General features: G+C 47.1%; 2 pseudogenes across 2 annotated transcripts; one reads left to right on the plus strand and one right to left on the minus strand.

Annotated features, from left to right (window-relative positions):
* Positions 1 to 36,679: 36,679 nt before the first annotated feature.
* Positions 36,680 to 69,637, minus strand: LOC147119819 (uncharacterized; annotated as a pseudogene). The gene is made up of 2 exons (XR_015078087.1): positions 69,549 to 69,637; positions 36,680 to 37,766 (listed from the first exon to the last, which is right to left on the minus strand). The product of XR_015078087.1 is annotated as an uncharacterized LOC147119819 (transcript).
* Positions 69,443 to 105,316, plus strand: LOC147119820 (uncharacterized; annotated as a pseudogene). The gene is made up of 3 exons (XR_015078086.1): positions 69,443 to 69,685; positions 80,146 to 91,945; positions 96,647 to 105,316. The product of XR_015078086.1 is annotated as an uncharacterized LOC147119820 (transcript).
* Positions 105,317 to 144,179: the final 38,863 nt, after the last annotated feature.

Raw genomic sequence — 144,179 nt, forward strand, 5'->3', positions numbered from 1 at the left:
ACGGTCCTCGCCCAGGAGGTGCGCCTCCTTGATGAAATGTCCGCAGCCTCGGAGCGGCGCCACAACGAGTTCATGGGGGTTGTGGGACAGTTGCCTCAGGCCATTGAGTCCCTGGCTCATAGTGTGGCCGATTTCGGGGACTCACAGGCCAGGGGTGTCTACCAACTCGCGGCAGCGCAGGACGCGAGTCGAGAGTTCATGAGTGGTGCCGTGCAGACACTGGCTGATCTGATGCAGGCACAGACCAGGGCAGTTCGGGCACTCACTTCTGCCACACTCGCTGTGTCACGGAAGCATCGCCAGGGCACCCGCCGCCCTGCTGCAGCACAGCGGTCTGGCCTTCACCAGATTGCTGCGCTTGCTGCAGTGCCAGCCCGGCCGAGTGCCAGTGTCTCTGGTGACCAGCGAGCGCCTGGCATCAGCCAGCTTGCCCCCATTGATGCAGCCGTCACTGCCACTCCCCCAGCCAAGCTGCGACGAGCTGCTGGAGAGACTGATGCTGCCCAGCCACAGCTGCAGCAGTCAGCAGCCGGCCCCTCCAGGGCCGGACCTCGTCTAGGCCGACCCCCAAGGGCATCTGCCGTCACGCATTGTGCCCCTCAGGAGCCTTCCCCCAGCCTTGCAACACCCACAGGGCCCAGGTTGAGGCGGAGCAACAGGTCGGGCAGGGGCCGGAGAAGCCTGCACAAGGACTCGCCCTGTCGGCACACCAAGTAGAGTGTGTTGCCAACTGTTTTTTTATATGGGGGTGTTTGTGTTCTGTATGGGGGGGGGCTTATTTTGCTAACGCCGAAGATGAAGGCAACTGTTTTTTTATATGGGGGTGTTTGTGTTCTGGATGGGGGGGTTTGTCTTGGTTAGGCCGAGGATGAAGGCCAATTGGATGGACAAGTTTTGTTATTCCTCCCCTGGTTGTGGGAGTGAGATATGTTTTTGACTGTTTTTTGGGGGTGTTGTCTGTTTTTCTGTTTCATGTGGGAAGGGCCCTGAGTTTGTTAAATAAAGCTTTTTATTTATTCAGCTTGTCCAGGTGTCATGTTTCAAATGGTTGTTGCATTAACCGGCTGAGGGCTTGCGGAGCGGCTGCATTCAGGTGCGTTCATTGCCACAAGCCATTCCCTGACAGGGGGCCATAGAAGTGTCGTTCAATAAGCCGCCGGCGGACGGCCCTTGGACCTTGTGGCTCCCTCCTGGGCTGGTTCTCCTCCTCCTCCTCCTCCTCCTCATGGTCCTCCTGCTCGTCCTCCTGAGGTGGTGGTCCAACGTGAGGTGGCAGTGCCTGAGTCCTGCGGATAGCCAGGTTGTGCAGCATGCAGCAAACGACGACGAACTGGGAGACTCTATCCGGCGAATACTGTAGAGATCCGCCGGATCGATCCAGGCAGCGGAACCGTTGCTTGAGGACGCCAATCGTTTGCTCTATGATGTTCCTTGTGGCTTGATGGCTTTCGTTGTATGCCTCCTCCGCAGGGGTCCTTGGCGCGCGGAGCGGGGTCATTAGCCATGTACACAAAGGGTAGCCCTTGTCCCCAATAAGTCATCCCCTTGGTGGAGGCTGTGCCTTGAACTTGTCAGCCACAGTAGTCTGGCGCAGGATAAATGCATCGTGGCTGCTTCCTGGAAAGCGGGCATTGACAGCTAGGATGCGATGCCTGTGGTCACACACCAGCTGTACATTGAGGGAATGGTAGCCCTTCCGGTTGCGGTAATCCTTGGCATTGTCGATAGGTACCCGCATAGCCACATGCGTGCAGTCAATGGTGCCCTGCACCATGGGGAAGTCGGCGATCCTGGCAAATCCGACTGCACGCTGCTCCTGCCTCTCTAGGGTCATGGGGAAGGAGATGAATTGGTGTCTCCTTGCGAAAAGGGCATCGGTGACCTGCCGGATGCAGCGATGCACGGCGAACTGGGAAATGTTCGCTATGTCCCCAGCAGCGGCTTGGAATGAGCCGCTTGCATAAAAGTTCAGAGCCACCGTGACCTTCACTTCCACCGACAGAGACGTCCTGCACATCAGCTGTGGACGCAGATCTCTGTGAAGCAGCTGGCAGATCTCTGCAACCACCTCCCTTCTGAAGCGCAGCCTCTTAACACAATGTGCGGCAGTCATGGTGAGATAGGACACCTGCTGCCGGTATTCCCTGAGTGGGTAAGGCCTACGTTGCCGACGCCTGATGGCCCCTCTGCGTCTAGGCATGGCTGGCCCTCTCACACAGCGTCTGCGAGCCCTTCGCACATAATGCTGGAACTGAGGGTTGGAACCCCATGCAGCCCCCATAATAAACTTGCAAACAGTGAAATCACAATGAGTGAAATTTCCAAGCTCTGGCCAGAAGCCAAAAATACCTCTCCTATGTTGTCCCAAATCAGGAAGGTCTGTTCCTTGGTCTCTGTCCAGAAATCCAAAGCACTAAAGTCATTGCAGCAAAATGGCTGGCCTTTATAGTTCAGTCTAAGTGCCCTTTAATTAGCGCTCCCCGAGGCCCGCAGGGCCTCTGCTGCGTTCCACTTCACAGTTCTTAACAGCGCCACGCCCACATTGGGCGGGCACCACTGAATTTCTGGCTGAGCGGGTGCAAATACTTTGCGCCGGCGCTAAATGTCAACTGAAGTTGGGCGTAGGCACAGATCGGCATGCGCCCGGGCACTACGTGCCTAGCGCTGGAAAACTACCCCTCTTATGGCGCTAACGGCTGGCAGACGCAACTGAATTTCTAGGCCAGGGTCTTGTGCAATATAAACAGAGACAGGGTCTAGTGTAATATAAACAGAGACAGGGACTAGTGTAATATAAACAGAGACCGGGACTAGTGTTATTTAAACTGAGGCAGGCTCTCGTGTAATGTAAACAGAGACAGAGTCTAGTGTAATATAAACTGAGACAGGGTCTAGTGTAATATAAACAGAGACAGGGTCTAGTGTAGTATAAACAGAAACAGGGTCTTGTGTAATATAAACAGAGCCAGGGTCTAGTGTAGTATAAACAGAGACAGGGTGTGGTGTAGTATAAACAGAGACAGGGTGTGGTGTAGTATAAACAGAGACAGAGTCTAGAGTAATATAAACAGAGACCGGGTCTAGTGTAATATAAACAGAGACAGAGTCTAGTGTAGTATAAACAGAGACAGGGTCTAGTGTAATATAAACAGAGAGAGGGCCTTGTTTAATATAAACAGAGACAGGGTCTTGTGTAATCTAAAGAGAGACAGGGTCCAGTGTCATCTAAAAAGAGACAGGGCCTTGAGAAATACAAAAACAGACAGGGTCTTGTGTAATATAAACACAGACAGGGTCTTTTGTAATATAAACAGTGACAGGGTCTAGTGTAATATAAACAGAGACAGGGTCTATTGCAATATAAACAGAGACAGGGTCTAGTGACGTGAAGGCAGCATTTGATCGAATGTGGCATCAAGGAGCCCTAGCGAAACTGAAGTCAATGGGAATCAAGGGGAAAACTCTCCATTGGTTGGAATCATACCTAGCGCAAAGGAAGTTGGCTGTGGTTGTTGGAGGTCATTCATCTCAATCACATGACATCACTGCAGGAGTTCCTCAGGGCAGTGTCCTAGGCCCAACCATCTTCAGCTGTTTCATCAATGACCTTCCCTCCATCATAAGGTCAGAATTGGGGATTGTAAAGTCTGTAGGTTGTGCCCTAAATAACTTCAGAGACTTTAGAAGTACAAACAAAACAGGTCTTTACTATTCAGAGGTCTGGGCGATTTCTGCCCTAGTTAACGTATCACAACCCTTATATACTGGTGTGGTCACTATCGGTATTACAGTATACATGAGCCAATAAATAGTGCCACCCTGAAGTAGTGCTCTTAAAGGCGAACGGTCACATTCTATAGTTCCCTTAAAGGTAAACGGTTACATACACAACACTCCTCCCTTCCTAGCTTATTACTTACAGAATCCCGTTAAACATACAATCTTCAATTTTATATAAACAGGTTGCAGATATACTCTCGATGGAGTCAACGTCATATAACAATTTACAGATATACTCTCGATGGAGTCAACGTCATATAACTTCATGTTTAACATAACATAATAACATATATAACTTCATGTCAAAACAGATCACAGATTCAGTCTCTGTGGAAAACAGTTCATAGATTCAGTCTCTGTGGTGTAGTCGGTTCACATTGCTGGAGTGACTCATTCAATAGTCCTTCCATGGGTTTAACAGTTTGAACTTCCGAACTGAATTGGCTCCGTTCGGAGGGACCACGTGTGTGATCTGGTAGAGGTAATCATGGTTCAGATGGGTCATCTTCTGTTTCGACTTTTCCTTTTCTGCTTCTTGGAGACTCTCTGGGCTCCACTGTCAGCTGCCAGCTGCATGCGCAGTTCCTCCTTCTCTTCCTCCTTTTTCCGTAGTAGAGCCACCTTCTCCCGATGTTCCGTAGACTTTCGGTGCTCCTCCATGATTTCTGTATGGTGGGAGTCGAAGTTACAAGTTGGGCAGGACAGGACATAGTAATATTCGGAGTCGTCCTGAGCTAGGCCAGCGAGAGGGTCTTCTATGTCCTCCCTACCCAGCTGGACGTCAGCCAGCTTTTGTTCCAAATCCAGACATCTTTCCTGAAGAGACTTCTTCACGTGTTCCGCTTCCTCTAACTTTTTCTGGGCTTTCAGCAAGTTGTTTACTAATGACCTCATTTGTGATTTTAATACTTCAACTTCCTTTGGAGATTGATTGATCGGACTATTCAATCCCTCTACCGGAGCAGTTGTTTCAGCGTTCTGTTGTTCAACCTTGACATGAGTCAGCGTACTTTTGGTATCTAAGGGTTGCTCTGCTGCCATCTTCTCAGTCTGTGTTGCAACCTCGGCTATTTCAATAACTTTTGAGAGCTCCAAACCCTTCTCCTCTGACGATTTAAGCTCATGTTCATGGCCCATTCTTACGGTCTCTGTGTTTCTTACAGTTCCCTTTTCTTCCACTGAAAAGATTTCCAGTTGCATCTGTTCTTCAAGTCGTTGGACCTCGGCCATTGCCGCTTCATATTTATTTTGTGTTTCCTTTAATAATTTAACGAGTTCTTGGACATCCTGTATTCCCTGTTCTGGTATGTCTTCCACCACTATTTTTTTTCCTATGGATTGAATCCCTAACGATGAGTCAGCCTTGGCCTGAAGCTCATCAAACATTTCCTGCAGACTTTGTAATTCTTGCTTATGGTCAACCTTTAGTCGTTCATGTTCTTTCACTAACACGAGCTTTTCGGAAGTTGCCAAGTTAACCCCTTCCAGGATTGTAGTCCGAGCCTGTTCATACTGTTCTTTCAACTCGTTACACTCTGCTTGCAACAAGTCGTAGAGGTGAACTGGAATACCATCCTGACTTCCTGCAGATTCCTCTTCCTTTGGATCGTTCTGTGTATATTCTAGTTCCTGAACAGCCTCAGGGAGATGTGATTGGTACTTGGCCACGATGGCTCTATGGTCGCTCTCTGCTTGAGTGAGCTGTCTCTGTTGTCTTTCCAGGGACACCCATTCGGTGTCCCAGAACTTTTTCACCTTTTCCATCTCTTGTAGGAGACGGGCACTCAACTGTTCTAATTGTCGTTGTACTTTGACATAACGTTGAGTTCTAGCCCGGTGTTCCTCCGTAATGCATCTGTCTGTAGCTTGAACAGACTCAGAATTCTCTGTCTTTATGCACGCCATCGATTTCCCAACCTTAGTCCGTGAGTTCATGTTAATCTTGTTTTTCATACATAAGCTGGACTTATCGTCTTCCGGCTCGGAGTCTGAGCTGCTTGTCTGCACCGAGTCCTCACTCGTCATTGCTTGTCGGTAGTGCCATTCCATGTCTATTTTCTTGATCCACTGCCGTCCCAGAAGTGGTGGTCCTCCCTCAGGTAGTACGTACAGATACATTCGTGGGTGTTCTTTACCCCTATCTCTCACCTTGACTCGTATTTTTCCCAGGGGGTATACATGATGCCCCGTGTATGTCTGTAATACGAATTTGGTATTTCTTAAGGGTATGTGAGAGAATAGCCGGTGATAGTCCTTTTGGTTGATGACGGATACAGCTGATCCCGTGTCCAGCTCCATTCGTACTTGGACTCCCGCTATTTTTAGTGTGACCCAGATCAACTGTAGATCAGTTACTTTACCCACATGGTGGATTCTCAGACTATCCAGCTCCTGGCTGTTTGGGTCTGAGTCTGAATTTTGTTCGTCTGAACTCTTTTCAGCCACCTGATGCACCTTGTTGTACTTTCCTTGTGGTGGTGGCTTCCTTTGCTTGTTGGTCTTCTTTCCGGACCTGCATACCTTCGCGATGTGACCCAGTTTGCCACATTTCCTGCACTCTTGGTTCTTAAACCAGCACTGATTCTGGTCGTGCGTTGTCTTTCCACAACGGTAGCATTTGGGAGTGCTTGTTGTAATTTGGTCCACCTCGAGTGCCGCCGCCTTTAGCTGCATTTCCGCCGTCCCTTTCGCTGCGGCTTCGTGCGATGAAGCTATGAGGACAGCCCTGTCCAGTGTGAGGTCGTTTTCTTCCAGAAGTCGCTTCTGCATTCCTTCTTTGGCCAAGCTGCATACGAACTTGTCCCGCAGCGCCTCTGTCAAATTCCCTCCAAACTGGCAGTATTTCGCTAGCTTACGCAGTTCGACTAAGTATTCCGCATTGCTTTCATCTTGCCTCTGGGTTCTGGCGTAAAATTTAAATCGTTCAGCCAGCATCAACGGTGTGGGGTTCAAGTGATCCTTCAACACTGTTACGATCTCTTCGAAGGTCTGGTCCACTGGTTTAACTGGTGCTATTAGATGTTTCAAAAGCCCGTATGTTTTTGCTCCCATCGAATTTAACAAAGTTATTGCCTTGTTGTCATCCTCAATTTCGTTGGCTACGCAATATATTTCTATGCGTTCCACATACGTGGCCCAGTCTTCTATTTCTGCATTAAAGTCATTAATATTTCCTCGCTTAGGCATCTTCTTCTCTTTTTGAGAACAGTACAAGTATTACTTTACTTATTATTAATTTTCTTCTCTCTTCTTGAGAACACACCAGCCTTTCTGAAAAATCTTATTACTTTTCTGAAATTCTTAATAATTTCCAAGATGGCGGTTTCCCGCTTCTTCCTTCTTCTTCAGCGGTTTTCCCCGAAAAATGGCGGCTTTCCCGCGCTTCTCGCTCTCCCCGCCCACTTCAATGGCGGTTTTCCCGCGCTTGGCGGTCTTCACCCGGTCCCCCGACGCCGTCTGTCAGCCCGAGTGCGGTCCTTATCTATAATGCGATCGCTGGATCGCGAAGCGGCTGCCGGCCCTTATCTGTAGATCCGATCGCTCTCTCGGCTCTCGGCCCTTATCTGGAGATGCGATCGCTGGCTTGCAATGCCTCCCGCTCGGCTCTGGCTCCCCCGCTCGCGCGGCTCTCGGCTCTGACACTCCCGCGCCTACTCGCAGGCTCAGCGCTTCGTGGCAGCGGTTGCTGCACGGCTTCTCACATTGCCCGCGGTCCGGCTGTCACCCAACGCCGTTGGACCCGAATGCTTTGCCCTTCTCCTCCAAATACTTCTACCCCGTTTTTTTAAAAAATTTATTTGTTTTAACTACTCACAGTCTCTTCGGCCGCCTTGTTTTAGGCTGATTGGCTTGCTCAAGATGTGGTAGCAGGGTAATCTGTGCCTGTTGCTGCCGCAGCTTTGCTGTTAATCTTCCAGCTTCCAGTAAGTACTATACTTTTAGTAGACGGAGCCTCGTGTTTTCTTTTTTTGAAGCTCTCTGCTACTGGTTAGTCTTGCCGCAGGGTACGATCGGACTTGTCGCCACTGTAAAGTCTGTAGGTTGTGCAGTAAATAACTTCAGAGACTTTAGAAGTACAAACAAAACAGGTCTTTACTATTCAGAGGTCTGGGCGATTTCTGCCCTAGTTAACGTATCACAACCCTTATATACTGGTGTGGTCACTATCGGTATTACAGTATACATGAGCCAATAAATAGTGCCACCCTGAAGTAGTGCTCTGAAAGGCGAACGGTCACATTCTATAGTTCCCTTAAAGGTAAACGGTTACATACACAACAGGGATGTTCGCTGATGATTGCACACTGTTCAGCACCATTCCAGACTCGTCAGATACTGATGCAGTCCGTGTCCATATGCAGCAAGACCTGGACAACATTCAGACTTGGGCTGACAAATGGCAATTAACATTCGCACCACACAAGTGTCAGGCAATGACCATCTCCGACAAGCGAGACTCTAACCATCTCCCCTTGACATTCAGTGGCATTAGCTTCGCTGAATCCCCAACTATCAACATCCTGGGGGTTACCATTGATCAGAAACTGAAATGGACCAGCCATATAAATACTGTGGCTACAAGAGCAGGCCAGGGGCTGGGAATTCTGTGGCGAGTGTCTCACCTCCTGACTCCCGAAAGCCTTTCCACCATCTACAAGGCACAGGTCAGGAGTGTGATGGAATACTCTCCACTTGTCTGGATGAGTGTAGCTCCAACAACACTCAAGAAGCTCGACACCATTCAGGATAAAGCAGCCCGCTTGATTGGCACTCCATCCACCACCTTCAACATTCACTCCCTCCACCACCGGTGCACTGTGGCTGCAGTGTGTTCCATCTACAAGATGCACTGCAGCAAGTCGCCAAAGCTCCTTCAACAGCACCTTCCAAACCCGCGACCTCTACCACTTAGAAGGACAAGGGCAGCAGACGCATGGGAACATCACCACTTACAAGTTCCCCTACAAGCCACACACCATCCTGACTTGGACCTCTATCACCGTTCCTTCACTGTCGCTGGGCCAAAATCCTGGAACTCCCTTCCTAACAGCATTGTGGGTATACCTACACCATATGGACTGCAGCGGTTCAAGAAGGTGGCTCACCACCATCTTCTCAAGGGCAATTAGGGATGGGCACTAAATGCAGGCCTAGCCAGCCAGCGATGCCCACATCCCATCAATGAATAAATAAATATATATATAAACAGAGGCAGGGTCTGGTGTAATATAAACAGAGACAGGGTCTAGTGTAATATTAACAGCGATAGGGTCCAGTGTAATATAAGCAGAGACATGGTCTAGTGTAATATAAACAGAGACGGGGTCTAGTGTAATATAAACAGAGACTGGGTCTGGAGTAATATAAACAGAGACAGGGTCCAGTGCAATATAAACAGAGACAGGGTCTAGTGTAATATAAACAGATACAGGGTCTAGTGTAAAATAAACAGAGACAGGGTCTAGAGTAATATAAACATAGAATGGATCTAGAGTAACATAAACTGAGACAGGGTCTAGAGTAATATAAACAGAGACAGGGTCTAGCGTAACATAAACTGAGACAGGGTCTAGTGTAATATAAATAGAGACAGGGTCTAGTGTAATATAAACAGAGACAGGGTCTAGTGTAATATAAACAGAGACAGTGTTTAGTGTAATATAAACAGAGAGCGGGCCTTGTTTAAAAGAAGAGAGACAGGGTCTAGTGTAATATAAAGGGAGACAGGGTCTTGTGTAATCTAAAGAGAGACAGGGTCTTGTGTAATATAAACACAGACAGGGTCTTGTGTAATATAAAGAGGGACGGACGAGTGTAATATAAACAGAGACAGGGTCTAGTGTAATATAAACAGTAACAGGGTCTAGTGTAATATAAACAGAGACATGGTCTAGTGTAATATAAACAGAGGCAGGGTCTAGTGTAATATAAACAGAGGCAGGGTCTAGTGTAATAAAAACAGAGACAGGGTCTAGTGTAATATAAACAGAGGCAGGGTCTAGTGTAATATAAACAGAGACAGGGTCTAGTGTAATAAAAACAGAGACAGGGTCTAGTGTAATATAAACAGAGACAGGGTCTAGTGTAATATAAACAGAGACAGGGTCTAGTGTAATAAAAACAGAGACAGGGTCTAGTGTAATATAAACAGAGACAGGGTCTAGTGTAGTATAAACAGAGACAGAGTCTAGAGTATTATAAACAGAGACCGTGTCTAGTGTAATATAAACAGAGACAGGGTCTGCTGTAATATAAACAATAACAGGGTCTAGTGTAATATAAACAGAGACAGGGTCTAGTGTAATATAAACAGAGACAGGGTCTAGTGTAATATAAACAGAGACAGGGTCTAGTGTAATATAAACAGAGACAGGGTCTAGTGTAACATAAACAGAGACAGGGTCTAGTGTAACATAAACAGAGATAGAGGCTAGAGTAATATAAACAGAGACCGGGTCTAATGTAGTATAAACAGAGACAGGGTTTAGTGTAATATAAACAGAGGGCCTTGTTTAATATAAACAGAAACAGGGTCTAGTGTAATATAAAGGGAGATAGGGTCTAGTGTAATATAAACAAAGACAGGGTCTTGTGTAATATAAATAGAGACAGGGTCTAGTGTAATATAAATAGAGACAGGGTCTAGTGTAATATAAACACAGACAGGGTCTTGTGTAATATAAACAGGGACAGGGTCTAGTGTAATATAAACAGAGACAGTGTCTCGTGTAATATAAACAGAGACATGGTCTAGTGTAATATAAACAGAGACAGGGTCTAGTGTAATATAAACAGAGACAGGGTCTAGTGTAATATAAACAGAGACAGGGTCTAGTGTAATATAAACAGAGACAGGGTCTAGTGTAATATAAACAGAGACAGGGTCTAGAGTAATATAAACAGAGACAGGGTCTAGAGTAACATAAAATGAGACAGGGTCTAGAGTAATATAAACAGAGACAGGGTCGAGAGTAACATTAGCCCGGTAAAATAATTGGACTCAAGGCGGATAAATCATCTGGACCTGATTGCTTACATCCTAGGGTCTTGAGGGAAGTGGCGGTAGGGATTGTGGATGCATTGGTAATAATTTTCCAAAACTCCCTGGACTCGGCAAAGGTCCCGGCAGACTGGAAAACTGCTAATGTAACACCCTTATTTAAAAAGGGCAGTAGACAGAAGGCTGGAAACTATAGACCGGTTAGCCTAACATCTGTGGTAGGTAAAATTTTGGAGTCCACTATTAAGGAGACAGTAACAGGACATTTGAATAATCATAATTTAATAGGACAAAGTCAGCATGGTTTTATGAAGGGGAAGTCATGTTTGACAAATTTGCTGGAGTTCTTTGAGGAAGTAACATATAGGGTGGATAAAGGGGAACCAGTGGACGTAGTGTATTTAAACTTCCAAAAGGCATTTGACAAGGTGCCACACAGAAGATTATTGCTTAAGATAAAAAATCACGGGATTGGGGGTAATATTCTGGCATGGATAGAGGATTGGCTATCTAACAGAATGCAGAGAGTTGGGATAAATGGTTCATTCTCAGACTGGCAATCAGTAACTAGTGATGTTCCGCAGGGGTCAGTCCTGGGCCCCCACTCTTTACAATCTATATTAACGATTTGGAGGAGGGTACCGAGTGTAACATATCAAAGTTTGCAGATGATACTAAGATGGGAGGGAAAGTAGTGAGTGATGAAGACATAAAAAACCTGCAAGGGGACATAGACAGGCTAAGTAAGTGGGCAGAGATTTGGCAGATGAAATACAATACTGGAAAGTGTGAGGTTATGTACTTTGGCAGGAAAAATCCTAGAGCAAGTTATTATCTTAATGGCAAGAAACTGGAAAGTACTGAAGTACAAAGGGATCTGGGGGTCCTGGTGCACGAAACTCAAAAGGTTAGTATGCAGGTGCAGTAAGTGATTAAGAAGGCCAATGGAATGTTGGCTTTCATTGCTAGGGGGATTGAATATAAAAATAGGGAGGTATTGCTTCAGTTGTACAAGGTATTGGTGAGACCGCACCTGGAATATTGCGTACAGTTTTGGTGTCCATACTTAAGAAAGGACATACTTGCTCTCGAGTCAGTACAAAGAAGGTTCACTCAGTTAATCCCGGGGATGAGGGGATGGACATATGAGAGGTTGAGTAGATTGGGCCTCTACTCATTGGAGTTCAGAAGAATGAGAGGCGATTTTATTGAAACATATAAGATTGTGAAGGGGTTGGATCGGGTGGATGCGGGGAGGATGTTCCCGACGATGGGTGAAACTAGAACTAGGGGGCATAGTCTTAGAATAAGGGGATGCTCTTTCAAAACTGAGATGAGGAGGAACTACTTCACTCAGATGGTGGTAGGTCCATGGAATATGCAGCCCCAAAAAGCTGCAGAAGCTACATCATTACATAAATTTAAAACAGAAATAGACAGTTTCCTAGAAGTAAAGGGAATTAAGGGTTATGGGGAGCGGGCAGGAATTTGGACACAAGTCTAGGTTCGGATCGGTCATGGCCCTGTGGGTAGCGGAGCGGGCCCAGGGGCCGTGTAGCCTGATCGTGCTCCTATTTCGTATGTCAAATTCTGTTAGGAAGGACAGGCAGGAAGGGAGAGGAGGTGGGGTGGCTATGTTAATAAAGGAAGGAATCACTATAATACAGAGAAATGATATTGGGTCAAAGGAGCAGGATAGTGAAACAGTTTGGGTGGAGGTAAGGAATAATAAGGGGAAAAAAACACTAGTGGGTGTAGTCTATAGGCCTCCGAACAGTTGCAACTCTGTTGGACGGAGTATTAATCAGGAAATAGTTGAGGCTTGTAATAAGGGAACAGCTATAATTATGGGGGATTTTAATTATCATATTAACTGGACAAATCAAATTGGGCAGAGCAGCCTTGAGGAAGAGTTCATTGAGTGTATTAGGGATGGGTTTCTTGAGCAGTATATAACTGAACCGACCAGGGGGCAAGCAACCTTAGATTTGGTCCTGTGTAATGAGACAGGATTAATTAAAAATGTCCTAGTAAAGGATCCCCTTGGAATGAGTGACCATAACATGGTTGAGTTCCATATTCAATTAGAGGGTGAGAAGGTTGGATCTCAAACAAGCGTGCTGAGCTTGAATAAAGGAGACTATGAAGGTATGAGAGCGGAATTAATTAGAGTGGACTGGGAAAATAGATTAAAGGGTAAGACGGTACATGACCAGTGGTGTACATTTAAGGAGTTATTTTACAACTACCAAAAAAAATATATTCCACTGAGGAAAAAAGGGTGTAAAAGAAAAGATAGCCATCCGTGGCTAAGTAAAGTAATTAAGGATAGTATCCGACTAAAAACAAGGGCATATAAGGTAGCCAAATCTAGTGGGAGGATGGAAGATTGGGAAGTCTTTAAAAGACAGCAAAAAATAACAAAAAGATTGATTAAGAAAGGGAAGATAGATTATGAAAGTAAATTAGCAAAAAATATAAAAACAGACAGTAAAAGTTTCTATAGTTATATAAAAAGAAAAAGGGTGGCTAAAGTAAATGTTGGTCCCTTAGAGGATGAGACCGGGAAATTAATGGTGGGAAACATGGAGATGGCAAAAACACTGAACAATTATTTTGTATCAGTCTTTACAGTAGAGGACACTAAGAATATCCCAACACTGGACAAACAGGGGGCTCTAGGGGGGGAGGAACTAAATACGATTAAAATCACGAAGGAAGTGGTACTTGGTAAAATAATGGGACTCAAGGCGGATAAATCTCCTGCACCTGATGGCTTGCATCCCAGGGTCTTGAGGGAAGTAGCGGTAGGGATTGTGGATGCATTGGTAATAATTTTCCAAAACTCACTGGACTCAGCAAAGGTCCCGGCAGATTGGAAAACTGCTAATGTAACACCCTTATTTAAAAAGGGTAGTAGGCAGAAGGCTGGAAACTATAGACCTGTTAGCCTAACATCTGTGGTTGGTAAAATGTTAGAGTCCATTATTAAGGAGACAGTAACGGGACATTTGGATAAACATAATTTAATAGGGCAAACTCAGCATGGTTTCATGAAGGGGAAGTCATGTTTAACAAATTTGCTTGAGTTTTTTGAGGAAGTAACATACAGGGTGGATAAAGGGGAACCAGTGGACGTAGTGTATTTAGACTTCCAAAAGGCATTTGACAAGGTGCCACACAAAAGATTATTGCTCAAGATAAAAAATCACGGGATTGGGGGTAATATTCTGGCGTGGGTGGAGGATTGGCTCTCTAACAGAAAGCAGAGAGTTGGGATAAATGGTTCGTTCTCAGATTGGCAACCAGTAACTAGTGGTGTTCCGCAGGGGTCAGTGCTGGGTCCCCAACTCTTTACAATCTATATTAACGATTTGGAGGAGGGGACCGAGTGTAACATATCAAAGTTTGCAGATGATACAAAGATGGGAGGGAAAGTAGTGAGTGAGGAGGACATAAAAAACCTGCAAAGGGACATAGACAGGCTAAGTAAGTGGGCAGAGATTTGGCAGATGGAATACAATACTGGAAAGTGTGAGGTTATGCACTTTGGCAGGAAAAATCATAGAGCAAGTTATTATCTTAATGGCAAGAAACTGGAAAGTACTGTAGTACAAAGGGATCTGGGGGTCCTGGTGCACGAAACTCAAAAAGTTAGTATGCAGGTGCAGCAAGTGATTAAGAAGGCCAATGGAATGTTGGCTTTTATTGCTAGGGGGTTGGAATATAAAAACAGGGAGGTATTGCTGCAGTTGTACAAGGTATTGGTGAGGCCGCACCTGGAATACTGCATACAGTTTTGGTGTCCATACTTAAGAAAAGACATACTTGCTCTCGAGTCAGTACAAAGAAGGTTCACTCGGTTAATCCCGGGGATGAGGGGGTGGTCATATGAGGAGAGGTTGAGTAGATTGGGACTCTACTCATTGGAGTTCAGAAGAATGAGAGGCGATCTTATTGAAACATATAAGATTGTGAAGGGGCTTGATCGGGTGGATGCGGTGAGGATGTTCCCAATGATGGGTGAAACTAGAACTAGGGGGCATAATCTTAAAATAAGGGGCTGCTCTTTCAAAACTGAGATGAGGAGAAACTTCTTCACTCAGAGGGTGGTAGGTTTGTGGAATTTGCTGCCCCAGAAAGCTGTGGAAGCTACATCATTAAATAAATTTAAAACAGAAATAGATAGTTTCCTCGAAGTAAAGGGAATAAAGGGTTACGGGGAGCGGGCAGGAAATTGGACATGAGTCTGGGTTCGGAATGGTCATGGCCCTGTGGGTAGTGGAGCGGGCCCAGGGGCCGTGTAGCCTTGTTCTGCTCCTACTGTGTTCTAATTCTGTTAGATTTCAGGAGATGGTTTTATTCCTGTTCCTGGCTGGGGTGGAGATCGCCTTTACAGAAGGTAAGTACTGTGGAAAATATAGGGACAGAGTGATCTCCTGGAAGAATTTCGATCGCCTAGATGGGTCGGAGAGGAATTTCCCAGATTTTTTTCTCCCAAATTGGCCATTGGGTCTTTATCTGGTTTTTCGCCTCTCCCGGGAGATCACATGGGTTCGGGTGGATGCAGAGTGATAGAAGATTTGAGGTTAGGATCAGATCAGCCATGATCTTATTGAATGGTGGAGCAGGCTCAAGGGGCCGATTGGCCTACTCCTGCTCCTATTTCTTATGTTCTTATGTTCTTATTCAGGAGATGGTTCTGTGATACTGGATTGGCGGTTAGGATCAGATCAGCCATGATCTTATTGAATGGCGGAGCAGGCTCGAGGGGCCGATTGGCCTAATCCTGCTTCTATTTCGTATGTTCTTATGTTCTTATGTTCTTAAACTGAGACAGGGTCTAGTGTAATATAAACAGAGACATGGTCGAGTGTAATATAAACAGAGACAGGGTCGAGTGTAATATAAACAGAGACAGGGTCTACTGTAACTTAAACAGAGACAGGGGCTAGTGTAATATAAAGAGAGACAGGGTCTCGTGTAATATAAACAGAGACAAGGTCTAGTGTTGTTTCAACAGAAACAGGGTCTTGTGTAATATAAACAGAGCCAGGGTCTAGTGTAGTATAAACAGAGACAGGGTCTAATGTACTATAAACAGAGACAGGATCTAGTGTAGTACAAACAGAGACAGGGTCTAGTGTAGTATAAACAGAGACAGGGTCTAGTGTAGTATAAACAGAGACAGAGTCTAGAGTAATATAAACAGAGACCAGGTCTAGTGTAATATAAACAGAGACAGGGTCTAGTGTAATATAAACAGAGACAGTGTCTAGAGTATTATAAACAGAGACCGGGTCTAGTGTAATATACACAGAGACAGGGTCTAGTGTAACATAAACTGAGACAGGGTCTAGTGTAATATAAATAGAGACAGGGTCTAGTGTAATATAAACAGAGACAGGGTCTAGTGTAATATAAACAGAGACAGGGTTTAGTGTAATATAAACAGAGAGCGGGCCTTGTTTAATATAAAGAGAGACAGGGTCTAGTGTAATATAAAGGGAGACAGGGTCTTGTGTAATCTAAAGAGAGACAGGGTCTTGTGTAATATAAACACAGACAGGGTCTTGTGTAATATAAACAGGGACAGACGAGTGTAATATAAACAGAGACAGGGTCTACTGTAACTTAAACAGCGACAGGGGCTAGTGTTATATAAACAGAGACAGGGTCTCGTGTAATTTAAACAGAGACAGGGTCTAGTGTAATATAAACAGAGACAGGGTCTAGTGTAATATAAACAGTAACAGGGTCTAGTGTAATATAAACAGAGACATGGTCTAGTGTAATATAAACAGAGGCAGGGTCTAGTGTAATATAAACAGAGACAGGGTCTAGTGTAATAAAAACAGAGACAGGGTCTAGTGTAATATAAACAGAGGCAGGGTCTAGTGTAATATAAACAGAGACAGGGTCTAGTGTAATAAAAACAGAGACAGGGTCCAGTGTAATATAAACAGAGACAGGGTCTAGTGTAATATAAACAGAGACAGGGTCTAGTGTAATATAAACAGAGACAGGGTCTAGTGTAATATAAACAGAGACAGGGTCTAGTGTAATATAAACAGAGACAGGGTCTAGTGTAATAAAAACAGAGACAGGGTCTAGTGTAATATAAACAGAGACAGGGTCTAGTGTAGTATAAACAGAGACAGTGTCTACTGTAATATAAACAATAACAGGGTCTAGTGTAATATAAACAGAGACAGGGTCTAGTGTAATATAAACAGAGACAGGGTCTACTGTAATATAAACAATAACAGGGTCTAGTGTAATATAAACAGAGACAGGGTCTAGTGTAATATAAACAGAGACAGGGTCTAGTGTAATATAAACAGAGACAGGGTCTAGTGTAACATAAACAGAGACAGGGTCTAGTGTAACATAAACAGAGACAGAGGCTAGAGTAATATAAACAGAGACCGGGTCTAATGTAGTATAAACAGAGACAGGGTTTAGTGTAATATAAACAGAGGGCCTTGTTTAATATAAACAGAAACAGGGTCTAGTGTAATATAAAGGGAGATAGGGTCTAGTGTAATATAAACACAGACAGGGTCTTGTGTAATATAAATAGAGACAGGGTCTAGTGTAATATAAATAGAGACAGGGTCTAGTGTAATATAAACACAGACAGGGTCTTGTGTAATATAAACAGGGACAGGGTCTAGTGTAATATAAACAGAGACAGTGTCTCGTGTAATATAAACAGAGACATGGTCTAGTGTAATATAAACAGAGACAGGGTCTAGTGTAATATAAACAGAGACTGGGTCTTGGGTAATATAAACAGAGACAGGGTCTAGTGTAATATAAACAGAGATAGGGTCTTGTGTCATATAAACACAGACAGGGTCTTGTGTAATATAAACACAGACAGGGTCTTGTGCAATATAAACAGTGACAGGGTCTAGTGTAATATAAACAGAGACAGGGTCTAGTGTAATATAAACAGAGACAGGGTCTAGTGTAATATAAACAGGGACAGGGTCTAGTGTAATATAAACAGAGACAGGGTCTAGTGTAATAAAAACAGAGACAGGGTCCAGTGTAATATAAACAGAGACAGGGTCTAGTGTAATATAAACAGAGACAGGGTCTAGTGTAATAAAAACAGAGACAGGGTCTCGTGTAATATAAACAGAGACAGGGTCTAGTGTAATATAAACAGAGACAGGGTCTAGTGTAATATAAACAGAGACAGGGTCTAGTGTAATATAAACAGAGACAGGGTCTAGTGTAATAAAAACAGAGACAGGGTCTAGTGTAATATAAACAGAGACAGGGTCTAGTGTAATATAAACAGAGACAGGGTCTAGTGTAATATAAACAGAGACAGGGTCTAGAGTAATATAAACAGAGACAGGGTCTAGAGTAACATAAAATGAGACAGGGTCTAGAGTAATATAAACAGAGACAGGGTCGAGAGTAACATTAGCCCGGTAAAATAATTGGACTCAAGGCGGATAAATCATCTGGACCTGATTGCTTACATCCAAGGGTCTTGAGGGAAGTGGCGGTAGGGATTGTGGATGCATTGGTAATAATTTTCCAAAACTCCCTGGACTCGGCAAAGGTCCCGGCAGACTGGAAAACTGCTAATGTAACACCCTTATTTAAAAAGGGCAGTAGACAGAAGGCTGGAAACTATAGACCGGTTAGCCTAACATCTGTGGTAGGTAAAATTTTGGAGTCCACTATTAAGGAGACAGTAACAGGACATTTGAATAATCATAATTTAATAGGACAAAGTCAGCATGGTTTTATGAAGGGGAAGTCATGTTTGACAAATTTGCTGGAGTTCTTTGAGGAAGTAACATATAGGGTGGATAAAGGGGAACCAGTGGACGTAGTGTATTTAAACTTCCAAAAGGCATTTGACAAGGTGCCACACAGAAGATTATTGCTTAAGATAAAAAATCACGGGATTGGGGGTAATATTCTGGCATGGATAGAGGATTGGCTATCTAACAGAAGGCAGAGAGTTGGGATAAATGGTTCATTCTCAGACTGGCAATCAGTAACTAGTGATGTTCCGCAGGGGTCAGTCCTGGGCCCCCACTCTTTACAATCTATATTAACGATTTGGAGGAGGGTACCGAGTGTAACATATCAAAGTTTGCAGATGATACTAAGATGGGAGGGAAAGTAGTGAGTGATGAAGACATAAAAAACCTGCAAGGGGACATAGACAGGCTAAGTAAGTGGGCAGAGATTTGGCAGACGAAATACAATACTGGAAAGTGTGAGGTTATGTACTTTGGCAGGAAAAATCCTAGAGCAAGTTATTATCTTAATGGCAAGAAACTGGAAAGTACTGAAGTACAAAGGGATCTGGGGGTCCTGGTGCACGAAACTCAAAAGGTTAGTATGCAGGTGCAGTAAGTGATTAAGAAGGCCAATGGAATGTTGGCTTTCATTGCTCGGGGGATTGAATATAAAAATAGGGAGGTATTGCTTCAGTTGTACAAGGTATTGGTGAGACCGCACCTGGAATACTGCGTACAGTTTTGGTGTCCATACTTAAGAAAGGACATACTTGCTCTCGAGTCAGTACAAAGAAGGTTCACTCAGTTAATCCCGGGGATGAGGGGATGGACATATGAGAGGTTGAGTAGATTGGGCCTCTACTCATTGGAGTTCAGAAGAATGAGAGGCGATTTTATTGAAACATATAAGATTGTGAAGGGGTTGGATCGGGTGGATGCGGGGAGGATGTTCCCGACGATGGGTGAAACTAGAACTAGGGGGCATAGTCTTAGAATAAGGGGATGCTCTTTCAAAACTGAGATGAGGAGGAACTACTTCATTCAGAGGGTGGTAGGTCCATGGAATATGCAGCCCCAAAAAGCTGCAGAAGCTACATCATTACATAAATTTAAAACAGAAATAGACAGTTTCCTAGAAGTAAAGGGAATTAAGGGTTATGGGGAGCGGGCAGGAATTTGGACACAAGTCTAGGTTCGGATCGGTCATGGCCCTGTGGGTAGCGGAGCGGGCCCAGGGGCCGTGTAGCCTGATCGTGCTCCTATTTCGTATGTCAAATTCTGTTAGATTCAGGAGATGGTTCTGTGATACTGGATTGGCGGTTAGGATCAGATCAGCCATGATCTTATTGAATGGCGGAGCAGGCTCGAGGGGCCGATTGGCCTAATCCTGCTTCTATTTCGTATGTTCTTATGTTCTTATGTTCTTAAACTGAGACAGGGTCTAGTGTAATATAAACAGAGACATGGTCGAGTGTAATATAAACAGAGACAGGGTCGAGTGTAATATAAACAGAGACAGGGTCTACTGTAACTTAAACAGAGACAGGGGCTAGTGTAATATAAAGAGAGACAGGGTCTCGTGTAATATAAACAGAGACAAGGTCTAGTGTTGTTTCAACAGAAACAGGGTCTTGTGTAATATAAACAGAGCCAGGGTCTAGTGTAGTATAAACAGAGACAGGGTCTAATGTACTATAAACAGAGACAGGATCTAGTGTAGTACAAACAGAGACAGGGTCTAGTGTAGTATAAACAGAGACAGAGTCTAGAGTAATATAAACAGAGACCAGGTCTAGTGTAATATAAACAGAGACAGGGTCCAGTGTAATATAAACAGAGACAGTGTCTAGAGTATTATAAACAGAGACCGGGTCTAGTGTAATATACACAGAGAGAGGGCATTGTTTAATATAAGCAGAGACAGGGTCGAGTGTAATATAAACAGAGACAGGGTCCAGTGTAATATAAACAATAACAGGGTCTAGTGTAATATAAACAGAGACAGGGTCCAGTGTAATATAAACAGAGACAGGGTCTAGTGTAATATAAACAGAGTCAGGGTCTAGTGTAATATAAACAGAGACAGGGTCTAGTGTAATATAAACAGAGACAGGGTCTAGTGTAAAATAAACAGAGACAGGGTCTAGAGTAATATAAACAGACACAGGGTCTAGAGTAAAATAAACTGAGACAGGGTCTAGTGTAATATAAACAGAGACAGAGTCTAGTGTAATATAAACAGAGACAGGGTCTAGTGTAACATAAACAGAGACAGGGTCTAGTGTAATATAAACTGAGACAGTGTCTAGTGTAATATAAACAGAGACAGGGTCTAGTGTAACATAAACAGAGACAGAGGCTCGAGTAATATAAACAGAGACCGGGTCTAATGTAATATAAACAGAGACAGGGTCTAGTGTAATATAAACAGTGAGAGGGCCTTGTTTAATATAAACAGAGACAGCGTCTAGTGTAATATAAACAGAGACAGGGTCTAGTGTAATCTAAAGAGAGACAGGGCCTTGAGTAATACAAACACAGACAGGGTCTTGTGTAATATAAATACAGACAGGGTCTTTTGTAATATAATCAGTGACAGGGTCTTCTGTAATATAAACAGGGACGGTCGAGTGTAATATAAACAGAGACAGGGTCGAGTGTAATATAAACAGAGACAGGGTCTACTGTAACTTAAACAGAGACAGGGGCTAGTGTAATATAAACAGAGACTGGGTCTAGAGTAATTTAAACAGAGACAGGGTCAAGTTTAATATAAACAGAGACAGGATCTAGAGTAATATAAACAGAGACAGGGTCTAGAGTAACATAAACTGAGACAGGGTCTAGTGTAATATAAACAGAGACATGGTCTAGTGTAATATAAACAGAGACAGGGTCTAGTGTAATATAAACAGAGACAGGGTCCAGTGTAATATAAACAGGGACAGGGTCTTGTGTAATATAAATAGAGACAGGGTCCAGTGCAATATAAACAGAGACAGGGTCTAGTGTAATATAAACAGAGACAGGGTCTAGTGTAATATAAACAGAGACAGGGTCTAGTGTAATATAAACAGAGACAGGGTCTAGTGTAACATAAACAGTAACAGGGTCTAGTGTAATATAAACAGAGACAGGGCCTAGTGTAATTTAAACTGAGACAGGCTCGAGTGTAATGTAAACAGAGACAGGGTCCAGTGTAACATAAACTGAGACAGGGTCTAGTGTAATGCAAACAGAGACAGGGTCCAGTGTAGTATAAACAGAGACAGGGTCTGGTGTAGTATAAACAGAGACAGGGTCTTGTGTAATATAAACAGTGACAGGGTCTAGTGTAGTATAAACAGAGACAGGGTCTAGTGTAATATAAACAGAGAGAGGGCCTTCTTTAATATAAACAGAGACAGGGTCTAGTGTAATATAAACAGATACAGGGTCTAGTGTAATATAAACAGAGACAGGGTCTAGTGTAGTATAAACAGAGACAGGGTCTAGTGTAATATAAACAGAGAGAAGGCCTTCTTTATTATAAACAGAGACAGGGTCTAGTGTAATATAAACAGAGACTGGGTCTAGAGTAATATAAACAGAGATAGGGTCTTGTGTAATATAAACACAGACAGGGTCTTGTGTAATATAAACACAGACAGGGTCTTGTGTAATATAAACACAGATAGGGTCTAATGTAGTATAAACAGAGACAGGGTCTAGTGTAATATAAACAGAGATAGGGTCTTGTGTAATATAAACACAGACAGGGTCTTGTGTAATATAAACACAGATAGGGTCTGGGGTAGTATAAACAGAGACAGGGTCTAGTGTAATATAAACAGAGATAGGGTCTTGTGTAATATAAACACAGACAGGGTCTTGTGTAATATAAACACAGACAGGGTCTAGTGTAATATAAACAGAGACTGGGTCTCGAGTAATATAAACAGAGACAGGGTCTAGTGTAATATAAACAGAGACAGGATCTAGTGTAATATAAACAGGGTCAGGGTCTAGTGTAATATAAACAGAGACAGGGTCTAGTGTAATATAAACAGAGACAGGGTCTAGTGTAATAAAAACAGAGACAGGGTCTAGTGTAATATAAACAGAGACAGGGTCTAGTGTAATATAAACAGAGACAGGGTCTAGTGTAATAAAAACAGAAACTGGGTCTAGAGTAATATAAACAGAGACAGGGTCTAGTGTAATATAAACTGAGACAGGGTCTAGTGTAATATAAACAGAGACATGGTCTAGTGTAATATAAACAGAGACAGGGTCTAGGGTAACATAAACAGAGACAGGGTCTAGTGTAATATAAACAGAGACAGGGTCTAGTGTAATATAAACAGAGACAGGGTCTAGTGTAATATAAACAGAGACAGGGTCTAGTGTAATAAAAACAGAGACAGGGTCTAGTGTAATATAAACAGAGACAGGGTCTAGTTTAATGTAAACAGAGACAGGGTCTAGTGTAATAAAAACAGAAACTGGGTCTCGACTAATATAAACAGAGACAGGGTCTAGTGTAATATAAACTGAGACAGGGTCTAGTGTAATATAAACAGAGACAGTGTCTAGTGTAATATAAACAGAGACATGGTCTAGTGTAATATAAACAGAGACAGGGTCTAGTGTAATATAAACAGAGACAGGGTCTAGTGTAATGTAAACAGAGACAGGGTCTAGAGTAATATAAACAGAGACAGGGTCTAGAGTAACATAAAATGAGACAGGGTCTAAAGTAATATAAACAGAGACAGGGTCTCGAGTAACATAAACTCGGTAAAATAATTGGACTCAAGGCGGATAAATCACCTGGACCTGATTGCTTACATCCTAGGGTCTTGAGGGAAGTGGTGGTAGGGATTGTGGATGCATTGGTAATAATTTTCCAAAACTCCCTGGACTCGGCAAAGGTCCCGGCAGACTGGAAAACTGCTAATGTAACACCCTTATTTAAAAAGGGCAGTAGACAGAAGGCTGGAAACTATAGACCGGTTAGCCTAACATCTGTGGTAGGTAAAATTTTGGAGTCCACTATTAAGGAGACAGTAACAGGACATTTGAATCATCATAATTTAATAGGACAAAGTCAGCATGGTTTTATGAAGGGGAAGTCATGTTTCACAAATTTGCTGGAGTTCTTTGAGGAAGTAACATATAGGGTGGATAAAGGGGAACCAGTGGACGTAGTGTATTTAGACTTCCAAAAGGCATTTGACAAGGTGCCACACAGAAGATTATTGCTTAAGATAAAAAATCACGGGATTGGGGGTAATATTCTGGCATGGATAGAGGATTGGCTATCTAACAGAAGGCAGAGAGTTGGGATAAATGGTTCATTCTCAGACTGGCAATCAGTAACTAGTGGTGTTCCGCAGGGGTCCGTGCTGGGTCCCCAACTCTTTACAATCTATATTAACGATTTGGAGGAGGGAACCGAGTGTAACATATTAAAGTTTGCAGATGATACTAAGATGGGAGGGAAAGTAGTGAGTGATGAAGACATAAAAAACCTGCAAGGGGACATAGACAGGCTAAGTCAGTGGGCAGAGATTTGGCAGATGGAATACAATACTGGAAAGTGTGAGGTTATGCACTTTGGCAGGAAAAATCCTAGAGCAAGTTATTATCTTAATGGCAAGAAACTGGAAAGTACTGAAGTGCAAAGGGATCTGGGGGTCCTGGTGCACGAAACTCAAAAGGTTAGTATGCAGGTGCAGTAGGTGATTAAGAAGGCCAATGGAATGTTGGCTTTCATTGCTAGGGGGATTGAATATAAAAATAGGGAGGTATTGCTTCAGTTGTACAAGGTATTGGTGAGACCGCACCTGGAATACTGCGTACAGTTTTGGTGTCCATACTTAAGAAAGGATATACTTGCTCTCGAGTCAGTACAAAGAAGGTTCACTCGGTTAATCCCGGGGATGAGGGGATGGACATATGAGAGGTTGAGTAGATTGGGCCTCTACTCATTGGAGTTCAGAAGAATGAGAGGCGATTTTATTGAAACATATAAGATTGTGAAGGGGTTGGATCGGGTGGATGCGGGGAGGATGTTCCCGACGATGGGTGAAACTAGAACTAGGGGGCATAGTCTTAGAATAAGGGGCTGCTCTTTCAAAACTGAGATGAGGAGGAACTACTTCACTCAGAGGGTGGTAGGTCCATGGAATATGCAGCCCCAAAAAGCTGTAGAAGCTACATCATTACATAAATTTACAACAGAAATAGACAGTTTCCTAGAAGTAAAGGGAATTAAGGGTTATGGGGAGCGGGCAGGAATTTGGACACAAGTCTAGGTTCGGATCGGTCATGGCCCTGTGGGTAGCGGAGCGGGCCCAGGGGCCGTGTAGCCGGATCCTGCTCCTATTTCGTGTGTCAAATTCTGTTAGATTCAGGAGATGGTTCTGTGATACTGGATTGGCGGTTAGGATCAGATCAGCCATGATCGTATTGAATGGCGGAGCAGGCTCGAGGGTCCGATTGGCCTACTCCTGCTCCTATTTCTTATATTCTTATGTTCTTAAACTGAGACAGGGTCTAGCGTAATATAAACAGAGACAGGGTCGAGTGTAATATAAACAGAGACAGGGTCTACTGTAACTTAAACAGAGACAGGGGCTAGTGTAATATAAACAGAGACAGGGTCTCGTGTAATATAAACAGAGACAAGGTCTAGTGTAGTATAAACAGAAAAAGGGTCTTGTGTAATATAAACAGAGCCAGGGTCTAGTGTAATATAAACAGAGACCGGGTCTAGTGTAATATAAACAGAGACAGAGTCTAGAGTATTATAAACAGAGACCGGGTCTAGTGTAATATAAACAGAGACAGGGTCTAGTGTAATATAAACAGTGAGAGGGCCTTGTTTAATATAAACAGAGACAGGGTCTAGTGTAATATAAAGGGAGACAGGGTCTTGTGTAATCTAAAGAGAGACAGGGTCCAGTGTCATCTAAAAAGAAAGAGGGCCTTCAGTAATACAAACACAGACAGGGTCTTGTGTAATATAAACACAGACAGGGTCTTTTGCAATATAATCAGTGACAGGGTCTTCTGTAATACAAACAGGGACGGTCGAGTGTAATATAAACAGAGACAGGGTCGAGTGTAATATAAACAGAGACAGGGTCTACTGTAACTTAAACTGAGACAGGGTCTAGTGTAATATAAACAGAGACATGGTCGAGTGTAATATAAACAGAGACAGGGTCGAGTGTAATATAAACAGAGACAGGGTCTCGTGTAATATAAACAGAGACAAGGTCTAGTGTAGTGTAAACAGAGCCAGGGTCTAGTGTAATATAAACAGAGACCGGGTCTAGTGTAATATAAACAGAGACAGGGTCTAATGTAGTATAAACAGAGACAGGATCTAGTGTAGTATAAACAGAGACAGAGTCTAGAGTAATATAAACAGAGACCGGGTCTAGTGTAATATAAACAGAGACAGAGTCGAGAGTATTATAAACAGAGACAGAGTCTAGAGTAATATAAACAGAGACCGGGTCTCGTGTAATATAAACAGAAACAGGGTCTTGTGTAATATAAACAGAGACAGGGTCTAGTGTAATATAAACAGAGACAGGGTCTAGTGTAGTATAAACAGAGACAGGGTCTAGTGTAATATAAACAGTGAGAGGGCCTTGTTTAATATAAACAGAGACAGGGTCTAGTGTAATATAAAGGGAGACAGGGTCTTGTGTAATCTAAAGAGAGACAGGGTCCAGTGTCATCTAAAAAGAAACAGGGCCTTGAGTAATACAAACACAGACAGGGTCTTTTGTAATATAATCAGTGACAGGGTCTTCTGTAATATAAACAGGGACGGTCGAGTGTAATATAAACAGAGACAGGGTCGAGTGTAATATAAACAGAGACAGGGTCTACTGTAACTTTAACAGAGACAGGGGCTAGTGTAATATAAACAGAGACTGGGTCTAGAGTAATATAAACAGAGACAGGGTCTAGTTTAATACAAACTGAGACAGTGTCTAGAGTAATATAAACAGAGACAGGGTCTAGAGTAACATAAACTGAGACAGGGTCTAGTGTAATATAAAGAGAGACATGGTCTAGTGTAATATAAACAGAGACAGGGTCTCGTGTAATATAAACAGAGACATGGTCTAGTGTAATATAAACAGAGACAGGGTCTAGTGTAATATAAACAGAGACAGGGTCTAGTGTAATATAAACAGAGACAGTGTCCAGTGTAATATAAACAGAGACAGGGTCTAGTGTAATGTAAACAGAGACAGGGTCCAGTGCAATATAAACAGAGACAGGGTCTAGTGTAATATAAACAGAGACAGGGTCTAGTGTAACATAAACAGAGACAGGGTCTTGTGTAATATAAACAGAGACGGTCTAGTGTAATATAAACAGAGACAGGGTCGAGTGTAATATAAACAGAGACAGGGTCTAGTGTAACATAAACAGTAACAGGGTCTAGTGTAATATAAACAGAGACAGGGCCTAGTGTAATTTAAACTGAGACAGGCTCTAGTGTAATGTAAACAGAGACAGGGTCTAGTGTAATATAAACTGAGACAGGGTCTAGTGTAATATAAACAGAGACAAGGTCGAGTGTAATATAAACAGAGTCAGAGTCTACTGTAACTTAAACAGAGACAGGGGCTCGTGTAATATAAACAGAGACAGGGTCTAGTGTAATATAAACAGAGACAGGGTTTTGTGTAATATAAACAGAGAAAGGGTCTAGTGTAATATAAACAGAGAAAGGGTCTGGTGTAATATAAACAGAGACAGGGTCTAGTGTAATATAAACAGAGACAGGGTCTCGTGTAATATAAACAGAGAAAGAGTCGAGTGTAATATAAACAGAGACAGGGTCGAGTGTAATAAAAACAGAGACAGGGTCTAGTGAAATATAAACAGAGACAGGGTCTAGTGTAATATAAACAGAGACAGGGTCTAGTGTAATAAAAACAGAAACTGGGTCGAGAGTAATAGAAACAGAGAAAGGGTCTGGTGTAATATAAACAGAGACAGGGTCTAGTGTAATATAAACAGAGACAGGGTCTCGTGTAATATAAACAGAGAAAGAGTCGAGTGTAATATAAACAGAGACAGGGTCGAGTGTAATAAAAACAGAGACAGGGTCTAGTGAAATATAAACAGAGACAGGGTCTAGTGTAATATAAACAGAGACAGGGTCTAGTGTAATAAAAACAGAAACTGGGTCGAGAGTAATAGAAACAGAGACAGGGTCCAGTGTAATATAAACAGAGACAGGGTCTCGTGTAATATAAACAGAGACAGGGTCTTGTGTAATCTAAAGAGAGACAGGGTCCAGTGTCATCTAAAAAGAGACAGGGCCTTGAGTAATACAAACACAGACAGGGTCTTATGTAATATAAACACAGACAGGGTCTTTTGTAATATAATCAGTGACAGGGTCTTGTGTAATATAAACAGGGACGGTCGAGTGTAATATAAACAGAGACAGGGTCGAGTGTAATATAAACAGAGACAGGGTCCACTGTAACTTAAACAGAGACAGGGGCTAGTGTAATATAAACAGAGACTGGGTCTAGAGTAATATAAACAGAGACAGGGTCTTGTGTAATATTAACAGAGACAGGGTCTAGAGTAACATAAACTGAGACAGGGTCTAGTGTAATATAAACAGAGACATGGGGCTGAAAATTCAGTAGGGTTAGCGCCCCATTTGAGGCGCTAGAGGGCCTAGCGCCGGAGTTATGGCCGGTTTGTAAATTCAGTGGGGCCCTGCCATCGGCATTAGACCGGTTGCGCTGCGCCGGCACCGATGACGTCATCGGTGTGCGCAGCGTCCCGGTTGCTGTGGTGACGGGCCCCAACGCCGAAATTGAGTTGCGGCCGCCTCGCCCATGGCAGCCGCAACTAACGATGTTTCAGCAGAGTCCTACGCGAGTTAGCGCCGGCGCATTAAGGTCGCGCGGCGGCCGGCCGCCTGCCCGCACCTCCCTCCCCGGACTCCTCCACCCCCCCCCCTGCGGAACAGATGCGTCTGGCCTGCGAGCCCGGCACTTCTCCGAGGTGCCGGGCTCATTTTTTTCAAGATTTCAACGGCCAGCGGGCGGGTGCAGGCAGCTCCTCCTTAACTGAAGGAGGAGGCCTGCACTTCCCCAGCCTGCCGCACCGCATCGGGTGCCGCAGCGCCGGAATTGCGCCGCAATGCGGCAGTCAGCGCCCATTTCGAGGCGCTGACACCCTCCTGTAGCGCCGGCAGCCGTTTGGGCGCGGCGCTACTGAATTTTTGGCGCGCGCAGGGGGACTTAGCGCCGGCGCTAAATTTCCGGCGCTAAAGCCCTGGCGCGGCGCCAACTGAATTTCTAGGCCATGGTCTCGTGTAATATAAACAGAGACAGGGTCTCGTGTAATATAAACAGAGACATGGTCTAGTGTAATATAAACAGAGACAGGGTCTAGTGTAATATAAACAGAGACAGGGTCTAGTGTAATACAAACAGAGACAGGGTCCAGTGTAATATAAACAGAGACAGGGTCTAGTGTAATATAAGCAGAGACAGGGTCCAGTGCAATATAAATAGAGACAGGGTCTAGTGTAATATAAACAGAGACAGGGTCTAGTGTAATATAAACAGAGACAGGGTCTAGTGTAATATAAACAGAGACGGTCTAGTGTAATATAAACAGAGACAGGGTCGAGTGTAATATAAACAGAGACAGGGGCCTAGAAATTGAGTTTGCCTCCGCCAGGGCTGTAGCGCCCGAAATTTAGCGCCAGCGTTAATTGCCGCTGCGCCCGCCAAAAATTCAGCTGCACCGCGCCCAGACGGCTGCGGGCGCTAATGGAGGGTGTCAGCGCCTCGCAATGGGCGCTGAATGCAGGATTGCGGCGCTAATCCCCCGCTGCGGCTCCCGATGTGGTGCGGCAGGCTGGGGTACTGCAGGCCTCCTCCTTCTGTTAAGGAGGAGCGGCCTGCAGCCGACCGCTGGCCGGTGGAATCGCACGAAAAATGAGCCCGGCACCTCGGAGAAGTGCCGGGCTCGAGGCCCACACACATCTGTGCCGCGGGGGGGTGGTGGAGGAGTCCGGGGAGCGAGGTGCGGGCAGGCGGCCGCCGCGCCACCTTAATGCGCCGGCGCTATGTCCAGCAAGAAACTTTTGAAAAATCATTGGTTGCGGCTGCCACGGGCGAGGTGGCCGCAACTGAATTTCGGCGTCCGGCTGCGTTACCACGGCAACCGGGACGCTCCGCACACCGATGACGTCATCGGTGCCGGCGCAGCGCTACCGGCTAACGCCGATGGTCGGGCCCAAATCAATTTCCGAAGCGGCTATAATTCCGGCGCAAGGCCCTCTAGCGCCTCTAATTGGGCGCTAACCCCACTCAATTTCTAGGCCAGGGTCTAGTGTAATATAAACAGAGACAGGGTCTAGTGTAACATAAACAGTAACAGGGTCTAGTGTAATATAAACAGAGACAGGGCCTAGTGTAATTTAAACTGAGACAGGCTCTAGTGTAATGTAAACAGAGACAGGGTCCAGTGTAATATAAACTGAGACAGGGTCTAGTGTAATATAAACAGAGACAAGGTCGAGTGTAATATAAACAGAGTCAGGGTCGACTGTAACTTAAACAGAGACAGGGGCTAGTGTAATATAAACAGAGACAGGATCTAGTGTAATATAAACAGAGACAGGGTTTGGTGTAATATAAACAGAGAAAGGGTCCAGTGTAATATAAACAGAGAAAGGGTCTAGTGTAATATAAACAGAGACAGGGTCTAGTGCAATATAAACAGAGACAGGGTCTCGTGTAATATAAACAGAGAAAGGGTCTAGTGTAATATAAACAGAGACAGGGTCGAGTGTAATAAAAACAGAGACAGGGTCTAGTGAAATATAAACAGAGACAGGGTCTAGTGTAATAAAAACAGAAACTGGGTCTAGAGTAATAGAAACAGAGACAGGGTCTAGTGTAATATAAACAGAGACAGGGTCTAGTGTAATATAAACAGAGACAGGGTCTAGTGTAATCTAAAGAGAGACAGGGTCCAGTGTCATCTAAAAAGTGACAGGGCCTTGAGTAATACAAACACAGACAGGGTCTTGTGTAATATAAACACAGACAGGGTCTTTTGTAATATAATCAGTGACAGGGTCTTGTGTAATATAAACAGGGACGCTCGAGTGTAATATAAACAGAGACAGGGTCGAGTGTAATATAAACAGAGACAGGGTCTACTGTAACTTAAACAGAGACAGCGGCTTGTGTAATATAAACAGAGACTGGGTCTAGAGTAATATAAACAGAGACAGGGTCTAGTGTAATATAAACAGAGACAGGGTCTAAAGTAACATAAACTGAGACAGGGTCTAGTGTAATATAAACAGAGACTGGGTCTAGAGTAATATAAACAGAGACAGGGTCTTGTGTAATATTAACAGAGACAGGGTCTAGAGTAACATAAACTGAGACAGGGTCTAGTGTAATATAAACAGAGACATGGGGCTGAAAATTCAGTAGGGTTAGCGCCCCATTTGAGGCGCTAGAGGGCCTAGCGCCGGAGTTATGGCCGGTTTGTAAATTCAGTGGGGCCCTGCCATCGGCATTAGACCGGTTGCGCTGCGCCGGCACCGATGACGTCATCGGTGTGCGCAGCGTCGCGGTTGCTGTGGTGACGGGCCCCAACGCCGAAATTGAGTTGCGGCCGCCTCGCCCATGGCAGCCGCAACTAACGATGTTTCAGCAGAGTCCTACGCGAGTTAGCGCCGGCGCATTAAGGTCGCGCGGCGGCCGGCCGCTTTCCTGCCGGCCGCCTGCCCGCACCTCCCTCCCCGGACTCCTCCACCCCCCCCCTGCGGAACAGATGCGTCTGGCCTGCGAGCCCGGCACTTCTCCGAGGTGCCGGGCTCATTTTTTTCAAGATTTCAACGGCCAGCGGGCGGGTGCAGGCAGCTCCTCCTTAACTGAAGGAGGAGGCCTGCACTTCCCCAGCCTGCCGCACCGCATCGGGTGCCGCAGCGCCGGAATTGCGCCGCAATGCGGCAGTCAGCGCCCATTTCGAGGCGCTGACACCCTCCTGTAGCGCCGGCAGCCGTTTGGGCGCGGCGCTACTGAATTTTTGGCGCGCGCAGGGGGACTTAGCGCCGGCGCTAAATTTCCGGCGCTAAAGCCCTGGCGCGGCGCCAACTGAATTTCTAGGCCATGGTCTCGTGTAATATAAACAGAGACAGGGTCTCGTGTAATATAAACAGAGACATGGTCTAGTGTAATATAAACAGAGACAGGGTCTAGTGTAATATAAACAGAGACAGGGTCTAGTGTAATACAAACAGAGACAGGGTCCAGTGTAATATAAACAGAGACAGGGTCTAGTGTAATATAAGCAGAGACAGGGTCCAGTGCAATATAAATAGAGACAGGGTCTAGTGTAATATAAACAGAGACAGGGTCTAGTGTAATATAAACAGAGACAGGGTCTAGTGTAATATAAACAGAGACGGTCTAGTGTAATATAAACAGAGACAGGGTCGAGTGTAATATAAACAGAGACAGGGGCCTAGAAATTGAGTTTGCCTCCGCCAGGGCTGTAGCGCCCGAAATTTAGCGCCAGCGTTAATTGCCGCTGCGCCCGCCAAAAATTCAGCTGCGCCGCGCCCAGACGGCTGCGGGCGCTAATGGAGGGTGTCAGCGCCTCACAATGGGCGCTGAATGCAGGATTGCGGCGCTAATCCCCCGCTGCGGCTCCCGATGTGGTGCGGCAGGCTGGGGTACTGCAGGCCTCCTCCTTCTGTTAAGGAGGAGCGGCCTGCAGCCGACCGCTGGCCGGTGGAATCGCACGAAAAATGAGCCCGGCACCTCGGAGAAGTGCCGGGCTCGAGGCCCACACACATCTGTGCCGCGGGGGGGTGGTGGAGGAGTCCGGGGAGCGAGGTGCGGGCAGGCGGCCGCCGCGCCACCTTAATGCGCCGGCGCTATGTCCAGCAAGAAACTTTTGAAAAATCATTGGTTGCGGCTGCCACGGGCGAGGTGGCCGCAACTGAATTTCGGCGTCCGGCTGCGTTACCACGGCAACCGGGAAGCTGCGCACACCGATGACGTCATCGGTGCCGGCGCAGCGCTACCGGCTAACGCCGATGGTCGGGCCCAAATCAATTTCCGAAGCGGCTATAATTCCGGCGCAAGGCCCTCTAGCGCCTCTAATTGGGCGCTAACCCCACTCAATTTCTAGGCCAGGGTCTACTGTAATATAAACAGAGACAGGGTCTAGTGTAACATAAACAGTAACAGGGTCTAGTGTAATATAAACAGAGACAGGGCCTAGTGTAATTTAAACTGAGACAGGCTCTAGTGTAATGTAAACAGAGACAGGGTCCAGTGTAATATAAACTGAGACAGGGTCTAGTGTAATATAAACAGAGACAAGGTCGAGTGTAATATAAACAGAGTCAGGGTCGACTGTAACTTAAACAGAGACAGGGGCTAGTGTAATATAAACAGAGACAGGATCTAGTGTAATATAAACAGAGACAGGGTTTGGTGTAATATAAACAGAGAAAGGGTCCAGTGTAATATAAACAGAGAAAGGGTCTAGTGTAATATAAACAGAGACAGGGTCTAGTGTAATATAAACAGAGACAGGGTCTCGTGTAATATAAACAGAGAAAGGGTCTAGTGTAATATAAACAGAGACAGGGTCGAGTGTAATAAAAACAGAGACAGGGTCTAGTGAAATATAAACAGAGACAGGGTCTAGTGTAATAAAAACAGAAACTGGGTCTAGAGTAATAGAAACAGAGACAGGGTCTAGTGTAATATAAACAGAGACAGGGTCTAGTGTAATATAAACAGAGACAGGGTCTAGTGTAATCTAAAGAGAGACAGGGTCCAGTGTCATCTAAAAAGTGACAGGGCCTTGAGTAATACAAACACAGACAGGGTCTTGTGTAATATAAACACAGACAGGGTCTTTTGTAATATAATCAGTGACAGGGTCTTGTGTAATATAAACAGGGACGCTCGAGTGTAATATAAACAGAGACAGGGTCGAGTGTAATATAAACAGAGACAGGGTCTACTGTAACTTAAACAGAGACAGGGGCTTGTGTAATATAAACAGAGACTGGGTCTAGAGTAATATAAACAGAGACAGGGTCTAGTGTAATATAAACAGAGACAGGGTCTAAAGTAACATAAACTGAGACAGGGTCTAGTGTAATATAAACAGAGACATGGTCTAGTGTAATATAAACAGAGACAGGGTCTCGTGTAATATAAACAGAGACATGGTCTCGTGTAATATAAACAGAGACAGGGTCTAGTGTAATATAAACAGAGACAGGGTCTAGTGTAATATAAACAGAGACAGGGTCCAGTGCAATATAAACAGAGACAGGGTCTAGTGTAATATAAACAGAGACAGGGTCCAGTGCAATATAAACAGAGACAGGGTCTAGTGTAATATAAACAGAGACAGGGTCTAGTGTAATATAAACAGAGACAGGGTCTAGTGTAATATAAACAGAGACAGGGTCTAGTGTAATATAAACAGAGACAGGGTCTAGTGTAATATAAACAGAGACAGGGTCTAGTGTAATATAAACAGAGACAAGGTCGAGTGTAATATAAACAGAGTCAGGGTCTACTGTAACTTGAACAGAGACAGGGGCTAGTGTAATATAAACAGAGACAGGGTCTAGTGTAATATAGACAGAGACAGGGTTTGGTGTAATATAAACAGAGACATGGTCTGGTGTAACATAAACAGAGACAGGGTCTAGTGTAATATAAACAGAGACTGGGTCTAGAGTAATATAAACAGAGACAGGGTCTAGTGTAATATAAACAGAGACAGGGTCTCGTGCAATATAAACAGAGACAGGGTCTAGTGTAATATAAACAGAGACAGGGTCTAGTGTAATATAAACAGAGACAGCGTCTAGTGTAATATAACCAGAGACGGTCGAGTGTAATATAAACAGAGACAGGGTCCAGTGTAATATAAACAGAGATGGTCGAGTGTAATATAAACAGAGACAGGGTCTCGTGTAATATAAACAGAGACAGGGTCTAGTGTAATATAAACAGAGACAGGGTCTAGTGTAATATAAACAGTAACAGGGTCTAGTGTAATATAAACAGAGACAGGGTCTAGTGCAATATAAATAGAGACAGGGTCTAGTGTAATATAAACAGAGACAGGGTCTAGTGTAATATAAACAGAGACAGGGTCTAGTGTAATATAAACAGAGACAGGGTCTAGTGTAATATAAACAGAGACAGAGTCTAGAGTATTATAAACAGAGACCGGGTCTAGTGTAATATAAACAGAGACAGGGTCTAGTGTAATATAAACAGAGACAGGGTCTAATGTAATATAAACAGAGACAGGGTCTAGTGTAATATAAACAGAGACAGGGTCTAATGTAATATAAACAGAGACAGGGTCTAGTGCAGTAAAAACTGAAACAGGAATAAAAACAGAAAATGCTGGAAATGCTCAGCTCAGGCAGCATCTGAAGAGAGAGAATCAGAGTTAACATTTCAGTTCGATGTCCTTTCGCCAGAACTGGAAAAAGTTAGAGATTTAACAGATTTTAAGCAAGGGCAGGGGCAGAGAAAGCGGGGAGGGGAGGAAATAACAAAAGGGAAGGTTTGTGATAGGGTGGAAGGCAGGAGCAATCAAATGACAAAGGTACGATTGTACAAGGCCAAAGGAGATGGTAATGGGACAAGTAAAGAAACAAAAGATGAGTCTAGAGGAGGTGCAAATGGGAATGGGAGAATCATTAACAGCTGCCGTCTCAAAAATAGGGACAGAGGTTACAGTCTGAAATTGTTGAACTCGATGTTGAGCCCAGAAGGCTGTAAAGTGTCTAATTGAAAGAGGAGGTGCTGTTCCTTGAGCTTACGCTGAGCTTAATTGGAATACTGGACAAGGCCGAAGACAGAGGTCAGAGTGGGAGTGGAGCGGAGAATTAAAGTGACAGGTGACTGGAAGCTCGGGGTCACGTTTACAGACTAGCCGGAGGTGTTCCGTAAAGTGGTCACCCAATCTGCATTTGGTCTCCCCAATGTAGAGGAGACCACGTCGTGAGCAGTGAATACAATATACTAAATTGTAAGAAGTACAAATAAATCGCTGTTTCACCGAAGGAGCATTTCGGGCCCTGGACAGTGGGAAGGGAGGAGGTAAAAGGGCAGGAGTTGCATCTCCTGCGCTCGCACGGGAAGTTGCTGTGGGATGGGATGGGATGGGATGGGCAGAGGGTGCTGGGGGTGATTGAGGATTGGACCAGGGTTTGGCAGAGGGCGTGAACCCTTCGAAGTGCTGAAAGGGGAGGGGAGGGGATGATGTGTTTGGTGGTGGGATCACACTGGAGGTGGCGGAGGAAGATCCATTGAATGTGGAGGCTGGTGGGGTGAAAGATGAGGACAAGGGGAACCCTATCGTGGTTCTGGGAGGGAGGGGAAGGGGAAGGGGTGAGAGCAGAAGTGTGGGAAATGGAACGGACATGATCAAGGACTCCTCTTTCACCCCTACTCTCCAACCCCCCTCACCCCATCTCCTCTTTCACCCCAACTCCTCTTTCACCCATAATCTTCAACCCCTCACCCCAACTCCTCTTTCTTCCCTGCTCTCCAACCCCCCTCACCCCAACTCCACTTTCACCCCAATTCCACTTTCACCCCTGCTCTCCAAGCCCCTCACCCCAACTCCTTTCACCCCGACTCTCCAACCCCCTCACCCCAACTCCTCTTTAACCCCAACTCCACTTTCACCCCTACTCTCCAACACCCCTCACCCCATCTCCATTTTCACCCCTACTCTCCAACCCCCCTCACCCCAACTCCTTTCACCCCTACTCTCCAACCCCCTCACCCCAACTCCTCTTTAACCCCTACTCTCCAACCCCTCACCCCAACTCCCCTTTCACCCCTACTCTCCAACCCCTCACCCCAACTCCCCTTTCACCCCTACTCTCCAACCCCTCACCCCAACTCCCCTTTCACCCCTACTTTCCAACCCCTCACCCCAACTCCCCTTTTACCCCTACTTTCCAACCCCTCACCCCAACTCTCCAACCCCTCACCCCAACTCCTCTTTCACCCCTGCTCTCCAACCCCCTCACCCCAACTCCTCTTTCACCCCTAATCTTCAATTCCTCTCGAAGGTAGAACTGAAATAATCTCGAGTTAGAAAAGACCTAAAAATGCAGCAGTCAGTAACAGGATATCGATTATTCTCCTCTTATCTTGGAGACAGCAAATATCGACACACTGTGTTATTTGAAATATCAAAATATTAAACTCCAGTCAGTTATAGTGGTTATTAACATCAGCAGAAACAAACCCCAACTTTCAGAATGAACACGATTCAGTCCAGGATGCGATTAACAGCAGGAACAACAGCAGAATCCAACCCCTGATGTCATTGTGAGTTTGCTGGTGTCATGGCAGGTGGGATAACGCAGCGAATCCCTTCCCACACACTGAGCAGGTGAACGGCCTCTCCCTAGTGTGAACTCGCTGGTGTGTCAACAGTTTGGATGAATGGGTGAATCCCTTCCCACACACGGAGCAGGTGAACGGCCTCTCCCCACTGTGAACTCGCTGGTGTAACAGCAGGTCGGATGACCGAATGAATCCCTTCCCACACTCAGAGCAGGTGAACTGTCTCACCCCAGTGTGAACTCGCTGGTGTTCAGTGAGGTGGGATGAACACTTGAACTTCATCCCGCAGTGAGAGCAGGTGAACGGCTTCTGCCTGGTGTGACTGCGCCGATGAGTTTCCAGCTGGGACGGGGAAACGAATCCCTTCCCACAGTCCCCACATTTCCACGGTTTCTCCGTGGTACAGGTTTCCATGTTTTCTCCGTGGTACGGGTGTCCTTGTGTCTCTCCAGGTTGGATGATCTGTTGAAGCCTCGTCACACACAGAACAGGTGTACGGTTTCTCCCTGCTGTGAATGGCACTATGTTTTTTCAGGCTGTGTATCTGGTTAAAGCTCTTTCCACAGGCTGTGCACGGGAACACTCTCACTCAGGTGTGTTTCTTGGTGCTTTTCCAGTCACACTGATGTTTGAAATCTTTTCCCACAGACAAACAATTTTTCTTCCACATTCAAAGGCTGATGATATTCAGGTCCTGTTGAATCGAGTGACGCTGTCAGATCTTGACGTGATGTTTGGATTAAGTTTCCCTTCTGCAAATCCTCCCCTTCAAATAATCTGTAAAAGGAGTTTACAAAACTCATCACTGTAAGTACATGACAGAAATTCATAACAAACAATTCTAGTTTCTATGGAACATTCTTTCCTCTCTTGTGCCTCCAAATCCCCGCCCACACATTGTCCCTCCTCCCTGTGCTAAAATCCAAATACATTGCACGTCTCAAGGCTGTTTGTTCTCCGCTCCCAGTTATCACCAACTCTGGCTGGGTTCAGATCTAAACTCAAGGGTTCAGATCTACACTCAATGGTTCCCCTCCCTCTCCTCCCCTGAAGGTGCTGACTCTGGCTGGGTTCAGTTCACTTACTGGTTCCCCTCTCTCTCATCCCCTGAAGGTGCTGACTCTGGCTGGGTTCAGTTCACTCACTGGTTCCCCTCCCTCTCCTGCCCTGAAGGTGCTGACTGGCTGGGTTCAGTTCTACACTCACTGGTTCCCCTCCCTCTCCTCCCCTGCAGGTGCTGACTCTGGTTGGGTTCAGTTCTCACTCGCTGCATCCCTGAAGCCCCGCACACTACTGGTTCCTTTTCAAAGATGGCGGCACATGCGCTCTACTGCTCAATGAAGCAAGATGGCGATGAACAAAACCTCAGTTTTTCTTTGCAAAGATGGCTGCCGTTAACCTGGGCCTGCTACCGGGAAAAAGCCTCCGAGCTGCAAACGCGGAACCTGTAGATTCTCATTCCGGGCTTGCAGCCTACACCAGGTATTTATGAAGCCCTGCCGCCGGGTGCGTTACCTCCCTGCGCCCTGTTGATTCGTAATCGGCGCAAAAATCGCGACTGCAACCTTTCAACGCTTGTCGCCCTCCCTGGCACTGATCACAGTGACACTGCGCGTGCTCCAAATACTGGTGAGCACTGGGCTCCTGCAGTGTGAATAGGGCACAATGCTGGGGAACAGCCCTGCCATTGAAAGCCGCAATTAGTGAATGGAGAATGAGTTTCTGTGAACCCATTGAGAGAGAATTCATCAATAATTCACACAGAAACCCAAGTGCACGGGCACTCTGCCATGGTTCAGTCCTGGATGTGATTAATAACAGAATCCAAACCCCTGCAGTCACATGTGAACTCACTGGAGTCTCAGCAGATGGGGTGAATTTCTTCCCACACACAGGATATTGAATGTGTATCTCTCTCCAGTATCAATGCGCTGATCGTGCATCAGCTGCTTTGAACTGGAAAAGCTTTTCTCACAGTCAGAGTATTTACAGCAACTAGTACAATAGCAAAATACTGCAGATGCTGGAAATCCGAAATACCAACAGAAAATGCTGGAAAAACTCAGCAGGCCAGGCAACATCTTAATCTAGAGCCGTCTGTTGTCTCCACTAGTCCTATCACCATCTCGTCTCGTTTTGAATACCTCTTAATGTCTCTTCTTCTCTTTTGTTCTCTCCCAGCCTGGCCTCTTAATCTATTTCATTTCCTGTGCTTCTTTAGTCTTGACAAAGGGTTTTCACCCGAAACGTTGACTCTATTTTCTCTCCACGGATGTTGCCTGGCCTGCTGAGTTTTTCCAGCATTTTCTGTTGTTATTCACAGCAACTGTTCTCAATGTGGACACTCTGGAGTGTCAACAGTTGGGACAACGGAGTGAATCCCTTCCCACACATGAAGTATCTAAACGGTCTCTCTCCGGTGTGACCGTGCTGATGTGTCAGTAAATGAGATGATCGATTGAATCACTTTCCACATACAGAGCAGTGAATGGATTCTCCCCCTTATGAATATGTTAGGGTGGGAATAGATGAGATAAGTGAGTGACTCTCTATCCACGCTCAGCTGGTGAACAGCCTCTCCCTGGTGTGACTGTTTCGATGAGTTTGCACCTCAGACGGGCAACTGAATCCATTCTCACATTCCCCACATTTTCACTGTTGATTCAGGTGGGCTCACGTGTCTCACAGACTAGATGATTTGTTAAAAGTGGATCCAGGCACAGAACATGTGCCCTGTTTCTCCCCGCTGTGATTGGTGCTTTTTCATTCTATATAAGGTGGATGAATTAGCTGCGCAAATAGAGGTAAATGAATATGATTTGGTTGGGATTATGGAAACATGGCTCCAGGGTGACCAAGGCTGGGAACTCAACATCCAGGGGTATTCAATATTCAGGAAAGATAGGCAAAAAGGAAAAGGAGGTGAGGTAGCATTGCTGATTAAAGAGGAGATTAACACAATTGAAAGGAAGGATATTAGCTCTGATGATGTGGAATCTGTATGGGTAGAACTGAGAAATACCAAGGGGCAGAAAATTTTAGTGGGAGTGGTGTACAGACCTCCAAACAGTAATGCGGAGGTTGGGGATGGCATTAAACGGGAAATTAGAGATGTGTGCAATAAGGGCACAGCAGTTATCATGGGTGACTTTAATCTACATATAGATTGGGCTAACCAAATTAGTAACAATACTGTGGAGGAGGAATTCCTGGAGTGTATACGGGATGGTTTCCTGGACCAATATGTCGAGGAACCAACTAGAGATCAGGCCATCTTAGACTGGGTATTATGTAATGAGAAAGGATTAATTAGCAATCTTGTTGTGCGAGGCCCCTTGGGTCGGAGCAATCATAATATGATAGAATTCTTCATTAAGATGGAGAGTGAAGTAGTTGACTCAGAGACTAGCGTCCTGAATTTAAATAAAGGAAATTATGATGGTATGGGGCGCGAGTTGGGTAGGATTGATTGGGGAATGTTACTCAAAGGGTTGACGGTGGATAGGCAATGGCAAACATTCAAAGATCGCATGGATGAACTACAGAATTTGTTCATCCCTGTTTGGCATAAAAATAAAACAAAAAAGGTGACTCAACCGTGGCTAACAAGGGAAATTAGGGATAGCATAAGATCAAAGGAGAGGACATATAAATTGGCCAGAAAAAGTAGTAAACCTGAGATTGGGAGCAGTTTAGGATTCAGCAAAGGAGGACAAAGGGATTAATTAAGAGGGGGAAAATAGAGTATGAGAGTAAGCTTGCATGGAACATAAAAACTGACTGTAAAAGCTGAAGTAATCAAATTACTGTTGTACTTTAGTTTTGTATGTTAGAATATGTATAATGTAGCACCAATGTACAAGGTGGAGATAATGAGTTAATTCATACCCTGAGTTAAACGATATATAGTTCTGTATATTGCATTTACCCAGTTAAGCTTTAAAAACATGATTAAGTGACTTCAAATGCTGAGAAATCAAACTGCAGTGCAACTCGTGGGAAGATTGGGGAGGATGTCTGTTCGGCCAGGTGAGGCAACACATATACAAGATAACATACGTCAGAATTTGTTTGTTTGTAAACTCACAACAGGGTTCCATTACATCAAAGTATGGTGGGACTAATCAGAATGTGCTTGCTTTGCAGAAGTAACCCGAGGCAAGGTCAAAAATCTGTGCTTTGCATAGACTGAATGAGGACTGTTATCTTAAGAAAACATGTAACTGCAAACCACCTGGCTAGGGACAAACAGACGGTTGTAAAGCAATAGATTAAGATGAGGCCACAGTCACAGAAGGCCACGGGACCAACTGATAACAGGACTGTGATTTGTAGGTGGCAGGATGGATGAAATGTCATGGTTTATAATTGCCATTTGGCAATAAATCTGTATATGCTGATAAGCTTTGCACCCGCCCCTAGGGCAGGGATTTGATTTTTGTATAATTGTGAACGTTGCTAGGGAATCAGTGGAGTCGGATCTGAGAAGGGTCTCAGAAGGTTCTCCCCAGGCCAGTGAATAAAGTCCATTTTGAAACAACCTTCACTCGAAGTCTGTCATCTGTACCAAAGCTAAGCGTCGACTTTGTATATCACATGGTCCGCTATTGGCTCACATCAATTGGCGTAGTCGGCAGGATCACAGACTCTGACCAGTACACAGGAACGTTGAGCTAAGAAGGGTGAGTACGTTTTAAATTAACTCCCATAAATTAGAAAGCCCAGAACGTACTGTGAGATCTGGTAAGGCTGTGATTAAAAGAACTAAATTAGAGACAGACTCGAGAAAGGGGGGTGCAGTCTGGTGAGCCGGGAGGTGGCAAGCGTCTAGGATAGAGAGGCAGATAAGTGGGCGATAAAGACCTACAAGGGAGCCGGGAGGCGGCAAACCAAATCCTCAGAGCCGTTAAGGTGGCAAAGCCTCTTGGGTAAAGAGGGGGTTAAGTGGGTGATAACGTCCTACGAATAGTGGATCCTTGGGAGTCACGGGGTGATCGACACGGACAAGGGTGGTTGACTATCCCAAACACCTAGCCTGAGCCCGAATTAAGAGGACGTAGTCCCACGTGACGGCCAGGACCAAGTAGGTGTAGGGAACGAAACACCACAGGATCGTGATCGCATGACGAGTGAGTGTGCGCAAAATAAGTGTGTGTGGGTGAATGATAGGGTAACATAAGAACCATTGAGAAGTAATTCGGAAGCTATATAGAATGCCTAAAAAGGATGCAGAGATACAGGAGGAGGGACCGTCCCCTTGGGGAGATCCCGACTCCGTCACCCACTATTTAGCGGACAGGAATCAAACACTTATCGAAACTATGAAAAAGAAAGGATGGGATCCCGAAGACAGTGCAGAGAGCCAAAGGGCTTGGTGGAGGGGACAAACCAAAGATAAAGAGGGACAATGGGGAATGGTAGTCTTAGCTTGTTACCAGAAAACATTTAAGGAGTTGAAACAGAAGGGAGAGGGGGAAAGGGAAGAGAAAGAAGTAACAGCTCCCAAACCAGGAGGGAAGAGACACCCGGTGGCCAGTTCCAGCAGTACGCCCGTATACCCAAATCTACCAGAAAAAGGTAATACACATGGGGGTGGGTTAGAAAAGGAAACAGCAGGAGACAGTAAGGAAAGGGACTGGCCGGAGCCATTGCCCTGGCCAGAAGAAAATCATTTCCCACCACCCTATAATCCGGTGTACCGCACGGTAAAAACAGCCCCGGTAAAAACTGAAGTAATCCCAGTACACCCAGTTCCGGCAAGACCCCAGGTAATTCGAACTACCTACCAGCCCTTTAAACCCTTAGAGAAACAAATTCTGGTGGATAAATTAGCCCAGCTGCAACATCGGGGGAATAACTACCCAATTTGGCAAAAGATGAGGGAATTGAGGATCAGTCATAATTTACACAAAAAAGTGTAATTTACAGTTGTTGCGAGCAAAAATTTTGGATGACCATTGGGACCAATTGCCCGTGAATTTCAGGGACGGAACTTGGTGCCTGGAGTGTAATCCCGCCCCGCAACAGTCAGACCAAATCTACGAGGCATTCAAGCGAGCAGTAGAGGAGGTTATGGGACAGGTCCCGGTAAACTGGGCAGCCATAAGCAATATAACTCAGGAGAAGGGGGAATCTGCCGTAGACTATAGTAAACGGAAATGGGAAAGGTTTGTTGGATGTTCCGGCATCCTAAACCCCACCACAGAGAACCAATGTTTCCTGCAATCATTTAAAGCCGGACTAGGTCCCGCATATCAGGCAGCCATACGATTAGGAATTCTTACAATGAACAACAATGAGGATTTAATTAGGTGGGCGACAGAAGTGGATAAGATGCAAAAGGCTAAGATAGCTGCCGCAGAGGTGTTGGGGGAACAAGAGGGAGCAGTGGGGATAGCAAGCTGTTATGCTGGCGGGGAGGAGGGACATTTCGTTAAAGAAACCAAACAGAAGCAGAGAAGAGCAGTGAGGCGAGAAGGAGCCCGGTATAAAAACCGGCGTGAGCACCGAGGCCCGACCAGTTCCAAGGAGCAGTGAGGCGAGGAGGAGCCCGGTATAAAAACGGGCGCGAGCACCGAGGCCCGACCAGTTCCAGGGAGCAGTGAGGGGAGGAGGAGCCCGGTATTAAAACCGGCGCGAGCACCGAGGCCCGACCAGTTCCAGGGAGCAGTGAGGCGAGGAGGAGCCCGGAATAAAAACCGGCACGAGCACCGAGGCCCGACCAGTTCCAGGGTGCAGTGAGGCGAGGAGGAGCCCGGTATAAAAACCGGCGCGAGCACCGAGGCCCGACCAGTTCCAGGGAGCAGTGAGGCGAGGAGCCCGGTATAAAAACCGGCGTGAGCACCGAGGCCTGACCAGTTCCAGGGAGCAGTGAGGCGAGGAGCCCGGTATAAAAACCGGCATGAGCACCGAGGCCCGACCAGTTCCAAGGAGCAGTGAGGCTTACCAACTCAGCAGCGGGGAGAGGTAAAAAGTAATCAGAGTGTGACATCACCAGGGAGCAGGTAAGTGATTGGTTGGTGAGTATTTCTCTTTTTTAAACTTTAACTCTGTGGTTTATATTTGCTAAGGTCTTTTCTGGTGTAGCAGGGACTGTTGGTAAACCATACAAGCACCTTAGAGTTTATCTTTAATTGGTGATAGTGAATTAATTTAAGGGTAAGTCATGCTAGGAGAGCCCAGCCCCATGTTATGCTCCTCTTGCTCTATGTGGGAATTCAGGGACACTGCCGGTGTCCCTGATGACCACGTGTGCCAGAAATGCATCCAGCTGCGGCTACTAGCAGACCGCATTGCGGCGCTGGAGCTGCGGATGGATGAGCTTTGGAGCATTCACGATGCTGAGAGGGTCGTGGATAACATGTTTGATGAGGTGGTCACACCGCAGGTAAGGGCTGCACAGGCAGAAGGGAAATGGGTGACCATCAGGCAGAGCAGTAGAGGCAGGCAGGTAGTGCAGGGGACCCCTGTGGCCATCCCCCTCTCCAACAGGTATACCGATTTGGATACTGTTCAGGGGGATGACTTACCAGAGGAAGGCAGCAGCAGCCAACTTCCTGGCACCAGGGGTGCTTCTGCTGCTCAGGAAGGGAGGGAAAAGAGTGGGAGAGCAATAGTGGTAGGGGATTCTATCGTAAGGGGAACAGATAGGCGTTTCTGTGGCCGTAGACGTGACTCCAGGATGGTTTGTTGCCTCCCTGGTGCCAGGGTCAAGGATGTCACTGAACGGCTGCAGGGCATTCTGAAGGGGGAGGGTGAACAGTCAGAGGTCGTGGTTCACATTGGGACCAATTACATGGGTAGGAAGAGGGATGAGGTCCTGCACCAAGAATTTAGGGAGCTAGGTAGCAGATTAAAGAGCAGGGCCTCAAAGGTTGTAATCTCTGGATTACTCCCGGTGCCACGTGCTAGTGAGTATAGGAATAGGAGGACAGAGCAGATGAATGCGTGGCTAAAGAGTTGGTGCAGGAGGGAGGGCTTTAGTTTCCTGGATCACTGGGCCTGCTTCTGGGGAAGGTGAGACTTGTACAAGTCGGACGGGTTGCACCTGAACCAGAGCGGGACAAATATCCTTGCGGGAAGGTTTGCTAGCACTGTTCGGGGGGGTTTAAACTAAAATGGCAGGGGGTTGGGAACCTGAGCAGGGAGACAGAGGAAAGGGAAACAGAGATAAAAGCAAAAGATAGGAAGGAGAAAAACAAAAGTGGCAGTCAGAGAAATAAACGGTTTAAATCAAACGTGGCCACAGTAAATAATAATTCTAATAGGTCTAAGAGCGTTAAAAAAACAAGCCTGAAGGCTTTGTGTCTTAATGCGAGGAGCATTTGTAATAAGGTGGATGAATTGGCTGCGCAAATAGAGGTAAACAAATATGATTTGGTTGGGATTATGGAAACGTGGCTCAAGGACGGCCAAGACTGGGAACTCAACATCCAGGGGTATTCGATATTCAGGAAAGATAGGCAAAAAGGAAAGGGAGGTGGGGTAGCATTACTGGTTAAAGAAGGGATTAATACAATTGTAATGAAGGATATTAGCTCTGATGATGTGGAATCTGTATGGGTAGAATTGAGAAATACTAAGGGGAAAAAAACATTAGTGGGAGTTGTTGTATCCGTGTGTTAATGGAGACACGGAATGCAGGAGTAGGTTTCACAGGTGTTTACTGAACAAAGTCTGGAGGTGAACTAACAGATACAAGACACTATACAGGCTTATATAGCCCGAGTGGCCATTACCGGCATTACAGTATACAGGGGCTCTTAAAGGCACATACACCACAATTCCTCCCCTTTTAGATAACCAGGACATAATATTTTAAGTAATCATTAATTAACATATTACAAGAACAATAATCTATACATTTGCTGCAGTTAATCAATTATAAGTCAGTCTCTCTGGAGGCTTCCTGACTCGGTCCGGATAACGCCTCGGTGGTGTAGTAGGTTTTGGTGGTGTAGTAGGTTCTTTTGGCAAGGTCGATTCAGCTTGAATGCCAGTGTCGGGTTCATCTGGTTCCAGTATCACCGGATTGGAGGTAGATACTATGGGTATCTCTACTTCATCATTAGGTGTATAGAGTTGTGGTGTAGGTTGTCCCTTTTCGGAGGACTCTATGATCTGGTCAGCATGGCGCCTTATTATGCTTTCTCCAATGTCCACGGTATACATCAGCGGTCCTAGTCGTGTGCAAATAGTTCCAGGCTGCCATATCTCAGTACGGTAGTCCCGGGCCAAAACTTGTTGACCTATCTGGAAGGTTCTAGTTGGCCTTTCATTCATGCCTTGAAATTGCCGGTTCTCCACGTCCCTTCTGATGTTTGGCTTGATCAAATCCAGCCGGCATCTTAGGCTTCTATTGAAGAACATCATGGCGGGTGTTTGGTTTGTAACCACGTGTTGCATTCCTGTATGCAAACAAGAAGTTATCTACCTTATGCTGAAGTTTTATGTCTTAGTTACCCATGGCCTTTATGGCCTTCTTGAAGGTCTGGACAAACCTTTCAGCCAATCCATTGGTGGCGGGATGGTATGGGGCGGACGTGTACTGCTTAACCCCATTGTTTTTTAAGAACGTCCTGAATTCTTCGGACACAAATTGCGGTCCATTATCAGAACAGATCTGTTCAGGCAGCCCATTCCTGGCAAATATGGTCCTTAATACTGTGATGGTTTTTTCCGTGGTGGTGGAGGACATCTTTATTACCTTCGGCCACTTGGAGTGTGCATCAACCGCGATTAAGAACATTGAGTCCATAAATGGACCAGCAAAGTCGATGTGTACCCTTTGCCATGGAGATGAGGGCCACTCCCATGGATATAGAGGGGCTTGTGGTGGGGCGTTTTGGACCTTCTGGCATCCTAGGCAGCTCTTGGTCATTTCTTTGATGTCTCCATCGATACCTGGCCACCACACAAACGCTCTGGCTAGGTTCTTCATTTTCACTCCACCCAGATGCCCCTCGTGAAGCTCCTTTAGCACTTTATCCTGGAGTTTGGGTGGAATCACCACTCTGGATCCACACATCAAGGTTCCTCGGCACACTGACAGCTGTTCTACTCTTTGCGAGAATGCTGGCAACAGTGGTTCGCCATGTACTGGCCATCCCTTCACCGTTAAATCGTAGACTCATGAGAGAGTCGGGTCATTCCTTGTTTCCTTTTCAATGGCAGAATTTGTTACTGGTAGACATTCCACTATGGTTGAGTGGAACATCTCCACTGGGTCCACTGTAGGTGCCTCTTCTACCGTTGGCAACGGTAGGCGCGATAAACCATCAGCATTCCCATGCTGTTTTGATCCTTTGTATTCTATGTCATATTGGTGCGCCCCTAGGAAAAGGGACCACCTCTGTAGCCTTTGCGCTGTCATAATGGGAACACCCTTTTTAGGGTTGAATATGGAGACGAGGGGTTGATGGTCAGTCAATAAGGTAAATTTTTGTCCGTGTAGGTAATGGTTGAATTTCTTCACTCCCCACACCAGGCTAAGTGCTTCCCTGTCGATCTGGGCATAGTTACGCTCAGCTGAGTTCAATGAGCATGACGCAAAAGCTATTGGCCGCTCCGAGCCATCAGGGGATCTATGCAATAATACCGCTCCTACGCCATAAGGGGATGCATCGCACGCCAGTCTGATTGGCGGTGATGGGTTGCAATGAGCCAAAACTTCCTTGGACGTGATCAAGCCTTTGCATTTATGGAAGGCACGTTTACAGTCTTCGCTCCATTTCCAAATTACTCCCGTTTGTAGCAGTTCGTTAAGAGGGTGCAGAAGAGTTGACAAGTTCGGTAAAAATTTATGATAGTAATTTATCAATCCCAGGAACGACCTTAATTATGAGACATTTTCAGGTGCTGGGGCTTTAATGACCGCTTCAATTTTTTCAGGTGACTTATGCAACCCTTCCTCATTAATTATGTGGCCACAATATGATATTTGTTTCTGGAAAAATTCACACTTGGGGCGATTTGCTCGTAGGCCCGTTCTCTCAACCTAGTGAACACCTGCTCCAAATTGGCAAGGTGCTCGTTGTCATTTTCTCCTGTTACAAGGATGTCGTCTAGGTAGCATTGAGTCCCCGGAATCCCTTGGAGGACTTGCTCCATAGCTCTTTGCCAGATAGCTGGAGCTGATGCTACTCCGAAAACCAGTCGATTGTACTGGTACAGGCCTTTGTGTGTATTTATCGTGAGATACTTTTTAGAGGCCTCTTCAACCTCCATCTGTAGATATGCCTGAGCCAAGTCAATTTTGGTGAAACGTTTTCCTCCGGATAGTGAGGCAAAAATATCTTCTATCCTCGGAAGAGGATACTGTACCATGTGAAGGACCGGGTTTACAGTCACCTTGAAGTCCCCACAGATGCAAATTTTTCTCTGTTCTTCAGATTTATCATTATTCAACGTTTTCTTCATGACCGGGACGATGGGTGTTGCCCACTCGCTCCAATCTATCTTGGATAATACGCCTGCCTTTTCCAAATTCTCCAGCTCTGCCTCGACTGCTGGACAAATTGTGTATGGCACCGGCCTTGCCTTAAAAAACTTGGGAATTGCCGCATCTTCCACTTTTATTGAGGCGGTGACGCCTTTCAAGGTTCCTAGTTCCTGTTGAAACACTTCCTTGGCATTGGCCTAGATGTTTTTTAATCGTTCAGGTATGACGTCATCCTCACTTTTTTTCTTACTGGTCACCGTCAGTGCCTGAATGGAGTGCCAGTCTAAATGTATCTTTCTGATCCATTCACGTCCCATCAGCGGTGGACCACCATCTTGCAGAACGTATAAATACAACTTCTGTATTTCCTTGCTGTTGTATACAACAGGCATCTTTATTTTCCCTTTTGGGTATACTTTCTGCCCCATATATGTTTTCAAGATAATGGATGTGTCTTTCAAAGGTATATGCGGAAATAGCCGCTCGTAATCCCGTCGACTTATGACGGTCAGAGCTGATCCTGTACCTAGCTCCATTTTAACTGGGGACCCCGCTATCATGAGGGTAACCCAAATGGTCTGGTAATCTTCTTTGGCAATTACATTATGTAATTTGAGACAGCTTAGTCTCTTGTTTCTGGAGTCGCTATCGCTCTTCTGGTCTTCGGAGCTACTGTCCGTCATCATTTGTACCTTTCTGTACTTTTCCTTATTGATTTTTTTCCTGTCCATGCATTTTTTGTGTCCAGATCGGCATACACGTGCAATGTGTCCAATCTTTCCGCATTGCCTGCATGCTTTGTCCTTGAACCAGCAGTCCCTCTGGTTATGGGTGGATCTGCCGCAGCGATAACATCTCTCGAAACCCTGTGTCATTTCATGGGTGCCGAAGTCCTGTGGCTTTTGCTGTATCTCTGCAGCTCCTCTTGCGGCTGCTTCGTATGATACAGCCATACTGAAAGCCTTGTCCAGTGTCAAATCTTTCTCAGAAAGTAGCCTTTTCTGTGTTCCTTCACTTAGGAGACCGCAGACGAATTTGTCTCGAAGAGAATCTGCCAGTCCTGCCCCGAATTGGCAGTGCTTTGACAGCTTCCTTAATTTGGTGAGGTAATCAGCGTTACTTTCATTCTTGTGCTGATTTCTCTTGAAGAATTTGAATCATTCCGCTATCAGCAGCAGTGTTGGGTTTAAGTGCTCCTGTAGGGTATCAACAATCTCCTTAAAATTCTTGTCCTTTGGTTTGGCTGGAGTGATTAAGTTTCGTAACAGCCCGTATGTCTTTGCACCCATTAGATTTAGAAGTACTGATGCCTTTTTATTATCTTCTATTTCATTAGCTGTGCAATATACCTCCACTCTTCCCACATATGTGGTCCAATCCTCTATATCGCTATCGAAAGCATTAATATTGCCAGCCTTAGGCATCCTGAAAAAAAAATGGTGCCTCCCACACTTTCCTTTCTTCCCTGCAGACAAAAAATGGCGCTTCCCGCATTTCCCGCCGCTGTTGCTGCTGACAACGATTTTCTCCGTGGTTTTTATTTACATAGGTTTTTTCAATTAGTGGAGACTCGTTCCCGCCGGACTCTCTGGGACTTTTCCCTCCCTCTGCTTGGTCCAAACGCCGACCTGCTTTGCAGCGCCGGCCGTCTCCCGAGTGCTCCCCCCCTCTGTCTCTGTTTACCTCTGCCTTCGCTGCTTGGCTCCGCTGCAGAGCCAGCCGATGGAGCCCCAGCCCACCCAGGAAGGACGACTGCAGTACCTGCCACCAGCTCGGCCAGCCGGTGAAACCACAGCCTTTCCCTTATTTCTTTTCTTTCTTGTTTTTCTTTGACTTTCGTCTGAGGAATCGATCCCCTTGAGGTGCTGCCGAATTGCAGGTAAGTCCATTTCCAATTCGTCGCCACTGTTGTATCCATGTGTTAATGGAGACACGGAATGTAGGAGTAGGTTTCACAGGTGTTTACTGAACAAAGTCTGGAGGTGAACTAACAGATATATAGCTTATATAGCCCGAGTGGCCATTACCGGCATTACAGTATACAGGGGCTCCTAAAGGCACATACACCACAGGAGTGGTATATAGACCTCCCAACCATAAGGCGGTGGTTGGGGATGGCATGAAAAGGGAAATTAAAGAAGCATGCAATAAGGGCACAGCAGTCATCATGGGTGACTTTAATCTACATATAGATTGGGCCAACCAAATTAGTAACTATTAAATCCGTGTGTTAATGGAGACACGGAATGCAGGAGTTGGTTTAACAAGTCTTTACTGAATGGAGACAATCTGGAAACTGAAACTACAGAAGCCTGCCAGGGCCTTTTATACAGGGATGGTCACTGCCGGTACTGCAGTCTGAGACCAGTTATTCCCTTAAAGGGACATACACAACAATTCCTCCCCTTTTAGATAAACAGTACATAACATTCATTTAACAACTAAATAATAACTAATTACAATTACAATTACGGTTGCTAGATACATCAGTTGAAGTTAAGCAATTATAAGTTCAGTCTTTGAGGAGGCTTCCTGATTCTGTCTGGATAACGCCTCTTTGGGATATCAGGTTCTTCTGGTAACGTTGAGTCGGGATCAATGTTGTTGTTTGGTTCATCTGCTTCCAATATCACCGATTCTGCGGTAGATGCAATTGATACTTCGGTTTCATCGCCAGGTGTCTCAGATCGTGGTGTGGAGTTGAGGTTTTCCAGTGACTCTAGAATCTGGTCAGCATGGCGTCTTACAATGCTTTCTCCAACATCCACGGTATACATTAGAGGTCCTTGCCATGTACAGATCATTCCTGGCTGCCATTTCTCTGTGCGGTAGTCCCGGGCCAAAACTGGTTGACCTATCTTAAAACTCCTGGTCGGCCTTTCATTCATATTCTGAAACTGCCTGTTCTCCACATCTCTTCTGATGTTTGGCTTAACCAAATCCAAGCGGCATCGTAGTCTTCGATTGAAGAACATCATGGCTGGAGTTTGGTTGGTAACCGCATGTGTCGCATTCCGGTAGGCAAACAAGAAGTTATCCACCTTGTGTTGTAGGGGTATATCTTCATTACACATTGCCTTGATAGCCTTCTTGAATGTTTGAACAAACCTCTCGGCCAATCCATTAGTGGCTGGATGATATGGGGCGGATGTGTAATGCTTTACACCATTGTTCTTTAAGAACCTCTGGAACTCTTCAGACACAAACTGTGGTCCATTGTCAGAGCAAATCTGTTCAGGCAGCCCATTCCTGGCGAATATGGTTCGTAAGACTGTGATAGTTTTTTCTGTGGTGGTTGAGGACATTTTTATTACCTCTGGCCACTTTGAATGTGCATCCACCGCAATTAAAAACATCGAGTCCATAAAGGGACCAGCAAAATCAATGTGCACCCTTTGCCATGGAGATGAGGGTTTTGCCGTGGAGTTTGCACATTCTCCCCGTGTTTGCGTGGGTTTCCTCCGGGTGCTCCGGTTTCCTCCCACAGTCCAAAGATGTGCGGGTTAGGTTGATTGGCTATGATAAATTGACCCTTAGTGTTAGGGGGATTAAATACGTGGGGTTACGGGGATAGGGTGGGATATGTGTTGGTGTAGGGGTTACAGGGATCGGGTGGGATATGTGTCGGTGCAGGCTCGATGGGCCGAAATGGCCTCTATCTGCACTGTGGGGTTTCTGTGATTCTGTGAGGGCCACTCCCATGGATGTAGAGGGGCTTGTGGTGGGGAGTTTTGGACCTTCTGGCATCCTGTACAGCTCTTGGTCATCTCTTCGATTTCTCTATCGATTCCCGGCCACCACACAAATGCTCTGGCTAAGTTCTTGATTTTTACCCCTCCCAGATGACCCTCATGAAGCTCATTGAGAACTCTATCCTTCAATTTGGGTGGAATTACTATTCTGGATCCACACATCAAGGTTCCTTTGCACACTGACAGCTGTTCTCTTCTCGGCGAGAATGCTGGCAGCAGTGGTTCGCCATGTGCTGGCCATCCCTTCACCATTAAATCATAGACCCTGGAGAGCGTCGGGTCATTTCGTGTTTCCTTTTCTATGTTTGCATTCGTCGCAGGGAGACATTCGACAATAGTCGAGTGGAATAACTCCACTGGATCCACTGCCAGTTCTTCTTCCACCATCGGCAACGGTAGGCGCGACAATCCATCAGCATTCCCATGCTGTTTAGTTCCTTTGTACTCGATGTCATATTGGTGTGCCCCTAGGAACAGGGACCACCTCTGTAGCCGTTGTGCCGTCATTATCGGTACGCCCTTCTGAGGGTTGAAAATGGAGATGAGAGGTTGATGATCAGTTAGTAGAGTAAATTTCTGACCGTGCAGGGGTGATTGAACTTCTTCACCCCCCACACCAGCCTGAGGGCCTCTCTGTCAATCTGGGCGTAGTTACGCTCGGCCGAAGTTAACGAGCGTGACGCAAAGGCTATCGGCCTCTCAGAACCATCAAGGAATTTATGTGACAGTACCACCCCAATGCTGTAGGGAGACACATCACACGCCAGTCTTATCGGTAGTGATGGGTTGTAGTGAGCCAATGCTTCTCTTGAAGTGATTAGGTCCTTACTCTTCTGAAAGGCCCACTTACATTCATTGCTCCATTTCCATACTACTCCCGTTCGTAGTAGGGCGTTCAGTGGATGCAGAATTGTGGACAAATTCGGCAAAAACTTATGGTAGTAATTCACCAATCCGAGGAATGACCTCAGTTGTGACACATTTTCAGGTGCTGGAGCCTTAACTACTGCTTCAATTTTGTCAGGGGACTTATGCAACCCCTCTTCATCAATCACTTGGCCACAATACGATATCTGTTTCTTAAAAAACTCGCACTTGGGGCGATTGGCTCATAGCCCATGTTCACGTAGTCTAGTGAGCACCTGCTCTAGGTTGGCAAGGTGTTCACTGTCATCTTCACCTGTCACTTGGATGTCATCCAAGTAACACTGAGTCCTCAGAATCCCTTGCAGGGCTTGTTCCATCGCTCTTTGCTATATCGCCGGAACTGATGCTACTCCGAATACCAGTCGATTATACTGGTAAAGACCTTTGTGAGTGTTTATCGTGAGATACTTCCTAGAGGATTCTTCAACCTCCATCTGCAAATATGCTTGCGCTAGGTCAATTTTTGTAAAACGCTTCCCTCCGAATAGTGAGGCGAAGATATCTTCTATCCTTGGAAGAGGATATTGTACTGTGTGAAGGACTGGGTTCACTGTCACCTTGAAGTCCCCACAGATGCGAACCTTCGTTGGATCCTCAGACTTATTGTTTAACGTTTTCTTCATGACATGAACGATGGGTGTCGCCCACTCGCTCCAGCCTACCTTAGATAACACGCCTGCATTCTCCAGATTCTCCAGCTCTGCCCCGATGGCTGGGCGAATTGCATATGGTACCGGTCTTGCTTTGAAAAACTTGGGAATTGCATTCTCCTCTATTTTTATCGAGGCGGTTATGCCTTTAAGAGTGCCCAGTTCTTGTTGAAATACCTCTTTGGCGTCAGCTAAGATTGTTGACAATCGTCCAGGAGTGACGTCGTCATCCTTTTTACCAGCCACCGTCAGTGCCTGAATGGAGTGCCAGTCTAAACTTATCTTTCTGATCCATTCACGTTCCAATAACGGTGGTCCACCATCTTGCAGAATGTAGAGGTACAATTTCCGTATTTTCTTGCCGTTGTATTCGACAGGCACCCTTATTTTTCCTCTGGGGTATACATTTTGCCCTGTATACGTCCTCAAGACAATGGATGTCTCTCTCAAGGGTATGTGTGAGAATAGCCGCTCGTAGTCTCGTCGATTCATGATGGTTAGAGCTGATCCTGTATCCAATTCCATTTTGACTTGAGACCCTGCTATCGTGAGGGTGACCCAAATGGTTCGGTGATCCTCTTTTGCGATTATGTTGTGAAGTTTGAGACAGCTTAGTCTCTTGTTCCCGGATTCACTATCGCTCACCTGGTCTTCGGAACTACTGTCCGTCATCTTTTGTACTTTCCTGTATGGTTCCTTAGTAGCCTTTTTATTGTCGTTGGTCTTCTTCTCAGACCTGCAAACTCGTGCAATGTGTCCCATCTTTCTGCATTGCCTGCATATTTTGTCCATGGATCAGCAGTCCTTCTGGTCATGGTTTGTTCTGCCGCAGCGATAACATTTTGCAAATCCCCATGTCATTTTGTGAGTGCCATATTCCTGTGTCTTTTGTTGTATTTCCACAGCTCCCCTTGCTGCTGCTTCGTACGATACTGCCATGCTGAAAGCCTTATCTAGCGTCAGCTCTTTCTCTGAGAGTAACCTCTTCTGGGTTCCTTCACTCAGGAGTCCACAGACAAATTTGTCCCGTAAGGTATCTGCCAGTCCTGTTCCGAACTGGCAGTGCTTTGATAGCTTGCGTAGTTCCGTAAGGTAATCAGCATTGCTCTCATTTTTATGCTGATTCCTCCTGTGGAATTTAAATCTTTCTGCTATCAGCAGCGGTGTAGGATTTAGGTGTTCCTGTAGGATAGCAACAATTTCATTAAAACTCTTCGCCTTCGGTTTGGCTGGAGTAATCAGGTCCCGCAATAGGCCGTACATTCTTGCGCCCATTAAATTTAGCAATACCGATGCCTTTTTCACCTCGGCTATTTCGTTTGCCTTGCAATATACCTCGACTATTTCCACATACGTGGTCCAGTCTTCTATTGCATTATCGAAGGCAGTGATATCGCCAGTCTTTGGCATCTTGAAAATCTAAGATGGCGTCTCCCACGCTTTTCCTCTGTCCCCGATGGATCAAAATGGCGCCTCCCGCGCTTTTCCTTCTTCCCCGCCGAGTTAAGATGGCGCCTCCCGCGCTTTCCCGCCGCTGCCACTGCTGTCAACGCCGCTCTCCGCGGTATTTTTATTTTTAACCGTTCCCGTCATGGAGCGGACCCTCTGGGACACTTCCCTCCCTCTGCTTAGGTCCGAACGCTGCCCGGCTGCGAAGCACCGGCCGCGCCCTGTGTGCTCCACCCTCTCTCTCTCTCTTTGCTTCCCGACTCGCTGCCCGGCCCCGTTGCAGAGCCACCCGATCGAGCTCCAGCCCGCCGCAGCCCAGGAAGGATCAGTGCACTACCTGCTACCAGCCCAATTAGCTGGGAAACCACAGACTGGGGAACCAAGCCTGGCTCTTGACAGTCTCCCCTGCAAGTTTTCAATCCAATGATTTGGAGGGCGGTTGACCACGGTCGACGCCCGTTTCTCGAGTTTCTTTGGATTATTTTTTTTTTTTCTTTTCTGGCTTCGACCTTCAATAACATCGTCTGAGGTGCTGCCGAGTTGCAGGTAAGTTCGTTTCTTACTCGTCGCCAGTATTAAATCCGTGTGTTAATGGAGACACGGAATGCAGGAGTTGGTTTAACAAGTCTTTACTGAATGGAGACAATCTGGAAACTGAAACTACAGAAGCCTGCCAGGGCCTTTTATACAGGGATGGTCACTGCCGGTACTGCAGTCTGAGACCAGTTATTCCCTTAAAGGGACATACACAACAGTAACAATACTGTGGAGGAGGAATTCCTGGAGTGTTTACGGGATGGTTTCCTGGACCAATATGTCGAGGAACCAACCAGAGATCAGGCCATCTTAGACTGGGTATTATGTAACGAGAAAGGATTAATTAGCAATCTTGTTGTACGAGGCCCCTTGGGTCGGAGCGATCATAATATGATCGAATTCTTCATTAAGATGGAGAATGAAGTAGTTGACTCAGAGACTAGGGTCCTCAATTTAAATAAAGGAAACTACGATGGTCTGAGGAGCGAGTTGGGTAGGATTGATTGGGGAATGGCACACAAAGGGTTGACGGTGGATAGGCAATGGCAAACATTCAAAGACCGAATGGATGAGCTACAGAATTTGTTCATCCCAGTTTGGCATAAAAATAAAACAAAAAAGGTGACTCAACCGTGGCTAACAAGGGAAATTAGGGATAGCATAAGATCCAAGGAGACGACATATAAATTGGCCAGAAAAAGCAATAATCCTGAGGATTGGGAGCAGTTTAGGATTCAACAAAGGAGGACAAAGGGATTAATTAAGAAAGGGAAAATAGAATATGAGAGTAAGCTAGCAGGAAACATAAAAACTGACTGTAAAAGCTTTTATAGATATGTGAAGAGAAAAAGATTGGTGAAGTCAAGCGTAGGTCCCTTGCAGTCAGAATCAGGGGAATTTATAATGGGAAACAAAGAAATGGCTGACCAACTAAATTCATACTTTGGTTCTGTCTTCACAAAGGAGGACACAAATAACCTCCCAGAGATGCCGGGGAACATAGGGCCTGATGAAAGGGTGGAACTGAAAGAAATCAGCGTTTGTAGGGAAATGGTGTTAGGAAAATTGATGGGACTGAGGGCCGATAAATCCCCAGGGCCTGATAATCAACATCCAAGGGTACTTAAGGAAGTGGCCCGAGAAATAGTAGATGCATTGCTGGTCATCTTCCAGAACTCGATAGACTCTGGAACAGTACCCATGGTTTGGAGGGTAGCTAATGTTACACCACTATTCAAAAAAGGTGGTAGGGAAAAAGCGGGGAATTATAGACCGGTAAGCCTGACATCGGTAGTGGGGAAAATGCTAGAATCTATTATAAAAGATGGAATAGCAGAGCACTTGGTAAGCAGTGACAGGATCGGACAAAGTCAACATGGATTTACAAAAGGTAAATCATGCTTGACTAATCTACTGGAATTTTTTGAGGATGTAACTGCTATAATAGATAAGGGAGAACCAGTGGATGTGGTATATTTGGACTTTCAGAAGGCTTTCGATAATGTCCCACATAAGAGATTAGCGTGCAAAATTAAGGCACATGGGATTGGGGGCAAGGTATTGACTTGGATAGAGAACTGGTTGGCGGACAGAAAGCAAAGAGTTGGAATAAACGGGTCGTTTTCCGAGTGGTAGGCAGTGACTAGTGGGGTACCGCAAGGATCGGTCCTAGGACCCCAGCTGTTCACAATATATATTAATGATCTGGACGAGGGAATTGGATGTAATATCTCCAAATTTGCAGACGACACAAAGCTGGGTGGGAGGGTAAGCTGTGAGGAGGATGTCGTGAAACTCCAGTACGATTTGGACAGGTTGGGTGATTGGGCAGAAACATGGCAAATGCACTATAATGTGGATAAATGTGAGGTTATCCACTTTGGTGGCAAAAACAGGAAGGCAGATTATTATTTGAATGGCAATAGATTGGGAGACGGGGAAGTGCAAAGAGACCTGGGTGTTCTTGTGCACCAGTCGCTGAAGGTAAGCATGCAGGTGCAGCAGGCGGTTAAGAAGGCAAATGGTATGTTGGCCTTCGTAGGAAGAGGGTTCGAGTACAGGAACAAGGATGTCTTGCTACAGTTGCACAGGGCCTTGGTGAGACCGCACCTTGAGTATTGTGTGCAGTTTTGGTCGCCTTACCTGAGGAAGGACGTTCTTGCCATGGAAGGAGTGCAGCGAAGATTCACCAGGCTGATACCTGGGATGGCAGGAATGACGTATGAGGAGAGATTGTGCCGATTGTGCTTATACTCACTGGAGTTTAGAAGATTGAGAGGGGATCTCATCGAAACCTATAAAATTCTGTCAGGCCTGGACAGACTAGATGCAGGAAGGATGTTTATGATGGCCGGGGAGTCCAGAACCAGGGGTCATAGTCTGAGGATAAGGGGTAAGCCATTTAGGACTGAAATGAGGAGGAATTTCTTCACCCAGAGAGTGGTGAACCTGTGGAATTCTCTGCCGCAGAGGGCGGTGGAGGCAATACATTAAATATATTCAAAAAAGAGTTGGATATATTTCTTAAGGCTAAAGGGATCAAGGGATATGGGGAGAAGGCAGGGACAGGGTACTGAATTTGGATGATCAGCCATGATCTCATTGTATGGCGGAGCAGGCTTGAAGGGCCGAATGGTCTTCTCCTGCTCCTATCTTCTATGTTTCTATGTTTCTATGTAAGAGCTGTCAGACCAGCATCGGATACAAAATTAATTTGCTATAATTGTAACAAGCCAGGACATAAGAAATTAGACTGCTGGAGGAAAGGGGGAGGAAGGGAAGGACAGGGGCCAAACCAAAGTGGGGAGGTCCCCAAAGAGGACAGCCAGGAGGAGACGGGGAAGGGAGGATTTTAAAAGATGGATGAGGGAAGAAAAAGAGGAACAGGAGGAAAGGGATAGAACAGAGATAGAGATAGGGAAAGACAGATACGAAGGGATAGGGAAGAAAGGGATTGGTGAAGTCAAGCGTAGGTCCCTTGCAGTCAGAATCAGGGGAATTTATAATGGGGAACAAATAAATGGCAGACTTTGGTTCTGTCTTCACAAAGGTGGACACAAATAAATTCCCAGAGATGTCGGGGAACATAGGGACTAATGAGAGGGGGGAACTAAAAGAAATCAGTATTTGTAGGGAAATGGTGTTAGGGAAATTGATGGGATTGAAGGCCGATAAATCACCAGAGCCTGATAATCTGCATCCTAGGGTACTTAAGGATGTGGCCCTAGAAATAGTAGATGCATTGCTGGTCATCTTCCAAAATTCGATAGATTCTGGAACAGTTCCCATGGATTGGAGGGTAGCTAATGTTACCCCACTATTCAAAAAAGGTGGTAGACAGAAAACGAGGAATTACAGACCGGTAAGCCTGATATCGGTAGTGGGGAAAATGATAGCGTCCATTATAAAAGATGTAATAGCAGAGCACTTGGAAAACAGTGACAGGATCAGACAAAGTCAACATGGATTTACAAAAGGTAAATCGTGCTTGTCTAATCTACTGGAATTTTTTGAGGATGTAACTGGTAGAATAGATAAGGGAGAACCAGTGGATGTGGTGTATTTAGACTTTCAGAAGGCTTTCGATAAGGTCCTGCATAAGAGATTAGCGTGTAAAGTTAAGGCACATGGGATTGGGAGCAAGGTACTGACATGGATAGAGAACTGGTTGGCAGACAGGGAGCAAAGATTTGGAATAAACAGGTCTTGTTCGGAGAAGCAGGCAGTGACTAGTGGGGTACCGCAGGGATCAGTGCTGGGACCCCAGCTGTTCACAATATATATAAATGATCTAGACGAGGGAACTAGATGTAATATCTCCAAGTTTGCAGATGACACAAAGCTGGGTGGGCGTGTGTGCTGTGAGGAGGATGCTGAGAAACTCCAGTATGATTTCGACAGGTTGGGTGATTGGGCAGAAGCATGGCAGATGCAGTATAATGTGGATAAATGTGAGGTTATCCACTTTGGTGGCAAAACAGGAAGGCAGATTATTATCTGAGCGGCAATAGATTGGGAGAAGAGGAAGTGCAACGAGACCTGGGTGTCCTTGTGCACCAGTCGCTGAAGGTAAGCATGCAGGTGCAGCAGGCAGTTAAGAAGGCAAATGGTATGTTGGCCTTCGTAGCGAGAGGGTTCGAGTACAGGAATAAGGATGTCTTGCTGCAGTTGTACAGGGCCTTGGTGAGACCACGTCTTGCGTACTGTGCGCAGTTTTGGTCGCCTTATCTGAGGAAGGATGTTCTTGCCATGGAGGGAGCGCAGTAAAGATTCACCAGACTGATACCTGGGATGGCAGAAATGACGTATGAGGAGAGATTGGGTCGATTGGGCTTATACTCGCTGGAGTTTAGAAGAATGAGAGGGGATCTCATTGAAACTTATAAAATTCTAACAGGACTAGACAGATTAGATGCAGGAAGGATGTTCCCGATGGTCGGGGCGTCCAGAACCTGGGGTCGTAGTCTAAGGATAAGGGGTAAGCCATTTAGGACAGAGATGAGGAGGAATTTCTTCACCCAGAGAGTGGTGAGCCTGTGGAATTCTCTACCACAGAGGGCAGTGGAGGCCAATTCATTAAATATAATCATAAAAGGAGTTGGATATATTTCTTAAGGCTAAAGGGATCAAGGGATATGGGCAGAAGGTAGGGACAGGATACTGAATTTGGATGATCAGCCATTATGTCATTGAATGGCAGAGCAGGCTAGAGGGGCTGAATGGCCTACTCCTGCTCCTATCTTCTATGTTTCTATATCCAAAGGCCGATAATATTCAGGTCCTGATAATCCAATTAATATGTCAGATCTTGGTACAATCGTCTGGGATTTTGTGTCTCCCCTTCTCTCCAGAAGGAACTGAATCTGGCTGGGTGCAATTAGTTAACCTCTACATTTTGGTAGGAAGAACGAGGAGAGGCAATATAAACTAAAGGTACAATTCTATAGGGAGTGCCTGAACAGAGAGACCTGGGGGTATATGTGCACAAATCGTTGAAGGTGGCAGGGCAGGTTGCGAAAGTGGTTATAAAAGTATACGGGATCCTGGGCTTCATAAATAGAGGCTTAGAGTAGAAAAGCAAGGAAGTTATGATGAAATTTTATAAAACACTGGTCCGACCTCTCTGGAGTTTCGAATAATGAGAGATGATCTCATTGAAACATTCAAGATTCTGAAGGGGATTGACAGGGTAGATGCTGAGAGGTTGTTTCCCCTGGCTGGAGAGTCTAGAACTAGGGGGCATAGTCTCAGGATAAGGGGTAGGCCATTTAAGACCGAGAGGAGGAGGAATTTCTTCACTCAGAGGGTTGTGAATCTTTGGAATTCTCTGCCTCAGAGGGCTGTGAATGCTGAGTCTTTGAGTATATTCAAGGCTGAGAGAGAGAGATTTTTGGACTCTAGTGGAATCAAGGGATATGGAGATCGGGCGGGAAAGTGGAGTTGAGGTCGATGATCAGCCATGATCTTATTGAATGGCGGAGCAGGCTCGAGGGACCGTGGGACCTACTCCTGCTCTTATTTCTAATGTTCTTATGAGCTCAACTGGAGTATTGTGTCCAATTCTGGGCACCGCACTTTAGGAAGGACATGTAGGTCTTCAAAATAGTGTGGAAAAGATTTGTTCCAGAAAAAATAGTACCAGGGACGAGGGACTTCAGTTACGTGGATAGACTAGAGAAGCTGGGGTTGTTCTCCTTGGAGCAGAGAAGGTTGAGAGGAGATTTGATAGAGGTGCTCAACATCATGAGGGGTCTAGACAGAGTAGATAGAGAGAAGTTGTTCCCATTGCCGGAAGGGTCAAGAACCAGAGGACACAGATTTAAGATGATTGGCAGAAGAAACAAAGGTGACATGAGGCAAAAAAAATTTACGCAGCGAGTGGTTACGATCTGGAATTCACTGCCTGAAAGGGTGGTGGAGGCAGATTCAATCATGGCTTTCAAAAGGGAATTGGATAAGTACCTGACGGAAAAATGTTGGCAGGGCTACGAGGAAAGGGTGGGGGAGTGGGACTAGCTGAAGTGCTCTTGCAGAGAGCCGGCACGGGCTCGATGGGCCTCCTGCTGGGCTCTAACGAGTCTATGATTCGATGATTCTAGAGCCTCACCATCAGCCGACTCAGTGAGTATCAGCAGTGACAGCAGTCCAATCCTGCCCTCAATGGACATCCATACACTTCCCAGTTGATGTCACTGGCTCTCCATCAAGAGTAGGGGCAGTGGCTGATTCTTACGCTTAGTTAGCCCAGTGGTACTGAGGATAATTATAGCCCCTGAACTGCTGCCTTGTTAGAGATCAACGAACAGCCCAGATCAAGGATTGAACTGGGTACCTTCCTTGTCAGTAGCGCAGAGTGTTTTAAAGTGGAAGGGGGAGGGGGAGAACAGAATATTTTGAAACAAATGCTATTCCACCTTTAAACAAAAGCTTTGTCACACTGCCAAAATCTGAAGACTTTCAATATTAAACAAATAAGTCAAATGTATCTTCAATAATAGTGAGGCATTTTAGAAAGGCTTAAGCCACTGAAACAGACAGGTTACAATCACTGTACAGTACAGAAGGGAGCGACTGTTAATGGGAGCTCTGTTAGTGAAGTCCGTCGACATTCCAAGATAAACGGGTCTGTCCCTTTAACTATAAATAGGCAGAGAAAGGAGAGTCCCTGTCCCTTTAAATATCTGGCCCATTCCCCCAAGCAATGGGAGGAGGAACAGCGCACGGTCTCTTTGGGCATGATTTTTAATGGGCCGTGGAGGCGGGATTGGAGGCGTGTGGGGGGTTAAAATCCCAAAATCGGGGGGCACCAACCCATCCCGCCTCCATGCCATTTCAAAGGAGGCGGGTACCCGACCTGCACTAGGACCCGCCTCCCCGAGGCGGGAAGGGGATTAGTGCCAATTAACTGCCTGTTAACCTAATCCCTATTTTCATTCTTGAAGTGTAGGATTCCCGACGGCTCGAAACCACGCCAAGTTAGCGAGGCAGGCCATCGAGCTGAAGGGCTTGCAGGGGTCGAGATGTCCGGTGTTCAGGTGAGTGATGGGCGCATGAGTGCAGAGGTAAGTGTGTTTGGTGTGTTTAACGTGTTTAAAGAAGTTTAACTTACCTTTACAGCCTTCTTTCCTTCAGGTCTCGGGAATCCCTCATCTCACCGGCACAGAAAGCAGAATGGCCGTGAGCTGTCAAAAATTGCAGCATTTAGCTTTCTGTTCCAGTGAGATCTCTAAATCATCCTGAGAGGAAGGAAGGAGTAGGGTTTCGACCCGAAACGTTGACTCTATTTCTCTCTCCACAAATGTTGCTTGGCCTGCTGAGTTTTTCCAGCATTTTCTGTTGTTATTTTGGATTTCCAGCATCCACAGTATTTTGCTATCATAACTTAGAGTGCAGTTTGTCAGTGTTTGACAGCTTCAAACAACTGTGAAACGCTGATATTTCATCTGTCAAAAGGTCTTGACAAATGAAATGTCAATCTGTGACGTCACTTGTTGTCGGGTGGCCCTTAATTGGCCTGCTGAGCCCGGTGGCGGGCTCAACAAGGTCAATCAAGTCAAAATCACGTGGGTTGGCTAGAACTCGATGGAGGCGGGATTACAACCCCGAAAGTTACAGTCCCGCCTCCTACCTGCCTCCTCAATGAAAATCCAGCCCAATATATCCTGACCCAGTGGGAACCCGCTCTGTGTGGGGGCGGGGCCTGGAGAATCCGCTCTGTGTGGGGGTGGGGCCTGGAGATCTCGCTTTTTGTGGGGGCGAGGCCTGGGGAACACGCTCTTTGTGGGGGCTGGGACTGGGGAACCCACCCTGTGTGGGGGCGGAGCCTGGGGAACCCACCCTGTGTGGGGGCGGAGCCTGGGGAACCCGCTCTGTGTGGGGGCGGGGCCTGGGGAACCCGCTCTGTGTGGAGGCGGAGCCTGGGGAACCCACCCTGTGTGGGGGGCGGGGCCTGGGGAACCCACCCTGTGTGGGGGCGGAGCCTGGGGAACCCGCTGTGTGGGGGGCGGGGCCTGGGGAACCCACCCTGTGTGGGGGTGGGGCCTGAGGAACACGCCCTGTGTGGGGTCGGGGCCTGGGGAACCCACCCTGTGTGGGGGTGGGGCCTGGGGAACCCACCCTGTGTGGGGGCGGAGCCTGGGGAACCCGCTCTGTGTGGGGGCGGAGCCTGGGGAACCCACCCTGTGTGGAGGCGGAGCCTGGGGAACCCGCTCTGTGTGGGGTCGGGGCCTGGGGAACCCACCCTGTGTGGAGGCGGAGCCTGGGGAACCCACCCTGTGTGGGGGGCGGGGCCTGGGGAACCCACCCTGTGTGGGGGGCGGGGCCTGGGGAACCCACCCTGTGTGGGGGTGGGGCCTGAGGAACACACCCTGTGTGGGGGCGGGGCCTGGGGAAACCGCCCTGTGTGGGGGCGGGGCCTGGGGAACCCGCTCTGTATGGGGGCGGGGCCTGGGGAACCTATTCTGTAAAGGGACCACTTACACGGAGACACCAGATTCCGCGACAACTTACATTGAGACACCAAATTCAGGGACCACTTACACTGACACCAAATACAGGGACCACTTACTCTGAGACACCAAATACAGGGACCACTTACTCTGAGACACCAAATACAGGGACCACTTACTCTGAGACACCAAATACAGGGACCACTTACTCTGAGACACCAAATTCAGGGACCACTTACACTGACACCAAATACAGGGACCACTTACTCTGAGACACCAAATACAGGGACCACTTACTCTGAGACACCAAATTCAGGGACCACTTACACTGAGACACCAAATTCAGGGACCACTTACACTGAGTCTATAAAATGTGAATCAGAAATCCTCAGTATGGGATGGTCATGGAGGTGAAATCAGCTCCAATTCATTAAATATATTCAAGAAGGAGTTAGATATATTTCTTAAGGCTAAAGGGATCAAGGGATATGGGGAGAAAGCAGGGACAGGGTACTGAATTTGGATGATCAGCCATGATCTCATTAAATGGTGGAACAGGCCCGAAGGGCCGAATGGCCTACTCCTGCTCCTATCTTCTATGTTTCTACGTGAGGGTGAAAGGCAGGTAATGGATGAAGATATGACGGTGGAATCAGATGGCGACTGGTGGGGCCTGGTGACAGGTTATTCTCACAAGACCTTTTCAGGCAGGCTGATGATTGGATGTAACCAGAACAACACCTGGATCCACCTTTTCCTGTCCAAAGTCTAATGACCCTGATGTGTTTTTTTGCGGCAAATGTAGAGATGTGAAAGAAGGGAGGAAATCAGGCTTGGGCCAGAAAGAAGTTTAATTGAATGAACAATTCATGAGGCTGTTTTCTGACTCATCTGAGGATAAAACACCATGAAATGAAAGAGAACATGTCTAGTGACACTGGCGTTGTCAATCGTGGTTTCTATCCCTAATCACTGTCTCATAGACTAACATCCTAACCCGAACCCCAGCCCCTAAACCCTAACCAAGGATTACTGACAGGGATCAATGGAGGAGCTAAAGACCCGATAAAGGAAGTATTTGAAACAATTATCTCGCATAAAGAAATAGTGCAAGGTATGTTAGTAACAAGAGATTAAATCAAAGAGACCATCAAAATCAGCAATGATAATTACAAAGATCAGAACATTTCAAAGGGGATCACATGCAGAATGTGTGAAGGAGTTTTTACTAAATCAGATCCAAAAAGGGTTAAATGATACAGAAAATAACGGATTTCAAATCTTATGCAGGATAGTTCTATAAAGGAGTGGACACTGCAGTTCAGTCTATAACACCCACAAGCCATGTACTCAAACGGAACAAGCTTGGTGTTAGATGTGGTAGAAAGTGAACTAGGTGAGAATCGTTATAATCTAGAGTAAGAAATGCCCCAAAATGGAACAGTCAGTAACAGAACATCACTGTGTCTCCTCTTATCATGGAGAAATCAAATATTCAATACACTGCAGAATAGCAAATACTGCGGATGCTGGAAATCTGAAATAACGACAGAAAATGCTGGAAATACTCAGTAGGTCAGGCAGCATCCGTGGAGAGAGAAACAGAGTTAATGTTTCAGGTCTGGGACCCTTCGTCAGAACTGGAGAAAGTTAGAGATGTAACAGATTTTAAGCAGGTGCAGAGGCAGGGGAAGGGGGAGGGGAGGAAGGAATAAAAGGGACGGTCTGTGATTGGGTGGAAGGCAGGAGTGGTGAAATGTTACAAATGGGGATGGCAGAATCATCAGCACCTGCTGCCTGAAAAAATAGGGGCCGAGGTTACAGTCTGAAACTGTTGAACTCAATGTTGTGTCCAGAAGGCTGTAATGTGTCTAAACAAAAGATGAGGTGCTGTTCCTCGAGCTTACATTGAGCTTCTTTGGAACAGTGTAAGAGGCCGAGGACGGAGAGGTCAGAGTGGGAGTGGAGCGGAGAGTTACAGTGACAAGCAACCGGAAGCTCGGGGTCACCCTTACGGGCTGAACAGAAATGTTCCGCAAAGTGGTCACCCAATCTGCGTTTGGTCTCCCCAGTGTAGAGGAGATCGCATCGTGAGCAGCGAATACAGTATACTAAATTGCAAGTACATGTAAATCGCTGTTTCACCTGGAAGGGTGTTTGGGGCCCTGGACAGTGGGAAGGGAAGAGGTAAAAGGGCAGGTGTTGTATCTCCTGCGCTTGCACGGGAAGGTACCATGGGGAGGGGAGGGGCTGTTGGGGGTGATTGAGGAGTGGACCAGGGAGCTGTGGAGGGAGCGGTCCCTTCGGAATGCTGAAAGGGGAGGTGAGGGGAAGATGCGTTTGGTGGTGGGATCACACTAGAGGTGGTGGAACTGGCTGAGGATGATCTGTTGAATGTGGAGGCTGGTAGGGTGAAACTGAGGACAAGGGGAACCCTATCATGGTTCTGGGAGGGAGGGGATGGGGTGAGAGCAGAAGTGCTGGAAATGGACGGATACAGTTGAGGGCCATGTCAACCATGGTAGAGGGGAATCCTCAGTTGAAGAAAAAGGAAGGCATATCGGAAGCACTAGTATGGAAGGTGGCATCGTCAGAACAGATGCGGCGGAGACGGAGAATGGAATAGAGTCCTTACAGAAAATGGTGTGGGAGGAAGTGTAGTCCAGTTAGCTGTGGGCTTATAGCGGATGTTTGTCGTTAGCCTATCCTCAGAAATGGAGATAATGAAGTCGAGGAATGGAAGGGAAGAGTCAGGCTTGGACCATGTGAAGGCGAGTGAAGGGTGGAAATTGGAAGCAAAGTGAATGACATTTTCTATTTCAGGGTGAAAGCCAGAAACAGCACCAATACAGTCATCAATGTACCAGAAAAAGAGGTGAGGGAGGAGACCTGATTAGGACTGGAACAAAGAAAGTTCCACTTATCCCATGAAAAGGCAGGCATAGCTAGGGCCCATGCAGGTTCCCATAGCAACACCTTTAATTTGGAGGAAGTGAGTGGCGTCAAAGGAGAAGTTGTTCAATGTGAGAACAATTTCAGCCAGGCGGAGGAGGGTAGTGGTGGATGGGGACTGGTTGGGCCTCTGTTCATGGAAGAAGCAGAGCGCCGTCAGGCCATCCTGGTGGGGGATGGAGGTGTATAGGGATTTGACATACATAGTGAAAAGGAGACGGTTGGGGCCAGAAAACCGGAAACTATTCAGATGGCGGCGGGCATCGGAAGAGTCGCAAATGTAGGTGGGAAGAGCCTGGACAAGGGGAGCAAAAATAGAGTCGAGATAGGAAGAAATCAGTTCCGTGGGGCAAGAACAGGCTGAAACAATGCATCTACCAGGGCAGCCCGGTTTGTGGATCTTGGGAAGGAGGTAGAAGCGGGCTGTGCGGGGTTGGGGGACTATGAGGTTGGCGGCCATGGAGGGAAGATCTCCAGAGGAGATGAGGTCAGTGACAGTCTTGGAAACAATGGCTTGATCTTTGGTAGTGGGGTCATGGTCCAGGGGGAGGTAGGAGGAGATGTCAGAGTTGGCGTTCAGCCTCCACACAGTAGAGGCCGATTCGCCAAACAACAACAGTGCCACCCTTGTCAGCAGGTTTAATGACAATGTTAGGGTTGGATCGGCGAGAACGGAATGCTGCAAGTTCAGAGGGAGGTCGGTTGGAATGAGTGAGGGGAGCAGAGAAATTGAGACGGCTGATGTCATGCCAGCAGTTCCCAATGAGAAGATCTAGAGAAGGTAGAGGTGAATTCTGAAAGCGGGAGAAAGGTTCCGCTGTGCAGAGGGAAGACTCCTGGCCAAAGAAGTGGGGAGCGAGACAAAGGCGATGGAAAAAGAGCTCAGCGTCATGCCGAGCTCGAAGTTCATTGAGGTGGGGGCATAAGGGGATGAAGCTCAGGCCTTTGCTGAGGACTTATCGTTCGGCGTCAGAGAGGGGAAGGTCAGAGCGGATAGTGAAAACACGGCAGAGGGTGAGATTGGAAGAAGGGATGGTGTCAGAAGAAAGTGAAGGGGAAGAAGGTTCCGGAGGGGCGTTGGTGTCCAAGAGTTGTTGAAGCCTGCGATCCTTGACAGCTGAAAGGAAGAAAAAAAGTTTAATATTCAAGCACCAGATGAGGCGAAGGATGAAATGGAACTGTGGACCAGGACAGCTCTGAGATAGAGTGAGTCGGTGCTGCTGAAGAGAGAGGTCGAGAGTGTTCATGTGGCGGCGCATGGCATTGAGCGTGGATCTCAGGATGTGGCGAGAGCAGTGGTTCAACACTGAGTTCAACAGTTTCAGACTATAACCTCTGCCCCTATTTTTTCAGGCAGCAGCTGTTGATGATTCTGCCATCCCCATTAGTAACGTTTAATCACTCCTGCCTTCCACCCAATCACAGACCGTCCCTTTTATTCTTTCCTCCCCACCCCTTCCCCTGCTTACATAGAAACATAGAAGCTAGGAGCAGGAGTAGGCCATTCAGCCCCTCGAGCCTGCTCCGCCATTCAATGAGATCATGGCTGATCATCCAAATTCAGTACCCTGTCCCTGCCTTCTCCCCATATCCCTTGATCCCTTTAGCCTTAAGAAATATATCTAACTCCTTCTTGAATATATTTAATGAATTGGCCTCAACTGCCTTCTGTGGTAGAGAATTCCACAGGTTCACCACTCTCTGGGTGAAGAAATTCCTCCTTGTCTCTGTCCTAATTGGCTTATCCCTTATCATTAGACTGTGATCCCTGGTTCTGGACTCCCCCGCCATCAGGAACATCCTTCCTGCATCTAGTCTGTCTAGTTCTGTTAGAATTTTATAAGTTTCAATGAGATCCCCTCTCATTCTTCTAAACTCCACTGAGTATAAGTCCAATCGACCCCTTAAAATCTGTTACATCTCTAACTTTTTCCAGTTTTGACGAAGGGCCACAGACCTGAAACGTTAACTCTGTTTCTTTCTCCACGGATGCTGCCTGACCTGCTGAGTATTTCCAGCATTTTCTGTTGTTATTCAATACAGTGTTTGAAACAAAGCTGATTTATTAAATATTTATACAGAATATTAATCTCCAGCCCAGGTATAGGGGTTATAATGATCAGCAAAAAACACACTCTAACTGCTAGAATGAACATGGTTCAAAGCGCAATGTAATCCCAGTAAATCTTGTTCTATTCACGAACGTGGCCTTTCAAAGGTGGGGTTTTTACCCAGCATTCCCCGCGGGGGAGAAGGTGCCGCACCCAGACTACAGGTGCCCAGTGCGCAGGCGCGGAACCCCCTGGCTTTGGAGCATGCGCGGTGCGTGTCATCGCGGAAGACAGTGTGCCAATTAGGTCCTGATAAATTACTGAGAAGCGGCTGGACGGAGCGGAGTAATTTACCGGCGGGTGGGTGGAGAGGCTTCATAAACAACTGGTGTAGGACGGAAGCCGCGAATAAAAACCTGAAGGTCCCGCGTTTGCAGCTTCGGGGCTTCTCCCGGTCACAAACCCAGGATAACGGCCGCCATCTTGATGCAGTGAGTAGCAAAGCGCATGCGCAGACATTTTGGGCACGAACAGAGAGTGGGCGGGGCTTCAGTGTCTCTTCCCAACCGGGTCCTAGTGCCCGGGTCGAATGTGACTGACTCAGTTATTTGATTCAGACTCTCCACACTTAGAATTTCTCACCATCTCTCCTGAAGGCGCTGGGAAAAGCAGGTCAAACGGATAACATCCCACACAATGGCCCCCCTTTTACAGTCCCAGGGTTGGAATCCCCATGTACAGTCCCAGGGTTAGAATTCCCATGTACAGTCCCAGGGTTGGTATCCCCATGTACAGTCCCAGGTTTGGAATCCCCTTGTACAGTCCCAGATTAGAATCCCCAAGTACAGTCCCAGGGCTGGAATCCCCAAGTACAGTCCCAGGGTTGGAATCGCCAAGTACAGTCCCAGGGTTGGAATCCCCAAATACAGTCCCAGGGTTGGAATCCCCATGTACAGTCCCAGGGTTGGAATCCCCATGTACAGTCCCAGGGCTGGAATCACCATGTACAGCCCCAGTGTTGGAATCCCCATGTACAGCCTCAGGCCTAGAATCCCCATGTACAGTCCCAGGGTTACAATCCCCATGTACAGTTCCAGGGTTGGAATCTCCATGTACAGTCCCAGGGGTAGAGTCCCCATGTACAGTCCCAGGGCTGGAATCCCAATGTACAGTCTCAGGGTTGGAATCCCATGTATAGTCCCAGGGTTGGAATCCCCACGTACAGTCCCAGGGCTAGAATGTCCCACGTACAGTCCCAGGGCTAGAATGTCCCACGTACAGTCCCAGGGCTGGAATCCCCATGGCTAGTCCCAGAACTGGAATCCCCATGTACAGTCTCAGGGTTGGAACCCCCGTGCACAGTCCCAGGGTTGGAATCCCCGTGCACAGTCCCAGGGTTGGAATCCCCGTGCACAGTCCCAGTGTTGAAATCCCCATGTACAGCCCCAGGCGTAGAATCCCCATGTACAGTCCCAGGGTTGGAATCCCCATGTACAGTCTCGGGGTTGGAATCCCCATGTACAGTCCCAGGGTTGGAATCCCCATGTACAGTCTCAGCGTTGGAATACCCATGTACAGTCCCAGGGTTGGAATCCCCATGTACAGTCCGAGGGTTAGAATCTCCATGTAGAGTCCCAGGGTTAGAATCTCCATGTACACTCTCAGGGTTGGAATCCCCATGGACAGTCCCAGGTATGGAATCCCATGTACTGTCCCAGGGTTGGAAACCCCATGTACAGTCCCGGGGTTAGAATCCCCATGTACAGCCCCAGGGCTGGAATCCCCATGCACAGTCCCAGGTATGGAATCCCATGTACTGTCCCAGGGTTAGAATCCCCATGTACAGTCCCAGGGTTGGAATCCCCATGTACAGTCCCAGGGTTGGAATCCCCATGTACAGCCCCAGGGTTAGAATCCCCATCTGCAGTCACAGGGTTGGAATCCCGATGTACAGTCCCAGGTTTGGAATCCCCATGTACAGTCCTAGGGTTGGAAACCCCATGTACATTCCCACGGTTGGAATCCTCATGTACAGTCCCGGGGTTGGAATCCCAATGGCTAGTCCCAGGGCTGGAATCCCCATGTACAGCCCCAGGATTGAAATCCTCATGTACAGTCTCAGGGTTGGATTCCCCATGTACAGTCTCAGGGTTGGATTCCCCATGTACGGTCCCAGGGTTGGAATCCCCATGTACGGTCCCAGGGTTGGAATCCCCATGTACGGTACCAGGGTTGGAATCCCCATGTACGTTCCCAGGGTTGGAATCCCCATGCACGTTCCCAGGGTTGGAATCCCCATGTACAGTCCCAGGGTTGAAATCCCCATGTACAGTCCCAGGGTTAGTATTCCCATGTACAGTCCGAGGGTTGGAATCCCCATGTACAGTCCCAGGGTTGGAATCCCCATGTACAGTCCCAGGGTGGGAATCCCCACGTACAGTCCCAGAGCTGTAATCCCCCTGTACAGTCCCAGAGCTGGAATCCCCCTGTACAGTCCCAGGTTTAGAACCCCCATGTACAGTCCCAGGATTGCAATCCCCATGTACAGTCCCAGGGTTGGAATTCCCATGTACAGTCTCGGGTTAGAATCCCCAGGGCTGGAATCCCCATGTCCAGTCCCAGGGCTGGAATCCCCATGTCCAGTCCCAGGATTGGAATCCCCATGTACAGTCCCAGGATTGGAATCCCCATGTACAGTCCCAGGATTGGAATCCCCATGTGCAGTCCCAGGTTTGGAATCCCCATGTGCAGTCCCAGGGTTAGAATCCCCATGTGCAGTCGCAGGGTTAGAATCCCCATGTACAGTTCCAGGGTTAGAATCCCCATGTTCAGTCCCAGGGTTGGAATCCCCAGGTACAGTTCCGGTGTTGGAATCCCCATGTACAGTCCCAGGGTTGGAATCCCCAGGTACAGTTCCGGGGTTGGAATCCCCATGTGTAGTCCCAGGGTTAGAATCCAAATGTATAGTCGCATGGTTGGAATCCCCATGTACAGTCCCAGGGTTAGAATCCCCATGTGCAGACCCTGGGTTGGAATCCCCATATGCAGTCCCAGGGTTGGAATCCCCATATGCAGTCCCAGGGTTAGAATCCCCATATACAGTCCCAGGGTTGGAATCCAAATGTATAGTCGCATTGTTGGAATCGCCATGTACAGTCCCAGGGTTAGAATCCCCATGTACAGTCCCAGGTTTGAAATCCCCATGTACAGTCCTAGAGTTAGAATCCCCATGTACAGTCCCAGGGTTGGAATCCCCATGGCTAGTCCCAGGGCTGGAATCCCCATGTACAGTCCCAGGGTTGGAATCCCCATGTACAGTCCCAGGGTTGGAATCCCCATGTACAGTCCCAGTGTTGGAATCCCCATATACAGTCCCAGGGTTGGAATCCAAATCTACAGTCCCATGGTTGGAATCCCCATGGCCAGCCCCAGGGCTGGAATCCCCATGTACAGTTCCGGGGTTGGAATCCCTATGGGCAGCCTCAGGGTTGGAATCCCCATGTACAGTCCCAGGGTTGGAATCCCCATGTACAGTCCCAGGGTTGGAATCCCCATGTACAGTCCTAGGGTTGGAATTCCCATGTACAGTCCCAGGGTTGGAATCCCCATGTACAGTCCCAGGGTTGGAATCCCCACGAACAGTCCCAGGGTTGGAATCCCCACGTGCAGTCCCAGGGTTGGAATCCCCACGTACAGTCCCATGGTTGGAATCCCCACGGCCAGTCCCAGTGTTGGAATCCCCACGTACAGTCCCAGGCTTAGAATCCCCACGTACAGTCCCAGGGTTGGAATCCCCACGTACAGTCCTAGGGATGGAATCCCCATGTACTGTCCCAGGGTTGGAATCTCCATGTAGAGTCCCGGGGTTGGAATCCCCATGTACTATCCCAGGGTTGGAATCTCCATGTACAGTCCCAGGTTTGGAATCCCCATGTGCAGTCCCAGGGTTAGAATCCCCATATACAGTCCCAGGGTTGGAATCCAAATGTATAGTCGCATTGTTGGAATCGCCATGTACAGTCCCAGGGTTAGAATCCCCATGTACAGTCCCAGGTTTGAAATCCCCATGTACAGTCCTAGAGTTAGAATCCCCATGTACAGTCCCAGGGTTGGAATCCCCATGGCTAGTCCCAGGGCTGGAATCCCCATGTACAGTCCCAGGGTTGGAATCCCCATGTACAGTCCCAGGGTTGGAATCCCCATGTACAGTCCCAGTGTTGGAATCCCCATATACAGTCCCAGGGTTGGAATCCAAATCTACAGTCCCATGGTTGGAATCCCCATGGCCAGCCCCAGGGCTGGAATCCCCCTGTACACTCCCAGGGCTGGAATCCCCATGTACAGTTCCGGGGTTGGAATCCCTATGGGCAGCCTCAGGGTTGGAATCCCCATGTACAGTCCCAGGGTTGGAATCCCCACGTACAGTCCCAGGGTTGGAATCCCCACGTACAGTCCCATGGTTGGAATCCCCACGGCCAGTCCCAGTGTTGGAATCCCCACGTACAGTCCCAGGCTTAGAATCCCCACGTACAGTCCCAGGGTTGGAATCCCCACGTACAGTCCTAGGGATGGAATCCCCATGTACTGTCCCAGGGTTGGAATCTCCATGTAGAGTCCCGGGGTTGGAATCCCCATGTACTATCCCAGGGTTGGAATCTCCATGTACAGTCCCAGGTTTGGAATCCCCATGTGCAGTCCCAGGGTTAGAATCCCCATGTGCAGTCCCAGGGTTGGAATCCAAATGTACAGTCCCAGGGATGGTATCCCCACGTACAGTCCCAGGGTTGGAATCCCCATGGCTAATCCCAGGGCTGGAATCCCCATGGCTAATCCCAGGGCTGGAATCCCCATGGCTAATCCCAGGGCTGGAATCCCCATGGCTAATCCCAGGGCTGGAATCCCCATGGCTAATCCCAGGGCTGGAATCCCCATGTACTGTCCCAGGGTTGGAATCGCCATGTACGGTCCTAGGGTTGGAATCGCCATGTACGGTCCCAGGGTTGGAATCCCCATGTACGGTCCCAGGGTTGGAATCCCATGTACGGTCCCAGGGTTAGAATCCCCATGTACAGTCACAGGGTTGGAATCCCCATGTACAGTCACAGGGTTGGAATCCCCACGTACAGTCCCAGGGTTGGAATCCCCACGTACAGTCCCAGGGTTGGAATCCCCATGTACAGTCCCAGGGTTGGAATCCCCACGTCCAGTCCCAGGGTTGGAATTCCCACGTACAGTCCCAGGGTTGGAATCCCCACGTACTGTCCCAGGTTTGGAATACCCATGTACGGTCCCAGGGTTAGAATCCCCATGTACAGTCCCAGGTTTGGAATCCCCATGTACAGTCCCAGGGTTGGAATCCCCACGTACAGTCCCAGGGTTGGAATCCCCACGTCCAGTCCCAGGGTTGGAATTCCCACGTCCAGTCCCAGGGTTGGAATCCCCACGTACTGTCCCAGGTTTGGAATACCCATGTACGGTCCCAGGGTTAGAATCCCCATGTACAGTCCCAGGTTTGGAATCCCCATGTACATTCCTAGGGTTGGAATCCCCCTGTACTGTCCCAGGGTTGGAATCCCCATGTACAGTCCCAGGTTTGGAATCCCCATGTACAGTCCCAGGGTTGGAATCCCCATGGCTCGTCCCGGGGCTGGAATCCCCATGTCCGGTCCCAGGGTTGGAATCCCAATGTACGTTCCCAGGGTTGGAATCCCCATGTACAGTCCCAGGGTTAGAATCCCCATGTACAGTCTCAGGGTTATAATCCCCATGTACATTCCCAGGCTTGGAATCCCCATGTACAGTCCTAGGGTTGGAAACCCCATGTACATTCCCACGGTTGGAATCCTCATGCACAGTCCCGGGGTTGGAATCCCCATGGCTAGTCCCAGGGCTGGAATCCCCATGTACAGCCCCAGGGTTGAAATCCCCATGTACAGCCCCAGGGTTGAAATCCTCATGTACAGTCTCAGGGTTGGATTCCCCATGTACAGTCTCAGGGTTGGATTCCCCATGTACGGTCCCAGGGTTGGAATCCCCATGTCTGGTCCCAGGGTTGGAATCCCCATGTACGGTCCCAGGGTTGGAATCCCCATGTACAGTCCCAGGGTTGGAATCCCCATGTACGGTCATAGGGTTGGAATCCCCATGTACGGTCCCAGGGTTGGAATCCCCATGTACGGTCCCAGGGTTGGAATCCCCATGTACGGTCCCAGGGTTGGAATCCCCATGTACAGTCCCAGGGTTGGATTCCCCATGTACAGTCTCAGGGTTGGATTCCCCATGTACGGTCCCAGGGTTGGAATCCCCATGTCTGGTCCCAGGGTTGGAATCCCCATGTACGGTCCCAGGGTTGGAATCCCCATGTACAGTCCCAGCGTTGGAATCCCCATGTACGGTCATAGGGTTGGAATCCCCATGTACGGTCCCAGGGTTGGAATCCCCATGTACGGTCCCAGGGTTGGAATCCCCATGTACGGTCCCAGGGTTGGAATCCCCATGTACAGTCCCAGGGTTGGAATCCCCATGTGCAGTCCCAGGTTTGGAATCCCCATGTGCAGTCCCAGGGTTGGAATCACCATGTGCAGTCCCAGGGTTAGAATCCCAATGTACAGTTCCGGGGTTGGAATCCCCATGGGCATTCCCAGGGTTGGAATCCCCATGTGCAGTCCCAGGGTTGGAAACCACATGTGCATTCCCACAGTTGGAATCCTCATGGACAGCTCCAGGGTTGAAATCCTCATGTACAGTCTCAGGGTAGGATTCCCCATGTACGGTCTCAGGGTTGGCATCCCCATGTACGGTCCCAGGGTTGGAATCCCCATGTACGGTCCCAGGGTTGGAATCCCCATGTACGGTCCCAGGGTTGGAATCCCCATGTACGGTCCCAGGGTTGGAATCCCCATGTGCGGTCCCAGGTTTGGAATCCCCAGATACAGTCCCAGGGTTGGATACCCCATGTACAGCCCAGGTTTGGAATCCCCGTACACAGTTCCGGGGTTGGAATCCCCATGTGCAGTCCCAGGGTTGGAATCCCCATGTACGGTCCCAGGGTTGGAATCCCCATGTGCAGTCCCAAGTTTGGAATCCCCATGTGCAGTCCCAAGTTTGGAATCCCCATGTGCAGTCCCAGGGTTGGAATCCCCATGTACCGTCCCAGGCCTGGAATCCCCATGTACAGTCCCAGGGTTAGAATCCCCATGTACAGTCCCAGGGTTAGAATCCCCATGTACAGTCCCAGGGTTGGAATCCCCATGTACAGTCCCAGGTTTGGAATCCCCATGTACAGTCCCAGGATTACTATTCCCATGTACAGTCCCAGGGTTAGTATTCCCATTCACAGTCCCGGGGTTAGAATCCCCATGTACAGGTCCGGGGTTGGAATCCCCATGTGCAGTCCCGGGGCTGGAATCCCAATGTACAGCCCCGGGGTTAGAATCGCCATGTACAGTCCCAGGGTTGGAATCGCCATGTACAGTCCCAGGGTTGGAATCCCCATGTACATTCCCAGGGTTAGAATCCGCATGTACAGTCCCAGGGTTGCAATCCCCATGTACAGTCCCAGGGTTGGAATCCCCATGGCCAGTCCCGGGGTTGGAATCCCCATGTACAGTCCCAGGGTTGGAATCCCCACGTACAGTCCCAGGGTTGGAATCCCCACGTCCAGTCCCAGGGTTGGAATTCCCACGTCCAGTCCCAGGGTTGGAATCCCCACGTACTGTCCCAGGTTTGGAATACCCATGTACGGTCCCAGGGTTAGAATCCCCATGTACAGTCCCAGGTTTGGAATCCCCATGTACATTCCTAGGGTTGGAATCCCCCTGTACTGTCCCAGGGTTGGAATCCCCATGTACAGTCCCAGGTTTGGAATCCCCATGTACAGTCCCAGGGTTGGAATCCCCATGGCTCGTCCCGGGGCTGGAATCCCCATGTCCGGTCCCAGGGTTGGAATCCCAATGTACGTTCCCAGGGTTGGAATCCCCATGTACAGTCCCAGGGTTAGAATCCCCATGTACAGTCTCAGGGTTATAATCCCCATGTACATTCCCAGGCTTGGAATCCCCATGTACAGTCCTAGGGTTGGAAACCCCATGTACATTCCCACGGTTGGAATCCTCATGCACAGTCCCGGGGTTGGAATCCCCATGGCTAGTCCCAGGGCTGGAATCCCCATGTACAGCCCCAGGGTTGAAATCCCCATGTACAGCCCCAGGGTTGAAATCCTCATGTACAGTCTCAGGGTTGGATTCCCCATGTACAGTCTCAGGGTTGGATTCCCCATGTACGGTCCCAGGGTTGGAATCCCCATGTCTGGTCCCAGGGTTGGAATCCCCATGTACGGTCCCAGGGTTGGAATCCCCATGTACAGTCCCAGGGTTGGAATCCCCATGTACGGTCATAGGGTTGGAATCCCCATGTACGGTCCCAGGGTTGGAATCCCCATGTACGGTCCCAGGGTTGGAATCCCCATGTACGGTCCCAGGGTTGGAATCCCCATGTACAGTCCCAGGGTTGGATTCCCCATGTACAGTCTCAGGGTTGGATTCCCCATGTACGGTCCCAGGGTTGGAATCCCCATGTCTGGTCCCAGGGTTGGAATCCCCATGTACGGTCCCAGGGTTGGAATCCCCATGTACAGTCCCAGCGTTGGAATCCCCATGTACGGTCATAGGGTTGGAATCCCCATGTACGGTCCCAGGGTTGGAATCCCCATGTACGGTCCCAGGGTTGGAATCCCCATGTACGGTCCCAGGGTTGGAATCCCCATGTACAGTCCCAGGGTTGGAATCCCCATGTGCAGTCCCAGGTTTGGAATCCCCATGTGCAGTCCCAGGGTTGGAATCACCATGTGCAGTCCCAGGGTTAGAATCCCAATGTACAGTTCCGGGGTTGGAATCCCCATGGGCATTCCCAGGGTTGGAATCCCCATGTGCAGTCCCAGGGTTGGAAACCACATGTGCATTCCCACAGTTGGAATCCTCATGGACAGCTCCAGGGTTGAAATCCTCATGTACAGTCTCAGGGTAGGATTCCCCATGTACGGTCTCAGGGTTGGCATCCCCATGTACGGTCCCAGGGTTGGAATCCCCATGTACGGTCCCAGGGTTGGAATCCCCATGTACGGTCCCAGGGTTGGAATCCCCATGTACGGTCCCAGGGTTGGAATCCCCATGTGCGGTCCCAGGTTTGGAATCCCCAGATACAGTCCCAGGGTTGGATACCCCATGTACAGCCCAGGTTTGGAATCCCCGTACACAGTTCCGGGGTTGGAATCCCCATGTGCAGTCCCAGGGTTGGAATCCCCATGTACGGTCCCAGGGTTGGAATCCCCATGTGCAGTCCCAAGTTTGGAATCCCCATGTGCAGTCCCAAGTTTGGAATCCCCATGTGCAGTCCCAGGGTTGGAATCCCCATGTACCGTCCCAGGCCTGGAATCCCCATGTACAGTCCCAGGGTTAGAATCCCCATGTACAGTCCCAGGGTTAGAATCCCCATGTACAGTCCCAGGGTTGGAATCCCCATGTACAGTCCCAGGTTTGGAATCCCCATGTACAGTCCCAGGATTACTATTCCCATGTACAGTCCCAGGGTTAGTATTCCCATTCACAGTCCCGGGGTTAGAATCCCCATGTACAGGTCCGGGGTTGGAATCCCCATGTGCAGTCCCGGGGCTGGAATCCCAATGTACAGCCCCGGGGTTAGAATCGCCATGTACAGTCCCAGGGTTGGAATCGCCATGTACAGTCCCAGGGTTGGAATCCCCATGTACATTCCCAGGGTTAGAATCCGCATGTACAGTCCCAGGGTTGCAATCCCCATGTACAGTCCCAGGGTTGGAATCCCCATGGCCAGTCCCGGGGTTGGAATCCCCATGTACAGTCCCAGTGTTGGAATCCCCATGGCCAGTCCCAGGGCTGGAATCTCCATGTACAGTCCCAGGGTTGGTGTCGCCATGTACAGTCCCAGGATTGGAATCCCCGTGCACAGTCCCAGTGTTGGAATCCCCATGGCCAGTCCCAGGGCTGGAATCCCCATGTACAGTCCCAGGGTTGGAATCCCCACGTACAGTCCCAGGATTGGAATCCCCACGTACAGTCCCAGGATTGGAATCCCCACGTACAGTCCCAGGGTTGGAATCCCCTCGCACACTTCCAGGGTTGGAACCCCCGCGCGCGGTCCCGGGGCTGGGCTCCCCGCGCGCGGTCCCGGGGCTGGGCTCCCCGCGCGCGGTCCCGGGGCTGGGCTCCCCGCGCGCGGTCCCGGTGCTGGGCTCCCCGCGCGCGGTCCCGGGGCTGGGCTCCCCGCGCGCGGTCCCGGGGCTGGGCTCCCCGCGCGCGGTCCCGGGGCTGGGCTCCCCGCGCGCGGTCCCGGGGCTGGGCTCCCCGCGCGCGGTCCCGGGGCTGGGCTCCCCGCGCGCGGTCCCGGGGCTGGGCTCCCCGCGCGCGGTCTCGGGGCGGGAACCCTCAGCCACTCCGAGTGCGGTTCTCAGACCCCGAGCCCGCGGCAACATCGAGTAAGAACGGCGATATATGTCCAAATCAGGGTAGAGTGTGACTTTGAGGGGAACTGGGAGGTGATGGTGTTCCCATGCACCTGCTGCCCTTGTCTTTCCAGGTAGTGGAGGTCACGTGTTTGGGAGGTGATGTCAAAGTTCTAGTCGCGTTACAGATGTATAAAGACGCTCTCCTTCACTCCTCCCCCTTCCACCTGACTCTCCTCCCATTGAGGCCAGAGTCTTGTGTTGGCCAAAACGGGTGGCGGGTTTCCTTCCCTGAAGGACATTAGTGAACCAGTTGGGTTTTTACGACAATCCAGCAGCTTTCATGGTTGCTTTTTTTCTTGTACTGGCCCCAGAAATTCCCAGATTCATTCAGCTCAATTTCACAACCTGCCTTTGTGTTTTTGTGGGTTCTCTCTCACTCTCCCTTTTTCCTGTTTTAAATTCATTTTGCAGGGTGTTCGAAGGGGAGGATTTGCAGACGGGAAACTCAAACCAAACATCACTTCAAGATCTGACAGAGTCACTCGATTCATCAGGACCTTTTGAACATGGAAGCAGAAAGCACCGTTCAGAGTGGGGAGAAACCGTACACGTGTTCTGTGTGTGGACGAGGCTTCCGCCGATCCTCTGGCCTGTCGAGACACAAGCGCAGTCACACTGGGGAGAGGCCGTTCGCCTGCACTGTGTGTGGGAAGGGATTCACTCAGTCATGCAACCTGCTGCAGCACTGCCGAGTTCACACTGACGAGAGACCTGTTGAATGTCAGGACTGCAGGAAGAGCTATAAAAGCTCCAGGGAACTGACACACCATCAATGTGTTCACACTGACGAGAGACCGTTCAAGTGCTCTTACTGCGGGACTGGGTTCAGGCGATCGTCTCACCTCACTGTACACCAGCGCACTCACACTGGGGAGAGGCCGTTTACCTGCTCCAAGTGTGGGAAGGGATTCACTCGTTCATCCAACCTGCTGATACACCAGCGAATTCACACCGGGGAGAGACCGTTCACCTGCTCTGAGTGTGGGAAGGGATTTGTGTGTTCATCCGACCTTCTGACACACCAGCGAGTTCACACCGGGGAGAGGCCGTTCACCTGCTCCGAGTGTGGGAAGGGATTCACTCAGTCTTCCCACCTGCTGATACACCAGCGAATTCACACTGGGGAGAGACCGTTCAACTGCTCTGAGTGTGGGAAGGGATTCACTCGGTCATCCCACCTGCTGATACACCAGCGAGTTCACACTGGGGAGAGACCGTTCACCTGCTCTGACTGTGGGAAGGGATTCACTGAGTCATCCAACCTGCTGACACACCAGCGAGTTCACACTGGGGAGAGACCGTTCACCTGCTCTGTGTGTGGGAAGGGATTCACTCAGTCATCCACCCTGCTGACACACCAGCGAGTTCACACTGGGGAGAGGCCGTTCACCTGCTCTGTGTGTGGGAAGGGTTTCACTCAGTCATCCCACCTGCTGAAACACCAGCGAGTTCATATTAGGGAGAGGCCGTTACCTGCTCCGTGTGTGGGAAGGGATTCACTCAGTCATCCGACCTGCTGAGACACCAGGTGTCAAACTGCGATCTGTTCCTGACTGAAAGTGAAACGGCAGGGTTAAGTTCCCAGTCTAAAAATGACTGGTAATTACTCTATGAAGGTTTAACGTGTTCATAGAATCATAGAATGGTTACAGCACAGAATGTGGCCATTTGGCCCATTGAGCCCGTGTTGGCTCTGTGCAAGAACACTTCAGCTAGTCCCACTCCCCCACCCTTCCCTCGTAGCCCTGCAAATTTTTGTCCTTCAGGTACTCATCCAGTTCCCTTTTGAAAGCCACGATTGAATCTGCCTCCACCACCCTTTCAGGCAGTGCATTCCCGATCCTAACCACTCACTGTGTAAAAAGTTTTTCCCCATGTCACTTTTGATTCTTCTGCCAATCACCTTAAATCTGTGTCCTCTGGTTCTCGACCCTTCCGCCAATGGGAACAGTGTCTCTCTATCTACTCTGTCTAGACCCCTCATGATTTTGAACACCTCTATCAAATCTACTCTCAACCTTCTCTGCTCTAAGGAGAACAACCCGATCTTCTCCAGTCTATCCACGTAACTAAAGTTCCTCATCCCTGGAACCATTCTTGTAAATCTTTTCCGCACCCTCTCTAAACCTTCACATCCTTCCTGAAGTGCGGTTCCCAGAATTGGACACAGTATTACAGTTGTGGCCGAACCAGTGTTTTATAAAATAGCAAAATACTGCGGATGCTGGAAATCTGAAATAACAACAGAAAATGCTGGAAATACTCAGCAGGCCAGGCAGCATCCGTGGAGAGAGAAACAGATGAAGTGTCCCAGACCTGAAACGTTAACTCTGTTTCTATCTCCACGGGTGCTGCCTGGCCTGCTGAGTATTTCCAGCATTTTCTGTTGTTATTTCAGTGTTTTATAAAGGTTCATCATAACTTCCTTGTGTTTGTACTCTCTGCCTCTACCTATAAAGCCCAGGATCCCGTAAGCTTTTTTAACCACTTTCTCAGCCTGCCCTGCCACCATCAACGATTTGTGCTCATAAACCCCCAGGCCTCTCTGTTCATGCACCCGCTTTAGGATTCGACCCTTTAGTTTATATTGCCTCTCCTCGTTCTTCCTACTAAAATGTATCACTTTGCATTTTTCTGTGTTAAATTCCATCTGCCACATGTCCGCCCATTCCACCAGCCTGTCTCTGTCCTCTTGAAGTCTGTCACTATCTTCCTCACTGTTCACTATACTTCCAAGTTTTGTGTCATCTGCAAATTTTGAAATTGTGCCCTGTACACCCATGTCCAAGTCATTAATATATATCAAGAAAAGCAGTGGTCCTAGAACCGACCCCTGGAGAACACCACTGTATAACTTCCTCCAGTCCGAAAAACAACCGTTCACCACTACTCTCTGTTTCCTGTCACTTAGCCAATTTCGTATCCATGCTGCCACTGTTCCTTTTATTCCATGGGCTTCAACTTTGCTGGCAAGCCTATTATGTGGCACTTTGTCAAACGCCTTTTGGAAGTCCATGTTCACTACATCAACTGCATTGCCCTCATCAATTGTTTCTGTTACCTCATCAAACAACTCAATCAAGTTAGCTAAACACGATTTGCCTTTGACAAATCCGTGCTGGCTTTCCTTAATTAATCCACACTTGTCCAAGAGACTGTTAATTTTGTCCTGGATTATAATTTCTAAAAGCTTCCCCACCATCGAGATTAAACTGACTGGCCTGTAGTTGCTGGGTTTATCCTTACACCCTTTTTTGAACAAGGGTGTAACATTTGCAATTCTCCAGTCCTCTGGCACCACCCCCGTATCCAAGGAGGATTGGAAGATTATGGCCAGTACCTTTGCAATTTTCACCCTTACCTTCAGCATCCTGGGATGCATCCCATCTGGTCCTGGTGACTTATCTACTTTAAGTACAGCCAACCTTTATAGTACCTGCTCTTTATCAATTTTTCTCCCATCAGTATCTCAACTACCTGCTCTCACTGTGACTTTGGCAGCTTCTTCTTGGTAAAAACAGATGCAAAGCACTCATTTAGTACCTCAGGCATGTCATCTGCCTCCATGCATAGGTCTCCTTTTGGTCCCTAATCGGCCCCACCCCTCCTCTTACTACCCGTTTATTATTTATACGCTATAGAAGACTTTAGGATTGCCTTTTATGTTAGCTGCCAGTCCATACTCATACTCTCTCTTTGCCCCTCTTATTTCCTTTATCACTTCCCCTTTGAACGTTCTATATTCAGCCTGGTTCTCACTTGTATTCTCAACATGACATCTGTCATACTCCCGCTTATTCTGCTTCAAATTACTCCCTATCTCTTTCATCATTCAAGGAGCTCTGGCTTTGGTTGTCCTACCTTTTCCCCTCGTGTGAATGTACCTTGACTGTGCCTGAACCATCTCCTCTTTAAAGGCAGCCCTCTGTCCCTGCACACTCTTTAAAACTGTGCCATTAAGTGTATATTGCCTCTCCCTGTTCCTTCTGGCAAAATGCATCACCTCACACTTCTCTGTATTAAATTCCATCTGCCGATTGTCTGCCCATTCTGCTCGCCTTTCTATGTCCTGTTGCAGTCGATTGGTATCATCCTCACTGTTTGGCACACCCCCAAGTTTGGTGTCATTGGGAAATTTAGAAATTCTACTCTGTATTCCAATATCCAGGTCATTTATTTTTATATATATAGATATATATCAAAAAAGCAGTGGCCCCAGCACTGACCCTTGGGGAACACCACTGTCTACCATCCTCCAGTCTGAAAAACAGCCATTTACCACAACTGGCTGTTTTCTGTCCTTTAGCCAATTCCTTATCTAAGCTGCCACTGACCCACCTTTTCCATAGCCTCAATTTTGTTAACCAGCCTTCTATGTGGTACTTTGTCAAACGCCTTCCTAAAATCCATGTAGACAACATCCATTGCATTCCCTTCATCAATCCTCCCTGTAACTTCATCAAAAAGTTCAATTAGATTAGTCAAACACGATCTGCCTTTTACAAATCCGTGTTGGCTCTCCTTAATGAGCTTAAACCTCTCCAAGTGCCCATTATATCCAGGAATATTTAGTACCCAATCCTGCCATTTTTTGAGCCAGGTCTCCGTTATTGCCACGACATCATATTTCCATGTGGCTATCTGCGCCTGCAACTCACCAACCTTATTTACCATGCTTCGTGCGTCTACACACATGCACTGTAAACCGATCTTAGACCTTGTTGTATCCTCTCTTAGTCTGATTCCATCTATTACCTTACTCTGTCTTACTATAATGCTATCTGTCTCTCCTAATCCTTTGTTGCTCCTTTCTAATGCTACATCCTGGTGCCCATCCCCCTGCAAAATTAATTTAAACCCTCCCCAACAGCACTCACTTCTGGACTCTCCAGCCAGGGGGAAAAACCTCTCAATCCCCCCTCAGAATCTTATGTTTCAATGAGATCACCTCTCATCTAAATTCCCGAGAGTATAGGCCCAATTTACTCAATCTCCTCATAGGACAAGCCTCTCATCCCAGGGATCAATCTAGTGAACCTTCATTGCACCGCCTCTAAGGCATGTATGTCCTTCCTCAGATAAGGCGACAAAAGCTCCAGGTGTGGTCTCACCAAAGCCCTGTACAATTGTAGCAAGACTTCCTCACTCTTGTATTCCAACCCCTTGCAATAAAGGCCAACGTGCCATTTGCCTTCCTAATTGCTTGCTGTACCTTCATGCTATCTTTGTGTGTTTCCTGTACGAGGACACCTAAATCTCTCTGAACTCCAACATTTAATAGTTTCTCACCATATAAAATATATTCTGTTTTTCTATAGTTCCGACCAAAGTGAATAACCTCACATTTCCCCACATTATACTGCATCTGCCACCTTATTGCCCACTCACTTAACCTGTCTATATGCCTTTGCAGACTCTGTGTTCTCCTCACAGCTTACTGTCCCACCTAGCTTTGTATCATCAGCAAACTTGGATACATTGCACTCGGTCCCTTCATCAAAGTAATTGATATAGATTGTAAATAGCTGAGGCCCAAGCACTGATCCTTGCAGCACCCCACTAGTTACAGCCTGCCAAACAGAAAATGACCCATTTATCCCCACTCCCTGATTTCTGCCCGTTAACCAATCCTCTATCCATGCTAACATATTACCCCCAACCCCACGAGCCCATATCTTGCGTAGCAACCTTTTATGTGGCACCTTATCGAATGCATTTTGGAAGCCCAAATATACTACATCCACTGGTTCCCCTTTATCTACCCTGCTAGTTACATCCTCAAAAAACTCCAATGAATTTGTTAAACACAATTTACCTTCTAAAACCATGTTGACTCTGCCTAATCATGTTATTATTTTCTCAGTGTCCTGTTACCACTTCCTTAACAGTGGATTCCAGCATTTTCCTGACGACTGATGTCAGGTTAACTGGCCTGTAGTTCCCTGTTTTCTCTCTCATAAGAACATAAGATAAGAACATAAGAAATAGGAGCAGGAGGAGGCCAATCGGCCCCTCGAGCCTGCTCCACCATTCAATAAGATCATGGCTGATCTGATCCTAACCTCAAATCTTCTATCACTGTGCATCCACCCGAACCCATGTGATCTCCCGGGAGAGGCGAAACACCAGATAAAGACCCAATGGCCAATTTGGGAGAAAAAAATCTGGGAAATTCCTCTCCGACCCATCTACGCGATCGAAATTCTTCCAGGAGATCACTCTGTCCCTATATTTTCTACAGTACTTACCTTCTGTAAAGGCGATCTCAACCCCAGCCAGGAACAGGAATATAACCATCTCCTGAAATCTAACAGAATTAGAAAACAGTAGGAGCAGAACCAGGCTACACGGCCCCTGGGCCCACTCCACTACCCACAGGGCCATGACCATTCCGAACCTAGACTCATGTCCAATTTCCTGCCCGCTCCCCGTAACCCTTAATTCCCTTCTAGGAAACTATCTATTTCTGTTTTAAATTTATTTAATGATGTAGCTTCCACAGCTTTCTGGGGCAGCAAATTCCACAAACCTACCACCCTCTGAGTGAAGAAGTTTCTCCTCATCTCAGTTTTGAATGAGCAGCCCCTTATTTTAAGATTATGCCCCCTAGTTCTAGTTTCACCCATCATTGGGAACATCCTCACCGCATCCACCCAATCAAGCCCCTTCACAATCTTATATGTTTCAATAAGATCGCCTCTCATTCTTCTGAACTCCAATGAGTAGAGTCCCAATCTACTCAACCTCTCCTCATATGACCACCCCCTCATCCCCGGGATTAACCGAGTGAACCTTCTTTGTACTGACTCGAGAGCAAGTATGTCTTTTCTTAAGTATGGACACCAAAACTGTATGCAGTATTCCAGGTGCGGTCTCACCAATACTTTGTACAACTGCAGCAATACCTCCCTGTTTTTATATTCCATCCCCCTAGCAATAAAAGCCAACATTCCATTGGCCTTCTTGATCACTTGCTGCACCTGCATACTAACTTTTTGAGTTTCGTGCACCAGGACCCCCAGATCCCTTTGTACTACAGTACTTTCCAGTTTCTTGCCATTAAGATAATAACTTGCTCTTTGATTTTTCCTGCCAAAGTGCATAACCTCACACTTTCCAGTATTGTATTCCATCTGCCAAATCTCTGCCCACTTTGCCTGTCTATGTCCCTTTTGCAGGTTTTTTATGTCCTCCTCACTCACTACTTTCCGTCACATCTTTGTATCATCTGCAAACTTTGATATGTTACACTCGGTCCCCTCCTCCAAATCGTTAATATAGATTGTAAAGAGTTGGGGACCCAGCACTGACCCCTGCGGAACACCACTAGTTACTGGTTGCCAATCTGAGAACGAACCATTTATCCCAACTCTCTGCTTTCTGTTAGAGAGCCAATCCTCCACCCACGCCAGAATATTACCCCCAATCCCGTGATTTTTTATCTTGAGCAATAATCTTTTGTGTGGCACCTTGTCAAATGCCTTTTGGAAGTCTAAATACACTACGTCCACTGGTTCCCCTTTATCCACCCTGTATGTTACTTCCTCAAAAAACTCCAGCAAATTTGTCAAACATGACTTCCCCTTCATGAAACCATGCTGAGTTTGTCCTATTAAATTATGTTTATCCAAATGTCCCGTTACTGTCTCCTTAATAATGGACTGTAACATTTTACCAACCACAGATGTTAGGCTAACAGGTCTATAGTTTCCAGCCTTCTGCCTACTACCCTTTTTAAATAAGGGTGTTACATTAGCAGTTTTCCAATCTGCCGGGACCTTTGCTGAGTCCAGTGAGTTTTGGAAAATTATTACCAATGCATCCACAATCCCTACCGCTACTTCCCTCAAGACCCTAGGATGCAAGCCATCCGGTCCAGGGGATTTATCCGCCTTGAGTCCCATTATTTTACCAAGTACCACTTCCTTAGTGATTTTAATCGTATTTAGTTCCTCCCCCCCCCCTAGAGCCCCCTGTTTGTCCAGTGTTGGGATATTCTTAGTGTCCTCTACTGTAAAGACTGATACAAAATAATTGTTCAGTGTTTTTGCCATCTCCATGTTTCGCACCATTAATTTCCCGGTCTCATCCTCTAAGGGACCAACATTTACTTTAGCCACCCTTTTTCTTTTTATATAACTATAGAAACTTTTACTGTCTGTTTTTATATTTTTTGCTAATTGACTTTCATAATCTATCTTCCCTTTCTTAATCAATCTTTTAGTTATTTTTTGCTCTCTTTTAAAGACTTCCCAATCTTCCATCCTCCCACTAGATTTGGCTACCTTATATGCCCTTGTTTTTAGTTGGATACTATCCTTAATTACTTAGCCACGGATGGCTATCTTTTCTTTTACACCCTTTTTTCCTCAGTGGAATATATATTATTTGGAAGTTGTAAAATAACTCCTTAAATGTACACCACTGATCATGTACCGTCTTACCCTTTAATCTATTTTCCCAGTCCACTCTAATCAATTCCGCTCTCATACCTTCATAGTCTCCTTTATTCAAGCTCAGCACGCTTGTTTGAGATCCAACCTTCTCACCCTCTAATTGAATATGGAACTCAACCATGTTATGGTCACTCATTCCAAGGGGATCCTTTACTAGGACATTTTTAATTCATCCTGTCTCATTACACAGGACCAAATCTAAGGTTGCTTGCCCACTGGTTGGTTCAGTTACATACTGCTCAAGAAACCCATCCCTAATACACTCAATGAACTCATCCTCAAGGCAGCCCTGCCCAATTTGATTTGTCCAGTTAATATAATTAAAATCCCCCATAATTATAGCTGTTCCCTTATTACAAGCCTCAACTATTTCCTGATTAATACGCCGTCCAACAGAGTTGCAACTGTTCGGAGGCCTATAGACTACACCCACTAGTGTTTTTTTCCCCTTATTATTCCTTATCTCCACCCAAACTGTTTCACTATCCTGCTCCTTTGACCCAATATCATTTCTCTGTATTATAGTGATTCCTTCCTTTATTAACATAGCCACCCCACCTCCTCTCCCTTCCTGCCTGTCCTTCCTGATGGTTAAATAACCTGGTATGTTTTATTCCCAGTCATGGTCACCCTGCAGCCATGTTTCTGTAATGGCCACAAGATCATACCCATATGTCGTTATTTGTGCCGTTAACTCATTCAATTTGTTACGAATGCTACGTGCATTCAGATAAAGAACTTTCAAATATGTTTTGTAACACTTAGTTCCTGTTTTTTCCCTTTTTAGTACTTTACTTTTGGCTCCATACCTTCTGTCCCTTCCTGACACATTCTGTTTTTTAATTGCCCCACTGCTACCTAAGTCTATGACCTTCTCTGTTGTCATTTCTATTATTTGCTCTCCAGAAACCTCCCCCCCACTAATTAGTTTAAAGCCGTCTCTACAGCCCTAGTTATATGATTCGCCAGGACTCTAGTCCCAGCACTGGCCAAGTGGAGTCCGTCCCAACGGAACAGCTCCCTCCTGTCCCAGTATTGGTGCCAGTGTCCCAAGAAGCAAAACCCACTTCTCCCACACCAGTCTTTGAGCCACGCATTTAACTCTTTAATTTTATTTATCCTAGCCATATTCGCTCGTGGCTCAGGTAATAACCCAGAGATTATTACCCTTGAGGTTCTGTTTTTTAATTTGACCCCTAGCTGCTCATACTCCTTTAACAGAACCGTCTTCCTTGTCCTATCTACGTCGTTTGTACCAACATGGACCACGACAACTGGATCCTCCCCCTCCCACTCCAAGTTTCTTTCCAGCCCAGAAGAGATGTCCTTAACCCTCGCACCGGGCAGGCAACACAGCCTTCGGGACTCCCGCTCTTGACTGCAGAGAACCCTATCTATCCCCCTAATGATACTATCCCCTACCACTACAACATTTCTTTTTACTCCCTCCACTTGAATGGCCCCCTGTACCACGGTGCTGTGGCCAGGTTGCTCATCCTCCCTGCAGTCCCCGCTCCCGCCCTCACAGGGAGTAAGAACCTCGATCCTGCTGGACAAGAACAAGGGCTGCGTCTCCTTCAACACTACATCCTAGATCCCTGTACCTTCCTCACTCGTAGTCACACCGTCCTGTCCCTAACCACGGACTACATCTGCAGTAATTAACTTCATAGGTGTGACCATCTCCTGAAACATAGAGTCCAGGAACTTCTCCCCCTCCCTGATGTGTCGCAGTGTCTGAAGCTCGGTCTCAAGCTCCATAACATGGAACTTGAGTTCCTCTAGCAGCAAACACTTGTCGCAGATGTAATCACCATGAGCCTCAATGGGGACCACCGGCTCCCACATCTCGCAACAGTAACACATCACCTGCTCCATTCTATATAATTAATTAAATTTCTTATTATTAGTTATGAAGACCCTGCCCGGATATAGATGATAATGTCACACCACTATTCAAAGGACTTACCAACTTAAAGGTATAAAAGAGAAGAGAAGGAAGAAAACCAACCAACCAGCTGATCACCAACCTCCTCCTTGAATACTGTCTGTGGGGCCTGTTTGGTTGACTCGTCTCGCTGCTCCGCCTCCGCAGTGTTGTCCAAGCCTGGGAGTGGGGAACAAAACAGAGCAAAAAACACACCCTCACCTCCCACTTGTCCGAACTCTCCCACTTAGCAAAACTCCAGCACCACTCAATGCGCAAGGCACTCCGTGCACTGCACTAGCCCCTCCCCTTTTATACCCGGATTCTACTTCCGGTTTAAACTGCCCAAGAGTTTAAAAAACCCTTTCTTGAATAGCGGTGTTACATTTGCTATCTTCCAATCTGCTGGGACTGTTCTAGAATCTGGGAAATTTTGGAAGATCACAACCAATGCATCCACTATCTCTGCAGCCACCTCTTAGAACCCTCATATGTAGGCCGTCAGGTCATTGGGATTTGTCGGATTTTAGTCCCATTAGTTTCTCAAGTACTTTTTCTCTACTGATATTAATTACTTTAAGTTCCTCACTCTCATTAGCCCCTTGGTTCCCCACTATTTTGGGTCTGCTTTTTGTGTGTTCTACTATGAAAACAGATATACAATATTTGTTTAAAATCGCTGCCATTTTCTTGTTCCCCAATATAATTTCTCTTGTCTGAGCCTCTAAGGGACCAATGTTTACTTTTGCTTCTCTCTTTTTACTTGTAGAAGGACTTACAGTCTGTTTTCATATTTCTTGCTAGTTTACTCTCATTCTATTTTCACATACTTGAAGAGGACTAATTTGTAATGATATGGGGGAAAGCTGGAGTGTGGGACGACACGGGATAGGAGCAGGAGTAGGCCATATGGCCCCTTGATCCTGCTCCACCATTCAATAAGACCATGGCTGATCTTTGACCTCAACTCCACTTTCCCACCCGCTCTGCATATCCCTTGATTCCCTTAATATCCAACAATCTATTGATCTCAGCCATGAATATACTCAATGACTGAGCATCCACGGCCTTCTGGGGTAGAGAATTTTAAAGATTCACAACCCTCTCCTCTCAGTCCTAAATGACCTACCCTTATCCTGAGACTATGCTCCCTAGTTCTAGACTCTCCAGCCCGGGGAAGCAGCCTCTCAGCATCTACCCTGTCAAGCCCTCTCAGAATCTTATATGTTTCACTGAGATCACCTCTCATTTTTCTAAACTCCAGAGAGTATAGGACCAATCTACTCAATCTCTCATCATAGGACAGCCCTCTCATCCCAGGAATCAATCTAGTCAACCTTCGTTGCACCCTCTCTAAGGCCTGTATATCCTTCCATAGGTACAGAGACCAAAACTGTCCACAGAACTCCAGGTGTGGTCTCACCAAAGCCCTGTACAATTGTAGTAAGGCTTCCTTACTCTTGTATTCCAACCCCTTGCAATAAAGGCCAACATGCCATATGCCTTCCTAATTGCTTGTTGTACCTGCATGCTAACTCTCTGTGATTTGTGTTCGAGGAAACCCAAATCCCTCTGAACAACATTTAATAATTTCTCACCATTTAAAAAATATTCTGTTTTTCTATCCTTCCTACCAAAGTGAATAACCTCACATTTCTCCACATTATATTCCATCTTCTTGCCCACTCACTTATCCTGTCTATATCGCTTTGCAGACTCTGTGTCCTCCTCACAGGTTACTGTCCCACCTGGCTTTGTATCGTCAGCAAACGTGGAGACGTTAAAAGGCCGACAGAAGCACAGCGGCTGAATGGTCTTTTTCTGTGCGGTAAGATTCTATAATTCTTAGGTTTAGTCTGACTTCCTTGTTTGTGTACTCAATGCCTCTGTGTATAAAGCCAAGTATCCCATAAGCTTTCTTAACAGCCTTATCAACTTGCCTTGCCACCTTCACAGATTTGTGAATATTCCCCCTCAGTGTTGAACCATTTCGATTGTCCTGCCCCTCGATGATCTTCCCCCCACAGTGCATCTCTTCAAAATGATCCACATTAAACTGCACCTGCCATGTGTCCGCCCATTTCACCAACCACTCGAAGTCCTCCTGAAGTCTGCTGCTATCCTGCTCACACTATGTTGCCAAGTTTTGTATCATCCGCAAATGTTGAATTGTCCTCCCGATACCCGTCCAGGTTATTTCTATATAACAGGAAAGGCAATGGTCCTAATACCCACCCCTGGGGGACCCCACTGCCCACTTCCCTCCAGTCAGACAAACAATTCTTCATTAGTTAGAAAGCAAGACTTCCTTACACTTGTCCTCCAACCCCCTGCAATAAAGGCCATTGGTGGAGTTTAATGGGCTGCTTGTGTCAATGGGCCACAGGAGGAGATTGTTTAACAGAAGGGGAGCGATTCTGGTCACCATATAAAAGGATATAGAGAGGCACTGGAGAGGGTGCAGAGAAGATCTACAAGGATGATACCAGAAATACGAGGGTACACCTGTCAGGAAAGGATGGACAGGCTGGGTCTCTTTTGAAAAAAGGTCTAATTTCATGAAAGGTCTTTAAGTTCATGAACGGTTTTGCTACAGTAGATACAGAGAGAATGTTTCCACTTGTGGGGAAGAGCATAACTAGAGGCCATCAATATAAGATAGTCGTCAAGAAATCCAATCGGGAATTCAGGAGAAACTTCTTTACCCAGAGAGTGGTGAGAATGTGGAACTCGCTACCACAGGGAGTGGTTGAAGCGAATAGTATAGATGCATTTAAGGGGAGGCTAGACAAGCATATGAGGGAGAAGGGAATAGAGGGTTATGCTGATAGAGTTATATAGGGAAAGACGGGAGGAGGCTCGAGTGGAGCATAAATGCCAGCATGGACTGGTTGGGCCGAATGGCCTGTCTGTGCCGTATACCCTGTGTAATCCTGTGTAGTCACAGCAAACAGAGAGTTTAACAGACTGCCCATGGTCCACTGTAACCCCCACCTTCTCTCACTATTCACGGACACTGCTGCAGTAATTGCTCCTCTGACCTTTCCTCTCTTGTCCCTCCTACACCCCTAATACACGGCCCGACACAATCTCCCTCCCCCTACATCCTCACTGTGCTGGAATCCACACCAGTCTCCCCATCTGCTCCTTGTTCTCTCCCTGGATCCTAAAACTACTGAACTCAGTCTTCCCTCCTGAAGTCTACAGGCTCTAAAATTGAAGGTTGGTGTCCCTCAGTTCCGACTCCTCCCCTTCTCTCCTCTTTTCCCTCTTGGTGGTGTTCCGCATTCTGGGCCTTGGGCCTTGCCCGGGGATTCTCAGTATGAACAGGTGGGGTGTGTTTGGAGACAGGGTGTCCCCACTCTCCTCTTTCCCCCTTGGTTGTGTTCCACACTCTGGGCCTTGGGCCGTGCCTGAGGATTCTCAGTATGAACAGGTGGGATGTGTTTGGAGACAGGGTGTCCCCGCTCTCCTCCTCTTTCCCCCTTGGTTGTGTTCCACACTCTGGGCCTTGGGCCTTGCCCCGGGGATTCTCAGTATGAACAGGTGGGATGTGTTTGGAGACAGGGTGTCCCCGCTCTCCTCCTTTAAAGGGACAAGGAGACGACCAGCTGGGCTGAATGGCCCTGCTTTATGACATCACTGCAGTGCCTAGCAACCAACCTCCCTAAGCCCTGCTCATTATGGGCTGGCAGTGTTTGTTGGGACAGGGTAGAGGGAGCTTTACTCTGTGTCTAACCCGTGCTGTACCTGCCTTTTTGTACTCTACACCCCTATTTATAAAATCTATGATCCAATGTGCTTTTTAAACACTTTATCAGCTTGTCCCTCCCACTTTTAAAGGTTTGTGTATCTGAACCGCTTGTTGGTTTTAGTGATATTAACATAACATGGCTAAAGTACATTAACATAAATTGCTGATATAATGTGTAATATGGGAGAGAGAAGTTTAGTCTGAGTTAGAAACTCACATGCGCTTCACTGCAAACAGGTCACCATGGCAACACTGATAAGACATTCCATTCCACAAATTCCACTGGGGGAAACTCTAATCAGATCAGGGGAAAGAACCGGGTTTGTCTGTTAATAACCACAATATAAGCTTAAACCAAAGTGAGTAATAGAATAGATCAGATTATAAGGTGTGATGTTTATATCTATAACTGTGAAGCTGTAAAATAACATCATTAACAGCAGGCAGGGTAGTTTAGGGATAAAGAGAACATTACTGAAGAAAAGTAACTGCTGGGAACCAGGGAAAGTGTCCTTGTAAACCACAGATTAGAGAAGTTCCAGCTGTCTTTCCCTCGCTTCCTGCTGAAACCCAGCAGAGAAGACAAAGAAGAGTCAGGTGCCAGAGATGGATCACTACAGGGTATAAAAGTGAGGGGATCCTGATGTAAGGGGGCAGTCGGGACTGGAGACACCGGAGATCAAGCTCAGGGCACCCGAGGTTCCATCCAGCGGGCTGACCTCATGTAAGTTACTGTGGACACGCGGGACTTGCAAGTTTACTCTGATTGATGGATCAATGTAAGGTACGGTAGAGGACAGAGAATCTGCTCATCTTATATTTCTAATAAGGTATTAAAGTTGTTGACATGAGACTCTAGAACCTGCTAATGAATAAGACAAGGCATCAGCTAGAATCTTACATCACTTTACTGTTCTGCTCCTCTACTCCTTTTAAATGTTTCCCATTTAATGTAGATTTTATCTTTTTCCAACTCACAAAATGCATGACATTTCAGCGGACATCTACCGGCCCCATTTACTAACCTGTGTATTCACACTGAAGTCACTTACAGTCCTCTTCACAGTTGGCCAGGGTCCCTATTTTGGTCTCATCTGGAGAGTTTGATCTTGTGCCCAGATCATTTCTCTATTTTGAGAAGAGCAGTGGTCCCAACACTGACCCTGGGGGACACCACTGTGTACATTCCTCCAGTCTGAAGAACATCCATTAACCACTACTCTCTGTTTTCTGCCCTTTATCCAACTTCCTATCCACGCTGCCCCACTCCCTTTAATACCGTCAGCCTTAATTTGATCAACAAGCCTCCTGTCCGGCACCTGATCAAACACCTTTTAACAATCCATTTACACAATATCCACTGCATTTCCTTTCTCACTACACTGTGTTATTTCCTGAAATAATCCCTGCTGTCTGTCCTGATGAATCCATTTCACTGCCAAATGTTGCAATGTTTGCTCCACCCCACAGGGTTCCATCTGTTCAAAGCCACAACAGAAAGGTCCAGTTTTCTCCTGGAGTTTGAGAGAAATCAGCTTGAACAATGAGGCAGAGTTTCAGCCAATGAGGGAGATCCGGGTTCAGCCCAGCCCATTGGGTGCCGCAAGCCCCGCTCCTCACGCATTCCGATTGGTTGGAGGACCAGTCGCCTGTTCGGTCAAATTTCTCTCCATGGATGTTGCCTGACCTGCTGAGTTTTTCCAGCATTTTCTGTTGTTATTTCCACTCTTCCTATTGGTCCGGAGCTCCCGTCAATCACCCAAGCAGCGTGAATTGAGCATGCGCGGGAGAGGCTCATTGTTGGGCAGTGGCGGAGACTGAGTGACCCGACAGGAGAAACAACAAGTGGCCTTGACACAACAGAGGGAGCAACTCAGAGCCGGTTAGCATCAGGGTGGATCTCGGTCCCTGGCCTCCTGTGTAGGGCTTTCTTGTTGCATCAGTTTGAGCTGGAGTGGAGAGGGGGGGAGAAGCTGCTGGGTTTAACCCCCAGTACTTCTGAGCCCAGTGGGACCCAACAATTTCCAACGTGGAATTGTGAAGGGAGGTGGATTCTAGGTGAGATTAAGTTGCTAAACAGACACTGTCCGCACAATGTAAAAGATTATCGTTTTAGGAACAAGTATTTCTGTAGAGGCTTTCAATCCATTTTATATATACAGATTTTTTAAATTCATTCGGGTGCCGCTAGCAAGGCCAGCATATATTGCCAGTCCGCAGCTTCCCATTGAGAAGGTGATGCTGGGCCTCCTTCTTGAACCTCTGCAGTCCGTGTGGTGAAGGTATTCTCAGAATGCTGTTAGGTGAGGAGTTCCAGGATTTTCACCCAGTGGCGATGTAGGAACGGCAATATATGCCCAAGTCAGGATAGTGTGTGACTTGGAGGGGAACTGGGAGGTGATGGTGTTCCCATGCACCTGCTGCCCTTGTCCTTCTAGGTGGTGGAGGTCATGCGTTTGGGACGTGCTGTCAAAGTTTTAGTCGAGTTACAGATGTATAAAGTCACTCTCCTTCACCCCTCCCCCTCCCACCTTGCTCGCTCTCCTCCCAAAGAGGCCAGAGTCTTGTGTCGGCCCAGACCGGGTGGCGGGTTCCCTTCCCTGAAGGACATTAGTGAACCAGTTTGGTTTTTACGACAATCGGCAGCTTTCATGGTCACTTTTCGAGTGCCGGGCCCACAAATTCCCAGATTCATTCAGCTCAATTTCACAACCTGCCTTTGTGTTTTTGTGGGTTCTCTCTCACCCTTTTTCCTGTTTTCAATTCATTTTGCAGGGCATTAGAAGGGGAGGATTTACAGATGGGAAGCTCAAACCAAACATCACTTCAAGTCGCTCGATTCATCAGGACCTTTGAACGTGGAAGCAGAAAGCCCCGTTCAGAGCGGGGAGAAACCGTACATGTGTTGTGTGTGTGGACGAGCCTTCAGCCAATACTCTAGCCTGTCGAGTCACAAGCACAATCACATGCGGGAGAGTACAGTCACCTGCTCTGAGTGCGGGAAGAGATTCACGTTTTCATCCGGCCTACTGAAACACCAGTGAGTTCACACTGGGGAGAGGCCGTTCGCTTGCTCCGTGTGTGGGAAGGGATTCACATGTTCATCCAGCCTGCTGACACATCAGCGAGTTCACACTGGGGAGAGGAGGCCGTTCACCTGCTCTGAACGTGGGAAGGGATTCCCTCGTTCATTCAACCTGCTGCAGCACTGGCGAGTTCACACCGACGAGAGACCTTTTTAAATGCCCGACTGCGGGAAGTTCTATAAAAGTTCCGGGGACCTGATGCGCCATCAACATGTTCACACTGACGAGAGACTGTTCAGGTGCTCGCACTGTGGGACTGGATTCACGCAATCATCTCGCCTCACTGTACACCAGTGAGTTCACACCAGGGAGAGGCCATTCACCTGCTCTGAGTGTGGGAAGGGATTCCCTTATTCATTCAACCTGCTGCAGCACTGGCGAATTCACACTATGTGGCACTTTATCAAACGCCTTTTGGAAATCCATGTACACTACATCAACCCTCTCTGTTACCTCATCAAAAAACTTGATCGAGTTGGTTAAACACGATTTGCCTTTAACAAATCTGTGCTGGCTTTCCTTAATTAATCCACAGCCATCCAAGTGACTTTTCATTTTGTCCCTGATTACTGTTTCTAAAAGCTTCCCCACTACCGAGGTTAAACTGACTGGCCAGTAGTTGCTGGGTTTATCCTTACACCCTTTTTTGAACAAGGATGTAACATTTGCAGTTCTCCAGTCCTCTGGCACCACCCCCGTATCCAAGGAGGATTGGAATATTATGGCCAGTACTTCCCTCAATTCCCTCAGCATTCTAGGATGCATCCCATCCACTCCTGGTGATTTATCTACTTTAAGTACAGTCAGTCTTTCTAATACCTCCTCTTTATCAATATTTATCCTATCAAGTATCTCCACTACCTCCTGCTTTACTATGTCTATGGCAGCATCCTCTTCCTTGGTAATGACAGATGCAAAGTACTCATTTAGTACCTCAGCCATACCCTCTGCCTCCATGCATAGGTCTCCTTTATGGTCCCTAATCGGCCCTACCCCTCCTCTTAATACCCGTTTACTATTTATATTCCTATAGTAGACTTTTGGATGACCTTTTATGTTGGCTGCCATTCTATTCTCATTCCCTCTCTTTGCCCCTCTTATTTTCTTTTTCACTTCTCCTCTGACCTTTCTATATTTAGCCTGATTCTCAGATGTATTTGCAACCTGACATCTGTCATACGTGATCTTTTTCTGCTTCATCATATTCTCTCTTTTGTCATCCAGGGAGCCCTGATTTTAGTTGCCCTGCCTTTCCCCCTAGTGGGAATGTAGCTCAACTGTACCTGAACTACTTCCTCTTTAAAGGCAGCCCATTGTTCCATTACAGTTTTGCCTGCTAATCTTTGATTCCAGTTTACCCGGGCCAGATCCGTTCTCATCCCACTGAAATTGGCCTTCCCCCAGTTAAACATTTTTACTCTAGATTGCTCCCTGTCCTTTTCCATAGCTAATCTAAACCTTATGATACTATGATCACTGTTCCCTAAATGTTCACCTACTTACACTTGCTCCACTTGACCTACCTCATTCCCCAGAACCAGATCCAGCAATGCCTCCTCCCATGTTGGGCCGGAAACGTACTGATCAAGAAAGTTCTCCTGAACACACACCAGAAATTCTTCCCTTTCTGTGCCCTTTACTCTATTACGATCCCAGTCTATATTAGGACAGTTGAAGTCCCCCATTATCACTACTCTATAGTTCTTGCACCTCTCTGTAATTTCTCTGCAAATTTGCTCCTCTATATCTTTCCCACTATTTGGTGGTCTATAGAATACACCCAGTAGTGTAATGGCACCTCTATTATTTCTTAACTCTAGCCATATAGATTCTGTCCTTGACCCCTCCAGGACATCCTCCCTCTCCAGCACTGTAACATTCTCCTTGACCAATACTGCCACACCACCTCCTATCTTTCCTGAAAACTTTGTAACCAGGAATATTTAATACCCAATCCTGCCCTTTTTTGAGCCAGGTCTCAGTTATTGCCACAACATCATATTCCCATGTGGCTATTTGTGCCTGCAGCTCACTTACCTTGTTTACTGCGCTTCGTGCATTCACATACATACACTGTAAACCCATCTTAGACCATCCTGTATTCTCTCTTAGTTTCACCCACCTAATACCTTACTATTTCTTACTTTAGTGCTCTCTGCCTCTCCCAATCCTTTGAGCACTTTATTTCCCCTTTCTAACGTTACATCCTGGTGCCCATCCCCCTGCCAGCTTAGTTTAAACCCTCCCCAACAGCACTAGCAAACCTCCCCGCGAGGATATTTGTACAGGCTCTGTTGAGGTGCGACCCATCCGGCCTGTACAGGTCCCACCTCCCCCAGAACCGGCCCCAATTCCCCAGGAATCTGAAGCCCTCCCTCCTGAACCATCTCTCCAGCCACACATTCATCATCTCCATCCTCCTATTTCTATACTCACTCGTGCGTGGCACCGGGAGTAATCCAGAGATTACTACCTTTTGAGGTCCTGCTTTTTAATCTCTTTCCGAGCTCCCTAAAATCTGTCTGCAGGACCTCATCCCTCTTTCTACCTACGTTGTTGGTACCGATATGGACAACGACCTCTGGCTGTTCACACTCCCCCCTCAGAGTGTCCTGCAGCCACTCAGTGACATCTTTAACCCTGGCACCAGGGAGGCAACATACCATCCTGGAGTCAGGTCTGTAGCTGCAGAAACGCCTGTCTCCTCCCCTAACAATTGAATCCCCGACCACTATTGCTTTCCCTGTCTTCCTCCTCCACCCCTGTGCAGCTGAGCCACCCCGTGGTACCATGGATTTGGCCCTGGCTGTACTCCCCAGAGGAACTATCACCCTCACCAGTACTCAGCACAGAATACTGGTTGGAGAGCGAGATGGGCTCCGGGGACTCCTGCACTACCTGCCTGGTCCTCCTTCTGTCTGGCAGTCGCCCATTCCCTCTCTGCCTGCACACTCATTAGCTGGGGGGTGACCACCTCCTGAAACATGCTATCCACGTAGCTCTCAGCCTCGTGGATGCACCGCAGCGACGCCAGTTGCTGTTCAAGCTCTGAAACCCGGAGCTCGAGCTCCTCCAGCTGACGACACCTCCTGCACACATGGTTGTCCAGGACACGGGAAGCATCCTGGAGTTCCCACAATTTCTTTTTATTCATTCATGGGATGTGGGCGTCGTTGGCAAGGCCAGCATTAATTGCCCATCCCTAGTTGCCCTTGAGAAGGTGGTGGTGAGCCGCCTTCTTGAACCACTGCAGTCCATGTGGTGAAGGTACTCCCACAGTGCTGTTAGGAACGGAGTTCCAAGATTTTGACCCAGCGACGATGAAGGAACGGCGATATATGTCCAAGTCAGGATGGTGTGTGACTGGGAGGGGAACTTGGAGGTTGGGGTGATCCCATGCACCTGCTGCCCTTGTCCTTCTAGTTGGAAGAGGTCGCGGGTTTGGGAGGTGCTGCTGAAGAAGCCTTGGCGAGTTGCTGCAGTGCATCTTGTAGATGGTACACACTGCAGCCATGGTACACTGGTGGTGGAGGGAGTGAATGTTTAAGGTGGTGGATGGGGTGCCAATCAAGTGGGCTGCTTTGTCCTGGATGGTGTCAAGCTTCTTGAGTGTTGTTGGAGCTGCACTCATCCGGGCAAGTGGAGAGTATTCCATCGCACTCCTCAGTTGTACCTTGTAGATGGTGGAAAGGCACATGATGTGCATCCGCTGGACCGAGTGGCCCTACTGTGCCTTTATTTATTCGACTATTAACTAACTTCTTTTTCTTAAGTATCTTAACAGAAATAAGCAAAGACTTAAAAAAAACAATACCTCCCCAATCTGCTCCTTCCCTTGTGCTGAGGTCACTTACCTTTCTCCCTGAAACTGGTGCTCCCTCCAGACTCTTGGCCGCTCCTCTCGCTGTCCCACAGCTCTGCTCTCGCGCCTAGTAACTTGGGTTCTGTGGCTCCACTCCTCCTTTTCACTCAGACGTCTCCACCACCTTCTCCCTCTCCACCAATTCCTGCGTCCACTCTGCTTGTGAATCACTCCGTTTGCGAATCTCCCGGCTCTGTCTCCAAGCTCAGTATTTGAAACAATGATCTCGATGCAGGAAATAGTGCACGGTGTGTTAGTTCCAGGAGATTAAATCAAGGACACCATCACAATCAGCAAAGACAATGACAAAGATCAGAACATTCCAAAGGCTGTCACATGCAGTACCTGTGGAGGAGTTGTACTAACCGCATCCAAGAAGTGCTAAACCATGCACACAATAACTGATTTCAAATCTGAAGCAAGAGAGTTCTTTCAAGGGTTGGTTGAAAGGAATTTCAGAGGAGTATAAAGTTCAGTCTATGACACCCACAAGCCATGTCGTCAAACGGAACCAGCTTGGGATTAGATGTGGTAGAAGGTGAACTAGGTGAGAAGTGATATAATCAAGAGTAAGAAAAGCCCAAAAATGGAACAGTCGGTAACAGAACATCAATAAGTCTCCTCTGGTCATGGAGAAATCAAATATTCAATACACTGTGTTTGAAACAAAGCTGCTTTATTCAATATTGATACAGAATATTAATCTCCAGCCCAAGTGTAGGGGTTATTAAGATCAGCAAAAACACACTCTGACTGTGTACTGGAGGCGGAAGTAGTACCATATATAGGAGCAGACTAAGAAAGACTACGAAAAATTCAAAAATGGGTTTAGAATGCATGTACGTAAACGCTCAAAGTGTGGTGAATAAGACTGGTGAGCTACAAGCACAATTAGCCATGCGGCAATATGATGTTGTGGCAATAACGGAAATGTGGCTTAAAAATAGTCAGGACTGGGCACTTAATATTCAAGGGTACAAGGTTTTCAGAAAGGATAGGGGAGGAAAAAAGGGAGGTGGGGTGTGATGAAGGAAGACATTGTAGTGTTGGAAAGGGAGGATGTTCTTGAGGGGACAAGGACAGAATCCATTTGGTTAGAGTTGAGGAGCAAAAAGGGTATGATCACGCTATTGGGGGTATTCTACAGGCCTCCAAATAGTGAGAGGGAGGTAGAGGAGCAAATCTGCAGGGAAATCGCAGAGATATGCAAGAGCTATAGAGTGGTGATATTGGGGGACTTTAATTACCCATATATCGATTGGGATAATGCTAGGGTAAAGGCAAAGGAGGGGGAGAAATTTCTGAAATGTGTTCAGGAGAAATTCCTTCACCAATATGTTGTTGGTCCAACTAGGAAGGAGGCATTGCTGGATCTGGTGCTGGGGAATGAGGTGGGCCAGATCGACCAAGTGTCTGGGAGAACACTTGGGTATGAGTGCTCATCGTATCATAAGATTTAGATTAGCAATGGAGAGGAGCAAGGAACAAGCTAGAGTGGAACTTCTAAACTGGAATAGGGCTAACTTCAGTGGGATGCGAAAAGATCTAGCCAGGGTTAAAATGGAACCAAAGACTGACAGGAAAAACTGTAACAGAACAATGGGTGATCTTTAAGGTGGAGATGTTCCAAGTACAGGCTAGGTACATTCCAACAAGAGGGAAGGGTAAGGGAACCAAAGCAAGGGCTTCTTGGATGATGAGGGAAATAGAGAAGATGATGAAACAAAAAAAGTGGGTGTATGATGAATGTCAGGTGAATTCTTCAAGGGAGAACCAGACCAAATACAATAAGTTGAGAGGGGAAGTGAAGCTGAAAATAAGATTGGCAAAAACAGAATATGAGAGTAGAATGGCGGTTAACATAAAAGGGAACCCCAAAATCTTCTACCGGCATGTAAACAGTAAGCGGGCAGTAAGAGGCGGGTGGGGCCTATTAGGGACAAAGAAGGTGATATATACTTAGAGGGGCAGGGCAAGGCTAGAATACTCAATGAGTACTTTGTATCGGTGTTTACTAAGGAGGTGGATGCTGACAAAATATCGGTAGAAGTGGAAAAGACAGAAGCAATGGAAGGGGTGAAAATTGATAGACAGGATTTACTAGAACGGCTGGGTGTGCTTAGAGTGGATAAGTCACCTGGTCCAGATGGGTTGCATCCCAGGTTGCTAAGGGAATTGGGGGAGGAGGTAGCGGAAGGGCAATCCATAATTTTCCAACCTTCTCTAGATGCGAGGGGAAGTGCCTGAGGATTGGAAAGTGGCAAATGTGACACCATTGTTCAAGAAAGGGTGTAAGGACAATCTTAGTAACTATAGGCCGGCCAGTTCAACATCAGTGGTGGGTAAAGTTTTAGAAACAATAATCAAGGAAAAATTGAATGGGCACTTGGAAAGGTTTAAGCTAATTAAGGAGAGCCAACACGGATTTTTAAAAGGCAGATCGTGTTTCACTAATCTAATTCAAATTTTTGATGAAGTAACGGGGAGATTGATTAAGGGAATGCAATGGATGTTGTCTACATGGATTTTAGGAAGGCGTTTGACAAAGTACCACATAGAAGGCTGGTTTCACAGATTCACAGAATCACACAGTGCAGATAGAGGCCATTTCGGCCCATCGAGCCTGCACCGACATATATCCCACCCGATCCCCGTAACCCCACGTATTTAATCCCCCCTAACACTAAGGGTCAATTTATCACGGCCAATCAACCTAACCCGCACATCTTTGGACTGTGGGAGGAAACCGGAGCACCCGGAGAAAACCCACGCAAACACGGGGAGAATGTGCAAACTCCACACAGACAGTCGCCCGAGGCCGGATTCGAACCCGGGTCCCTGGCGCTGTGAGGCAACAGTGCTAACCACTATGCCACCGTGCATATTGAGGCTCATGTAATAGGTGGGTCAGTGGCAGCTTGGATAAGGAATGGGCTTAAGGACAGAAAACAGCGAGTTGTGATAAATGGCTGTTTTTCAGACTGGAGGATGGTAGACAGTGGTGTTCCCCAAGGGTCACTGCTGGGGCCACTGCTTTTTTGATATATATAAATGACCTGGATATTGGAATACAAAGTAGAATTTCTAAATTTGCAGATGACACCAAACTTTGATTTGATAGAGATGTACAAGATTATGACGGGTTTGGATAGGCTAGATGGGAAAAGGCTGTTCCTACTAGATGATGGTACAAGGACTAGGGGACACAAATTTAAGGTATCGGGCAAGAGATACAGGGGGGATGTGAGCAAAAACGTTTTACGCAGCGTGTGGTGAGGACCTGGAACTCGCTGCCAATGGAAGTGGTGGAAGCGGAGACACTTAATGTTTTCAAGGGGAGACTGGATGGGCGCTTGAGGGAAATAAACTTGTAGGGCTACGGGGATAGAGCGGGGGAATGGGACTCAATGGATTGCTCGACAGAGAGCTGACACGGACTTGATGGGCCGAATGGCCTCCTCTGTCCTGTCATGTCTCTATAAAGGTGCTGACACTGGCTGGGTTCAATTCTACACTCACTGGTTCCTCTCCCTCTCCTCCCCTGAATCTGCTCACTCTGGCTGGGTTCAGTTCACTCACTGTTTCTCTTCCCTCTCTTCCCCTGAAGGTGCTGACTCTAGCTGGGTTCAGTTTCACACTCACTGGTTCACCTCCCTCTCCTCCCCTGAACGTGCTGACTCTGGCTGGGTTCAGTTCTACACTCACTGGTTCCACTCCCTCTCCTCCCCTGAAGGTGCTGACTCTGGCTGATTTCAGTTTACTTGCTGGGACCTGGAAGCCCCGCCTTCTAAATGGCTTCACATGCACTCTACCGCTCGACGATGCAAGATAGCGGCAGAAAAAACCCACAGCTTTCCTTTGCAAAGATGGCCGCCATTAATCTGGGCCTGTTATTGGGGAAAAGCCTCCGAGCTGCAAACGCGGAACCTGTAGGTTCCCATTCGTGGCTTGCGGCCTACAGCAGGTGTTTATGAAGCCAACCTGGCGAGTGCGTTACCTCTCTGCGCCCTGCTGATTCGTAATCGGCGTAAAATCGCTTCACCGACCTTTCTGCGCTTATCCCACTTACCCGGCTCTGATCACATTGGCAATGCGCATTCTCAAAATACAGGCGGGTGCTGCGCCTGCGCACTGGGCTCTACCAGTGTGAATGGGGCACATTCTCCCCCGCGGGGCATGCTGGGGAACATTGAAAACCCCAAACAGTGAATGGAGAATGAATTTCTGTGATCCCAGTGAGAGAGAATTCATCAATAATTCACTCAGAAACCCAAGTGCACGGGCACTCTGCCATGGTTCAGTCTGTACTATTTGCATATTGAATTATCATTGGCCCGCAGGCATCTGTAAGGAAAAGCTATTATATTCACGTGATCACATGCTGAAGTGTCATTGGCCTGCAGGCATCTGTAAGGGGTCCTAACTCCATCTTGTCCCCACTGCGCTGTATGAGTCAGATCACAGACCTGATGCTTCATAAAAGAGTTTAAACTGTAATACTCCGTTGTCCTGCAATTTATTATTTTTGTACAAAGTGTGCAAAACAAGACCTATTATATTCAAAATAACAACAGAAAATACTGGAAAAACTCAGCAGGCCAGGCAACATCCGTGGAGAGAAATTAGAGTTGACGTTTCGGGTGAACTCTTTTTCAAAACTGGAAAGGAAATGAAATAGATCGAAGGCAGGGCTGCGATAGAACAAAAGAAGTAAAGAGACATTAAGAGGTATTCAAAACCAGACGAGATGGTAATAGGGCTAGTGGAGACAAAAGACGGCTCAGATTAGGTGTGAAGTGTACTGGCAGGAAGAGAGACAGCTGCCATGTGGGAGAGAGAGAGAAAAATGGAAAGGGGGGTGGAGGGAAAGCCCAAAACAAAGGGGTGGAAAAAATATATAAGTAAAAATGTAATAGCGGCCGAGGTTATGATCTGAAATTGTTGAACTCAATATTGAGTCTGGAAGGCTGCAAAGTGCCTAATCAGAAGATGAGGTGCTGTTCCTCAAGTTTACGTTGAGCTTCCGTGGAACAATGCAAGAGGCCAAGGACGGTGAGGTCCGAGTGGGAATGGGGCGGTGAATTAAAGTGACAGGTGACCGGAAGCTCGGGGTCAAACTTACGGACTGAACAGTGGTGTTCTGCAAAGCGGTCACCCAATCTGCGTTTGGTCTCCCCAATGTAGAAGAGACCACATCGTGAGCAGCGAATACACTATACTGGATTGCAAGAAGTACAAGTAAATTGCTGTTTCACCTGGAAGGGCTGTTTGGGGCCCTGGACAGTGGGAAGGGGGAGGTATAGGGGCAGGTGTTACATCTCCTGCGCTTGCACGGGAAGGTGACAGGCGAAGGGGAATAGCTGTTGGGGGTGATAGAGGAGTGGACTAGGGTGTCTCAGAGGGAGCGGTCCCTACGGAATGCTGAAAGCGGAGGGCAGGGAAAGATGCATTTGGTTGTGGGATCACTTTGGAGGTAGTGGAAATGGTGGAGGCTGATCCATTGAATGTGGAGGCTGGTGGGGTGAAAGGTGAGGACAAGGAGAACCCTATCGTGGTTCTGGGAGGGAGGGGCAGGGGTGAGGGCAGAAGTGCGGGAGATAGAACGGACACGGTCGAGGGCCATGTCAACCACGGTAGAGGGGAATCCTCAGTTGAGGAAAAAGGAAGACATGCCGGAAGCACTGGTGTGGAAGGTGGCATCGTCGGAGCAGATACGGCGGAGACGGAGAAACTGGGAGAATGGAATAGAGTCCTTACAGGATGGGTGTGGGAGGAAGTGTAGTCCAGGTAGCTGTGGGAGTCAGTGGGCTTGTAGTGAATATTGGTCGATAACCTATCCCCAGAGATGGAGACGGAGAAGTCGAGGAAGGGAAGGGAAGAGTCAGAGATGGACCAGGTGAAGGTGAGGGAAGGGTGGAAATTGGAGGCAAAGTGAATGAAATTGTCTAGTTAGGGGCGAGAGCAGGAAACGGCACCGATACAGTCATCAATGTATCAGAAAAAGAGGTGAGGGAGGGGACCTGAGTAGGACTGGAACCAAGAGTGTTCCACATATCCCACGAAAAGGCAGGCATAGCTAGGACCCATGCAGGTACCCATAGCAACACCTTTGATTTGGAGGAAATGATTGGAGTTAAAGGAGAAGTTGTTCAATGTGAGAACAAGTTCAGCCAGGCGGAGGAGGGTGGTGGTGGATGGGGACTGGTCGGGCCTCTGTTCAAGGAAGAAACGGAGTGCCCTCATGCCATCCTGGTGGGGGATGGAGGTGTAGAAGGATTGTACGTCCATGGTGAAAAGGAAGCGGTTGGGGCCAGGAAACTGTAAACTGTTAAAGTGGCGGAGGGTGTCCGAAGAGTCGCGGATGTAGGTGGGAAGAGACTGGACAAGGGGAGAAAAGATGGAGTCAAGATAGGAAGAGATAAGTTCCGTGGGGCAAGAACAGGCTGAAATGATGGGTCTACCACGGCAGTCCTGTTTGTGGATCTTGGGAAGGAGGTAGAAGCGGGCTGTGCGGGGTTGGGGAACTATGAGGTTGGTGGCCACGGGGGGAAGATCTCCAGAGGGGATGAGGTCAGTGACTGTCTTGAAAACGGTGGTTTGATGTTCGGTAGTGGGGCCATGGTCCAGGTGGAGGTAGGAGGAGGTGTCGGAGAATTGGCGTTCAGCTTCCGCTAGGTAGAGGTCAGTTCGCCAAACAACAACAGCACCACCCTTGTCAGCGGGTTAATGACAATGTCAGGGTTGGATCAAATTGAATGGAGTGCTGCAAGTTCAGAGGGAGGTAGGTTGGAGTGAGTGAGGGGAGCAGAGAAATGGAGACGGCCAATGTCATGGCGGCAGTTAGCGATGAAAAGATCTAGAGAGGGTAAAAGGCCAGGGGGAGGGGTCCAGGTAGAACGGGAATTCTGCAAGCGGGAGAAAGGGTCAGTCATGCGGGGGGAAGACTCCTTGCCAGAGAAGTGGGCACAGAGATGAAGGCGGCGGAAAATGAGCTCAACATCATGCTGAGCTCGAAATTCATTGAGGTGGGGGCGTAAGGGGATGAAGCTCAGGCCTTTGCTGAGGACTGATCGTTCAGGGTCAGAGAGTGGAAGGTCAGAGGGGATAGTGAAAACACGGCAGGGGGTGAGATTGGGAGAAGGGGGGTCAGAGGAAAGTGATGGGGAAGAAGGTTCCGGAGGGGCGTTGGTGTCCAAGAGTTGATGAAGCTTGCGATCCTTGACATCGGAAAGGAAGAAAAAAAGTTTTTTGTTGAAGCCTCGGATGAGTCGAAGGATGAAATGGAACTGTGGACCCGGAGAGCTTTGAGATAGAGTGCGCCGGTGTTGCTGAAGAGAGAGGTCTAGAGTGTTCATGTGGCGCCGCATGGCATTGAGCATGGATCTCAGGATGTGGCGAGAGCAGTAGTTCGAGGAACGATGAATATCTTGGAGATATTTGAAATCCTGGGTGGATCCGAAACACGAAGGGTGGAAGTTTAGTTGGAATCCATGTGGAATAAGTCGGAACTGGAGACAGATGCTGAGGAAAATGATATGGCTGTGAAACCGAGTCTTGGCAGATACCTGATCAAACACGAGAAGGGAAACTGAAAGTAATGAAGATGAACAAGCTTGAAGAGCCAAATGGAGATCCCGTCGAAGAGAAGAGCAGAACTTCTTAAAGTAGGCATTCCTAGAAGAGGTGTGGCAGTGAACCAAACACTAGTATGATAGCAAAATACTGCAGATGCTGGAAATCCGAAATAACAACAGAAAATGCTGGAAAAGCTCAGCAGGCCAGGCAACATCCGTGGAGAGAAATTTGAGTTGACGTTTCGGGTGAACCTATTATATTCACCTGTGATCACATGCTGAGTTATCATTGGCCTGCAGGCATCTGTAAGGGGTCATAACTCCATCTTGTCCCCACTGTGTTGTATGAGTCAGATCACGGACCTGATGCTTCATAAAAGAGTTTAAACTGTAATACTCCGTTGTCCTGCAATTTATTATTTTTGTACAACGTGTGCAAAACAAGACATGGTGTCAGAATAGGGATTTGAAATGGACATCGTTGGAGCTCCCTTACCTCGAATGAATTGGGAATCTTTGAACTTACATAGAGAATGGAGCAAGTTCAAGCAACATGTGGAGTTAATGTTCTCAGGTCTGTTGAAAAGCAAAGGGGAGGAAGAAAGATGCAGCTACCTACTCCTGTGGATCGGAGAAAAAGGGAGAGACATTTTTAACACATGGTCTCTCACCGCGGATGAAGCAAAGGTACTGAAAAGTTATTTTGACCGTTTTGAAGCATATGTGATGCCCAAGACAAATACGATATTCGCTAGGTACAAGTTTCAGGAGAAAGTGCAAGGAGCTAGTGTGTCGTTTGAACAGTTTGTGACTGAGTTAAAACTGCTGGTAAATGACTGTGAATATGCAGATAAAGATGAGATAGTCAGAGACCGCATCGTGTTTGGAATACATTCAGCTAAAGTGAGAGAGAAACTTTTGAATGTTGGGTCCGGGCTAACACTGGACAAAGCTATGGACATCGCTAGATCACATGAGATAGCCCAAGCGCAGTTGAAAATCATAACCGGCACCACGAGCAGCTCGAGTGAACAGACAGTGCACGCAGTTAATAGACACACACCAAAGAACACGCCCAGAGAGCGTGTTTCAGAACAGAAAGAACAGAGAGAGTTCTAAAAATGGGCGACACAGACATAAAACGCTTCAAAAACTGTGGATATTGTGGAAACAACTGGCATGGGGAAAAGGAGAAACGTCCTGCCAAAGGAAGGCGATGTGCTAAATGTGGGAAACAGAACCACTTTGCTAAAGTCTGCAGGACTGTTTTCGGAGAAGCAGTACACACAGTGAGTGACAGCCAAATGCCAGATAGAGAGCCAAATGCAGAGGAATTGTTTATTGATTCTATGTCACAGAAAAAACAGATTTCAGAGACTGAGCAAGCCTATGCCGATATTGAGATAGGAAAACAGGGCACAGAGCTTAAGTTTAAACTAGACACTGGATCTCAAGTTAATGTAATTCCTCTGAGTGAGTATCACAGCTTGAAGGATGAGTGTGAGCTACAGCCCACCTCATGCAGAATGACCGGCTATGGGGGTGAGCAGCTCATTGTAAAAGGCACATGCGTGATGAAATGCAAGTACAAAAAAGCAACATGATGTTGGATTTTTACATTGTTGACACTCAAGCACCTCCAGTGCTAGGTCTAAAGGCATGTTTAGACATGGACCTCGTCAAGCTAGTGCTATCATTGACAGCACCAGTTGAGAAGCAGACAGTCATGGAGGAGTTTGCTGACGTTTTCAAAGGAATTGGACTATTCCCAGGTGAATGCACTATTCACCTTGACCCAACAGCAACCCCTGTGGTTTGCCCACCGAGAAGGATACCCCTTGCTCTATGTAGTCGCCTGAAGGAGGAGCTGCAGAGCATGGAGAATACAGAAATCATCGTACAGGAAACAGAACCGACAGAGTGGATCAACGCGTTAGTAGTGGTTGACAAACCACGTACAGGCAAGCTCAGAGTCTGTCTCGACCCCAGAGATTTGAACAAGGCTATCAAACGCCCTCACTACCCTCGACCAACGCTAGATGACATCACACCCAAGTTAGTGGGAGCACGTTACTTCAGTGTAATGGACGCATGATCAGGATACTGGACTATCAAGCTCACGGTAGAGTCATCTAAGCTAACAACGTTCACCACACCATTTGGACGCTACCAATTTCTGTGTTTACCATTTGGTCTTATCTCAGCTCAGGATGAATTCCAGCAGAAGATCGATGAAACCTATGAAGGCCTCGATGGAGTAGTCGCAATCATAGATGACATCCTCATCTATGGCAGGAATAGAGAGGAACCTGACAGGAACCTCTGTGCGATGCTACAAAGATCACGGGCGAAAGGTATCCGGCTCAACCCCGAGAAAAGCATAATCAGATCCATCGAGATCAGTTATTTCGGGCATTGCCTCTCAACTGATGGCATTAAGCCGGATCAAGAGAAAATCTCTGCCATCAAGAAGATGGAGCTGCCAAAGAACCGCGCAGAGCTAGAGACAGTACTAGGCATTGTTAACTACTTAGCCAAGTTTGCCCCAAGCCTCTCCGAAATCAATGCACCCATGCATCAGTTGCTCAAACAATCCAATGAGTTCCTGTGGGACAAACAACATGACACTGCATTTCAGAAAATGAAAGACCTAATCACCAGAGAACCAGAACCAGTTCTTGCCTACTTCGACCCCAACAAAGATCTCAGACTACAAGTGGACGCGTCAAAGTACGGATTAGGTGCAGTATTACTGCAAGAAGGAAAGCCCATCGGCTACGCTTCCAGATCTCTCACAGACAGTGAAATCAACTATGCTCCAATCAAGAAAGAGCTATATGCAATTCTGTATGGATGCAAGCATTTCCCCCAGTACGTCTATGGCCGACAAGTCATTGTGGAATCCAACCACAAGCCCCTCGAGTCAATCATGAGGAAACCACTAGCTGCAGCCCCACCAAGGCTACAGAGAATGATCCTTCAGCTACAGAAGTACTAATTCCTAATCATTCACCGTCCAGGCAAAGACATTCCTGTCGCAGACACGCTCTCCAGAAAGTCTCTTAGCTACCAGGACAGCAGCCTCAGTGAAGGCATGGATGTGCAGGTGCACATGGTGTACAACAGCTTACCTGTGAGTGACTCAAAACTGAAGGAGATCCGAGCAGGAACAGAGAAAGATGCACAACTCACACTGCTGAGCAAAGTCATACATGAAGGATGGCCTGAGGAAAGGAGGAAATGCCCTCAGAGCATATCTGAATTCTGGAACCACAGAGACGAACTGTCACAAATCAACAGAATCGTCTTCAAAGGGGAGAAAATCATCATTCCTACCAGTTTCAGAGAAGAGATGTTGACAAAAATTCATGCTGGACATATGGGCATGGAAAAATGCAAACAAAGAGCACGTGACATTATATTTTGGCCTGGAATGTGCAAACACATTGAGGACATTGTCGGAAAATGTTCCATTTGTCTAGAACGCCGCCCATCAAATGTCAAAGAGCCCATGATACCTCACCGTATCCCAGACAGGTCCTGGCAGGTCGGGGCAATGGATCTGTTCACATGGAACAACGAGGACAACTTCAAGTCACCAGCACAGCTGTTGTTGATGAGCCACAGACTTCGCTCAATCCTTCCAAGCACCAACAAGCAGCTGCAGCCAGAGGTTGTCAGCTGCAAGCAAGTGCATGCAAAATGTGTACAGAGACAGCAACACCAAAAGAGATACTATGACAGGTCAGCTAGACTACTGCCGCCACTGTGTACAATGGAGAATCCATCAGAATACAGGAGCATGACTACTGGAAGCCAGCAGTCGTCATCCAGCCAGCAGTCATCATCCAGCCAGCTGACACTGAGCGATCGTATCACGTCCGCACCCCAGAAGGACAGGTGTACCGCCGCAATTGCAGGCACCTCCTGAACACCAAGGAACAACATCGTCATTCCAACGAGAGGATCAGTTCAACAGAGTGTGATGAACAGAGCAATACACAAAACACATCATACTTACCTAAACCTGAACCTGATTTGTTGACTGATTCAGGAGCATGCTCAGTTCCATACCGTACAAGATCGGGATGAGAAGTCAAGCCTAGAGTTATCATTGACTTGTAAACTGTCAAAGGGTGTAGGCGGATCACTGCCCTAAAAAAAACTGTACATCGTTATTGAAACGTTGAAATGTTTCCAGTGCTAGTTAAATGCTGAGTTTACTTATATGTTTATGCTACCGAGAACATTATGTAAAAGAAAGGTATAGAGTTATACAGCACAGAAAGAGGCCCTTCGGCCCATCGCGTCCGTGCCGGCCATCAAGCCCTATCTAGTCTAATCCCATTTTCCAGATTTGGTCCGTAGCCTTGTATGCTATGGCATTTCAAGTGCTCATCCAAATGCTTCTTGAATGTTGTGAGGGTTCCTGCCTCTACCACCCTTTCAGGCAGTGAGTTCCAGATTCCAACCACCCTCTGGGTGAAAAAGATTTTCCTCAAATCCCCTCTAAACCTCCTGCCCCTTACCTTGAATCTATGCCCCCTTGTTATTGACCCCTCTACTAAGGGGAAAAGTTCCTCTTTATCTACCCTATCTATGCCCCTCATAATTTTGTATACCTCAATCAGGTCCCCCCTCAGCCTTCTCTGCTCCAAGGAAAACAACCCCAGCCTGTCCAGTCTTTCTTCATAGCTGAAGCGCTATAGCCCAGGTAACATCCTGGTAAATCTCCTCTGCACCCTCTCCACAATCACATCCTTCCTATAGTGTGGCGACCAGAACTGCACACAGTACTCCAGCTGTGGCCCTACCAGCGTTTTGTACAGCTCCATCATAACCTCCCTGCTCTTATATTCTATGCCTCGGCTAATGAAGGCAAGTATCCCATATGCCTTTTTACCCACCTTACCCACCTGTTCTGCGGCCTTCAGCGATCTATGTACATTCACACCAAGGTCCCTCTGATCCTCTGTCTTTCCTAGGGTCCTACCATTCATTTTGTATTCCCTTGCCTTGTTAGTCCATCCAAAATGCATCACCTCACACTTTTCAGGGTTAAATTCCATTTGTCACTGTTCCGCCCATCTGACCAACCCATCTGTATCGTCCTGTAGCCTGAGGCTTCCCGCCTTGCTATTTACCACCCCACCAATTTTTGTGTCATCTGCGAACTTACTGATCATACCTTTTACATTCACATCCAAATCATTAATGTAGACCACAAACAGCAAGGGACCCAACACTGATCCCTGTGGTACCCCACTGGACACAGGCTTCCAGTCACAAAAACAACCTTCCACCATCACGCTCTGTCTTCTGCCACTAAGCCAGTTTTGGATCCAATGTGCCAAGGCACCCTGGATCCCATGGGCTCTTACCTTCCTGACCAGTCTCCTATGCGGGACTTTATCAAAAGCTTTACTGAAATCCATGTAACCCACATCCACTGCACTACCCTCATCGACACACCTAGTCACCCCCTCGAAAAATTCAATCAAATTGGTCAGACATGATCTTCCCTTGACAAAACCATGCTGGCTATCCCTAATTAATCCCTGCCTCTCCAAGTGGAGAGCAATTCTGTCCCTCAGAATTTTTTCCAATAATTTCCCTACCACTGATGTTCGGCTCACTGGCCTGTAATTCCCTGGTTTATCCCTACTACCCTTCTTGAATAATGGTACTACGTTAGCTGTTCTCCAGTCCTCTGGCACATCCCCTGTGGCCAGAGAGGTTCTAAAAATTTGTGTCAGAGCCCCTGCAATCTCCTCTTTTGCCTCACATAGTAGCCTGGGATACATCTCGTCTGAGCCTGGGGATTTATCCACTTTTAAGCCTGCTAAAACCGCGAGTACCTCCTCCCTCTCGGTGCTAATATGTTCAAGTATATCACAGTCCCCCTGCCCGATTTCTATGTCCACATCGCCCTTCTCCATAGTGAACACAGATGCAAAAAATGCATTTAAAACCCCACCTACATCCTCTGGCTCTACACACAGTTTGCCACTTTGGTCCCTAATGGGCCCTACTCTTTCCCTAGTTATCCTCTTGCCCTTAATATACTTATAAAACACCTTAGGATTTTCCTTTATTTTGCTCACCAGTGTTATTTCATGGCCCCTCCTCGCTCTCCTAATTTCTTTTTTAAGTATCCCCCTGCACTTTCTATACTCCTCTAGGGCTTCCTCTGTCTTTAGTCCTTTGTATCTGCCAAAAGCCCCCCTTTCTTTCCTAATCCATTCTCGTATATCCCTTGACATCCAAGGTTACCTTAAAAGTAATGCATAATATTTTTCTTTTAAAAGAAAGGGGATGTAACATTTGCATATTGAATTATCATTGGCCCGCAGGTATCTGTAAGGAATACCTATTATATTCACGTGATCACATGCTGAGTTGTCATTGGCCTGCAGGCATCTGTAATGGGTCCTAACTCCATCTTGTCCCCACTGTGCTGTATGAGTCAGATCACAGACCTGATGCTTCATAAAAGAGTTTAAACTGTAATACTCCATTGTCCTACAATTTATTATTTTTGTACAAAGTGTGCAAAACAAGACACAGTCCTGGATGTGATTAATAACAGAATCCAAACCGCTGCAGTCACATGTGAACTCACTGGAGTCTCAGCAGGTGGGGTGAATTTCTTCCTACACACAGGATATTGAAACAGCCTCTCTCCAGTATCAATGCGCTGATCGTGCATCAGCTGCTTTGAACTTTGAAAGTTTTACTCACAGTCAGAGTATTTACAGCAACTGTTCTCAATGTGGACACTCTGGAGTATCAACAGTTGGAACAACGGAGTGAATCCCTTCCCACACGTGAAGTATCTAAACGGTCTCTCTCCGGTGTGACTGTGCTGGTGTGTCAGTAAATGGGATGTTTGATAGAATCCCTTTCCACATACAGAGCAGTGAATGGATTCTCCCCCTTACGAACATGTTAGGGTGGGAATAGATGAGATAAGTGAGTGACTCTCTTTCCACACTCAGCTGGTGAACGGCCTCTCCCCGGTCTGACAGTATCCAAGAGTTTGCAACTCAGACGGGCAACCGAATCCATTCCCACATTCCCCATATTTACACTAATACAAAAAGAAAATACTGCAGAAGCTGGAAATCTGAAATAAAAACAGAAAATGCTGGAGATGCTCAGCTGGTCAGGCATCATCTGTGAAGAGAAAAGCAGAGTTAACGTTTCAGGTCGATGACCCTTCGTCAGAAGTGAAAAAAAGCAAGAAATGGAACAGATATTTAAGCAAGTGTAGGGGCTGGGAAATGCGGGAGGGGATGAAAGAACAAAAGGGAAGGTCTGTGATAGGATAGAAGGCAGGAGTGATTAAGGGATATTCAAGGCAAAAGGCGATGGTAATGGGACAGGTTAAAAATCAAAGGGTGGCTCCAGACTGCTGAGCATCTCCAGTATTTTCTGTTTTTACCCCACATTTACACTGTTGATTCAGGTGGGCGCACGAGTCTCACAGGCTAGACGATTTATTAAAAGTGGATCCAGACACAGAACATGTGTCCTGTTTCTCCCCACTGTGATTGGTGTTTTTTCCTTCTATATCCAAAGGCCGATGATATTCAGGTCCTGATAATCCGGAGAATCTGTCAAATCTTGACGCAATGTTTGGATTCAGTTTCCATCTGCAGATCCTCCCCTTCTAATACCCTCATATGGCATTTACAACAGAATAGACCTTCAGAACAAACAAATCTAGTTTCTATACAACATTCTTTCCCCTCCTGTCCCTCCTAAGCTGTAAATTCCCCATTCTACACACACTCCCTTCATCTTTACTGTCTAAAAACAACATTCATTACATCATCTGGGATTTTGTGTCTCCCCTTCTCTCCAGAAGGAACTGAATCTGGCTGGGTGCAATTAGTTAACCTCTACATTTTTGTAGGAAGAACGAGGAGAGGCAATATAAACTAAAGGTACAATTCTATAGGGGGTGCCTGAACAGAGAGACCTGGGGGTTTATGTGCACAAATCGTTGAAGGTGGCAGGGCAGGTTGAGAAAGCGGTTAAAAAAGCATACGGGATCCTGGGCTTCATAAATAGAGGCATAGAGTGCAAAAGCAAGGAAGTTATGATGAACTTTTATAAAACACTGGTCTTTCTGGAGTTTAGAAGAATGAGAGGTGATCTCATTGAAACATATAAGATTCTGAAGAGGATTGACAGGGTAGATGCTGAGAGGTTATGTCCCCTCGCTGGAATGTCTAGAACTAGGGAGCATAGTCTCAGGATAACGGGTAGGCCATTTAAGACTGAGATGAGGAGGAAGTTCTTCACTCAGAGTGTTGTGAAACTTTGGAATTCTCTGCCCCAGAGGGCTGTGAATGCTGAGTCTTTGAATATATTCAAGGCTGAGGTAGATAGATTTTTGGACTCTAGGGGAATCAAGGGATATGGAAATCCAGCGGGAAAGTGGAGTTGAGGTCGATGATCAGCTATGATCTTATGGAATGGTGGAGCAGGCTCGAGGGGCCGTATGGCCTACTCCTGCTCTTATTTCTTATGTTCTTATGACCTCAACTGGAGTATTGTGTCCAATTCTGGGCAGCACACTTTAGGAAGGATATGAAGGCCTTCGAGATAGTGTGGAAAAGATTTGTTGCAGAAAAAATGGTTCCAGGGACGAGAGTCTTCAGTTACATGGATAGACTAGAGAAGCTGGGGTTGTTGTCCTTGGAGCAGAGAAGGTTGAGAGGAGATTTGATAGAGGTGTTCAAAATCATGAGGGTTCTAGACAGAGTAGATAGAGAGAAACTGTTCCCATTGGCGGAAGGGTCGAATACCAGAGGACACAGATTTAAGGTGATTGGCAGACGAACTAAAGGTGTCATGAGGAAAAACTTTTTACGCAGTGAGTGGTTAGGATCTGGAATTCACTGCCTGAAAGGGTGGTGGGGGCAGATTCAACTGTGGCTTTCAAAAGGGTATTGGATAAGTACCTGAAGGAAAAATGTTGGCACGGCTACGAGGAAAGGGCAGGGGGAGTGGGACTAGCTGAAGTGCTCTTGCAGAGAGCTGGCACGGGCTCGATGGGCCTCCTGCTGTGCTCTAATGAGTCTATGATTCTAGAGCCTCACCATCAGCCGACTCAGTGAGTGTCAGCAGTGACAGCAGTCCAATTCTGCCCTCAATGGACATCCATACACTTCCCAGTTGATGTCACTGGATCTCCATCAAGAGCAGGGTCAGTGCCTGATTCTTGCTCTTAGTTAGCCCAGTGGTACTGGGGATAATTATAGCCCCTGAACTGCTGCCTTGTCGGAGATCAACTCACAGCCCAGATTAAGGATTGACCTTGGTACCTTCCTAGTCAGTAGTACATAGTGTTTTAAAGTGGAAGGGGAGAGTGAGAACAGAATATTTAGAAAGAAATATCACTTCACCTTTAAACAAAACCTTAATTACACTGCAAAATTCGGAAGACTTTCACTATTAAACAAACAATGTCAAATGGATCGTCAAAAACAGTGAGACATTTTAGAAAGGCTCAAGTCACTGAAACAGACAGGTTTACAATCACTGCACAGTACAGAAGGGAGCGACTGTTAATGGGAGCTCTGTTAGTGAAGTCCGCCAACACTCCAAGATAAACGGGTCTGTCCCTTTAACTATAAATAGACAGAGAAAGGGGAGTCCCTGTCCCTTTAAATATCTGGCCCATTCCCCAGGCAGTGGGAGGAGGAACAGCGCGCGGTCTCTTTATATCCTGACCCAGCGGGCCCCGCCGGATGGGCTGCCGCAGGGTCGTAAAGCCCACCATGGTAGTGTCCATCGGGTTAAACAGAACAACTGATAAGAGCCTCACACAAAGTGTTTGTTATATGTGTGAGTGTGTAAACAAAACACATCATCCTTTATGTGTGCGAGTGAACTTCACAGAGATAAATTATCTTCAATTATTTTCCAGCATTTTATTTCCTTTTAATGTAACTTCCGAGCGTTGAATCCCTTTAACATTTATTGATAACACATATTGTCTTGTGGGCTCTTGTTTAGAAAGTGATGTCACAGTGACCATTCCGTTACCAAGGTGAGCCTGTCTGTCCGCAGTATTCAGTGGGAAAGGGGATTAAATCACACCGAGGATAATGAGCAGCCACCAGTCTCTGCACTTTATTGTCCAGTGATCACCTCACCATTACACAGAAGCTCTTGATATAAACCTCCAGTGTGTAATGATTGGTGCAGGGTCAATGGTGGAGTTCCACAGCGGGAGTGATCCTGGAGTAACCCCGTGGATGTTCTAGGTTATGTATTTTTAGTTATCCTGGTTTCTAACACACACACATCAACAAAACGGGGAATTCCTGGAAACATGCTGCAGGTCCTTCTTTATCTGGAGATCAAATGTCTGTTGTATAATTGTACCAGCAGTTAACAGGCTCCTGTGAACTCCTCCCTCTGCTATTTTAATGCAGACTTCAACCAATTTATTTTAAACGGGTTTATTTTAAATGAGCTAACACCTGCCTTAAAATGGTAGACTCAGGACTGTCACACACACATATTAAATCTCTGTGGAATAATTTCCAGTCATTTTTAGACTGGAAACTTAACCCTGCCGTTTCACTTTCAGTCAGGAACAGATCGCAGTTTGACACCAATCTCTGATTTGACAGCACGTTTCCAGCATTCACAGTTGCTCTTCCTGACTCTAAACACAGTTGTAAAGGAGCCTTCTGTTCCATGCCGAGGAGCTCTGACCCATGGAAGAGAGCAGCTGGGACACATTCCTTACAGGACTCAAGATTAACCTTCACGGGGACATTGGTCTTTCTCGTCTCTCTTCACTGACAGCAAAGTGCCATTTGCCCCTCTCAGTGTGGCCCTGAAGGACTGTGTCCAGACTGTAGTTCTGTTCCCATCGTATGATCCTCCCCCCAGATTGTCCTTTCTGAGCTCCAGCCAGGTGATGCTAAACACTCAGGTGGGAACGTCAAAAATCCACAACAATGTGTTTAAAGCTAAGCTGATTTATTTCACATATATCCAGAATATTAATAACCCCTGTAACTGGGCTGGAGTTTAACATCAGCAGAAACAAACCCCAACTGTCAGAATGAACACGGTTCAGTCCTGGATGTGATTAACAGCAGCAACAACAGCAGAATCCAACCCCTGCGGTCACTTGTGAACTTGCTGGTGTCTCAGCAAGTTGGATAAACAAGTGAATCCCTTCCCACATTCAGAGCAGGTGAACGGCCTCTCCCCAGTGTGAACTCACTGGTGAGTCAGCAGGTGGGATGACCGAGTGAATTCCTTCCACCACTCAGAGGAGGTGAATGGCCTCTCCCCGGTGTGAACTCACTGGTGTGTCAGCAGATCCATTTTTCTTTTAAGTATCTTCTCACGGTCAGAACATTTAAAAGGTCTCTTATCAGTATGAACAAGTTGGTGTCTCAGCAGGTTGCTTAACTGAGTGAATCCCTTCCCACATTCAGAGCAGGTGAATGGTCTCTCCCTGGTGTGAGTGCGCTGGTGTACAGTGAGGTTAGATGATTGGCTGAACCCACTCCCGCAGTGAGAGCACCTGAACGGTCTCTCGTCAGTGTGAAAAAGTTGATGGCACGTCAGTTCCCTGGAACTTTTAAAGCAATTACCGCAGTCCAGGCATTTAAAGGGCCTCTCGTCAGTGTGAACTCACCAGTGCTGCAGCAGATTTGATTAATTAGTGAATCCCTTCCAACACTTGGAGCAGGTGAACGGTTTCTCCCTGGCGTGAACTCGCTGGTGTTTCAGCAGTTGGGATGAACACGTGAATCCCTTCCCACACACACAGAGCAGGTGAATTGTCTCTCTCCAGTGTGAACTCGTCGACGAGTTTCCAGCTCAAATGGGTAGTTGAATCGCTTCCACGGTTCCCACATTTACACGGTTTCTCCCCGGTGTGACTGCACTTGTGTCTCGACAGGCCAGAGGATCCATTGAAGCCTCATCCACACAAAGAACACATGTACGATTTCTCCCCGCTCTGAACGGTGCATTCTGCTTCCATGTTCAAAGGTCCTGATTGTAGGATTCACAAAATTGAACATTGTCCTATAAGGGTCTATTGGCAGAAAAGGCCTTAAAATTAAAGACTGTTTTAAAAGAAGCCCAGAAAAAGGGGCACACAAAATGGCCGCCAGACCCCGTGACCAGCTTTTTGGGACATTTTAAAATGGTTCCTGCAGTCCGCAGACAGCTTTTGTGGATTCAGCCCATTGTAAGTTCTGGAAAGCAGTTTTGGAGAAAACAAAACCAGACAGAACCCCATACATATAGATTAGCTGCAGATCCGATCAGATCGGCCTGTAGTTAAAGGCCATCTAAATGTTTACCCAGACAAAGGGAAACAGCTTCAAGTTCAAAGGGGGACATCAAGACCCATTAAAGACAATACAAGGTCATTCCAGACCAGAGGTGGCATTTACCGGCCATCCCGAAGGTACTTTAAACACAAAAATCACCCCGCTGTGCTACAAGCCCGCCAAAAGTTAAACAAAGACTAACCTTGATTTGACGGGAGATAAGGGCCTCAATGAGAAGTATAATTGGGGACCCAGGATAGCTATCAGTAGCCTTTCGAGCTTTTTGGAGAGCCAGCCAATGTTGTTGATAGAGAAAGCGAAGATTATTCGATCTTGAACATTCGAGCCGTTCAGGCTGTTCAGAAGAAGAAGACGAGACCCGGGGTAGTTATCGGGAGATCATCAACAAACCCCGGGCTGTTGACGAGACGAAGAGAACGGTGAAGAAGAAGAAGAGACAAAACGCCCTACAGAATGGGTGGCCATCGATGTATGCAGGAGCACGGAGAAATTGGGACTGTGACCACCATCGTGGTGTGAAGGAGCAGCGAGAAAACGGCCCATGGGTGAAACGATGGTCGGCGCGTCTTGCTGAAATAAAGAAGCCATCAGCTTGAGCAGCCCGCTACTCCTACAGCCCAATGACCACGTGGAGACAGGACGCCTGAGAGGACCAAAACGCAGACTTTCAAAACCCTATACTTTCTAACTGGATTGGTGAGCATGTTTCTGGCCCCTCATAATCTGATCTAGCTAGGTTTAGGGGGTGCACATTTTAGGGGATAGTCCCTCAATGTTCCGTGTGTTTCGCCAATTCATGGTGACCATTGTAAAGTATAATATGTCTGTATATATATTGGTTAGTACTGTATTATGATTTGTTTTTCCCTCCCATGTGCCTTATTGGCTTACATTCAATTTTTCCTTTATGCAATAAAATTTCATTTCGTTTCATTAAACTTGATCTGTAGAGTATTCTCTGCATTGTAGTTCCTGCCTCAAAGCCAGTGTATAGAACCTAAGGGGTGAGTGGGTCGAACCACTCGGTAAATTACTGTGCAAGAGAGAGAGGCCTCTAGAGTGAGAGAGAGACCTCGACACTCAAAACCCCTTACATGACGAATCGAGTGACTTTGTCAGATCTTGAAGTACTGTTTGCTTTGAGTTCCCCATCTGCAAATCCTCCACTTCTAACATCCTGCAAAATTAATTTAAACTGGACACAGTGAGTGCGAAAGAGAACCCACAAAAACATAAAGCAGGTAGTGAAATTGAGCTTAACGAATCTGGGAATTTGTGGGGCCGGCACGAGAAAAAAGTGACCAGGAAAGCTGCCGGATTGTCGTAAAAACCCAACTGGTTCACTAATGTCCTTCAGGGAAGGGAACCCATTTCCCGATCTGAGCCTACACAAGACTCTGGCCTCTTTGGGAGGAGAGAGAGCGAGGTGGGAGGGGGAGGGGTGAAGGAGAGTGACTTTATATATCTGCAACTTGACTAGATATTTGACAGAACCTCCCAAACATGTGACCTCCACCACCTAGAAGGACAAGGGCAGCAGGTGCAAAGGAACACCATCACCTCCCAGTTCCCCTCCAAGTCACATATATCGGCGTTCCTACATCGTCGCTGGGTGAAAATCCTGGAACTCCTCACCTAACAGCATTCTGAGAGTACCTTCACCACACGGACTGCAGAGGTTCAAGAAGAAGGTGCAGCATCACCTTCTTAACGGGCAACTGGGGACTGGCAATATCTGCTGGCCTTGCTAGTGGCACCCACATCGAATGAATTTAAAAAATCTGTATATATAAAATGGATTGAAAGCCTCGACAGAAATACTTGTTCCTAAAACGATAATCTTTTACACTGTACAGACAGTGTCTGTTCAGCAACTTAATCTCCCCTAGAATCCTCCTCCCTTCACAGTCTCCCATTGGAAATTGTTGGGTCCCACTGGGCTCAGAAGTACTGCGGGTTAAACCCAGCAGCTTCTCCCCCCTCTCCACTTCAGCTCAAAATGATGCAACAAGAAAGCCCTACACAGGAGGCCAGGGACCGAGTTCCACATCCACCGCCCACCCTGATGCTAACCGGCTCTGAGTTGCTTCCTCTGCTGTGTCAAGGCCACTTGTTGTTTCTCCTGTCGGGTCACTCAGTCTCCGCCACTGCCCAACAATGAGCCTCTCCCGGCAGCGGTGGACCTGATTGGAGCGGCAGCGGAGGAGCGGTGATATAAAAGCAGTGGTGATATAAAAGCAGCAGCAGCTAGGCCGCACAGCAGTGGCAGACCTGGTTGGAGCTGTGGTGGAGGAGCGGTGATATAAAAGCAGCAGCAGCAGCAGGTAGATTTACCAATCTCGGAGCAGGAGAGAGAAGTAAAAAGTAATCGAAGTGTGACATCACCAGAAAGCAGGTAAGTGATTGGTTGATGAGTATTTCTCTCTTTTTCCAAAATTTAAATCTGTGGTTTATAGTTTCTAAGGTATCTGTGGTATAGCAGGGACTGTTGTTAAACGAGGGCCCTTAAGTTTATCATTTAACTGTAGTGTAATTGGTTGTATTGATTTGATTTAATTTAATTTAAATTAATTAAACGGTAAGTCATGGCAGGACAGCTCGGCCCCGTGGCATGCTCCTCATGCACTATGTGGGAAATCAGGGACACTTCCTGTGTCCCTGATGACCATGTGTGCAGGAAGTGCATCCAGCTGCAGCTTCTGGCAGACCGCATTGCAGCACAGGAGCTGCGAGTGGATACATACTGGAGCATTCGTGATGCTGAGGACGTCATGGATATCATGTTTAATCAGTTGGTCACACCGCAGGTAAAGGTTGCACAGGCAGAAAGTGAATGGGTGACCATCAGGTAGAGTAGTAGGCGCAGGCAGGTGGTGCAGGGGTCCCCTGTGCTCATCCCCCTTTCAAACAGATATACCACTTTGGATACTGTTGGGGGGGGTGGCTTATCAGGGGAAAGCAGCAGCAGCCAACTTCCTGGCACCAGGGGTGGTTCTGCTGCACAGGACAGGAGGAAAAATAAGGGTAGAGCTATAGTAATAGGGGATTCTATTGTAAGGGGAATAGATAGGCGTTTCTGCAGCCGCAAATGAGAGTCCAGGATGGTGTGTTGCCTCCCTGGTGCAAGGGTCAGGGATATCTCAGGGCGGCTGCAGAACATCCTGGAAGGGGAGGGTGAACAGCCAGTTGTCATGGTGCATATAGGTACCAACGATATAGGTAAAAAACGGGATGAGGTCCTAAAAGCTGAATATAGGGATTTAGGAGGTAAATTAAAAAATAGGACCTCTAAGGTAGTAATCTCAGGATTGCTACCAGTGCCATGTGCTAGTCAGAGTAGAAATAGAAGGATATTTCAGATGAATACATGGCTAGAGGAATGGTGCAAGGGGGAGGGATTCAAATTCCTGGGACATTGGAACCGGTTCTGGGGGAGGTGGGACCAGTTCAAACTGGACGGTTTGCACCTGCACAGGATCGGGACCGATGTTCTAGGGGGAGTGTTTGCTAGTGCTCTGGGGGAGGGTTTAAACTAAAATGGCAGAGGGTTGGGAACCTGAGCAGGGAGACAGAGGAAAGGGAAACAAGGATAAAAGCAAAAGACAGGAAGGAGAAAAGCAAAAGTGGCAGTCAGAGAAATCAAGGGTTTAAATCAAACATGGCCACAGTAAATAATAATTCTAAAAGGTCTAAGAGTGTTAAAAAAACAAGCCTGAAGGCTTTGTGTCTTAATGCGAGGAGCATTCATAACAAGGTGGATGAATTAGCTGCGCAAATAGAAGTAAACGAATATAATATGATGGGATTACGGAAACATGGTTCCAGGGTGGCCAAGGCTGGGAACTCAACATCCAGGGTTATTCAATATTCAGGAAAGATAGGCAAAAAGGAAAAGGAGCTGGGGTAGCATTGCTGGTTAAAGAGGGGATTAACACAATTGTAAGGATGGATATTAGCTCTAATGATGTGGAATCTGTATGGGTAGAACTGAGAAATACCATGGGGCAGAAAACGTTAGTGGGAGTGGTATATAGACCTCCAAACAGTAATGCAGAGGTTGGGGATGGTATTAAAAGGGAAATTAGAGAAGCGTGCAATAAGGGCACAGCAGTTATCATGGATGACTTTATTCTACATAGAGATTGGGCTAACCAAATTAGTAACAATACTGTGGAGGAGGACTTCCTGGAGTGTAGTTGGGAAGGTTTCCTGGACTAATATGTCAAGGAACCAACTAGAGATCAGGCCATCTTAGACTGGGTATTATGTAATGAGAAAGGATTAATTAGCAATCTTGTTGTGCGAGGCCCCTTGGGTCCGAGCGATCATAATATACTAGAATTCTTCATTAAGATGGAGAGTGAAGTAGTTGACTCAGAGACTAGGGTCCTGAATTTAAATAAAGGAAATTACAATGGTATGAGGCGCGAGTTGAGTAGGATTGATTGGAGAATGTCGCTCAAAGTGTTGACAGTGGATAGGCAATGGCAAACATTCAAAGATCGCATGGATGAACTACAGAATTTTTTGATCCAAGTTTGGCATAAAAATAAAACAAAAAAGGTGACTCAACTGTGGCTAATAAGGGAAATTAGGGATAGCATAAGATCCAAGGAGAGGTGATATAAATTGGCCAGAAAAAGCAGTAAACCTGAGGATTAGGAGCAGTTTAGGATTCAACAAAGGAGGACAAAGGGATTAATTAAGAGGGGGAAAATACAGTATGAGAGTAAGCTTGCAGGGAACATAAAAAATGAGTGCACAAGCTTTTATAGATATGTGAAGAGAAAGAGATTGGTGAAGTCAAGTGTTGGTCCCTTGCAGTCAGAATCAGGGGAATTAATAATGGGGAACAAAGAAGTGGCAAACCAATTAAATAAATACATTGGTTCTGTCTTCACAAAGGAGGACACAAATAACCTCCCAGAGATGTTAAGGAACATAGGGTCTGAAGAAATCGAGGAACTCAAAGAAATCAGTATTTGTAGGGTAATGGTGTTAGGGAAATTGACGGGATTGAAGGCCGATAAATCCCCAGGGCCTGATAATCTACATCATAGGGTACTTAAGGAAGTGGCCCGAGAAATAGTAGATGCATTGCTGGTCATCTTCCAACATTCGATAGACTCTGGAACAGTACCCTTGGATTGGAGGGTAGCTAATGTGACCCCACTATTCAAAAAAAGGTGGTAGAGAGAAAACGGAATTACAGACCAGTAAGCCTGAATTCGGTAGTGGGGAAAATGCTAGAGTCCATTATAAAAGATGTAATAACAGAGCACTTGGAAAACAGTGACAGGATCAGACAAAGTCAACATGGATTTACAAAAGGTAAATCGTGCTTGACTAATCTACTGGAATTTTTTGAGGATGTAACTGGTAAAATAGATAAGGGAGAACCTGTGGCTGTGGTGTATTTGGACTTTCAAAAGGCTTTCGATAAAGTCCCGCTTAAGAGATTAGCATGTAAAGTTAAGGCACATGGGACTGGGGCAAGATATTGACTTGGATAGAGTACTGGTTGGCAGACAGAAAGCAAAGAGTTGGAATAAATGGGTCTTTTTCTGAGTGGCAGGCAGTGACTAGTGGGGTACCGCAGGGACCGGTCCTTGGGCCCCAGCTATTCACAATATATATTAATGATCTAGATGAGGGAACTAGATGTAATATCGCCAAGTTTGCAGATGACACAAAGCTGGGTGGGCGTGTGTGCTGTGAGGAGGATGCCGAGAAACTCCAGTACTATTTGGTCAGGTTGGGTGATTGGGCAGAAGTATGGCAGATGCAATATAACGTGGATAAATGCATTGTTATCCACTTTGGTGTCAAAAACAGGAAGGCAGATTATTATCTGAACGGCAATAGATTGGGAGAAGGGGAATTGCAACGAGACATGGGTGTCCTTGTGCACCAGTCGCTGAAGGTAAGCATGCAGGTGCAGCAGGCGGTTAAGAAGGCAAATGGTATGTTGGCCTTCGTAGCAAGAGGGTTTGAGTACAGGAACAAGGATGTCTTGCTGCAGTTGTACAGGGCCTTGGTGAGACCACATCTTGAGTATTGTGTGCAGTTTTGGTCGCCTTATCTGAGGAAGGATGTTCTTGCCATGGAGGGAGTGCAGCTAAGATTCACCAGGCTGATACCTGGGATGGCAGGAATGATGTATTAGGAGAGATTGGGTCAATTGGGCTTATACTCGCTGGAGTTTAGAAGAATGAGAGGGGATCTCATTGAAACTTATAAAATTCTAACAGGACTAGACAGACTAGATGCAGGAAGGTTGTTCCCGATGGTCGGGGAGTCCAGAACCAGGGGTCACAGTCTAAGGATACGTGGTAAGCCATTTAGGACAGAGATGAGGAGGAATTTCTTCACCCAGAGAGTGGTGAACCTGTGGAGTACTCTACCACAGAAGGCAGTAGAGGCCAATTCATTAAATATATTCAAGAAGGAGTTGGATATATTTTTTAAGGCTAAAGGGATCAAGGGTTATGGAGTGATGGCAGGAACAGGGTACTAAATTTGGCTGATCAGCCATGGTCTCATTGAATGGCCGAGCAGGCTCGAGGGGCCTAATGGCCTACTCCTGCTAGTATCTTCTATGTTTCCCGCGCATGCTCAGCTCACGCTGCCCGGATGATTGACGGGAGCTCTGGACCAATAGGAAGAGCGGTGCGGGACTGGAGGACCGAACAGGCGACTGGTCCTCCAACCAATCTGAGTTTGTGAGGGGCTGGGCTTGCTGCACCCAGTGGGCGGGGCTGAGCCCGGATCTCCCTCATTGGCTGAAACTCTGCCTCATTGTTCAAGCTGATTTCTCTCAAACTCCAGGAGAAATCTGGACCTTTCTGTTGTGGCTTTGAACAGATGGAACCCTGTGGGGTGGAGCAAACATTGCAACATTTGGCAGTGAAATGGATTCACTCAGGACAGACAGCAGGGATTATTTCAGGAGATAACTCAATGTAGTGAGAAAGGAAATGCGGTCAATGTTGTGTAGATGGATTGTCAAAAGGTGTTTGATAAGGTGCCGGACAGGAGCCTTGTTGATCAAATTAAGGCTGACGGTATTAAAGGGAGTGGGGCAGCATGGACAGGAAGTTGGGTAAAGGGCAGAAAACAGAGAGTAGTGGTTAATGGATGTTCTTCAGACTGGAGGGATGGACACAGTGGTGTCCCCCAGGGTCAGTGTTGGGCACTGCTCTTCTCAATATAGAGAAATGATCTGGGCTTGGGTATGTGAGGTACAAGATCAAAATCTCCAGATGAGACCAAAATAGGGAACATGGCCAACTGTGAAGAGGACTGTAAGTGACTTCAGTGTGAATACACAGGTTAGTAAATGGGGCAGGTAGATGTCAGCTGAAATTTAATGCAGCGAATTATAAGGTAATGCATTTTGGGAGGAAGAAAAAAGTAGGAAATCTACATTAAATGGTAAAAGTATAAAAGGAGTAGAGGAACAGAACAGTAAAGTGATGTAAGATTCTAGCTGATGCCTTGTCTTATTAATTAGCAGGTTCTAGAGTCTCGTGTCAACAACTTTAATACCTGATTAGAAATATAAGATGAGCAGATTCTCTGTCCTCTACCGTACCTTACATTGATCCATCAATCAGAGTAAACTTGCAAGTCCTGCGTGTCCACAGTAACTTACACGAGGTCAGCCCGCTGGATGGAACCTCGGGCGCCCTGAGCTTGGTCTCCGGTGTCTCCAGTCCCGACTGCCCCCTTACATCAGGATCCCCTCACTTTTATACCTTGTAGCGATCCATCTCTGGCACCTGACTCTTCTTTGTCTTCTCTGCTGGGTTTTGGCAGGAAGTGAGGGAAAGACAGCTGAAACTTCTCTAATCTGTGATTTACAAGGACACTTTCCCTGGTTCCCGGCAGTTACTTTTCTTCAGTAATATTGTCATTATCCCTAAACTACCCTGCCTGCTATTAATGATGTTGTTTATTATAGTTTCACAGTTATAGGTATAAATATCACACATTATAATCTAATCTATTCTATTACTCACTCTGGTTTAAGCTTATATTGTGGTTATTGACAGACAAACCCAGTTAAGAACATAAGAACATAAGAAATAGGAGCAGGAGTAGGCCAATCGGCCCCTCGAGCCTGCTCCGCCATTCAATAAGATCATGGCTCATCTGATCCTAACTGCCAATCCACTATCACAGAACCATCTCCTGCATCTAACAGAATTAGACACACGAAATAGGAGCAGGATCAGTCTACACGGCCCCTGGGCCCGCTCCGCTACCCACAGGGCCATGACCGATCCGAACCTAGACTCATGTCCAAATTCCTGCCCGCTCACCGTAACCCTTAATTCCCTTCACTTCTAGGAAACTGTCTTTCCCCTGATCTGATTAGAGTTTCACCCAGTGGATTCAGTGGAATGGAATGTCATATCAGTGTTGCCATGGCGACCTGTCTGTAGTGAAGTGCCTGTTTGAGTTTATAACTCAGACTAAACTTCTCTCTCCCATAATACACATTATATCAGACATTTATGTTCATGTACTTTAGCCATGTTCAGTTAATATCATTAATACCAACAAGCGGTTCAGACACACAAACCTTTAAAAGTTGGAGGGACAAGCTGATCAAGTGTTTAAAAAGCACATGGGATCTTAGATTTTATAAATAGAGGTGTAGAGTACAAAAGGGCAGGTACAGCACGGGTTAGATACAGAGTAAAGCTCTATCTACACTGTCCCATCAACACTCCCAGGACAGGTACAGCATGGGTTAGATACAGAGTAATGCTCCCTCTACACAGTCCCATCAAACGCTCCCAGGGCAGGTACAGCACCGTTTAGATACAGAGTAAAGCTCCCTCTACACTGTCCCATCAAACACTCCCAGGGCAGGTACAGCACGGGTTAGATACAGAGTAAAGCTCCCTCTACACTCTCCCATCAAACACTCCCAGGGCAGGTACAGCACCGTTTAGATACAGAGTAAAGCTCCCTCTACACTGTCCCATCATACACTGCCAGAGCAGGTACAGCACGGGTTAGATACAGAGTGAAGCTCCCTCTACACTGTCCCGTCATACACTGCCAGGGCAGGTACAGCACGGGTTAGATACAGAGTGAAGCTCCCTCTACACTGTCCCATCAAATGCTCCCAGGGCAGGTACAGCACGGGTTTGATACAGAGTAAAGCTCCCTCTACACTGTCCCATCAAACACACCCAGGGCAGGTACAGCACGCGTTAGATACAGAGTAAAGCTCCCTCTACACTGTCCCGTCAAACACTGCCAGGGCAGGTACAGCACGGGTTAGATACAGAGTGAAGCTCCCGCTGCACTATCCCATCAAACACACCCAGGGCAGGTACAGCACGGGTTAGATACAGAGTAAAGCTCCCTCTACATTGTCCCCATCAAACACTTCCAGGGCAGGTACAGCCCAAGTTAGAATATTCACAAAGCTGTGAAGGTGGCAAGGCAAGTTGATAAGGCTGTTAAGAAAGCTTATGGGATGCTGTTTTGTACACCGAGGCATTGAGTACACAAACACGGAAGTCAGACTAAACCTTCGAATTATAGAGTCTTAACACACAGAAAACAATTCTGCCGCTGTGCTTGTGTCCACATTTTAATGTCTCCAAGTTTGCTGATGATACAAAGCTAGGCGGGACAGTAAGCTGTGAGGAGACACAAAGAGGCTGCAAAGGGATATAGACAGGATAAGTGAGTGGACAATAAGGAGGCAGATGCAGTATAATGTGAGGAAATGTGAGGTTATTCACTTTGTTCGGAACTATAGAGAAACAGGGTATTTTTTATACGGTGAGAAACCATTAAATGTTGGTGAGATTTAGGTGTCCTCGTACAGGAAACACACAAAGATAGCATGAAGGTACAGCAAGCAATTAGGAAGGCAAATGGCATGTTGGCCTTTATTGCAAGGGGGCTGGAGTACAAGAGTGAGGAAGTCTTGCTACAATTGTACAGGGCCTTGGTGAGACCACACCTGGAGCTTTTGTCTCCTTATCTGAGGAAGGACAGACATGCCTTAGAGGCGGTGCAACAAAGGTTCACTAGATTGATCCCTGGGATGTGAGGCTTGTCCTATGAGGAGAGATTGAGTAGATCGGGCCTATACTCTCTGGAATTTAGAAGAATGAGAGATGATCTCATTGAAACATAAGATTCTGAGGGGGGATTGAGAGATTTTTTTCCCCTGGCTGGAGAGTCCAGAAGTTAGTGCTGTTGGGGAGGGTTTAAATTAATTTGGCAGGGGGGTGGGCACCAGGATGTAGCATTAGAAAATAGAAACAAAAGATTAGGAGAGACAGATAGCATTATAGTAAGACAGAGTAAGGTAATAGATGGGATCAAACTAAGAGAGAATACAAGAAGGTCTAAGATTGATTTACATTGCATGTGTGTAAACGCACGAAGCATGGTAAATAAGGTTGGTGAGCTGCAGGCGCAGATAGCCACATGGGAATATGATGTCGTGGTGATAACGGAGACCTGCCTCAAAAAAGGGCAGGATTGGGTCCTAAACATTCCTGGATATAACGGGCACTAGGAGAGGTTTAAGCTAATTAAGGAGAGCCAACACGGATTTGTAAAATGCAGATCGTGTTTGACTAGTCTAATTGAAATTTTTGATGAAGCAACAGAGAGGATTGATGAAGGGAATGCAATGGATGTTGTCTACATGAATTTTAGGAAAGCGTTTGACAAAGTATCACATAGAAGGCTGGTTAACAAAATTGAGGCTCATTGAATAGGTGGGTCAGTGGCAGCTTAGATAAGGAATTGGCTTAAGGACAGAAAACAGCGAGTTGTGGTAAATGGCTGTTTTTCAGACTGGAGGATGGTAGACAGTTGTGTTCCCCAAGGGTCAGTGCTGGGGTCACTGCTTTTTTTGACATATATAACTGACCTGAATATTGGAATACAAAGTAGAAATTCTAAATTTGCCGATGACACCAAACTTGGGGGTGTGGCAAACAGTGATGATGATACCAATCGACTGCAACAGGACATAGAAAGGCGAGCACAATGGGCAGACAAGTGGCAGATGTAATTTACTATAGAGTAGTGTGAGGGGATGCATTTTTGGCAGAAGGAACAGGGAGAGGCAATATACACTTAATGGCACAGTTTTAAAGAGTGTGCAGGGACAGAGGGCTGCCTTTAAAGTGGAGATGCTTCTGGTGCATTCACACGAGGGTAAAAGGTAGGACAACCAACGCCAGAGCTCCGTGGATGGCAAAAGAGATAGGGAGTAAGATGAAGCAGAAAAAGGGGGAGTATGACAGATGTCAGGTTGAGAATACAAGTGAGAACCAGGCTGTATATAGAACGTTCAAAGGGGAAGTGATAAAGGAAATAAGAGGGGCAAAGAGAGAGTATGAGAATGGACTGGCAGCTAACATAAAAGGCAAACCTAAAGTCTTCTATAACGTATAAATAATAAACGGGTAGCAAGAGGAGGGGTGGGGCCAATTAGGGACCAAAAGGTAAACTATGCATGGAGGCAGATGACATGGCTGAGGTACTAAATGAGTACTTTGCACCTGTCTTTACCAAGGAAAAAGATGCTGCCAAAGTCACAGTGAAAGAGGAGGTAGTTGACATACTGGATGGGAGAAAAATTGATAAAAGGAGGTACTAGAAAGGCTGGCTGTGCTTAAAGTAGATAAGTCACCAGGACCAGATGGGATGCATCCCAGGATGCTGAAGAAGGTAAGGATGAAAATTACAGAGGTACTGGCCATAATCTTCCAATCCTCCTTGGATACAGGGATGGTGCCACAGGACTGGAGAATTGTATATGTTACACCCTTGTTCAAGAAAGTGTGTAAGGATAAACCAAGCAAATACAGACCAGTCAGCTTAACCTCGATTCTGGAGAATCTTTTAGAAATGATAATCCGGGACAAAATTAACAGTCACTTGGAGGATTGTGATTTAACTAAGGAAAGCCAGCACGGATTTGCAAAGGCAAATCGTGTTTAACTAACTTGATTGAGTTGTTTGATGAGGTAACAGAAACAGTTGATGAGGGCAATGTGGTTGATGTGGTGTACATGTACTTTCAAAAGTATTTTGATAAAGTGTCTCAAAATAGGCTAGCCAGCAAAGTTGAAGCCTATGGAATAAAAGGAACAGTGGCAGCATGGATAGGAAATTGGCTAAGTGACAGGAAACAGAGAGTAGTGGTGAACGGTTGTTTTTCGGACTGGAGAAATTTATACAGTGGTGTTCTCCAGGGGTCAGTTCTAGGACATAGAAACATAGAAGATTGGAGCAGGAGTAGGCCATTCGGTCCCTCGAGCCTGCTCCTCCATTCAATGCAATCATGGTTGATCATCCAAATTCAGTACCCGGTCCCTGCTTTCTCCCCATACCCCTTGATCCCTTTAGCCTTAAGAAATATATCCAAATTCATCTTGAATATATTTATATAATAATGTATATAAAGCGGTTGGTTTGTCTGTTTGTCTGTCTGTCCACTATACACTCAAATGCTGTAGAGTGTACCTACATGCATGTTATATCAACATAAATCTTATCATTAGGGGAGTCTAATAGGCGTATTTACTTTTTGGTCAGACAAAAATTGTTTGGACAGTATACAAAAAACGTTCAAAAATCCTCAAAAATCCGCTCATTAGTGGTTGACCAATCCTACCGCTCATTAGCGTTCAGTGACGTGATGGTTAACCAATCCTACACTTCAGTGACCTGATGGTTGACCAATCGGTGCGTCATGTGTGGGACCTATTCCTGCAGCCACCCGAAACATCGCCGCAATTTTTTAAATCCCCACAACCACAGCACCAGCCAAACAAACCCCCACAATGCTGCTCCGGGAGCGGGAGGTGAGTTGGGGTCACTTGGGCCGGGCCTCACAACCGCTCGGATCGAGACACACATCGGGCGGGGGAGCGGCAGCGACCGGCCGTCAACCGCGTGATCCACCGGGGAGCTCAGTTGCAGTCCGTCTCGGTCCGAGAGCCTGGCCGGGCCTCAACCGCTAGGCCCCGCATGGTCGGTATCACAATGGCACCGGGCCTGAGGCGCTAGGGAGGGAGAGGGGAGGGAGGGACAGAGAGGAAACCAGGGAGAGACAGGGGGATGGAGAGAGAGAGGGGTAGGGAGCGGACGGAGGGAGAGGAGAGGGGGAGAGGGAGAGAGAGGGAGGGAGAGAGACAGGGGACAGACAGGGGCAGGGATAGAGAGGGTGGGGAGAGACAGAGGGGACAGAGAGAGGGGCAGGGAGAGAGAGGGGCACGGAGAGAGAGGGGGAGGGTGAAAGAGAGGGTCAGGGAGGGAAAGAGTGACACAGAGCGGGGGAGCAGCAGCGCCCGGCCGTAAACTGCGCGACCCAAAAATTGCCCTGGCAACGTCGGGCCCCCCCAGCTGGTATTTAATGTATTGGCCTCTACTGCCTTCTGTGGTAGAGAATTCCACAGGTTCACCACTCTCTGGGTGAAGAAATTCCTCCTAATTTCTGTCCTAATGGCTTACCCCTTATCCTTAGACTGTGACCCCTGGTTCTGGACTCCATGACCATCGAGAACATCCTTCCTGCATCTAGTCTGTCCAGTCCTGTCAGAATTTTATAAGTTTCAATGAGATCCCCCTCTCATTCTTCTAAACTTCAGTGAGTAGCCCAATCGTCCCAAACTATCCTCATACGTCATTCCTGCCATCCCAGGTATCAGCTTGGTGAATCTTCGCTGAACTCACTCCATGGCAAGAACATCCTTCTTCAGATAAGGCGACCAAAACTGCACACAATACTCAAGATGTGGTCTCACCAAGGCCCTGTACAACTGCAGAAAGACATCCTTGTTCCTGTACTCAAACCCTCTCGCTATGAAGGCCAACATACCATTTGCCTTCTTAACTGCCTGCTACACCTGCATGCTTACCTTCAGCGACTGGTGCACAAGGACACCCAGGTCTCGTTGCACTTCCCCTTCTCCCAATCTATTGCCATTCAGATAATAATCTGCCTTCCTGTTTTTGCCACCAAGGTGGATAACCTCACATTTATCCACATTATATTGCATCTGCCATGCTTTTGCCCAATCAGCCAACCTGTCCAAATCATCCTGGAGTTTCTCGGCATCCTCCTCACAGCACGCACGCCCACCCAGCTTTGTGTCGTCTGCAAATTTGGAGATATTACATCTAGTTCCCTTGTCTAGATCATTAATATATATTGTGAATAGCTGGGGTCCAAGGACCGATCCCTGCGGTACCCCACTAGTCACTGCCTGCCACTCGGAAAAAGACCCATTTATTCCAACTCTTTGCTTTCTGTCTGCCAAACAGTTCTCTATCCAAGTCAATACCTTGTCCCCAATCCCATGTGCCTTAACTTTACACGCTAATCTCTTATGCGCGACCTTATCAAAAGCCTTCTGAAAGTCCAGATGCACCACATCCACTGGTGTTCCCTTATCTATTTTACCAGTTACATCCTCAAACAATTCCAGTAGGACCACTGCTTTCCTTGATATATATTAATGGCTTGGACATGGGTATACAAGGCACAATTTCAAAATTTGCAGATGGCACAAATCTTTGAAGTGTAGTGATCAGTGAGAAGGATAGTGATAGACTTCAAGAGGACAGAGACAGGCTGGTGGAGTGGGCGGACACGTGGCAGATGAAGTTTAATGCAAAGAAATGCGAAGTGATACATTTTGGTAGGAAGAATGAGAGGCAATTTAAACTAAAGTGTAGAATCCTAAAGGGGATGCATGAAAAGAGAGACCTGGGGGTTTATGTGCACAAATCATTGACGGTGGCAGGGCAGGTTGAGAAAGTGGTTAAAAAAGCTTACCGGCTCTATAAGTAGAAGCATAGTGTACAAAAGCAAGGAAGTCATGATGAACCTTTATAAAACACTGGTTCGGCCACAACTGCAATATTGTGTCCAATTCTGGGCCCCGCACTTTAGGAAGAATGTGAAGGTTTAGAGAGAGTGCGGAAAAGATTTACAAGAATGGTTCCAGGGATGAGGGACTACAGTTACGTGGATAGACTGGAGAAGATCGGGTTGTTCTCCTTAGAGCAGAGAAGGTTGAGAGTAGATTTGATAGAGATGTTCAAAATCAGGAGATGTCTAGACAGAGTAGATAGAGAGAAACTGTTCCCATTGGCGGAAGAGTCGAGAACCAGAGGACACAGATTTAAGGTGATTGGCAGAAGAACCAAAGGTGACATGGGGGAAAACATTTTACACAGTGAGTGGTTATGATCGGGAATGCACTGCCTGAAAGGGTGGTGGAGGCAGATTCAATCATGGCTTTCAAAAGGGAATTGAATGTGTACCTGAAGTAAATAATTTGCAGGGCTATGAGGGAAGGGTGGGGGAGTGGTACTAGCTGAAGTGCTCTTGCAGAGAGCCGGCACGGGCTTAATGGGCTGAATGGCCACCTTCTGTGCTGTAACCATTCTATGAACCCACGAACACCTTAAACATTCATAGAATAATTACCAGTCATTTTTAGTCTGGAAACTTAACCTTGCCGTTTCACTTTCATCAGGAACAGATCGCACTTTGACACCTGGTGTTCAGCAGGGTGGATGACTGAGTGAATCCCTTCCCACACTCGGAGCAGGTGAATGGCATCTCCCCGGTGTGAACTCGCTGGTGTTTCAGCAGGTGGGATGACTGAGTGAATCCCTTCCCACACTCGGAGCAGGTGAATGGCCTCTCCCTGGTGTGAACACGCTGGTGTTTCAGAAGTTTGGATGAACACACGAATCCCTTCCCACATTCAGAGCATGTGAATGGCCTCTCCCCAGTGTGAACTCGCTGGTGTTTCAGCAGGTGGGATGACTGAGTGAAACCCTTCCCACACACAGACCAGGTGAATGGCCTCTCCCCAGTGTGAGTGCGCTGGTGTACAGTGAGGTGAGTTGATCGCATAACCCAGTCCCACAGTAAGAGCACCTAAACAGTCTCTCGTCAGTGTGAACACATTGATGGTGTGTCAGTTCCCTGGAACTTTTATAGCACTTCCCGCAGCCCTGATATTCAAAAGGTCTCTCGTCAGTGTGAACTCACCAGTGCTGCAGCAGATTGCATGATTGAGTGAATCCCTTCGCACCCACTGTGCAGGTGAATGACCTCTCCCCAGTGTGACTGCGCTTGTGTCTCAACAGGCCAGAGGATCGGCTGAAGCCTCGTCCACACACAGAACACGTGTACAGTTTCTCCACGCTCTGAGCGGTGCTTTCTGCTTCCATGTTCAAAGGTCCTGATGAATCGAGTGACTGTCAGATCTTGAAGTGATGTTTGGCTTGAGTTTCCCGTCTCCAAATCCTCCCTTTCTAACACCCTGTAAAATTAATTTACAACAGGAAAAAGGGAGGGTGAGAGAGAACCCACAAAAACACAAAGGCAGGTTGTGAAATAGAACTGAATGAATCTGGGAATTTGGGGGGCAGGCACTCGAATAAAGTGACCATGAAAGCTGCTGGATTGTCGCAAAAACCCAACTGGTTCACTACTGTCCTTCAGGGAAGGGAACCTGCCACCCGGTCTGGGCCGACACAGGACTCTGGCCTCTATGGGAGGAGAGAGAGTGTGGTGGGAGGGGGAGGGTTGAAGGAGTGACTTTATACATCTGTAACTCAACTAGAACTTAGACAGCACCTCCCAAACACGCGACCTCCACCACCTAAAAGGACAAGGGCAGCAGGTGCATGGGAACGCCATCACCTCCCAGTTCCCCTCCAAGTCACACACTATCCTGACTTGGGCCTATATCGCCATTCCTACTCGGTGTTGCTGAGGCCTGGCGGATCGGACTCGGGGCCAGAGAGTCGCACTCGGTGTTGCTGAGGGTTCCAGTCCTGGGACTGTACATGGGGATCCCAGCCCTGGGACTGTACATGGGGATTCCAACCCTGGGACTGTACATGGAGATTCTAGCCCTGGGACTGTACATGGGGATTCCAACCCTGGGACTTTACATGGGGATTCCAACCCTGGGAATGTACATGGGGATTCCAACCCTGGGACTGTACATGGAGATTCTAGCCCTGGGACTGTACATGGGGATTCCAACCCTGGCACTGTACATGGGGATTCCAACCCTGGGACTGTACATGGGGATGCCAACCCTGGGACTGCACATGGGGATTCCAACCCTGGGACTGTACACGGGGATTCCAACCCTGGGACTGCACATGGGGATTCCAACCCTGGGACTGTACACGGGGATTCCAACCCTGTGACTATATATTGGGATTCCAACCAGGGACTGTACAAGGGGGGCCCAGCTATGGGACTCTTCTGTTACAATTGTGTGGGATGTTAACCATGTGCTGTGCTTTTGCCAGCGCCTTTAGGAGAGATGCAGACAAATCCGAAGTGTGGAGAGTCTGAATTAAATAACTGAGTCAATTACCGGGCCCTTGGATCCAATTCGGGCCAGACACTGAAGCCCCGCCCACTCTTTGTTCCTGAGCAAAATGTCTGCAATTAGGACCAGGTATGCATCGATAGCAAAATACTGCAGATGCTGGAAATCCGAAATAACCACAGAAAATGCTGGAAAAACTCAGCAGGCCGGGCAACATCTGTGAGGAGAAAATAGAGTCAACGTTTCAGGTGAACCCTTTGTCAAGACTAAAGAAGCACAGGGAATGAATTAGATTAAGAGGCCAGGCTGGGAGAGAACAAAAGAGAAGAGACATTAAGGGCTATTGAAAATGAGACGAGATGGTGATAGGACTAGTGGAGACAAAGGACGGCTCTAGATTGGGTGTGAAATGCGCTGGCAGAATGGGAGACAGCTGACATGTGGGAGAGAGAGAAAAAAGAAGAAATGGCAGGGGGGAAAGGCCAAAGCAAAGGTGTGGATAAAAAATATAAGTCAATATGTAATAGCGGCCGAGATTATGATCTGAAATTGTTGAACTCGATATTGAGTCCGGAAGGCTGTAAAGTGCCTAATCGGAAGATGAGGTGCTGTTCCTCGAGTTTATGGTGAGCTTCCGTGGAACAATGCAAGAGGCCAAGGACGGTGAGGTCCGAGTGGGAATGGGGCGGTGAATTAAAATGACAGGTGACCGGAAGCTCGGGGTCACCCATGTGGACTGAATGGAGATGTTCCACAAAACTCACACAATCTGCATTTAATCTCCCCAATGTAGAGGAGACCACATTGTGAGCAGCGAATACAGTATACTAGATTGCAAGAAGTACAGGTAAATCGCTGTTTCACCTGGAAGGGTTGTTGGGGCCCTGGACAGTGGGAAGGGGGGAGGTATATGGACAGGTGTTACATCTCCTGCGCATGCATGGGAAGGTGCCAGGCGAAGGGGAAGGGGTGCTGGGGCTGATGGAGGAGTGGACTAGGGTGCCTCGGAGGGGGCGGTCCCAAAGGAATGCTGAAAGTGAAGGGGACGGGAAGATGCGTTTGGTGGTGGGATCACTTTGGAGGAGGCGGAAATGGTGGAGGATGATCCGTTGAATGTGGAGGCTGGTGGGGTGAAAGGTGAGGACAAGGGGAACCCTATTGTGGATACGGGAGGGAGGGGCAGTGGTGAGGGCAGAAGTGTGGGAGATAGAACGGACACGGTCGAGGGCTGTGTCAACCATGGTAGAGGGGAATCATCGGTTGGGGAAAAAGGAAGATATGTCGGAAGCACTGGTGTGGAAGGTGGCATCGTCACAGCAGATGCGGCAGAGATGGAGAAACTGGGAGAATGGAATAGAGTCCTTACAGGAGGCAGGGTGGGAGGAAGTGTAGTCCAGGTAGCTGTGGGTGCCAGTGAGCTTGTAGTGAATGTTGGTCAATAACCTATCCCCAGAGATGGAGATGGAGAAGTCGAGGAAGGGAAGGGAAGAGTCAGAGATGGACCATGTGAAGGTGAGGGAATGGTGGAAATTGGAGGCAAAGTGAATGAAATTGTCTCGTTCAGGGTGAGAGCAGGAAACGGCACCGATACAGTCATCAACATATCGGAAAAAGAGGTGAGGGAGGGGACCCGAGTAGAACTGGAACAAAGAGTGTTCCACATATCCCATGAAAAGGCAGGCATAGCTAGGACCCATGCGGGTACCCATAGCAACACCTTTGATTTGGAGGAAATGAGTGGAGTCAAAGGAAAAGTTGTTCAATGTGAGAACAAGTTCAGCCAGGCAGAGGAGGGTAATGGTGATGGATGGGGACTGGTCGGGCCTCTGTTCAAGGAAGAAGCGGAGCACCCTCAGGCCATCCTGGTGGGCGATGGAGGTGTAGAGGGATCGTACGTCCATGGTGAAAAGGAAGCGGTTGGGGCAGGAAACTGGAAACTGTTAAAGTGGCGGAGGGCGTCCGAAGAGTGGCGGATGTAGGTGGGAAGAGACTGGACAAGGGGAGAAAAGATAGAGTTGAGATAGGAAGAGATAAGTTCCGTGGGGCAAGAACTGGCTGAAAAGATAGGTCTACCAGGGCAGTCCTGTTTGTGGTTCTTGGGAAGGAGGTAGAAGCGGGCTGTGCGGGGTTGGGGAACTATGAGGTTGGTGGCCGCGGGGGGAAGATCTCCAGAGGGGACGAGGTCAGTGACAGTCTTGAAAAAGGTGGTTTGATGTTTGGTCGTGGTGTCATGGTCCAGGTTGAGGTAGGAGGAGGTGTCAGAGAATTGGCGTTCAGCTTCCACTTGGCAGAGGTCAGTTCGCCAAACAACAACAGCACCACCCTTGTCAGCAGTTTTAATGACAATGTCAGGGTTGGATCTAACAGAATGGAGTGCTGCCCTTTGTCCCACTTTCAGAATTCACAGTCTACCTGGACCCCTCCTTCTGGCCGCTTACCCTCTCTAGATCTTTTCATTGTGAACTGCTGGCGTGACATCAGCCATCTCAATTTCTATGCTCCCCTCACTCACTCCAACCTACCTCCCTCTGAACTTGCAGCACGCTGTTCTCGCCGATCCAACCCTTACATTGTCATTAAACCTGCTGACAAGGGTGGCACTGTTGTTGTTTGGCGAATCGGCCTCTACTGTGTGGAGGCTGAACGCCAACTCTGACATCTCCTCCTACCTCCCCCTGGACCATGACCCCACTACCAAAGATCAAGCTATTGTTTCCAAGACTGTCACTGACCTCATCTCCTCTGGGGATCTTCCCTCCATGGCCATCAACCTCATAGTCGCCCAACCCCGCAGAGCCCGCTTCTACCTCCTTCCCAAGATCCACAAACCGGGCTGCCCTGGTAGACCCGTTGTTTCAGCCTGTTCTTGCCCCATGGAACTGATTTCTTCCTATCTTGACTCCATTTTTGCTCCCCTTGTCCAGTCTCTTCCCACCTACATTTGCGACTCTTCCGATGCCCTCCGCCACTTTAACCATTTCTGGTTTCCTGGCCCCAACCGTCTCCTTTTCACTATGGATGTCCAATCCCTCTACACCTCCATCCCCCACCAGGATGGCCGAGGGCGCTCCGCTTCTTCCTTGAACAGAGGCCCAACCAGTTCCCATCCACCACCACCCTCCTCCGCCTGGCTGAACTTGTTCTCACATTGAACAACTTCTCCTTTGACTCCACTCACTTCCTCCAAATTAAAGGTCTTGCTATGGGAACCCGCATGGGCCTTAATTGTACCTGCCTTTTCATGGGATAAGTGAAACATTCTTTGTTCCAGTCCTACTCAGGTCTCCTCCCTCACCTCTTTTTCTGGTACATTGATGACTGTATTGGTGCCGTTTCCGGCTCCTGCCCTGAACTAGAAAATTTCATTCACTTTGCTTCCAATTTCCACCCTTCACTCACCTTCACATGGTCCATCTCCAACTCTTCCCTTCCATTCCTCGACTTCACTGTCTCAATTTCTGAGGATAGGCTAGCGATAAACATCCACCAGAACCCCACAGCTAACTGGACTACACTTCCTCCCACCCCACTTTCTGTAAGGACTCTATTCCATTCTCACAGTTTCTCCATCTCCGCCGCATCTGTTCTGATGATGCCACCTTCCATACTTGTGCTTCCGACATATCTTCCTTTCTTCCTTTTTCCTCAACTGAGGATTCCCCTCTACCATGGTTGACATGGCCCTCAACTGTGTTTTTTCCATTTCCAGCACTTCGGCTCTCACCCCATCCCCTCCCTCCCAGAACCAGGATAGGGTTCCCCTTGTCCTCAGTTTCACCCCAACAGCCTTCACATTCAACGGGTCATCCTTCGCCATTTCTGCTACCTCCAGCGTGATCCCACCCAAACGCATCTTCCCCTCACCTCCGCCTTCAGCATTCCGAAGGGACCGCTCCCTCCGCAGCACCCTGGTCCACTTCTCAACTACCCTCAACAGCCCCTCCCCTCCCCACAGTACCTTCCCATGCAAGTGCAGGAGATACAACACCTGCCCTTTTACCTCCTCCCTTCCCATTGGCCAGGGCCCCAAACACTCCTTCCAGGTGAAACAGTGATTTACATGTACTTGCAATTTAGTAAACTGTATTCGCTGCTCACGATGCGATCTCCTCTACACTGGGGAGTCCAAACGCAGATTGGGTGACCGCTTTGTGGAACACTTCTGTTCAGTCCGTAAGGGTGACCCCGAGCTTCCGGTCGCTTGTCACTGTAACTCTCTGCTCCACTCCCACTCTGACCTCTCCGTCCTCGGTCTCTTACACTGTTCCAAAGAAGCTCAATGTAAGCTCGAGGAACAGCACCTCATCTTTTGTTTAGACACATTACAGCCTTCTGGACACAACATTGAGTTCAACAGTTTCAGACTATAACCCCTGCCCCTATTTTTTCAGGCAGCAGGTGTTGATGATTCTGCCATCCCCATTTGTAACATTTCACCACTCCTGCTTTCCACCCAATCACAGACCGTCCCTTTTATTCTTTCCTCCCCTCCCCCTTCCCCTGCCTCTGCACCTGCTTAAAATCTGTTAAATCTCTAAATTTCTCCAGTTCTGACGAAGGGTCACAGACCTGAAACGTTCACTCTGTTTCTCTCTCCATGGATGCTGCCTGACCTACTGAGTATTTCCAGCATTTTCTGTCGTTATTTCAGATTTCCAGCATCTGCAGTATTTTGCGATTGTACAGTATATTGAGTATTTGATTTCTCCATGATAAGAGGAGACACGTTGATGTTCTGTTACTGACTGTTCCATTTTGGGCCATTTCTTACTCTAGATTATAACGATTCTCACCTAGTTCACTTTCTACCACATCTAACCCCAAGCTTGTTCCGTTTGAGTACATGGCTTGTGGGTGTTGTAGACTGAACTGCAGTGTCCACTCCTTTATAGAACTATCCTGCATAAGATTTGAAATCCGTTATTTTCTGTATCATTTAACACTTTTTGGATCCGATTTAGTAAAAGTTCCTTCACACATACTGCATGTGATCGCTTTTTAAATGTTCTGATCTTTGTAATTGTCATTGCTGATTTTGATGGTCTCTTTGATTTAATCTCTTGTTTTTAACATACCTTGCACTATTTCTTTTTTCGAGATAATTGTTTCAAATACTTCCTTTATTGGGTCTTTAGCTCCACCATTGAGCCCTGTCAGTAATCCTTGATTAGGATTTAGGGGCTGGGGTTCGGGTTAGGATATTAGGCTTATGAGATAGTGATTAGGGATTACTCCCGGTGCCACGTGCTAGTGTGTATCGGAATAGTAGGATAGAGCAGATGAATGCGTGGCTAAAGATTTGGTGCAGGAGGGAGGGCTTTAGATTCCTGAATCACTGAGTCTACTTCTGGGGAACGTGGGACCTGTACAAGTCGGACGGGTTGCACCTGAACCGGAATGGGAGCAACATCCTTGTGGGGAGGTTTGCTAGTACTGTTGCGGGGGGGGGGGTTAAATTAACTTGGCAGGGGGATGGGATACGGAGTGGAGCTATAGTAGGGGGTGATGCACAGCCAAATATAGAGGAAAAATCTAGTCAGCCTGGAAGGCAGAGCAAATATGTAGCGACACAAGGGAGTATAGCAAAACTGGATGGCATTTATTTTAATTCAAGGAGTCTTGCGAGTAAGACAGATGAATTCAAGGTATTGATGAACACATGGGATGAACATATTGTTGCTATCACAGAGACATGCTTGAAGGAGGGGCAGGACTGGCAGCTCAATATTCCGGGGTATAGAATCTTCAGGCGAGACAGAGTGGGGTGTAAAAGAGGAGGGGGTGTCGCAATATTAATCAAGGAGTCAATTACTGCTGTAAGGAGGGATGATAACCTGGCAGGTTCTTCTAATGAGGCCATATGGGTAAAACTTAAAAACAAAAAGGGGGCAAGCACCTTGCTGGGAGTGTGCATAGGCCCTCAAATAGTCAGGGGGAGATAGCGGAACAGATATGTAGGCAAATCTCAGAGAAGTATATAGAAATAATAGGATAACAATAGTAGGGGATTTCAACCTCCCCAATATTAACTGGGATAGTCAGAGTGTGAAAGGCTTAGAAGGTGTGGAATTCT

The sequence above is a fragment of the Somniosus microcephalus genome, chromosome 4 (assembly GCF_052327205.1).
Source record: "Somniosus microcephalus isolate GS21.2 chromosome 4, FLI_Smic_1.0, whole genome shotgun sequence".
NCBI lineage: Eukaryota > Metazoa > Chordata > Chondrichthyes > Squaliformes > Somniosidae > Somniosus > Somniosus microcephalus.